At 42.9% G+C, this 144,179-nt stretch overlaps 1 protein-coding gene across 17 annotated transcripts; it reads left to right on the forward strand.

Moving 5' to 3' along the window:
• Positions 1-3,109: 3,109 nt before the first annotated feature.
• On the forward strand, positions 3,110-118,530 carry ARPP21 (cAMP regulated phosphoprotein 21). Of its 17 annotated transcripts, none has more exons than XM_062179559.1 (19): positions 3,110-3,238; positions 4,205-4,246; positions 4,905-4,991; positions 8,903-9,047; positions 10,354-10,432; positions 11,172-11,231; positions 11,932-12,072; positions 29,990-30,098; positions 31,975-32,076; positions 38,981-39,018; positions 40,843-40,902; positions 46,431-46,663; positions 54,907-55,140; positions 62,525-62,706; positions 63,496-63,600; positions 65,080-65,340; positions 69,606-69,732; positions 116,927-117,075; positions 118,273-118,530. In XM_062179559.1, exons 1-19 carry the CDS (start codon positions 3,110-3,112, stop codon positions 118,528-118,530), a joined length of 2,541 nt encoding a protein of 846 aa, XP_062035543.1. The 17 variants fall into 17 exon arrangements, with proteins under 17 accessions (XP_062035543.1, XP_062035544.1, XP_062035545.1 ...); XM_062179560.1 differs by having other exon boundaries at positions 46,431-46,660; XM_062179561.1 differs by having other exon boundaries at positions 40,846-40,902.
• The last annotated feature ends 25,649 nt before the right edge of the window (positions 118,531-144,179 follow it).

A 144,179-nucleotide genomic window follows, 5' to 3' on the forward strand; every position in this document is an offset into this window, starting at 1 on the left:
ACATTTTAAAGCCAAATTATGTGTCTTAATGAAACATGGAGAAATCTAGAAATTATTGACTATATAAGCGATTGTGTTTTCAACAGTTGTTTTTCTCTCATGCAACAAATAGCTTTGTAACCCAATATGTTGTTAATATAGCCACAGTAAAATCCTGTCGGGAACCAGCCGAGGCTCGTTTAAACTTGCAAGGAGGGGATAGCAAGGAGGAGGGAGAGAGGGTTTCTAATCTACGGGTGGAAGAACTGTGCTGTGTTGAGTTTCCAGAGCCAGGCACACGATGAAGAGGAGTGCATGCTATTGGACTTGGCAGGCGTGCACCAGTGTAGACTTACGGCAAAAGGAAAGAGATCAAACTTGGCTTTGGCAAATGTTATTAGGAGCCCACCTCTGTGTTTGTGTTCAGTCTGTCTTTGCTGCTGCTGCTGTAGGAGTTGTGAGACAAAGAAAGTGCACATGATAGCATGGATTGTTTTCAGCAGGCTCTGAGTTTGCAAATCTGTTGAGTCTCTCTGATAGTGTTTCCTTGCTGTCAAGCGGAATGCCCAGCTGGCGGTGGCAGTCTTGATGGGAGGGAGGGATGTGCATAGACTGTGTTCACGACGCCACCAGAATATTAGGAGCTTTTCTTTCCACGCTGTGGGAGGAGAGAAAAGAGCATTCAGAGCCAAGGCAATGTGAAAGTTTTCCTTTAAAAAAAAAAAAACTTTTATAGATAATGCCTCATTACATCAAAACTCCTAAATATGCATCATTAAGGTAACTTTTCTAAAGATTAAAAAAACACAGAAATAGCATTAGATTATATCATATTAATCTATAATTAAGACAAAGCCTTTCATTTTAAAAAAGAAGAGACAAGACTTTTGCTCATAGGTGATCTTGATTCTCATTGAGGCAAACACAGAAGCTTGTTTTTTTTTTTTCTTTTTTTTTTTAAATACAAAGTGCGAGATTTCACTAAAAAAGGTTAAAATTGAAGTGAGTAATCTTGGGTGCATAATGCAATTGTTAATTTTAGCTCCTTGCGTGGGTGCCGTTCTGACTTGAACAGCCGGCTGTAGCCTTCATTAGGAAGAAGCCGGCAGCTTGAGACAGGTGGAGCTGGAGCAAGCTGTGAACGGGATTTGCTGGAAGCTGGTCATTAGTGTTAGAAACCAGTCTTGTCTATTTCATCCTTCGCCTTCCCGTGATTATTGCAATGATTGTTATTTACTTTTCATCTTTTTTCAGGTTGACGATGAGGTGTCACGCTGTGTGAAGGGAGTCGCATGGAGATGAGCATTCGGAACTGTTAATGGGGACATGGGACTCCAGTTGCCTCTGATCACTTGTGTGGATTTCCCCGGTGTAGAGCGACAGAAGCCGCTAGTAAGTCGCCAAGACGTACTGCAGACATTCTGTGTGAAAGGTAAAGGTCCTATTGTCTGCCTGTCACCCCATCTGTCTTTCATTAGTAATGTAGCGATGCACTGGTTTGCACAGGACACCTGACCGACCATAACCCAAACAGACAGCACTGGTGTCGGGAGCACACTAGGCTTGTACTGTGTAAAGGTGGAACTCAGTGTGTTCACTCCATTTGAAATTTGATCCGATCTGTTATTTCTTTCAATTTTCTTTTTACCGAAATGGTCTGAAATGCAAGCTGCTTGCCTTTGGGAAACGGAACTGTTTATTTTGTGAACTATACACGTTGAATGCAGCTGAATGATTTGAAATCTATCACAGTTCCCTGGATCCTGAAACTCGAAAGTGTTCTCTGCGGACGCAAACCTCTGTCCTGTAGGAAAACTTTTCCTTTTACATTCCCAGAATCCTTTGCCAGATGCGCCTGTGTATTTCACAGATAGTATTAAGTACCATCTGTTCTGCCATGGTAGATTTTTACAGATTTGCAATAAAAGTTGCTGTGGTTTAGATTTTTCTCATGCTTCGTGGGTCTAGTTGGGAACAGAGTCGGTGCCTCAGTAAATGGTAATTAAACACTCTCAAAGAAACACGTCAAAACACGGATTTGTCCAATAATGCTGACCATTGTAATGACTAGGTGTGGGACAGTGATTGGGAATTTTTGTGAGCAAAATGGCTTTCTAAGCTACAGCATCTCTCTTCCTCTTTCTCTTACTCCCTCTTTCCTTTATTTCTTCCTTCGTCCCTTCCTCCTTTTTTTTTTCCTTCTTCTTGCAGCCTAAAAGAAATGTGAAGGAAGTAAATGCTAAATTATTCATGAGCCTCATTTGACAGCACATCAGAAGGGGAAGTGTCAGGGGTTTTATGGAGGTAGGGAGAAAAAAAATAATAACAGGCTTTAACTTTGAAAAGCCATTTCCAGTCTGTGTTGCAGTCTATTGTGAGCGTGCGGGAGCGGGTGCAGTTGCGATAGCTTCATTAGAGCTGCCTGCCAAAGACTTCCTTCCGCGGGATCTTGCAGCACCCGCAACTGACACAAGCTTGGGAAAGGGGCTTATGCTTTTAATAATGTAGCTGTCAGTTTGCAGCCTGGAAACATTGACCCTGCAAGGTTTATTACCAGATTTAGGTCCTACATTGAGACTGAGTTATTACCTCTTTGACTGATATTTGCCCCCTTGTAGAGTGGATGGCATTTCTCATACCTAGGGAATGCTGAAGTTTGCAAATAATTTTGAGTCATCTTAGAGCTACTACAGAACATCAATACCACCTCCTGATTCAGAAGCAGAGAATCATCTGTTCAAAAGTTGGAAAAATATTCTTTTTATCTTCTTCTTCCACTTAGTGGTGGGGCACGGGGACTGGTATTTGTGTGGGAGTCTTCTGTTTCCACTTAAGATTTGTTGATCCATCTGGAAGGCAAGGTGAAGTCACAAGTGAATGTGAAGGTGTGGACAGGGTGACCACACCTGCCTCTTGGATGTGCCTTAAATACTTGATCCCATCTTGTTTGATTCTGCTTCTCTATGAACTAAGCAGGAATGCCTGAGTTGCTCATTTGAATTCAGATGTAAAGGGAGAACTGAAATCTCTCAGGGATAATAGTCAGTATTTCGCCTGCACTAATGTTATTTTCTGATGTCTTCACCTTCTAGGTCATAAAACCTTGTTAATTTAATTTACGTCTGGGAGGATGTCTGAGCGAGGAGACCTGAATCAGGCGAGAGTGGAGGAAGGAGGGACGGAGCCGGAGACGGCTGCCCCGGAGAATGGCATCGTTAAGTCGGAAAGTCTGGATGAGGAGGAGAAGCTGGAACTGCAGGTGAGCTGGAGAGCCCGCGTCCCCCGCGTCCCCCCGCGTCCCGCTGCGGTTCTGGTCCTTTATTTCCAAACTACTTCAGTGATGTGTTTCTTTTCTGGAGAGTTTGGCAGCGTGCTTAGACAACCACAAAATGCTGATCCTCTCCTTTCCCGTTTTTTCAACATCCCCCACCCTGACAGAATTGGGTTCTAAAATGCCTTTTTGCAATGAAAAGTACCCAGGGAACGTATTTAACTGATGGATTTTCACACAGCATGCTAGAACCAATTCCTAGACCCTCTTCGGGTCTAAGTGAGGGCTTTAGGCTGGATGAGTTTTAAAAATGGGTTTGTTATCCTATGGAAAAATGAGGCCCCAGTTCACAGTCAACTAAGAAACATCAGAGACATAAGTCCGTTGACCTGCATGGGCATGAGAAAGTTCATAGTCTGCTGGCAAAAAAGCCTCAACCCTAGAATTCACAGCCAGAGAGAGAGAAAACACCAGAAGACATGGCGGTCAGCTGGAATGACAGCAGGAAGTGAAAATGCGTTAGGAGTAAATACGCCAGGATTGACAAGTGAAAGAGATTTAGTGAGAGAAAACAAGCTGTACCTACAAATAGGCTGCAGGTGTGGGCTTTCTTTGAGCTACGAACGTGTTAGCTCTCCTTCTGTGCCCTGATTAGCAAAGGCAGATGACCGCCTAAGAGCCATGCAGCTTCAAGTCTGGTTTTCACCCTCTACAAGTGGCCACACTAACACTTACGTTGTCCAATGTCTGGGGAAGCGGTCCCTAGCGATTATAATACCGTATCGCTGTGCTGATTTCTGGACTTTAGACAGTGGTGACATTGTTTATCTATCCATCATCTATCTATCTATCTATCTATCTATCTATCATCTACATCTCTCTCTCTCTCTTTTTCTTTCTCCCCTAACCTCCATGGTCTTTGGCTGACTGTTTTATTTTGTGTCTCACATTCAGAGGCGGCTGGCGGCTCAGAACCAAGAAAGAAGAAAATCCAAGGTAAGGTTCATGACCATAAAACTGCATATTTCACATCAGAGTTCAAAGGTTTGCCAACAGTTCAGATGGTTTTGTGAGGATTTTGTGACAGATCCCAGTTGCACGGTGCTGCCTTGCCTCAGATGGCATTGTTTTCACATGTATCTTTCTCACTCCATTGTGTTTGGAATTAAAGCATTTTAGGGTTTGCGTACCTAATTGCAAGTCTATATGTTTGATCCTGTTTTCACACTTGAAGATTTGTCCGTGCTTTTTAGCTGCTCATTTTAGTTTGATTTTAAGTAAAATTGGTCTCACCCATTGATTTCTGCTTGCAGTAAGCAGGTACTTCTGTTTAATGCACATTGTCAACCTTTGCAGCAAATTAATTTTTTGTCATTTTTTTTTGCCTCTGTACATTCTCATGAAATGGCACCAATTTATTTTTTGTGTGTATCAGTGCAATGGGCACAGTTACCTGGGTGTTGCTTAAATTCACCTGCATCCCTGTTAACATAGTGTTCCGATGCTTCGAGCCAATGTAGGCAGCGCTGACGCTTGGCTTTGAAGATCTGATTTGGGGCAGTCACGTGAATGTGGAGGTGGTCAGTCGGTCCGAGGAGGTGCTCTGTTTGTTTTCTTTATTGCTTCTCCTCTCCCTTTCTTCCCTCCCTCCCAGTCAGGAGCGGGCAAAGGGAAACTGACTCGTAGCCTTGCGGTGTGTGAGGAGTCAGCCAGGCCAGGAGGTGAAGGACTGCAGGACCAGGTATAACCCCTGTCTTTATGTTCAGCTGCATGTGCGGGATCTGCCTTGGTGTGCATGACTGTTCACCCGGAATTATACAGCATTTTGGGGGAGAAAAAAATGCAACTGGAGAAAGAAAGGATTTTCTGGCTTCAACCCATGTTTGTGAGACGTTCTAAAATAGTTTAACAGTTTGTCACCAAGTATTACATTTGTTTTTTTTCCAGACCCTCTGAAAACTGCCAGTGAAAAGGAATTCAAAAGAATTTAGATTAAAACTTAAGTAAAAAAGTAAGCACGGTAGTGCTGAGTTTCCTCAAAGGCTCTCTTGATAAGGCTGAACCAAATATAGTCTTAAATCTTCTATCTCCTTCCTCGCTGGAGATGGCTTACCTCTCAGCTCCCCCAGATGCACTTGCCTATAAGAAACCCAACTGTTGGCTCATGGGAAACTTAGGGAATAGTGAATGAGGTGCATTGGATTTTGGAGAACTATTTTTTAATGGCCTTTGATGGAGATTTTTCAATATTGCAAACAGTATCCCAAATGAATCTGAGCTGATGGTGAATTTAAGTTAACATTATTAATATACTGCTACATATCCTTACCTTTCTGTTTGCTCCTTACAGCAGAATTATGAGACCAAAAGTTTAAATTGCAATGAAATTCTTGTCTGAGAAAATGGGAAACTTCAATTCATATTTATCTTTGTTTGCCTTTTAGGCATGGCATTAGCTCTTATAAAGATAGTCTTGCTGCTGAAATTTGCTTATTTTTTTCAGAGGCTGAGAGCAGTCAAGGCAAAAATAAAATAATCTATCTGAGCCCAGGGGAGGGAGAAATCGACTAAGACATTATTTTTGTTTGGTTTTGTTTCTGCTGGTCTCTTTTTAGTTTAATTGAAATATTCTAAATTCTCTTCATGAATACAGAGAGCATTGAGAGCACTTTCTTTACAAGGACCAAAAATAAATTCCTTATAGATTTTGTCCTAAGAGTATTTTTTTTTCTGGATCCATTTCCTTACCATGCCACTAATGTCATAAGGCACGGGCAGGCTGTCTTTCAGTAGCCAATACTATGTTTTCTACCACATGCTTTATTTTCCTTGAGCTCTGAGAAATGTGTGGCTTTTCTTCTGCATTTTATTTGTGCTTCTATCCCTAATGGAGATTGAAGAGGGAGAATAATGTGAATATCATGGCTTGTATTATTCCATGTGGATTGATGGCTTGTAATGTACTGCCCATGAAATGCGTGAACTCTGCAGAGTGACAGACCCTGGGAGAAGTAACGCCTCCATTGTCCCCCACTCCTAGTGCCAGGCAGAGGGGCGCAGCCTTTGGAGACCTAATCTGCTTTCGGTCCCATTTGACAAGGTACCAGGAGGAAAGATTGCTAAGAGATCGTCTGTATCATAGTGCCCATCCTGGACCTAAGTCTAGTTTATCCATACAATTGGTGCAGAGAAATAAGATGTAAACGGTGCTTTGTTCCTGCTGGTTCCAAGCTCAGAGACCAAGACCAGCTTTGTAGGAGAGATTTAGAGCCTGCAAACTTCTCTTCCACTAGCTGAAGAGGGGTGGGAGCAGGGCGCGGATAGCAAATACCCAGACACACATACAAGCAAGTGGTTGTGCTACTTTTGGTAGAGAATAAAGAAGCAGACCTGTGAGTTTATATGCAATGCCTTCATTAGGTACCACTGGCACTTACAAAATGTGTGGGTGGAACCCCAGAGAACGCTGGTAGAAGTATACAATGTATGGATTGTATCGCTAAACCCAATGTGTGTATACTTTGTTCACAGTATTTGGAAAACTGCCTTCATTTTCCTGTGTGGGAAAATCTCTTGCTACCTGTATTACTTGATCTCGGACCCATACCTGATGGTTTAGTCTGTCCTTAAGTTAAAGGAATTTTGCTTTTCTAATGTTATACTATTTACCAACCAGTGTACTACTGCAATTTGAATCATTCTTTTATTGTTGTTGGATATAACCTTATCCTGTACCGATGTATTTATTAAACTTGTATTTTATTATTGAGTATATCAATAAAAATATTAAAAAATGACAGATTGTTTTCTACCAACTCTATAGCACTTTTGTGTGTTCTTTCAACAGCGTAATGTAAACTTATGCACAAACCATTTTTTTTTTCTCAAGTATAGTATCTGTCAACACATGGCGTCAGTTTGTACATTTTTTTTTGTGGTGGATGTTGGTCAGCCATTGCTTTTGCATTTGTAATATATTCTCAAGCCTCTGTGATTTTTAGATTCAAACTTCCAGAGGCTGGATGATTCAGTCGGTTTTGAAGAAGCAATGAGACCTCTTTCATGGTCCGAGTACCCTCAGTTTCCCCTTTTGACCAACTGACCCACTGATTCTCCACACCCCCTCCCCCAAGCCCAGCCATGTTCTCTGAGCCAGAACTGTTCCCTCAGTTTGCTTAGCTGGTAGAAGCAAATCATAACCTTAGAACTGGCCTGAACCTTTGCAGCTTAAGAGTTTCTGTTCCAAAGCATGAGAGAAAAGTTCAATAACAAATCCCACTGCATTTTACATATTTTATAGCTGTCCATCCCTAGGGTAAATGTGTGGAAGACAGAAACCCCAATGTGTGTAGTTCACCTCTGTATTATGTCCTCCCAAGCATCGTAGTGTTTGGTTCCAGCCAGAAGTCCACAATGAAGCCCTTCCCAAGAAAGAAACTTGTCTTAGGCAGGCTTTTGTTTTGTGCTTGTGAGAGTAGCCAGTTTAACCAAGGGCCAGGGAGAGTTCTAGATCAGCCACAGTCTAAGGAAGCACTTCAGTTCAGTCACATGTAGAGGGAGCATTAGTTCAGTCTCAGTGAAAGACACCATTAGTCACTGGGAATGTTTTTTTCTTGCATCATAAATTTTAATGTCACTTGTGGAAGCCAGCTTTCCCAACATGTGATGTCTTACATAAGAAGAAGTGGGCTTAATGTTGGGTAATTTGTCATAGTTTTAATCATAGCATAATTTTTTCAAAAAAATTTTTAAAAACATGATTTGGCTTATTCTTCTTCAAAACAGAGAACATGGTATCAACTAAGTGACTAATATATGAGAATTCATACAAAATAATCTGTTTTTAGTGCAAAATAAATGCAAACAAATAGATCCAACCCTGATACCTATTGGCCAAGCACTGGTTGAAGAGGATCTTGTAGTTTGAAGAGGATTAAGTGCTATTGAAGTAATAATATTAAATAGTTACATGCAATTTATATAATTCTACTTCCTACCTTTTCCTAAAGGCAATGCTTGTTATGACCACATGTTCAGAAGGTTTACTAATGGGATTTGTAACTAGTTATGATAAAAATCTTTATCTAATATTCCTACAGCTACATAGCTTTATTTTTCTTGCAAGTAGAAATCATTGTTGGCATGTTTCTAAAATAGGCTTCTTATTGCAGATTGGCTGTTGGGGTGTTCTTTATGTCTGGTCTGTCTGTAATTAGGAATATAATATCTGTCTGTCTGTGTTTGTGTTCATTTCTCCTTAGAAGGAATTATAGAAAAGAGCTGCAGAAGCTTTTTTTTTAAAGAGAGTGAATGTGATACCAGTTTACTTATAAAAGAAATTTTCCTAGGTGTTTAAAAATAGAACTGTAGAGAAAATAGGGTTGTGATCTGCCGGAGTTTAGCTTGGTTAAAGTTAATATTCATGAGGCAAAGTTTTAATGCTAGGTTTTTCCTCATGCCCTCCCATTGACTTCTGAAGTTTAATCCACCTTAAAGGGCAATTATTTTTCTGACAGGTTTAATTTTTTAACATTTAAGAAAAAATCTGCACCTGGCTTTCATTTTCTTGTACTCAGTAACTTCTATGCAAAATGGAAACCAGATAGAGATTATTAAATCTGGCCCTAAATTATTATATTTTTTCCCCAACAGGAATCAATTCATTTACAGCTTTCCAGTTTCCCCAGCCTGCAAGAGGAGGATAAATCTAGGAAAGATGACTCTGAAAGAGAAAAGGAAAAGGATAAAAACAAAGATAAATCCTCTGAAAAGCCCAAGATCAGAATGTTATCGAAAGGTGAATGTGAAAGTATCTCCTTAACTCACTCATTTGAGGCACACAGGTAGCCACAGTATATATCCCAGACTTCACATGCATAATGACCTCCCACCAAATGCTGCGTAAAATTTTGCATTTGTATTTAGGTGTATGTAAAAAATGTGGACTTGATTTTCTTTCTGTTCATGTTGTCAATATTTGGGTAGCTAGAGAGAATACTTTTAGACTTACCTTTTTTGGGGGGTGGTGGTTTAAATTTGAGTATCCAATTTTTTCCATGAGAAGCTTTTACAAATAAACATAAACCTGCTTTTAATTCAAATTTATTAGACCCGCTTATTCGGTTTGGGGGATAGAAATGATACATTAGGAATTCTTAATCAATAAGTGATGTGGTCACCAAAGCACAGATGTATATGTCAATGAAATGAATGACTGATTTCACCTGGCGCAGATGAATTTTATCTCTGCACCCACATAGCATCATATAACGTTGTACTAAATAAAAAAGACAAAAAAACATACTTTTACTTCAATAAATAGTTTTCCCCAAAAAAGTCATTCCTTCATATGGCCACAAATCCATGATCTGGACCTTTCAAATTGTTGTCATACATAGTGTACTAAACAACACCAAGTTAAGCCAAAATAGCACCATGACTCATTAGCTTTGCAGTAGAATTTTTTTTTTTTAATCACTGGCAGACTAGGGCATCTATCTAATCGGGGGATGGGCAATGACAACCACTGCTGATACCATGCCCTACCTATCTCTTTCTAACGGTTGTCTCTGCTTCTGAACATCTGAAAACCAAGGTATATTGACACCTAAAAGGGTTTTAGAAAGTAAACTTTCCACAAGTCAGGAGATTTGCAAAGCTGGGAAGTAGTTAGGGCCCTTGTGTGTCCTGAAATGGTTAGCAGTTAGACCGTCTTGCACAGAACCTCACCGTGGAGCTCAGCTCCTGAGCCATCTCTGTGGGTCGGGAGTGCCTGTCACGTGCCACCTGTGCTCTGGCTGATTTACCGCCCATGGTGAGCACGCAGTGTCTGACTCCACCTGCACCTGCACTCAGAGGGTGCCCGCTTCCCTCCTACGACACGGGTCTGTCCACCGTCAGGCGTCCCTCAGTGGTGTCAGCTTCTGAACCACATTTCTGTCCTGGTGTGATACTGCCGAGTTTCTAGCCTTGAAATAAATATGTGTTCAAATAGCTGCTTCTACAATTTTCCTGAGCAGGAGAGAAATGGGAAAGGCTGGGACATTTTCCACCCTGCCTTCCCACCACCATTCCTGACAACTCCATCTTGCTCTTTGTTTCAGATTGCAGTCAAGAATATACGGATTCTACAGGCATAGACTTACATGAATTTCTGATTAACACATTAAAGAATAATTCCAGGTAAACTGTTATATAAGCCTCCTACTTCTAGAAGGTCAGGTAGAATATTACAATCAAGTTTATTACATTTTTTTTTAATTTTTGAGATCACATATTTTCATTTACATTATAGCCAAAGATTTAATACTCTGCTAAGTAGAGATTTCAAAAAGTAAAATATAAAAATTAATCCAAACACTTTTGAGAGGACAATTGTCAAATGTCGGTTCCCTCCCTGTTTTTTTAAACTATCTCCTGTATTTTCTCTGTTCTGTTAATGGCTTACACGTCTACACTGTGTCAGTTTAGTATCTAGGTAGTCAATACATTATAACTTACAGACTCTGCTTTCCAGATCACACAGAGGAACTAGAGAATGAAAATTATTAATATCAAATAAACCCATTATGCTTCTCATTATGCAGTTACTATATCCATCCACAGCAAATACTTACACACTGCTTTGTTCTAGATTCCTATAAATTTAAACTATACTATTTATTTGATGTGGTTTATGGCCGTGTCATGATCTACATTAAGAGTACAAAGTTTAGCTATTACAAAATACTTGGCAAATGAGATAAGAAGTAATAAACAGAAAGAAGTAGTGTGTAATCGGCTGAGTGTTATATAGAGAAGTTGTGTATAGGTGTGTAGTCATATACATTTAAATGACCTTTTCTATGCAAGTAATGAGCTATTTAGATCTTTGAAGATGAAGAATACATAAATCTATATCATTTTAACATTTATTTTGCAGGGACAGGATGATACTTTTGAAAATGGAGCAGGAAATTATTGATTTCATTGGTGACAACAAGTATGTTCAATTACAATGCCTGTTAATTTTATCGTGGGTCTTAGTTTGGTATTTTGGTTAAATTATTCATTCCAAAATGATTTAGGGATACATGATATGTGTCTTTATTTGTAAACTAGGGATGTTATTGGAGTGAGGAGCTGTACTCTGATGGGAATTGTTGTTTGGCCCACGTGTGCTCCTGCTTGTTAAATGCCTGACAAAATGGCTGTGAACAGGGGGGCACTGATCAGCATAGAGTAGCTGTAACAGGGCGCGACCCTTTTCATTTTTATTATAGTTTTTTAATGGGCTCCAGCTGGCTGCAGTCAGTTATGCCTGAAATAATTGTGCTGCTTTCGGCATGAACCGTGTAATGACACATGTCCAGACAGGCATCTGCAGTCACCTATTGGGTCACATCGTTTGTCCTGTGCCTGGCTCCGTCGATAAGGAACCGCGGACTGAAATAGAACACTCTGCCACAAGCATCAAGTTTTCTCTGGCAGGAGAAATGTGTAACTTGGAAACAAAGATACTTATTGCAGCATAATCAATAAATCGGTAATAAGTGGAAAATTTGTCTGGAAGTGAGGACATTAAGTAATGCCAGAAATAAGATAGGCTTGAAAGAGAAACAGTTTTATGTGTGCACCTGTGAGACCTACTGTGGGCCAGAAATAAAAATGCTGACTCCACTTTCTCTTGGACTCTGTTCCAGTAATCATTACAAAAAGTTCCCTCAGATGTCATCGTATCAGAGGATGCTTGTCCATCGAGTGGCAGCTTACTTTGGATTGGACCATAACGTGGATCAAACAGGAAAATCAGTTATCATCAACAAGACCAGCAGCACCAGAATGTAAGCCCTGTGACTGTATTTACTTAGCGTTCTCTGTTCCTCCTATGGATTCATTTATAACAGCACAGTGTAAAATTCAAAGTACATGACATTTAAAATGTGCAGTGTTATTTATACTCTTGCTCTTAGCAGCAGTTGTATGGCATTTATCTACAGAAGATTATCTGAGAACCAGAAAAGTTTGCAAAATTCAGACAATAAAGTAGATTTATTTCTTGGTCTTTCGCATAGCTCCTGAATTTTCTGCCTTGCATCAGTACCCCTTGAAACTGCGTATAAGATCATGGGAAATTTTTTGTCAAAATATGACTCAATTTGAAAATGGACATTCTTAAACAATCATGACATATGCAGGATACTTGTCTTTTATTACTGTTATCATTATTATTATTTTGGTTTATAGTCATCTGTCCTATAGTGGTTTCTAGAGTAAGATCAAAACAAAACAAAAGTCAAAGGAAAAAAAGGCCTCTGAACCTGGAGCCTAAAATCCAGCTCTACTGCTTGAGGGGTGACTTGGAGGGAGCCATTTAAAATCTGCCATCACAGAGTTTTTGTGTGTAGAGCGAGGGTTCTGGGCTAGACGGTATCTGAGTTTCAACTCCAGAACGAGGATGATGGCTTCTTTCTTTTCCTCCAAATGCATGTGTGCTTCATCTTAATATGTTTTCGTCATCCCCTTCAGTCGCCAAAGCATAGTGACATCAGTAGTCATTTGCTTTAAAACTTGGAGCTGTCTCTCTTGAACCCGTACATCATCTGAGTATAGTGTGAACTACTTTTATAGCCCAGGGCAGCGTAAACTCAACAATGATTCCCATGTAAGTGTTCTCTTTTATAATTTCCCCTTTTCACACTGTGTTTGGTAAACTGTGTAAATTGCATGGTCTTTAGGAATGCCCCAGCAGGGAAGGGAGCCTTTGTGTCAGCAGAGGAGTGTGGTTTGAAATCGTCTTCATTATCTGCTCACCGGAGGTCAGGACAAGTGGAGGTGGAGATGAGGCTCTTTGTCCACTGGAGCATCACTCTGTGCTCAGCAGAGGCAGTGGGCAAGTCAGAGTGGAGTAAGCACCGACCGGGAGAGCTGGGCCCAAGCTTAGCTATTATCCCAGGGACACTGAGAGCTCCACTTCTCTGGGTTTCAAATTACATAGATCTGCAGGACAGACTGAAGTGGATAACGTGTAAGGGCCCTCGAAACGTCAGGATTATTGGGTCCTGTGGTTGCTGGCAAAACACATTTTAAAATTTATCATCTTTCCACTTTATCTGATTGTTGATGCATGTGCCTGCTATTTTGAACACTGGTGGGAATTAAAGGTCACTGTTCTTTAATCCTGTACATGTTCTCTCTCTATCAAATACTCCTATTTGTTATTATTGTTGTGTTTTTGTTTTCCATTCTCTAGTCTGGTTTTTCTTATGGCTTTCAGATAACAAACTGCAGGGAAATGTTGATTGCAAAATAAAAGGAAACAATTGATTGCTTTCTTTTTTCTTTCCTCTTTCTCTGTAATGCCATAGCAAACATGGAGAAAAAAGTCCATAGGTCAAACACATTAAGTTTCATGCAGTTTCAACTAGTGGATGATAGATTTATTTTTATTTCACACTGACTTTGCAATTGTATAGTCAAGAACACAGATTTGAGATCCAGTTCCCTAAAGAATACTTTTGGGAAAAAATTAAGCATTGTAGAAACACTCTTGGTAGATTTGAATGATGGTGCTAAGCCTTTGTTGTCTTATGTGGTAACTATATGTGTCTGTGTACAATTTAATCTAATTTAAGGTAATGCATTTAAATGAACTTCAAACTTCAACACTTAGTTCCTCCATCAGGCTAGCCACATTACAAGTGCTCATGCTGGATAAAGCATGTAAAGTGCATGTCCTCAATTTCAGAAAGGCGGCTTTTCTCTAAATCCTGTGTTTCCTGAAAGTTCCCACATACCACTAGAAGATATATTTTGTCCTTAGAAACTGTTATTTTATGGCTCATGAGCATCATATGAATTGGATTCACTTCAAGAAGAGCCCTCTGTTTTCATTTTCTTTTTGTGACCATTTGAAAATAGAGCCCACCCGGTGACACCTTCAGGAAGCATGAGAAGTGCGTGCAGAGCGTGGGCAGCCCCCTATCGCAGGTGGGGCTGTTAGAGAGAAGACCAAGGCTCAGAGTGTGCCTCATTCTCTCCTTCTGCACACCACCTTTTGTGAGTCAAGTCATTCCTCATCAAAAAAGACAGATGACCACAAGTTATGAGCTTTCCAGGCATCTCCTTAAGAGTAGAGATACACAGTGTTCAGTCTGCAACTGGCACGTCCTGGTGTTCCATTCTAGACACAGATCATCGTCTCCCTGTGCAGCTCTTGGGATGCAGGGAAGCCGTAGTGTTGGTTCAGAGGTAGCTGGCGTCTTTTAGAAGAATTAAAGTGGACCAACTGAATGTTCTTTTTCAAATGGTAACCAGTTACAGTTTTCAGAATTTGAATCATTGTTGGCAGTTTCAACAGGGGAGAAATGCTTTGTAGGAAGTTATATGTTTGGTTTTAAGATTATGTTGTCATGCTCTTTGGAGTGCAAGTACAAAATGGAGCATTCTGACCAGGACATTCTAATTAAGCCCTAGGTGGCTTGGTTTTGCTCTGATTCTTGAAAATTTTAGAGTTGTTATCAGGATGATTGACAAGTGATGGACATTGGAAGCCATGTTATTCTAGAAATAGTGTAGGATTGAAATGTTTTCATTTACTTAAAGAAGAAGGCTGAGATGGGAATTTCTCATATTGCTCTCTTTGAGTGTTGTGTTCAGGGACTGCCTTCTCAAAGAATATAGTCGTATGCTATTCCAGTGCAAATACATGCGAATTCGTACTCCAAGTGGCATTGTAGGTTGGGAGAAATGTACAAAAATGTGGTGAGGAATGAATTAAAATGTGAATTGAGGACATAAAAATAAACTAGGAGGTTGAAGGAGAGAAAAAACTTTATATTGATTTTAAATTTATTGGCACATAAAGTGCTCCTCTCATAGGGATGCGTTAATAAGTTTAACTGTTTCAGCTGAATACTGGCTGGGATTTATTCCCCAGAATAAATTCATTCAAGAAAGTACAGAATTCGCTTAATGTTAAGTTTGCATGGGAAGAAAACACTTTGGTCATAATGACCCACTGTGAGAATTATACCTATGTGCTACCCCGACCTCTACTCCTTTCTGTAATGTCCTCAGATAGAATCCATCTGCCTTTCATGATGGAAAGAATTTGTCTCAGGCATACTTCTCAGTTAAATGATATCGTCTCTTACTTATTAGAGCATTACCTACAGGGTATTTTATCTCTTGTTTCATGTGTGTTATTTCATTTACTCTTTTTTTTTTTTTTTTTTTTGACAGGCAGAGTTAGACAGAGAGAGTGAGACAGAGAGAAAGGTCTTCCTTCCATTGGTTCACCCCCAAATGGCCGCTACAGTCGGCGCACTGCACCGATCCAAAGCCAGGAACCATGTACCTCCTCCTGGTCTCCCATGTGGGTGCAGGGCCCAAGCACTTAGGTCATCCTCCACTGCCCTCCTGGGCCACAGCAGAGAGCTGGCCTGGAAGAGGAGCAACTGGGACAGAATCCGGTGCCCCAACTGGGACTAGAACCCTGGGTGCCGGCGCCACAGGCGGAGGATTAGCCAAGTGAGCCATGGCGCCGGCCTCATTTACTCTTAAATATATATTCACAACATAAATACTTTTAGTCCTCTTTTTTTCAGAAGAAAATGAGACACAAATGTTCTGTTGTGAAATTACAGAGAGGCAATTATTAGCATGACTGGGATCCAGTAAGTCCAGATGGCTAACGCCAAGAATAATTTTCTTAAATAAGCTAACTCTCTTTTTATTTTTTTTGAAAGATTTATTTATTTATTTGAAAGTCAGAGTTACACAGAGAGAGGAAGAGAGGCAGAGGCAGAGAGAGAGAGAGAGAGAGAGAGAGAGAGAGAGAGAGGTCTCCCATCTGCTGGTTCACTCCCCAGTTGGCCACAACGGCCAGAGCTGAGCTGATACGAAGCCAGGAGCCAGGAGTTTCCTCTGGGTCTCCCACACAGGTGCAGGGGCCCAAGGACTTGGGCCATCTTCTACTGCTTTCCCAGGCCACAGCAGAGAGCTGGATCGGAAGTGGAGCATCCAAGTCTCGAACTGGCACCCATCTGGGATGCGGGCACTTCAGGCGAGGGCGTTAACCCACAGCGCCAGCCCCTCTAACTCTCTTAAGACAAAAGGTTTCATAAAGTATTGAGCAAAGACTTCAAAAAGAGTATTCAGAGAGTCTGGGAATTCCAACTCTTTTAAGTCATTTGTTGTCTGATAAGGAATAGTGACTGATGGATAAGATATCTTTACTTAATGGAGGGTTAAGCTTATGATTATAAAATAAACTGAAATTATATCATTAAAAAATTAAAGAATAAGGAAGGAGGAGAACAGGAGTGTGGGTGAAATTTGTTCACCTTATCTACGTAAAAATGAAAAAAGATATTTTTAAAGTTTATCTCAGTGAGATCAGTAAATAACAACCTTCCAACAACTTGATAGTTTTTGCCAAGTTTTCAGTGCTATTACTGCTACACAATGTGATTTCTTTTGTGAAATGATACATCCACTAAATTGAAGTCTCTCTTTTACTCCATTGCAGTCTTGTTTCCCCTGTTCATAGGCCACATCTGTCAATAATGTTAGTGTAGACGACGGACCTGTTCATTGTGTTATTACAGAATTACTGCCACAGCATCCTGATTGCTCATCTCCTGACTTCACGTCATATCCACAAGAGCATCAGTGTAAAGGGGGAACAGTGCAGCCAGACAGTGGAAGTCAAGTCGCCAGAGGCTTCGTGTTAACCCACTCTGGGTTTGTGAGGGGCTGGTGAATTACCTAATGCAAGCAGAGATGTCAGGGTCTGGAAGTACTGAGGTGTATACATGCAGACTTTGCCGACATTAGAAATAGGTTTCCAACAGCTACAACTCATCAACAAATCTATACTCAGATACCCAGCTTCAGACTTTGTTCTCTGTGGTTACACAAAAAATGCAAGTTAGCATTTCTGTCCCCATGGGTTTTACACTCCACTTGTAGAGACCGGATGAATAAATTCAGAACCTCAGTAATCTTAAAACCTGAAAAATTTAATGCAACTCCTTTTAGACTCATAGAGGCTCATGATAGCTACCTAAGGAAGTGCAGCATGGTTGAAGGCTCACTCTACAAAAAATTTCATGCAGAAAACATGAAACAGAATCTAGGGGAATATTGGCATGCTGATTTGTTGGCTCAGAGAAGCATTTAGGGTTAATCTGAGCAAGACGTAAACAAATACAATGAGGAGAGGGATACATTGCACCTGAGATGTTGGTATAAACAAGTGTCTGATACTAATCTCTGCATTTGTTGAGCATCAAGAGCTGGGCATTTTACTGAGATGATCGTCATTGGTCCTCACAGCCACCAAGAGAAGAAAATACATTTTTTTTTTAAATCATCTGTCCAACCTTGCTGCAGAGGTTTACTGAGGGAATGTCAGTTACTTGCCCCACATCACCCTGCAACAATGTGAGGTCAGGATTCTAATCCTGACCACTTGCCCTCAACTACAGGGGAATTCACAGTGATGTTGCATTGCCTGGAAAAGGTTTGAAGTGGATGATCTTATCATCATCAAAGAAGCTACCTAACAGTGAGGGCATCTTCAAGTGAGCAGCCCTCACAGCTTTAGAACAGAGGGATGGATGTGTATCACATATTTTAGAAAAATCGATCTGGTTTTGACCAGTACAGATATTCACGAGGGAATGGCCAAGGTTAGAAGGACTTGGCTGAGTGTTTGTATCATCAAGACATCAGGCTGGAGTTAATGTTTCAATCTAGACAGTAGGAGATAATAATTGTGTTCCTGTGGGAGATAGTCAAGGATGATGTCATCACTTGAGCAAATTGATGCACTTAGAGAATTAGTAAGACAAAGTTGACTGTCCTGCAGCTTTGCCACCTCTCAGAGCAGGCTTAGAACAGTGAATGAATCTGTCCAGTAGAATACCTTCTGGTCCACAAATTGAGCCTTAATAGTTGGAGATGGGACTTCTTGCCTTTCTCCTGAAAGGACAGATGGAGCCAGTGAGTTGAAGATTGTGTTGTTTCCCCTTTAGTTAGTTCCCACCCACTGGATATTGCTGGAAATCCCTGCCTAGTGCTGATTGGCTTTTCCTCCTGTCAGATTACATGGTGATGCCCCATGAGTCCCTTCAAATAAAGGGTGCAGTTATTAGCGTCTATGTTACTTTGAAACCACAAGCTGTAATGGAGGCACTTTTGGTAATGTTGCAATTTAGATACTTAGGATTAAACATATGAATAGTGATTTTATTAAAATATTTTAAACCCTGGCCGGCGCCGCAGCTCACTAGGCTAATCCTCCGCCTTGCGGCGCTGGCACACCAGGTTCTAGTCCCGGTCAGGGCACCAATCCTGTCCCGGTTGCCCCTCTTCCAGGCCAGCTCTCTGCTGTGGCCCGGGAGTGCAGTGGAGGATGGCCCAAGTCCTTGGGCCCTGCACCCCATGGGAGACCAGGAGGAAGCACCTGGCTCCTGCCATCAGATCAGCGCGGTGCGCCGGCCGCAGCGCGCCTACCGTGGCGGCCATTGGAGGGTGAACCAACAGCAAAGGAAGACCTTTCTCTCTGTCTCTCTCTCACTGTCCACTCTGCCTGTTAAAAAATTTAAAAAAATTTTTTTAAGCCCTAAAAATATATGCATTTTTAATATGAGGAGATTTGCCCTTCTTTTATCTCTCTCAGATGTCTACTTTCTCTTTTACTCATTTTTCTATGTGTCCAGCACGAAATGGTTCATTATTCTTCTATTGGCTATTTTGTTTGCCTCTTTCTCATTTTCTTCATTCTAGAGGAAGGATGCACGCTTAAGGTACACCATGTGAAGACTAGAAACTATCCACTTAACACTGATACTTTCTAAAAGCAGGATTAGCTGCAGGCACTGAGAATCCCGTGTGTATCTGAATGTCTTTGCATATATCACTGCAAACGTTGAACTCATCCTAGATAATTTTCATGTTAAAAGGTTGTCATCCTCTGAGCATTTTTTCTTTTGTCTTTCGCATCCACCCACTGTCTTCGCCTCAGATCCCCTACTCTAAGAGTGCAGAGCAAAGAAAGGAGATAGCGGATCTGCAGAAAGAGAGTGGTTCACAGGTCTCAAAGACTGTAAGATGAATGGTGGCCCAAACTCACTGGTTTGAGTGTCAGGGGCCCAAGAACACAACCCATCGGATCCTGAGACGTGTGGTGCTATGTTTTTGCCTAGAGAGATGATGGTGTGTTAGTCAGCTTTTCACTACTATCATGAAATTCCTGAGGCAAGCTAACTTTATTAAATAAATGACATTTTTGTTTGTTTGTTTGTTTTTGGCTCTCAGTTCTAGAGGTTCATAGTCCAAGACTGGGCAGGTCCCTTGACTTTGGCATCTGGTGACAGACTTCTTTCAGGCACAGTGCATCATGTAACAAGAGATAGGGAGTATGCAAGTCTGTATGTGTCTGTGTCTCTCCCAGTAAAGCCAACAGAATCCGATCACTGGGAATCCCGCTCAATGTCCTGATCCAATATAATCACTGCCCTGAGACGCTATTGGATTAGCTTTTCATTGAAGTGGTGCTGTTAACGTAAGGCTTTGGGAGTAGTTCTGTTAACGTAAGACTTGGGGGACTAAACTCTTACATGAGTTTGAGGACCAATTCATACTCAAACCACAGCAAGGGATATATAATGACTAGAGTACTTTTTTCATTCCAGAAAGGATGATTAACTGAGCAGGCTATTTGGTAAATGATAAGAATCATGAAACTCATTGTAGCACTAAACAAAGCTGCTCTATAGGTCAAGAAAATGAGGCCAATTGATTTTATTGAGAATCTCCTGAAGTGATGAGTAATTGCTCCAATGAGAGGCAGTCTTTGTGGGCAGATCCAGACAGATCCTGCAGCGTGCCAAGCTCAGGGCACACCTGCTTTGCTTACCTTTCTGAGGGGACTAAGGCTGAAAATGAGACACATTGCTTTCTCACCAAGGCATTTCACTCCATGCAAGGGATTATGTGCATCTATAAGAAAATAACAACAGCAGCAAAAACCCTTGCTTTGTATCTCACATTGGTTGTATTTGTTTTCCTTTGACTAGGAACACAAGTGCTCTGCGAATATACTGAGCAGCATCCTGATAAGATGCTTACTTAATAATAATCTGAAGACCAAACATCAGTTTATCTAAGTGCCTCTTAGAAGCCCATGAGTGTTTGATTGGCATCCTGTCATTTCTAAACGTGGTAAATTTACTCTGCCCTTTTTATAGGAATGGTGTCAAAAATCTAACTAGAAACCTGAGACAAGAAACCTATTAAGAATCATGCCATTGTCAGGAAAACCATAAAGTTTTATGTAGAGAACAGATACATAGTTCCTTAATCAAATGAAGGTTCAAAGTAAGACCTAGTTGTTAACCTTGGTCAAATTCCATATTGTTTCTTACGAATGTTATATTTTCTCCATATTAATATTGTCAGCCAACTCTGAGAATATGAGATTCTCTAGATGAGAAAGGGAACTCTCACAAACATCTTGTGAAGACAAAAAAAAAAAATACATTTGTTGTGTTCCTTACCCCACTTGAAATTATATTTTGAGTGCAATCCATAAATGACACTTTAATTTTGGAAATACAAGACATGCACTTTCTACAGCAACATGTCCTTATTAGAAGGAGCCTTCCCATGTAGTAATGATTCAACTACATTTGTGTTTATTTCATTGTTGACATGTCTCTTTATTCATCTTGCCCACCACAGCATAGGTAGGAAAAGCTAAGCTATTTTTCCAGGAAATAAATGGGGACTTAGTCAATTTGTAAGAGACCAAAGTCAAAATCTTTTGCTTTTCCCTTATAGCCATGACTTTTCTTCTAAGGTTAGGGGAAGATGGACTAAAGCTCATATAATTAATGTTCTCAAACCAAGCACCACTGTTTTACTAGTACCCACTGGTTTACTTATAAAAATCCTAATTTGCATTTAATTGTTTTTCAAGTTAAACAGAACCAAATTAAACAATGTTACTGCTAAAGTATATGATAAAACTACAGAACCACAAGCACTGAAAATCGTCTTGGCAGATATAGCAGTGAGGCGAAATTCCAGTTCTGTGCTCTTAATCTATGTCAGGTAAAAAGTATTTCTCAAGTCTTCAGTACTGTGATACATATCCATCTTCTGAGAAGCCAAGATAGTTTTGATCAAGATTGTGTATGTGTAAATATATACTATGTATTAGACAGTATGGGACAGTTAGAGAAATGTTCACCATACATGTACAAACTACAGATAGTATAGTTCTAAATGTGTAATGGTTTTGAAGGCAACACATTTATGGCTTTGGTCCCTTGATCACTTACTGCAGGCAACAGAATTTGGCTTCCCTCAAAAAAAAAAAAAATCAGAGATTGGCTCTTGTTGCTTTTAAATCCACCTGTAGTTTCACCATTTTTAGCAACTGAAACTTAGGTGGTTTTAGAGAAAAATGGGTGTCTCTTTGTGTACATTGAATGTTATGATGATGATATTATTAGAAAGCATGGCACAAATCTTCAAACACTAAATTGGAATTCTTTAAGATAAGTGAACACTTCTAAAGTATTTTACCCCTCAACCTAAAAGATTTTATGCCTCAACCAGTCTCCTTCCAAACTTCAACTCTTCTAGATTCTAGAATATTCCTAAGGGAGCACATCCCCCAACTTCCCACTCTATACTTCTAACCCTCTGTCATTCAAAACAGGAAACTGGAAAAAAAAAACACACACAACATATGTGCAAACAAAAAAATGATAATTTTATGTCAACTAAACCACACTGACAACTCCGGACTTTCTCAGGTACTAGAATACTGTATTTGCATGTGAACTTCAATAGAATACTTTTATCTACAGCATAATGCTGTATAAACAGAAGGCCTTTTGTCCCAAGCAACAGCAGTCAGTCAATGGTCAGTCTCCAAAGAAAACATTGACCGCCCCATTTTGAAGAAGACAAGTTGAACTATTATTGGAATATTACAACTCAGATTGGATCTGTGTGAATCAAAGCTAACACTAATGAAAATGTTAGCTCAATATGCAGTGAAGTTTTACCTACTCAGAAAAATATGAACAATGTAATAATAGTTTCTAGTGTTTGTTGAGTGCTCTACTGGTGCCTAGCACTGGGCTTGACAGTTTACTTGTACTATTTTCTATCTGTTTAGTTCTGCCATGTGCTTCAAGGTAAGAATGATTACTTTCCATTTTATACAACAAACAACACCTGTCCATTGGGAAGGTTAGAAAAATTGCAGTAAGTCAAGGAGTGTACAAAGCTGGAGAGACACAACATTTCTTAGGCTCCCTTGTCAGTGTTACATCTGTATTTGTAAAGCCATTTTAATTATTGAAACTATTGCTGTGTTTAATATAGTATATTGGTTCGTGTTCCTTTTCTATGAAGTTAGAGGTTTATATGCTAAAAATACATTGGTGTTTTTAGGGTGGGGAGTGGAACACTGGGTTACTGAATAAATTAATGCTAGTTTCTTTTCATGTTCATAGGATATTGGGATGGAAGGGTGGAGAACTTAAAGAAGTGCACTGTTAGTCAAGCCTTTTTTTTTTTTTTTTCTTTAGTCAGCTTATTACTATGGATGAGAATAGACTGACATGTGGAAAACTTGGTAGAAATTAATACTCTGGAGCTGAACAAGGTCATTCACCATCAGTTAAGGGTGGCAAGTGAAAAGAAGTGAGTTCAGCATACAGAGAGTTGTACTTCCTTTCAAAATAGCATCAGGACAGATGTGAAAGATCAAGCACATGGAACCAAGTGCTGCATGTGTGGATCGAGACCAGGTTATTTGTTTGTAGTTTTACTTAGAAGATACTGTTAGGCTTTTTGAAAATACGAAAAGCCTAAAATTATCCTAGGTAATCTTGAATCTTAATCATAGACTAATCCTAAAATTGAGGATCCCCTTGGATAGCAATCATTTTTATAGATTGCTTGACACTCATGAGATAAAATGTAAATTCATTTTTATGATTTCTAGAACCTAGACATATATTTGAGAATATATGTGCACACCCTTTCACAGGCATTTCATGTAAGATAATCCACAGGCGATTTAAAAGACTTGCAGTTCTATAAAGTAGTTTCCTTAACTGTAGATATTATTTCTGGAAATTCTCAATTTATGGGCATGGTATTTTGTAAATCTGAGTGGATCTACCTGATCTGAATACCTGTTTGGTAATGTTGTCAATACCGTGCTCATACAGTCCATAAATAATCAAGCTCAAAAAAATGAGAATATAATATTCTACTTTTTAAAAAAATATTTATTTATTTGAAGGTCAGAATTACAGAGAGAGAGAGAGAGAGAGAGAGAGTTATCTTCTATCTGCAGGTTCACTCTAAGTAACCACAACAGGGCAGAGCCAGGTCAAAGCTAGGGGTCAGGAACCAGGACCTTCATCTGGGTCTCCCAATGGGTGTCAGGGGCCCAAGCACTTGGACCTTCAGCTGCTGTTCCAGGCCATTAGCAGGGACGCTGGATTGTAAGTGGAGCAGCCAGGACAGGAACCAGTGCCCATATGGATGCTGACCTCCAAAATGGCAGCTTTACCACTAAGCCACAACGCCAGCACCAACATTCCAGTTTTTAGTTACATGTGATTTCTTTCCTGGTTTTAAATTTCATAATTTCTCCTATCCCTGTTATCTTTTTCCATAGCATTATTATTTAAGAGAAAAGGGGTCTTCAGTTTGGACATCATCACTTGGTCATTGTCATATTATCATTAGTAACTGCCTACTTCTATGCATTTAGATCAAGACCAACATAGCAATAGAGAGAGCAGTTTTGTCAGAAGGAGAGTTATATTAGGGAGTCTTAATGTGATAATCCAAGAGTAGAAGTGGAGACCAAAAGTAAGCTTGCATTTTAAAAAACAGCAGTGCAATAGAAAGATTAAGACTTGCTTTGACAAGATAAAACATTTAAATGCACATTTTAGCTGATTACAGAATCATACATGCTATCAAAAATGTTTTCTAAATATTCAAATTACAAGAATATTTTAATTGTCCTAATCCAAAGATTGGATACAAGCCATATTAAGTTGTTGAATTTATTTCCTATCTTTGTAAACTAACAGCTTTCATCATTTTGTTGTTATGGTATTTGTTTATTATGATAATCATAAAATTACAAAAGATTAGAAGTAAAATTGCTCACTATGTCAGCATTCAGAAACATCTACTACTAACATTATTCTTATTATTTTATAGCTTCCACATAAATATAATTGCTTTGCTGTGTTCATCAATATTACTGGATATCAATTTATAAACTGCTTACTATATATTACACACCATAAATTACTTACCCAGTTTACTATAGACTTTATTGTTTTGTTGTTGTGAACAGTGACACTGTGTATTCACTTATGACTATTTCCTTGGAGTTCATTGATGGGTATGGGACCACTTTGTTAAGACAGACTGACACTTTTCAGGCCCTTGGTCCACAGAGCCAAATTGCTTGCCAGAGTGGTAGTGCCGCTTCAAGAGATGTCTTACAAACCCTTGGTGTCTGTAAAGGTTCTCTTTAATACTGCTGTTCATTGAGTAGTCTTCTGTTAAAGGAGAGTCAAGGTCATTTTGTGTATTCGCTTGTCTGCACTCATTAAGAAAGTAAACTATAGAGACAGAAGAATAAAATGAATCCTGCAAAGGTATGCAAAATTGGGTGTATGAATTTGACAGATGTTAAAATAAGATGGCTACTTAATGCTGCATAGATCAGATTTATATGGTAAAGGAGTTTTTTCAAAATAATAAAATTAGATAGCATAACAGATTGCTAATGGAAATTGTTTTAAAAATACTTAGGACTTTCTTTTTGTTTTCAATAGATAACACTGATATTATAAATTTAAATATTGAAAATTTAAAATATTAAGGGAACAGTGCTACTTAGAATTCTTTAATATGTTTGATCTCTACAGTTGCCTCTGATGAGCGCAGGCTGTGGCTCAGCTGGTCAGGCTGCTGCTTGGGCAGCCTGCAGTGCTGAGGGCCAGTTCTAGTGCGCTTCCAGTTCAGCTTCTTGCTGATGCATTCTGGGAGGCAGCAGCAGATGGCTCAGATGCTTGGCCCACTGACCCCCATGTGGGAGACTCAGACGGAGTTCTGGGCTTGTGCTTCAGCCTGACCTGGACTTAGCTGTGGTGGGCATTGGGTTGGAAGATCTGGCTGTGGACTATCTCCCTCTATCTTTATTCCCCCCCACACACCATTTCAAGTAGATGAAAGTAAGTAAATAAACATTGAGAAAAAAAGAACAGTTGTGCTTGAAAATGCTTTTGGCAAATGTCTCTCAGTTACATAGGATAAATTCAAAGAGTTCCTTTGGTGCCCCTCCATATTTAATTGATTTAAATTCTTCATCCACGTCTTGGGGGCGGGGAATTAAGCTTAACTACTTGGAAGAAAAGTCATGCATTTGGTGGCAAGAATCTGGCATTGAGAGTAAACTTTTGAAAATATGTCAGAATACAAAAAGTTAAAAAATAATAGTAATGAGTGTTCATCTATTTCAAGCTTCAAGGGGAGCAAAAATTTAACTAAAATCACAACTGATCGTCTGAAGACTGAATTTTATTGTCTTCACCAGCCCCACTGCTTCCGAATGTGTGAGTTATGTCTAATTCAGGAACAATGAGGCGTTAGTTCTAACTGTTCAAAGGTTTGATCGGAGATGACAAGAAACTGCAAACGCCAGTGCTGTTTGTGACAGGTGAATGCTGAGTTTCACAGTAGATGTGTGCCCTGAGTTGTAGAAAAACATTTTCCCCTGGAGAACAGGAAACTGTTTTCCATCCAGGATAGGCATTAAGTTTATTTTCTGTGCTTTTTGATGTTCATCTAGAGAATCCACCATGAAACAGTCATCTGTGACGCATGGCCACGAGACGGGGTAGTCTGCTCACCTTGACCCTTTGGAATGTCGAGAATCTTTTTGGAGTTCTATTCCCATATGAGTGCATTAAATCTAACCCAGTACCATTTTAAATAAAAGTCCATGATACATGATTTTAGTTCCATTCCTCTTATGACTTAGAAATAACATTGCTGTACTGTTAAGTTCGTTGTAAAAGGGATTTTTAAAAGCTGTAATGTAAGGGTGCATTACCAGGAACTTGTAGTTCAGTCACTCCTGCTGCTGCATTTGGATACCTTGGTTCACATAAACTTTCACTCTAGAGTCATAAATAGTTGTCTATGAAATCAAACAGGAAAAAACTTAGTAGCTTCACTTAATTCTTTTAAAGTAAATTTCAAATGATTACTTTATGGTCATTCAATATGTTTCTGGAAAAACAGAGAGAATCAATAATTTGAACTGTGGTGAATTATAATATTGGAGAAAATCTAAAGATATTTGAAAAGCACTTATTGGGAAAGTGCCTTGTGCAACTTGTACCCCAATAAAGGATATTCTTGTTCAGTATTTGCCATATTGATTAGAACAGACCTTTTGATCAGTTTTTGGTTTTGTGAGAGATATGTTATTCCTAAATATTTCCTACTATGAAAAACAAAGAGCACTATTTTGAAATAGAAAGGGATTTAAAAAATAACGTTTAAAAAGCCTTCTCATAGCTACAGTAACACTTTAAACTGAAAAATTCCCAAACTAAGAGAACTAAGATTTCTAGTTCCTGATGTTCCCAAGACATCTTCAGATTTTAGAAAGCTTTTAATTACATGATTAATTTTGATCAATGTGAACCAAAATATAAATCTCATTTTTAAAGATGTTAATTACGTTCTATATTTGAATGTTCGCTCTTATTAACAAAGCTCTCTCATTCTGTTTTATATAGAGAATTTATGACCTCATATCTTATTTAGTGACTTTTTGATCTGTCCCTGAATTATGACTTGTGAACAGCTAGGCTGTTTTCATTCGATTGATAAATGTACTCAATCATAGAGTGCCTTGCAAGTGCCTGGCATGGGTCTAGGCACCAAGGATCAAGTATTTTATAAACAAGATCCCTACCCACATGAAACTTACACTCTGATTTTGGTTAGTATTACAGTGCTTTTCATCTTAACAAGAATTAATCTAAAAAAGTCCACATTCTCAGGCCATTCTATTTCTAAATGAACAGTTCTTGACTAATAGAGACACACATAAAAACAGTCAGCAAACTTCACAGTAAGCACACCATTTCATTTGCTAGAGCTTAGTAGACTGCAGAGCCTAGGGGTGTTAGAAGAAACTTAATAGACATTGATGCAATCAACATCTGTATTGAAGTCAACATCCTAACTATTCTTGATAGAGAAAAAGTGATATAATCGCATATGTATGTGTGCTGAATTGCTGCCGTTTACAAGGGTACTCTCGCAAGACTTTGCAGTATGATCACTATTGAATATGCTGTGACTACACTACGCCGAAGTCGGTTTCCTGTCTCCAAACAACCCACTCATTAGAAAGTGGATTTATTTATTTAATGGTGTAATTTTCAGCTGTCGTGTTTTCACCTCCAGATTGTTTAGCTCATATTTTATTACATTGTTAGTTTAGTGGAAAATGTTTACACTCATCTGTAGGGGGATGTTGTTAGGTAGGAAGTCAGAAATTGAGCCTATGTGTGTGAGAAAGGCCTGAAGACCAGCACCTACTGCGGTAGCTCCAGAAGCCCAGCATCTTGGACTTCCAAGTCCTGCCCAGACCCTGATAACCTTCCAGGTGGGCCCAGCCCTTCCCCCAAGGAAAGCTCCCAGGAGAATTCTCTCTCCTCAGGACCAAATGGGTTACCTGACCTGAGAACATGGAGCAATAAAACCTTCTCAGATGCCCTAAGGGAAGCCCTCCCTTCTCTGTCCAGGCCCCAGCAAATCTGGGGAGGAATTTGCTAACTTTCATCCAACAAACCCTTCCACTAGGACTCCCCATCCTTTGTCCTGGAGGAGAGGGGAAGGTGGGTAAACAGACTCCCTTAAAAACCTAGGGAGTCCAAACAGACTGGGCACTCAGCTCTCTGCCTCTCTGCTGAGCCGCCCACCTGGCCTGCCCAGGTGTATTCTCTCCACTCAACCATGTAACTTGGCTCTCCCTGGTCCGAGCGACTGGCACTCTCTCTGTCACTTCCATTCTGTCTCTGTCCCTTCTGTCCTGATGGATGCCCTATCCCCAAGAGAGCCTTATCACTCCACTCTGTCTCAGGCCTGAATTCTTTCTTGCATGAAGGCAAGAAATCCATGGCTTCCACCGCCTTTCCTCCGGTGACCGGGATGGAGGTTTTTGACCCCTATCTTTGGTCTGAGGGTCCACCATGCCCTGTAGAATCAGAGAAGGGCTGAGTCAAGTCTCTGTAAGGAAGTTAATGACTCTGTGACACCTGTGACTTAATGGACAAATCCATAACTCAGAATCAAAAAATAAAAATTAAAAAAAACCAGGCCTTAAGGGATTGATATCTGTCTTGTCTTTAAAAGATGCAAAAAATAGATAAGTAGAAATGCTTCTCCTACATGAAACTTTTACTGTAAGGAGTGAATAAGATAATGAAATCATTTTCCCAAAGTTATACAAAATTCTAGAAAGTTTAACTGGTATTATTCTAGTTTTCTGCTATTGTCTGCTCACCAATATTATAAATTATTTACATGTATTTAAGGAAAGAGTGCTTTCCATCAAGATTTGAATTATATATTTAAGCTACCCCTTTGTTTTAAAAGTACTGTTTTCTTTTGGAGCCATCAGCAAGTGGTGACATTCTCTTAATTACTGGTCCTCCACCTTAAACAATAGACAATGCAAAGTGGCTTCCCAGTTACTCAAGGCATAATGAACCCAGTAGGGACAGAACACCCTCTGGGCTTTGGAAGTAATACATCAGACATGACAGAAACACTGTGAGGGGACTCATAAATTACTAAACCAGAGACAAACAGCTTAGCACCTCTGCAGATGAACCCAAACCCAAGCCATTCATTGAGTTCAGTGTATTCAGTGAAAATGGTGGGAAATTAACAGCAAAGTGGACTCCTTTGCCTTAATAATGCCAAGTAATTAAGAGGACCTAAAAAAAAAATCAATTGACTAATCAATAGTGTGTAACTGCTTGGAGCACTTCCCCTATGCTAATCAGTCATTAAGTTGTTTAAACTAAACATCTCCGGTTTTCCAGTTACTGAACTGATTTACAAGACATGGTCAAGGTGTCAGCATTTTTTTTTATTAGAGAAAGATAGAGATATATTTAAAATGTCTCTCCTTCTTAATAAGGATTCAGAAGACTGTAAGAGGGAGCATACAATGGGAGGTACTCACTGGACTTCAAATACAGGTGAATGAATGTGGTAGACTCCTGGGTTCCAAACAGATGTATTTGGTAGAGAATTTGGGCAGGAATGTGCTTGAATTCCAAAGTCATGGAGGTCAAAATTACTCAAGAAATCATGTAGAGACTATATATGTGCAGATTCTTTAAAATTTTCTTCTCCTTAAAGCTATGATGATCAGAAGGCAGCAAACAGGATTCGGAATTCAAAACAAAGGTATTCTAACAACACACCTGTGATGCGACATATCATTACCTACTTGTAAATTGCCAGCGACTCTAATATCAAAGCCATGTATAGACTTTTTTAAAAAAAATTAAATGCCACTGTGGGGGAAAAGCAACACTAAGAAATAACTTTAAACAGGGAGAAAATCTTTTTTATTGATATGTTTTACTTTGCTGGCAGACCAGAGCAAAGGTTTTGTGAACATTTAAAAGATGAAAAAGGTGAAGAATCCCAGAAGCGGTTTATCTTGAAGCGAGATAACTCTAGTATTGATAAAGAAGACAATCAGGTTGGTTCCCAAGTTTGAGAGTGGCTGACATTGTTGTATCTGAAGGTGGGCTGACTGACGTCCTTGTCGCCTCTGTCGCTCCCTCTGACCCTCCTGGCCCTGCCCTGCCTCTGATACTGCTGTCCTCTCCCCAGCCCCCTTGCCTCCCTCCGCCTCCCCCTTTGGCATTCAATGGGTAGCATAAAAAATGTCGTGGTTGCTTTAGCGATGGCTCTGTGTTGGGCTGCATGGGTGGTGCTTGGCGCAGTCCCTGCTGCATGTCTCCGGGGGGAGGGTCAGGATGCCACAGGCTCCAAGCTGTGGGGAAAAGCTTTGTCAGTCGCATTTGTAGATGTTTGTGTAACTACGGCAGTCGTTCCACTCCCTACAGCTTTGTCCTTCAGTTGTGCACAAATTGAGCTGGATTGTCAATACGGACCGATGAGCAACCGGTGTAGCTGTAAAGAACAAACCTTGTTATGGTGAGGACAGGTGGATTTTGCAAATATCCTAAAATAAGGCTTCGCCGAAAAGAATGCAGTTCATGTTCTAGTCTCCAACTCGTTCTCCTTCCAGTGTTCTATGGTCCACGTAAATTGTCTGCTTGTTCTGCATGAACTGTCCCAGAATTTATCCTTCTGTATTCTGCTTGTGACAAAAACACTATGTTGTTCTAGAGTAGCCTTGTTCACGGTACCTGGACGAAGGTAAAGAGACTTGATTGAATCTCTGCTCTAGATGGAGGGTGTGGGATCCATCGCGATTAGGAAGAAAACTAAGTCAATGGCAAAAGAAAAGCAATTTTAAATGACGATCAGAACAGTAAAAAAATCAAATAAATGCCATTACAATTATTCTTTGTGCCTCTGACAATCGAAATAGCTTTTCTTGAAAATGGCTTTGCTTTAGAATTCTTCAAGGTAAGACAACTTGCATCTCACTCAAGTTATCATTGTAATTACTCCCAGTGAGTCACTTTAAGCCAGGACGTGCATCGCTGACGCACTTCCAAAAAAAAAAAAAAAAACCTGTTCATCATTTATATCTTATTTCCTCCTTCCACCACTGCCACTCTCCGGAGCTGCACCGTGGCTCGTGTTGACTCTGCGTTGTGTGCCTGTGTCGTGTACTTCGTGGGAGTCTGTTGAGCAGACGGATGAATGTGGCTGGTGCAGAACAGTTTTGAGGATCAACAGGAGGAAGGCGGTTGGGAGGCTGAGACTCCATGGGGTGCAGGGCCAGGGGCAGTCCTCATGCTGGCTTCTTTGACTTGTTCCTCATTCTCTTGGTATTGACCCTTATCAAGACACAGGGGTGCTAAATTTACTTTATCAGCCTGAGGTACTGTTTTCTAAGAAACTAAAATTCACCAAATTAGGAGAAAGCAAAGAGATGTGCAGATCTTCCTTTCTGTCCACCACTTCCTTTGTTCCCTTGGTCTTTCTCCAGTGCCTGAGTTTTCAAAGCTTTTTCTGCCCTCAGTCACCGTGAACTAGCTCCTTCCTCCATGACTACTAGCCTTGTGTCTCTTCTGAGGACTCAGAACCACATAGATCAGCCAGAGAGAGACTCCGTCACTGGAGAGCCACTGCATCACTGGCGAAACACGTGAGGCACATTCAGGGTGCTGCTTTAGGAGGCACCTGGGGGATCTGCATCCAGGGAGAAAGCAAGCAGGAACAGCAGGAACTTCCCGTCACCACATGTCACGCACACACACACACACACACACGGGACAGAGTCCATAATACAGCCTCTTTAGGGACCAAAGGGAGGGAGACTTTTCAGGCTCCATTTGTGGAAGTGAACATCGATTATTCTCAGCTGAGAGTTGCTTAACTGCAGATTCCTGACGACTCCACTTGGATAACCCTCCTGATTTCTTTTTTCTGTTTAGCAAAACAGAGTGCATCCATTTAGAGATGACAGACGAAGTAAATCAATTGAAGAGAGAGAAGAGGAGTATCAGAGAGTGAGGGAGAGAATATTTGCACACGATGTGAGTAGTTGTTTTCATTGCCTCTTTAGTGTGGTCCTCGCATCAGCAGAAAGGCAGCCTCATTCCCCAGACAGCAGGGAGGAAGGAGGCTGGCGCCAGGGAACTGACTGAACGGCAGCAAGCCAGGGGTGATTGCGGAAGAGGACCTGGTTCCCGGAAGTGATGGGAAACTTGGGTGTGTTCCTAGGATCTGGCCAGTGGGGGTGTAGAGCTGTTGGCTGGGTTAGGAAAATAGACTGTGAGCAGAGAAAGAGATTGTCAAGTCTGAAGAAATGCCTTCAACTCTGCTAGCCAGCACATGACATATTATTGTGTTCTTTTTAATATCAAAGCTTGTACAGAGGGAAGAATTACAATCCAGAGAGAATCTGTTGAGCACACATACAGACCCGCACAGAAGATTGTCTGTGTTCTTAGCAAATAGGGACATTCATGGTGCTAAACTTGGATAATGACACTCATTCTTCTCCTGAAGTTGAGATCAAATCAAATCTGTGAACACTCTGCCAAGGAAATAATCATAAAGCCCTTTCTTCTGTCCAGTCTTTTGTTCAAACAGAGAAAATGAGGTGGAGGTTTCTTTAATCCTCCCCTGACTCTGGCCGAGATAAATTCAGTTAAATAAAAAGGTGAAGAAAATAAAATCCATGGAAATGTGACAGGTGAAAGGGCAGACATTTGCCGCAGCTTCCCCGCTCCAGGCAACAGTGTGGCAGCTGCCTCAGCTGTGGTGGCTTTTCCCTCTCCAGGAAGGGAACTGTGGGCTCTTCTGTGAGATTCTGTGGCCAATACTGACAGCTTTTCTCCCCCCCGCCCCAAAGATCTTATTTATTTATTTTAAAGTCATAAATACAGAGAGAGAAGGAGGGAGAGACAGAGACAAAGAGAGATCTACCATCCACTGGTTCACTGCCCGATGGCTGCGACGGCCAGGGCTGTGCCAGGCTGAAACCAGGAGCCAGGAGCTTCCGCCAGGTCTCCCACGTGAGTTCAGGGGACTAAGCACGTGGGCCATCTTCCACTGCTTTCCCAGGTGCATTAGCAGGGAGCTGGATGGGAAGTGAAACAGCCAGAACTTGAACTGGCACCCATATGGGATGCCAGCCCTGTAGGCAGAGGCTTAACCTTCTGTGCACGGCTCCAGCCCCTGACAGCTTTTCTGAGTCAGGTGCAGCATCTAACCCCCTGTGATCTGCTCCTGGGAGCTACACAAAGCCAGCCTGGAGCCCTGGGCTTCACTGCCCGGCATGGAGGAGGACTGCTGCCTTTGGGGCTTTCTGGCCAAAGCCAGTTCCTTGGATCCTTTACCCGGTGCTGCTGCGGGGGGGGGAGTCAAGCTCTGGGAGCATTGCAGTCCTTTCTGCCTCCACCCTGTCTTGAACACACTAACAGAAATTTTGGGTGATTGAGTAATCTGGCCAAGAGCTCGGAAAGTAGCAGAGTGTGGAGAGGGAGACAGGGGTCACCATAGTTAGAGGTCTGGATGCATTCTGGAAGATTCCGCATGTATTCTGTCTACTTCAGGATGATGCAAGCACAGCCTGTTACATGGTGGTTTTAACTGTGTTTGCTGTTTACTGGAATGAAGTGTGTTCCATCAGTACAGAGGAAGCTGTCTACACAGGCTGGGACACAGCACGTTTGTATCTAAAGGCCTTCATGAAGAGAATGTTTCCAAAATGTAGTGTTCTTTCTGCTTTTTCTTTATTCTTATTCTCCCTCTCCCTCTCCCTCCCCCTCCCCCTCCCTCTCGCCCTCCCCCTCCCTCTCCCCCCTCTCGCCCTCCCCCTCCCCCTCCCCCTCCCTCTCCCTCTCCCCCCCTCGCCCTCCCCCTCCTCTTCCCCCTCCCCCTCCCTCTCCCCTCCCCCTCCCCCTCCCTCTCCCTCTCTCGCTATCACGCACACACATACATACACATTTCCCTTGTACTCTGGTTCTGGAAAGTCAGGTAGTTCATGAATGAGATGTTACGTTGGTAAGGAAATACTAATACCAATAGCATAGATAATGCACAAGCAATATTAGGATTCTGTTTGCAATTGTGCCAAATCGTCGTACACTCAGGATTTAAGGCACATGAAAGTATTCTCGCTGATGTCTGCCAATGAGAATACCGCCCTGCTCCCCGCCTCATTTGCTGATTGTCCTGTCCATGGGGGTCCTCACAGGGAGAGGAGATCAGCGTGACTTCTCTTGCACCCCGCCTTTCCCTACACCCCTGTTCAAAAGTTCGACAGCTGTGCACCTGATCCCCAGGTTAAAGTCTTCAGGGAAGCATTGCTATTTGAAGCCCTTATGGCCAGAGGGTGTATTAACATGCTTTGAATGTAAAAAACAGACTGAAATAGGAGAGAACTTAAATGCCAAAGTACTTGGATAGCCTTTCAATCCCGTGCCATCACTTGGCAGCCTCCTTTAAACGACTCTGTCTTCTTGTATCTGCAGAAGTAGAGGGGGCAGCTCCACAGGAATGCCCTGCGGTGGCCAGGACGTCTGACTTTCCCGAGTCAGTTGTGGCACTAGCTTGTTCATGGCATTATTTTTCATCTGAAACCCTGGCAGGGTTTCGAATTGGGCATTCTATATCCAGCTAACAAGCCTGAAAGGGCTTCTAGGATTAAGTGACACTGCTGATAGCATTTGTGAAACGTTAGATCCATGAACACGTGTGCAATTTTCTAATGAAAGGATTGTTGTTGTTACTTATTTTCTTCTAAATACCCATAGCCCTTACAAGACTAAGAGTGAGTGGGAAAATGCCCAGCCTCTTTTTCCAGGCTCTAAAGCCCTAGTAGACATAGGCAACCATACCAGGGGCATTTTCTGTGTATTAACTATTTACCACTATATAACAAATTGTCCCTAAATTTGGCAACTTAAACAAACAAAAACCCTTCGGTGTTTGGTGGGCCAGGTGTCTGGAAGTGACCTACCTTAGTGGCTGTAGCTCAAGTTCCTCTGGGAGGCTGCTGTTCGGCTGTCAGTCATCCGTGGGCTTGCTCAAGGGTTCTCTACCTCCAGACTCACTCCGGTGACTGTTGAGCCCTCACATCTTCACTGGGGGGAGCCTGGAGAGCTCAGCTGCTGACCAGGTGGGCCTGTCCACAGGCTGTAGGCTGTCCCCCCGACACGGCAACTAGCTTCCCCTGGAGAAAGTGATTGAAGAGAGAGAGCAGGAGCCCCAGATGGAAGTCACCTAACCTTAGAGAAGATCTTTCTTTCTGCTGTGTTCTGTGGGCCACCCAGACCAACCTTGCAGCCTTGCTGAGGGATGGCTCACAAGGCTGCAGAGGGCCAAGGATCATTGCGGTGAGCCCAGGTTAACGGGATAGTACTGTATCTTCTGTTTATATAGACTGTCAAGGACATAACAAGCAGAATGAACTTTCTAGAGTTTGTGGAGTAACAAATGTTCCTTACCATTTACACAAAGACAGCACACTTGAGGGGGCTTTCACTTATGCGCTTCCAGTCCCCAAACGATCATTCTCATTGCCTAGGTGTTGAGGCACACTTCATTCACTTGTAAAATGAGTAAAGAATACTAAGTCAGTTATGAAATGAATACGAAGAATTCAGCATAAGGAAACCACATTATGGAGATCTAATCTTCAACAGACAGTCGGTCATTCATTTATTTTCTTTATAATTTAAAAACTGAGTGTCAAAACCAGCTTTCTGCGGAGATTATTAAAGTAGTAGAATAACTCAAACAGGTTTAGGTATTGACTTTATGTATTTGTATTACCACAAGAAGTGACAATAGTGAGTTAAGGAATACTCCATGATATTTACTCTTTAGCAAAAGCCAATTTTATTTTAACTTTAGAAACTTCTCATTATTATTATTTTATTTATTTAAGTGGTAGAGTTACAGAGAGTGAGAGGGAGAGACAGAGAGAAAGGTTTTCCACCTGTTGGTTCACTCCCCAAACAGCTGCAACGGCCAGAACTGAGCAGATCTGAAGCCAGGAGCCAGGAGCTTCTTCCAGGTCTCCAACGCAGGTGCAGGGGCCCAAGCACTTGGGCCATCTTCTGCTGCTTTCCCAGGCCATAGCAGAGAGCTGGATTGGAAGAGGGCACCTGGGACTAGAACCGGTGCCCATATGGGATGTCTGCATTGCAGGTGACAGCTTTACCCAACTACGCCACAACGCCGGCTCTGAAACATTATTAAATATTGTCAAAACTTATCTTGGTCTCTCAGGGGTGTGTGTGTGTATGTGAGTGTGTGCATGAGCACGTGTGATTTTGTATGCCTGCCCACAATCAAATTATGCAAATTGCTTTGGGGATTTTCTGGAAAATAATTTCTAATACATTTTGAAAATTTTGATATTTGGAGATAAATTTATTATTTGAGAACTAAATTGTTGTAATTCAGAGCACAAAAGAACTTAGTTTTCAATTAATAAATATGTTTTTGTGTTCAGTAGTAATTGAAATATATTGGTTTTACTTTGGTAAAGATTTAAAAGTTATTATATTATTAATCATATACCATCTTGCTAACTTTTTCAGAAGGTTGAGTTGATAAAGAACCGCATCGGGAGAGGTGCATTTTGCCCGGAGGGAAATTTCTATGGGGTATTTATGTGTGCAGAGGGATTCTGTGGCACTCACCTGTGGTCCTCCTAGGAGGTGCTGGGGGCCACTCCAGTAAGAACTGATGATGAGGGCACGTGGTGCCCCTGGGAGTGGAGGTGGGTTGTGGGAGAGAATGCTGTAACCCATTAGACAAAAACGTTTTTCTCTTTTCAAAGAAAAGTGAACCTTTTCTATCTGAGGATGCATATAAGTGACAGCTTTGCATGTTGCACTTAATTACTGTGACAATTTTATCTTTCTCTTCCAATAAAATGTGCAAGTTATTAATATCACTGTTAAAAGTTTATTTTCATCAGCTACTGAATCACAACCCATAGCCGTCTCTAATTATAAAAATGTGATAGAGGGATGAGGAGATGATTTTTAAGGACCTTTCCACATAAATCGGAAAAATGCCCTTGAGACATGTTTTGGAGAAAGGTATCATTGACTTATGGTGTTTTACTTTTTAATTCAAAGTGTTTGGGCTGCTTAATTTTTTTCCCCAAATGCTATTAGATTAATGAATCTGAAGAGGTCAGTATGTCTTTGATCAGCTCCTCCAGTGAAATCAAGTCTCAGTAATTAGAGTAACCACCCAGAATATTATAATCTTAACTGACCCCTTTCTAACAGCTAAGAATTCAGTCCTGAACTCACAGTGGCCATATTCTTTCTTTCTTTTTTTAAGATTTATTTATTTATTTGAAAGGCAAAGTTACAGAGAGGCAGAGGCAGAGAGAGGGAGAGAGAGAGAGAGGTCTTCCATCCTCTGGTTCACTCCCCAAATGGCCACAACAGCTGGAGCTGGGCTGATCCGAAGCCAGGAGCCTGGAGCTTCTTCTGGGTCTCCCACCTGTGTGCAGGAACCCAAGGACTTGAGCCATCTTCTGCTTCTTTCCTGGGTCATAGCAGAGAGCTGGATCAGCGCCCATATGGGATGCCAGCACTGCAGGCAGTGGCTTTACCTGCTACACCTCAGCACCGCCCCCCCCCCCCATATTCTTTCATAGCTTATGCTTTTTCAATCTGGTAGAAAAGCCAAACTAAATGCAGTAAAGCAATGGGATGTTTAGTTTACTGTAAAACAGTTTTCACAAGACTAGTGTCAATGACATTTTATTTGTAGTTATTTCCCTTTCCGTACATAAATGTCAAAATCTCCAAAGTTACTTCCTGAAAATCGCTGTCTTCTCATTGGCTCTTTCTGCACACTTGAAATTCCAGGTGCGTGATCAATGTAAATGGGTTAAAGCAGAGGTGACTCTACAGGCCGCTTCGCTGAAATGCCCAGGTCCCCGAGGGAAGCATTGTGTGAATGTGGCCCTTTGGCTTAGTGGAAGGAAATGATTCTCTAGTCAAGCAAAGAGAAAGCAGTATACTGCTCGCCTCTCAGGGTAGTAGCTCCATCCGTGGCATCTTTAAACTCAAGAATGAGATATTGAAAGATCATTGAGTTTTCTTTATTTGATCTTAAAATTGAGCCTAAGTCTCTATTAACTTATTAACCATTTAGAAAAGTTAGCACAGAATATGGTGTGTTTGTGTGTATGTTAAGAAACTCAGTACCTTCCAAAACACCATCGCCCTTTTATATGACCACAGCACCATATTTTCTCTTACTTCTCTTATGTTTGTTTAAATTTCACTTGGCCCACCTTTCCCAAGCATGTAGTCATGGAATTTAATCTTTCCTACAAGGTAGGACAGAAATGACCGCTAGGCGGTGGTGGCTAAGAAGCACGTCCTTGGTCTACTATGTGAAAAGCTAAGAAATGTCCTATGGGGCTTACAACATTTCTTCTGATTAGTTCATTTTGTCCTGACTTGTGTGCACACCCTGCGCAAGCCCTCTGCTGGGCGGCACCTCTTCCACATTGAGGGTCTTGCAGTCATGAGAGTGTCATTCGGAGTAATCAGTACAGCACTGTGGCTTTATGGCTCTCCCACCCTTTGCAGGTCTGCCTTGAGCTGAAACATTCCCTTGGTCTTTGTTGGTGGCTGCCCCTCTGCAGCCTCAGAGGAAGTCATGAGCTCAAAATCCCTCAGTCACACATTCCTCCAGCCGCGTCGCTCCCATTCCTCTTCTTCTGACCTCGCTGCCCAGTGGGCTCACCCTGCAACCTGGAGATGCTCCGGAGCAAAATGACTCTATGCTGCATGGGAAGTGCTTGCTGTTCCAACTCTAACCCATTTCCCCCTTTTTAGTTCTATCTTTTGTGTTTACTTTAGTATTTGAGTTTTAAAATCAGGCAAGGATTTGGGATCCCTCAGCATATCCAGAACGTCTGATCCGATGCCTTTCTTTATTTTTCAGTCAGTTTGCTCCCAGGAAAGCCTTTTTGTGGAGAACAGGTAAAATCCACTTTAGTTTTTCATGTCTGTGTGTGAATAAAGTCTGTCATGTGTGTCCTGTATCCTCATGGATAGATTTATATCCCATATGTAAGTGTGTTCTTGAATATATGTATAAGTAAATACATATATTGGTACATACACACATGTATATTCACATTATGTTATTCAGTATGTCTAAATTATCAAATCTGGGGAAATGTTCTCTCAATTGCTTCTGAACAGAATTTAAACATTTTCTTTATTCTAAGTCTCAATTTATGATCTTCTGAAACATTCCTATAGCCTTTATCAGGCACTGACAATAATCGATTTTGAGACACATGTGAACTTGCAGTTTCATTGGCTCGTTGAATAGGCTGCTACTTATGTAGTTGGTGTTTCTGGCCATTTCTATGCCTCGTGATTACATATAGCAATACAAATTATAATTCTAATTACGTTAAGTTTCTCATTCTGAACAACCCATTGGTCTTCATACAAAGGTTAAATAAAGATGTTTCAAAACAAAAACAGCAACAAAAAATAAATTTAGAAGTGTACCTGGGTAAGGAATTGGAGGGAGGAATAATTGTTAAATTAAGGGGTTGTAAAATTTATAGAAAATCTTAAGGAGATTTCAAACTTAGCACTTCTCTTTTTCAACCACTTCTAAACTGACATAAATATTAAGTGCCTTCTTGATTTCATGGTAGATATTCAGGGCAAATTAAGGAATATTCATTAACTGCACTAATCACATTGAAGATGCTTCAGAATGGGCAGCTTGGTTTGGAAACATGGTATCCATAAATAAAGTAGTGGTTAATTTTATGTCAAGTGTCAGTGTTAATGGGGAATCCTACAGAATTGATTAAAATGGAAATTGTTTGATTGAATGCCAAGACTTAGAAATATTTAAACTGGGCATTTAGAGATTATTGTTAAGAAAAAAGAAAGTACAGCCCCATCCTTCATTTTAGCAATGAGAAATTGTCAAATGGCAGAAAGCCCTTTAAAATAACCTCTTTTAGAAGTAGGCATGATATTAGAATCAAGTCCGTGTAAGAGACTCAAACACAATTTCAAAATCCATATGGATTAGACAAATATCTCCTAAGATAGTAAAGCAAAGGATCCATGGACATCAACATCTGTGGGTGACTGTGCAGTGCTCCAGAATTCTGTACCCTAACTGAGAGGATTCAGTGAGCATTTACAATTCTGTTTAGTGTGAAAGCTTAAACAATTTTCCTACATTACTCCCTAATCTTACTAATTTACATTTAGGTGCCTTTTATATTCTAACTAGATTGTGTTCAACATTATAATAATTATATCACATATAATAATTGCATTCAAATACATTCATTGTATATATGAACAAGTCTTGATGAGCCCCAAAAGCAGAAATATAATTGGCTGATTTACCTACAAAATAAATATATTTCTTGCATATTTATCTCTTGATTCCAAGTATTTTACTATGCACAAGCAAGAGTTTCTTGAATATTGCCCTAAGAAAAAGAATCACAAGTGATATACAAGTGTTTGATGGAATCTTGGGTTATATATATATCTCAATTTCTTTTATTCTCCTCTCTTCTATTCCCTTTATTAGCTCTTCTCTCTTTTCCTCCTTATTATTTAACATCAAGGTCTTACTGTTAGAGATCTTAGGATTATGTTGCCACTAAATTATTAGGGTAAAATTCTACATCAAAAAAATAAAACACAGTTTCAATTGATAAGAAAGATGTGCGAAAATAGAGTAGACATCCATTTAACTTTAAGGCACTTAGCCTTCAGGTTTCATATCATAAAAATCATGTTTTTCATTTCCAGTAGGCTCTTGGAAGACAGTAACATATGCAATGAGACCTATAGGAAAAGACAGCTCTTTCGGTTGGTATGGTTTACTTTTTTCAACTGTGTTTTCAGATTATGTGGCAGAATCAATGTTAACTCTAAATGTATTAGTGTAAAATATTTCTGTTCATGAAATAAAGTATGTTTGGTGATATCTTTGTAAAGCTTGTTACATAGCTGTTGTCGAAGTCATATTGGATAGCATGAGATATGGAAGTGGAAAGCTACTACTTTTAATATAATTCTTTATTGTTCTCCCTGAGTTTTTGTTTTTTAAGGACTAACTCTGGCAGCATACTGATTTAATATTCCCAAATCAACTTTTGTCGATTATATTGAACTAAAATTTCTCTGACAAGTTGCTGTTGCATATACATTACCCACCCTGGAAAATAAATCATTGATAACTGTATTTGGGTAGCTAATTTGTGAGTCACTACTATCCATCATCATATTTCAAATAGTTTCATTTTCAAGGACAGATATTATTTCTAAGAGATGATGGAGGTTCCTTCAAGTTATTATGAACTACTTAAGTCACGATCTCTGTGAGATAGAGGAAAAGACTCATTTTATTGTTTTAGATTCTATGCCAGGCTGGGAACTCCATGACATCAGTTGCATTCACATTTTCTCATTACTCCAATAAACATATGTGGGCACTTCAAACATTTCACAGAGAATGGAATTAAAAGATAAGTTTATTTTGGTGTAATAAAAAGATTGAACTCTGGGCAGGAATTGTGGCCCAGCAGGTAAAACCCTTGCTTGAGACACCTATATCCTATATTGGAGCACCAGTTGAAGGCCTGGATGCTCTGTTTCTGATCCAGCTTTCTGCTAATGGACCTGGGAGGCAGCAGGTGACGGCTCCAGTGCTTGGGGCTCTGCACCCCAGCGGAAACCTGGATGGAGTTCCTGGCTCCCGACTTCAGCCTGACCCAATCTGGTTATTGACGAGTGAGCAGAATACGGATCTCTGTCTCTCTGCCTTTCAAGTAGATGAAAAAAATAGACACTTCCTTTAAAAAAAAGTAGAAGTGATTTTTAAAAAGTGTTGAAACTCAGGTGTATTGCTGATCCTCAAAAAATTCACAGCAAATATATATTATAAGAAAACTATTCAGGAATTTAAGTTTTTTGCACCAAAATAAACTTCTTTTAAATCAATTTTTAATGATTGAAGTACACTTGTATATCTAGTTTCCATTACAGAATAAAGGAAACACAATACTATAGATACAGTAACTTATACATATAGTTAATGTGTTGATTAAATTATTATGTTCATTTTGAATGTGTGTATGTGTAGTAATTATAAAAGGATGAATTTCTGTTGTAGGACAGGCAAAAATAAAAACTTTTGCCTACTTAGATAAAAGACAATACTAAGAAAAACCAATGGATTGTGTGCTTAGAAAGGTATCTTTTTGCAGCAAATCCAATTATAGGGCTTTACCTTTAAAGTTACAGCAGAACACCCTTGCACTTTGACAGACCCAACAAAAAGTCAGGATCATCTCTTTGAACTTCCTTCACTTCTCTGGTGGAACAACAGAGTAAGAATTTCCTTGTCCACTGTTAGAGAGTTTATTTTCTTCTTCACACTTGAATTTATGAAGATAACCTTGCATTTCTCTCTTGAAAACTCAAATTCAAATGCACTGTTACCCATGCACTCACATATGATAATCCAGTTTGTGTAGCCCATATAGACAAAATGCAGGTTATTTACCCACCAGCCTCAACTCTGCTATCCAGACTCATGTCCTGTGTCTCAAATAAGGATTCCTTTACCTACCAGACTTAGGAAGAGAATTTAGAAAGTAAGCAGGAATTGGCCAGCGCCGTGCCTCAATAGGCTAACCCTCTGCCTTGCGGCGCCAGCACACCAGGTTCTAATCCAGGTCGGGGCGCTGGATTCTGTCCCGGTTGCACCTCTTCCAGGCCAGCTCTCTGCTATGGCCAGGGAGTGCAGTGGAGGATGGCCCAAGTGCTTGGGCCCTGCACCCCATGGGAGACCAGGAAGAGGCACCTGGCTCCTGCTTTCGGATCAGCGTGGTACGCTGGCTGCAGCGCGCCAGCCGCGGTGGCCATTGGAGGGTGAACCAACGGCAAAGGAAGACCTTTCTCTCTGTCTCTCTCTCTCACTGTCCACTCTGCCTGTCAAAAAAATTTTTAAAAAGTAAGCAGGAATCAATCCATGCAATTGTAAAAGCAATCCCAAGTGTACATTATATCTAACTTAGGAAAAAACGTGTTTAATTATGAAGGAAAGTACATACTAGATATTGATTATGTTAACACAAAAACAGAAACTCAGAGTATGCGTTTATGACTACTCTGGGATCACATTCTAGTTACCTAAAAGGGGACCAGCGCCAAAGACCAAGTATCTCATTACCACTGTCATCTTGCATCCCGGGAGAGCTGGGATGAGAATGGATAAGGCACCTACGGGTCTGTTATGACTCCACATCCAAATAGATATGGATGCAGTTCTCCCTGTCAACTTGGCACTGTGAAGGGGGACAATAAAAAGAGGAGTACAAAAGAGGAGTATGAAATATGCTTTAGTGTATACGTATCTGCAAAGCATAAATTAGATTATAAATCAAGAAGTATTTTGAGTCCCATTAATGCTGCCTCCTCAGAACAGCAATTTTGATTCTCTTTTCTAAAATGCACAGATCTGGGCCTAGGATGATGACTGGAGCTGCTAGAATAGATGCAGAGGACAAAAAAACCTTAGGTTGCCTTGTTGACCAGAGAATGTGATACGTGTCTAGAGCTCTAGCAGCTTCTTTGCCCTGGTTAAAGGTATAAACTACAGCACACTAGATTGCACACAGTGCTGGCTACTTCTGTGGCAAACAAAGCCTCAGCTACCCTTGCAGCTAAGGGAAGCCGTAATCCCTCCATGGAGTAGCACAGGTCATGGGGAGAAGGCTGATTGAAGCAGAATTAGCAATGATCAAAAAGAATCGTTCTCATGTGGACGGACGCCTTCCTTCGGATGCATCCCGCATGCTGAAGGCGGGAGACGCCCACATCTTCAAACCAGGGTTTTTCTCTAATACGTGTTTCAAATTAGCTACAGATGAGAGACTGACATTCCCAGTGTCATCAACATTGCTAAGCAATGATTTATGCAGACATTGTCAAAGATCGGTCAGCAGCCGGCGCCGCAGCTCAACAGGCTAATCCTCCGCCTGCGGCACCGGCACACCGGGTTCTAGCCAGGAGAAGCACCTGGCTCCTGGCTTCAGATCAGCGAGATGCGCCAGCCGCAGCGGCCATTGGAGGGTGAACCAACGGCAAAAAGGAAGACCTTTCTCTCTGTCTCTCTCTCTCACTGTCCACTCTGCCTGTCCAAAAAAAAAAAAAAAAAAAAAAGATCGGTCAGCATAATCTGAATATGAGAGAAGCATGTTGTTAGATTTCAAGACTGAAAGAGAAACCATCAAGAATGGAACATCGAGCTCTTTGAAAGGTATTTTTTAATCCACCCTACACTCCACGGCTTTCTTGAGTTCCCATGAGTTTAAAGAACTAAACTCTCCATGCCATTGGTGAAGGTTCATACTTCCTATCCTTGGCATTTTGTTTTCAGGTGAGCCTCCTTTCTAAATCCAGGTCCCCCTGAAGTCCTGGGAAAAGAGAAGGGAGGGAACAGTGCAGCCCAGCACTGAGTCTCTCCCCTCAACGTCCCCATCAAACATGCTCTTTCTTTTGTGAGCTTTTCTGTTCTACTCCTTCCCCTTGCTTTATAAGGTTCTTTTATAGATTAGCTCTCATTTTTAGTATCTCTTGGATTCATTTACCTTCCTGAGTTTTCCTGAAGTCAATGGAAAAGTTTAGTAAGTAAAATTGAAGCAAAACTTATTATTATTATTATTATTATTATTATTATTTTGTATCATGAGGTAATTCGGTTGATTAGTGTTTTGGTCAGATATGTGCACTTCTAGTAACTCAGCAACACATCTTTGTCTTTGAAAGCAGATGTTCGGACAGACCTACTGACCACGTATATCTATGAGATTGATTTTTTTAAAAGATTTATTTATTTATTTGAAAGACAGAGTTACAGAGAGGCAGAGTCAGAGAGAGAGAGAGGTCTTCCATCCACTGGTTCACTCCCCAGATGGCTACAATGGCTGGAGCTATGTATGTTGATCTGAAGCCAGGAGCCAGGAGCTTCTTCCAGGTCTCCCACATGGTGCAGGGGCCCAAGAACTTGGGCCATTCCCTACTGCTTTCCCAGGCCATAGCAGAGGGCTGGATAGCAAGTGGAGCAGCTGGGACTCCAACTGGTGCCCATATGGGATGCTGGCACTGCAGGCGGTGGCTTTACCTGCTATGCCACAGCACTGGCCCTATCTATGAGATTTAAATCAAGACTTCAATAGGTCACATTGCATACCAATAAGAAATTAGGGGTGTATTTATTGCCCAGGTTTTATGTCCCTTTCACTTACTTACAATCCATTAGCCTAGTAGGGTATTTCAATGATCTATTTCCATCTGCAGAAAAAGCTTCAGAAATATTAATGAAATTACTCTTTAAGCAGATTGGAAACCAATGAAAATGCAAATTTCATCAAATCTTTTCATAAAACACATGCGATTTTTTTTGTACTCCTTAGAGATACTCTGAAGTCTTCCAAAATTCACTGGCAACCATTGGTTCTCTTCCAATACACTCATCGTCTTTTCTTTTTGGGTTTTGAACAACTGTGTTCTTAAACCTCAGGAGCTTCCTTGTTCCCACTGATGCCCTGGGAAGTTTCATGTTAGTATATAGCGTTCACACTATTGTTATTTCCCCAGGTTTTTCTTTAGAAAAGGGGTCATAAGGTTTTTTTCCTCTGCCTATGAAGGTTGAGCTCATGGGCATAATTCTTACACATTTGCTGATAATGTAATTCTGTGTTGTCTGCCAGGGTGAATACAGATTAGATACACATGAGATAGACATAGATGTAGATACAGATATAAATATATGAATACACACACACACACACACCAGTATAGATGCAGGGTCAGATATAGGTACAGGTATAGGTACAAATACAGATGTCTAGATAGATATAAAACAATATAGAGACAGCTCATAGAGTTAGAAAATGAATATCACTAAATAACTTCTCTGATTCTGTAAGGAAAAAATAGAACTCCCTTTGATTGCAGTTCCTTTTAGGACTAAGATCTTGTCGACTTCTAGACACGAATGCGTTGTTGATTTGGGTCAGAAGTTACCCTTCTGCACTGTGTGCAGGAGGAGTTAACGGTGACATTTTAGGAAGTGTTGTTGTGGTTGTTTCTCCTTCACTGGCAGAGGGATTATATGGCATTTCTGGCCTTGGTTTTTCTGTCTGTAACATGTGTGTGTTGTGTGCTGTGTTATCTGTCTCATCACTGGGAGGCCACTGGTTGCACTAAAGGTTGACAAGAAGGGTCCCGTGTAGGTGACTCTTGCAAGAAAGGCCCCGCCGTGCCCTCGCACAGCGTTCACTCCACCTAACGCTTCCCTGTGCTTCTTTCCCACGGCCATGTTCCAGGGGCAACAGAGACGGTTCAGGGAGGACGTCCGGGAGTCGGCAGAGCAGCTCGGAGAACGAACTGAAGTGGTCTGACCACCAACGGGCCTGGAGCAGCACGGACTCCGACAGCTCCAACCGCAATCTGAAACCTGCCATGACCAAAACAGCGAGTTTTGGGGGCATCACGGTGCTGACCCGGGGTGACAGCATGTCCAGTAACAGGAGTACCGGGAAGCTGTCCAAAGCAGGTAGTTAGTACTGAACGGGTTCATGTCCGGTGGCTTTCATGGATCTTTCTCGGGCCGTGTGGTCGCCATTCCCTTGGAACCTGAGCTAACTGAGGTGGTGTTAGTTACTGGAATGGCTCAGAAGTGAGAAAGTGTGCTAACCTTCAGTTTGCCGCTCTATACCATGAGGTTAACACAAGCTGTTACCTCAGGCTACCTCAGCAGACTCTGAGCTTACTTAATTTATTTGGCAAATGCAATTTCAGTTTAAATCAGATGATTTTTTTTTAAAAATTTGGTTACCGTGAAACCTGTACGTGTCCACTCCAGCTTTTTGATTTGATGTCCATGGTTTAATTCTTATGATCACACTGTCAGGTGATTGTAACATTAATAGTTTTGGTTCTTGCATGGCACTGTTTGCGTGATGCTGGGCGTGCTCGTTAACCTGAGAAATGGGAATAACGGGGCGGATGTTACAGGGCTAGTGTGAAGGATGAGAATCAGTGTACCTAAGGCAGTACAGAGAGTGACTGGCCAATGTGAAGTCGTCAGTGAATGCCAGTTCTTACTCTTATTACTGCCATAGAATGTTTTCTTCTCTGCTTTGCAGTGAGTCTTTGGGAGGTTTTGTTTCCAAGTTGCCAAACACTTGTCTCTTTTCCCTCCTCGTGGTTAGTGTGGTACTTTAAGGAAGGTGGTCCATGTCTGCACGCACGGGCAGTCTCTGGAAAGTGAGTGAGGGTGAGAGATCTGGAGCCCTTAACTTGAAACCACTTCACCATGATACCATCAGCTCATATACATCTACACGATAACTTCACGGGCCACGCCTAGCTTTCCTGATTCCCACCGCTGCTCCCCATTGTTTTCAAGTCATTTTAGAGCACCTCATAGAAATCCCAGGGGAGTGACAAATGATCATTCCATAGCATGCCATGGACTTAGTTTGTGGTTTTGGAATGTAACTATTTCAGTTTTATTTTGCCTCAAAAAATCAGACTCCCTGGCTCTTGCAAGGGGAGAGGGTTCAGAGCTGTGGTTCAAGGACAGTTCCCAGATCTCAAGATGTGCTCACGGACCATTCATGGACCTGTGGGAAGGGGCAAGAAGGAGGCTCAGGTGGAGATGGGCCAGGATGGCAGGCGGAGAACCCCAGAGCTCAGACTCAGGCTGCCCTGGACCATGGACGCCCCGGAAAAGCAGGGCTTGTTATGCTGCTCGTTTAACAGAATTATGCTAGCGACAAATTCCCCCAAAGACACCATCTTGTGTTTTCTTACATAGGAAGAGAATGAATAGCATTTAGTCACAGTGATTGATCAGTCGATAGATATGCTAGATAGATAGATGATAAATATCACACACACACACACACTGCTTTTTGATAAGATTTAGGTAGGCTCATGCTGCCTACCTAAATGAGTTCTTGATTTCTTACTCTAATTAATTGCTCTCATGTCCCACTATTGCAGCTACTGAAGACAAAAAAATGCATTGTGGTGCACTTGAGCTCTTGTAAACTAAGAAAGGTTAAATAGTTTTAAATCTCCTTAAAACACAGAAACCAAGTACCTTAAATGATGTACTTGAAAATTCCAGCACACCAAAAGAGCTCTTAAGATTTTTGAATTAATAACCATTCCACATGCACCAACCCCAAATCATTTCCAAAGCAAAACTCTGGAAACATTTAAAACACTTCAAGGATGCTAAAATACCATGTTCTTTGAAGAGTGATTAGAGATCGTAAGTGCTTCAGACTTTTTTTCTCTTTAATGTAAGTGTCTGCATTTGAGAGCTTGTCAAGGTACAGACACGGGAAGGGGAAAAAAATTTAAAAGAGATCAAGATAGGATGTCAAAACAGACTTACAATTCCCCAAAAATGGTTTTATGAAGTAAAGCTGTCAGTTCGGCTGTCAGAGTGCTTCAGAACAGCACAAGGCTCTCATTTTTTTGCCTCCTGGCTCACGGTGTAATAGCAAGCTCTTTTCTTAACCTTTCAGAAACCAAGTCTGGAGCTGTGACATTTAAGTTCCTCGTCTCCTCCCCTAACTACGCAGATTCTGGCTTGACATAGATCATGATGAGACGTTTCCTATGTCAGAAACATGTTTTCCAACATTTTGCAGGGAAAAGCCCATTGCTAAAGTCTGAGCAACCACTCTTTGTCTTCCCATTGTCCTGCTCAAGTCTGCAGGAGGTGTCAGCGCACCCTCACACTTCCTTGGGGCGAGCGCTTGAGTGCCCCCTGCACCAGGTGATGGTGCTGTGCTTGGGAGATCCGAGTATAACAGCTCTTTCTTCCTCCACTGGCCAAAGGTCACTGCTTATTGACCTCCCTCTTCATTTTTCTCCAGAGCAGAGGTTCTCCACTGCGTAAGAATCACGTTGAGATCTTGGCAAATACAGGGTGCTGGGCCTCATTCCCACGGTTTCTGGGTCAGCAGGTGTGGGATGGAGCCTGGGAATCTGCATGTTTGTCAACTTCCGAGGTGATGCTGATGCCACTGTCCTGGGCCCGAGCTTTGAGAACAGCTGCTGTGGAGTAATAAGATGCCCCTTGTTGAGTTTTGTTTTGTTTTGTTTTTAATTATTTTTATATACTTTATTAGTATAAGGAGAACAGATGTCATGTAGCTCATAGGTACAGTTTTAAGAAGACAATCGTATTTCCTCCCTCCCCCTCCCTCTTTCAACCTGTCTTTTCACTTCCTTTCCTTTTTTTTTTTTTTTTTTTTTTTTCGCAAAGACATACTTTCAATCTACTCTATAGTCACAGGCTTAATTCACAAATAACCATGATATTCAACCAGCAAAAAGCAGGAAGATCACAGTTCCGCAGGTGTATAAACAAAGGCAAAGTCTTTTTTTTTTTTTTTTTTTTTTAAGATTTAGTTATGGGGCCGGCACTGTGACACAGTGGGTTAACACACTGGCCTGAAGTGCTGGCATCCCATATGGGCACCGGTTCGAGGCCCAGCTGCTGCACTTCCGATACAGCTCTCTGCTATGGCCTGGGAAAGCAGTAGGAGATGGCCCAAGCCCTTGGGCCCCTGCACCTGTGTGGGAGACCTGGAAGAAGCTCCTGGCTCCTGGCTTGGGATCGGTGCACTTCCGGCCATTGCAGCCAAGTGAGGAATGAACCATCGGATAGAAGACCTCTCTCTCTCTCTGCCTCTCCTCTCTCTGTGTAACTCTGACTTTCAAATAAATTAAAAAAAAAAAAAAAGATTTAGTCATTTACTTGACAGAGTTACACAGAGAGAGAAGGAGAGGCAGAGAAAGAGGTCTTCCTTCTGCTGGTTCACTCCTCTATTGGCCACAACAGTTGGAGCTGGGGCAATACGAAGCCAGGACCAAGGAGCTGGTGCAGGGGCCAAGGACTTGGGCCATCTCCTACTGCTTTCGCAGGACATAGCAGAGAGCTGGATTGGAATGGAGCAGCCAGGACTTGAATCTGTGCCCATTTGGGATGCAGGCACTGCAGGCGGCAGCTTTACCCACTATGCCACAGCGCCGGCCCCAGAAATGCAACTGTTCTGCTGTGTTGCTTTCTAGATGTAAGGTCATTCTTGCTGTCTTCACATTTCTCAACCACATCTCGGAATGTTTTTGTATGTAATGTAGGGCATCCCATTTTGCCACCAGTTTCTCTACTTCTTGTTTATTTTCATCACTGCACTAATACATTTTGAATATTCTCTTTCCCCTTGTAACTTCTGAAGCATTGGATTATTCTACTGAATTCTCATCTTCTGAATCTGAATTTTTTGAATTATTAATTCTAAACAGATACTTTATGGCTCAGGACTTTGGAAAAGAAAATTTCATTGGATGGGTTAAATAGGCAATGGACACTTTATTCACATTCCTATGTCCTTGAAAACATCCAAATCTAGTAAGAATCTGGGAGAATATTTCCATCTGAAAGGGACATAAAGACTGTAGGAGGCCGGCGCCTTGGCTCAACATGCTAATCCTCTGCCTAGCAGCGCCGGCACACCGGGTTCTAGTCCTGGTTGGGGCGCCGGATTCTGTCCCGGTTGTGCCTCTTCCAGGCCAGCTCTCTGCTGTGGCCAGGGAGTGCAGTGGAGGATGGCCCAAGTGCTTGGGTCCTGCACCCCATGGGAGACCAGGAGAAGCACCTGGCTCCTGCCATCGGATCAGCGCGGTGTGCCGGCCGCAGCACGCCAGCCACAGCGGCCATTGGAGGGTGAACCAACAGCAAAAGGAAGAGCTTTCTCTCTGTCTCTCTCTCTCTGTCCATTCTGCCTGTCTAAATAAATAAATAAGTAAATAAATAAAAATTTTAAAAAAAGACTGTAGGAAAGAGAGGTGACAGGAAGCCCTCTGAAGTTCAGTCCAGGTGCAGGGAACGTCATTGCTATCTTAGGCATCCTTGCTCACCATTTTGTCTGGTGGCTTAGATTTCATAAGGGAATGTATCAGCCACTTCCGGAAGAACACACAGCAGGTGAGTGGCAGAACCAGAAAGCAACCCGCTGAGGACCCCTCCTCCCTGGGAAGTGCCCCCAGGGCTCCCAGGGACTCTGCTCAGACCCTTCTCCTTCTGCCCTGACCCCCTCCTGGTTTTCCATTTTGCTTTACCTGATAGTCTTTCCCTATCTTTTCCCATTTCCCCTCTTTCAGTCTCCTCTCCCGTGTCTCCCACCTTGCCACTGTGCTGTCTTCCTCTCCTCCGTTCTCCTCCTCCCAGCTGCCACTCAGGGCACAGCATCCACTGTCACAGCGTGGAATTTCTGCCTTGCGTCTCCTAGAACCAGGCACAGGCTTGAATGACAGGAGAGTGAACATAGGACCTGCAGGCTCCCAGCAGGGTCCCCATTGTGGAGTGGCTTGTGTTTGAACTCAGACTCTACCACACACTAAGTGAGCTCTGGGAGATTTATTTGGCATAGCTGAGGATCAGTTATCCTTTCCAAAATGAGGTTGCAATGAAAATTGTACTAGACAGCTCATACAGTGTGATTAGCACAGTGCTTCTCACATAGACACACTGTTGAAAGCCGGGCCATGGCTATCATTAGGCCTCTGAAAAAGGAAACTGGAAACATTTTTATGGTCAGCACCCCAAACCTTAAAGTTTCCAAATACCAATTTCAATTTTTAAAAAATTTTCAATACTTCTAATGCTGTGCTCTTATTGCTATTGTTAGCATCTTTTTTTTTAAAGTTCTTAATTTTAAATTAGTGGGATCACTCTGTATTTTAATTTTCATAAGACTAAAATGAAATGTTTCATGGTTAAAATTTAAGCTCTCCAATTTTTGTATATTGGGTTTATGAGCCCAAAAAGTTATCATTTCCAAAAATCACTTAAGATTGAAAATATAAAACTGAATTTAATTAGCTGAAAATGCAATTATAGCTACCTTTTGAAAAGTTTTGGTCATGTGAAATTATTGTAATATTTTAAGTTGTGTTAAAATAATTTCTAAGTTCTTCATTAAAATAATTTCTAAGTTCTTTGTTAAATTTTCAAGACTTTATACAGCAAGTTAATTAGCACATAATCTTCGTTAATTGGACAATTTCTAGGTTACAACAGGACACAGAGTGTAGTTACTAGGTATGGATTTAATCTACTCTTATTCTGGTTTTTGTTTCGGGCGTCTATTTTTATCAAGTAGTCCACAGTGCCTACCACGTGTAGAGTATTTACCTGGTCTGGGTGATGCAGGCTTGTGGGCTGGATCGTGCTGCTGATAAGCCAACAAGGCCCGCAAGGCCAGTTCCTGAGCCCCGGCTGCCTGTCAGTGGCTGAACCACTCCTCCAAAGAGCAGTACCCTTGTCTCTCCCTTTGCAAGGTTGACAATTTAAGCCACATGTAATTTTCTTGCCTTTCTTTAACCTGTGGTGTTGTCACTGACATTGCTTCTTCCTCGTTCCTGTTGATGGGCCTACTTTCCCCCCAGGTGTTAAAGAGGAATGAAATTGTAAATCGGTGATTTAAAACCATCTTTCTGAAGCCAGATTCAGTCTGTAGTTAGGCCAGAGCACAGCGTTTCAGTCGGCGTCACCCGTCTTCCCCTGCAAACACACCCATTTTGCTACTCACTCATACCGGAAATCTGGCTGGAACCTACTTTCTTGGCCTCAGCTCTTTCTCACTACCTTGCTTCTCATCTCTGAGATGAGCTGAACCAGTTTTGTATGACCTTAAGTATCTGGGCGCAGGAGGTTTTGTTGTTGCCTCTGCTCTGGTGTCAAACACACATGGTAACATCAAATCCTACAGCACAAATCCATGCACAACTATGGTGTGCACTGGGACCTTGGTCTCAGAGCCGTGGTTTCAGTGACATGGTCTCAAAAGTTTTCTTGTCATTTTCAAGATCCCTTATAGAGCCTTTATCTACCCCCTACCTTATTCACAAGCCCACCATTATTTTAAACCAATATGATGGAACACCTGACTTAACCCAAAACTTCATTGTTCTTGATAACTGAGTCATGGGAAAAGCAGAGAAGACGCCCAGCTGAGAACGCTGGTGATAGTCTGGTGTTTGGATTTGTCTGCTTTCAGGAGGCAGAGCGGGCTCAGGGTTAATCCTCAAACTGTAGATCTGTTTGCCTAGATCAAGTCCCAGCTCTGCCATTGTCTAGCTGTCCAAGCTACACTGAATTACCTAATTTCAGTTTCCTTTTCTATATAGGCAGTAGCACTATTTATTATTATTTATTCCACTTACAGGGCTTATACATGCTAAGTGCTCAGTAAATATTATTCTTTCTCAAAAATTATCATACTCGCCAATAGGCCTTCTCTGAAATTGTGCATTGTATTCGTATCACTTATTTTAAAAATCTTCATTTTAAGAGCACATTTAGAATCTTGAAAAGAAAGCTAACTATCACTTTTATATTTTGAACTTTATTGACGCAAACATTATGCATTTTAACAGCATACATCAATAACTGTGGGAAAATGATTTAATCAATATCTTGTCCAACATTCTTGTCATCTGCAATATTTTTTCTTTTTTTTTTCATTTTTTTAAACTTTCATTTAATGAACATAAATTTCCAGTGTACAGCTTATGGATTACAATGGCTTCCCCCTCCCATAACTTCCCTCCCACCCACAACCCTCCCCTCTCCCGCTCCCTCTCCCCTTCCATTCACATCAAGATTCATTTTCAATTCTCTTTATATACAGAAGATCAATTTAGTATAAAGATTGCAACAGTTTGCACCCACATAGAAACACAAAGTGAAACATACTGTTTGAGTACTAGTTATAGCATTAAATCAAAATGGACAGCACATTAAGGACAGAGATCCCACATGAGGAGCAAGTGCACAGTGGCTCTTGTTGTTGACCCAACAAATTGACACTCAAGTTTATGGCGCCAGTAACCACCCTAGGGTCTTATCTTGTCATCTGCAATATTATTAAAATCCCCTATCGGTTTGGATTCGCAGCCAGAGAAATTTTGCTTGGTGGGTTTTCTCTTTGGTGCTCTCATGAATGCTTATCGCCCAGAACAGCCATGGCCACAGGTGCTAGAGCTGTTGGCTGTTGCTACAGTGCAAGGCAGAGCGTGCCCAATGGACATGGGCTGTGGTGGGTGTTTCTGTCTTTGTCCAGTGTGGAGGGAAGAGGAGGGGAGACGCTTAAGAGTGATTCCCAGCTGGAGAATTCTGCACACGTTCTCAGTGGCCTGTGTGGTTGAGATATCCACATCACCATTTGAAAGAGATCCTACTTGATTTTGAAATTTTTTCACTCTTGGACACTGTGTTCCCAATAGGAATAATCCAGTCCTTCTAGATACAAATGGGAGGAAAAGTTTATTTCTGACCAAGCTCTGTGCAAACCAGTACTTTAGAACCATGCACATGGCCTGCATATCATCAGATTCCTCCTTAAGCTGCAGTCTCCTCTGCCTGCCATGCCAGTCACTTTACACTTGTCATGCCGCTCAGTGAGGCATTGCCGTGGCATTAGTTACTCCAGAATGTGGGAGATTGCAGGCACTGAGTTAGGAGCTTTAGGCTCCCATTTACCAATGCATCACCCTAGTGGTATGAGAAAAACCTGAATTCCTCTTCCTAGGAAATTGTAGCATGATTTCAGTAACATATGAGCCCAGAATATGGGAGGCGTTAACCTCATCCTGTAGCACACACCCTGCATTCTTTCATGATTGGCTCTAGAAAAGTAAGTATTTAGGTACAGATCTGTGCTCCCTGTCCTCCTCGTGTTGATAACTTGCCGATTCATATCCCTGTGCTAGGTTCCGAGTCTTCCAGCAGTGCAGGCTCCTCAGGATCGCTGTCTCGCACCCACCCACCTCTCCAGAGCACACCGCTGGTCTCGGGAGTGGCAGCTGGTTCTCCTAACTGTGCTCCCTATCCGGAGAATGGAATGGGAGGCCAAGTCGCTCCCAGCAGCACCAGCTACATCCTCCTTCCACTGGAAGCCGCAACAGGCATCCCCCCCGGGAGCATCCTTCTGAATCCACACACAGGTTAGTTGCAACCTGCTTTTCGGGACTGTGAGGTTATCAAAGAGTTGTTCTTGTGTTAGAGCTCATGAATTCAATGGCAAGTATTCTGAAGATTCCAGAACAGGAGAGCTGTGCGCGTGACCTGCTGGGCGGCAGCTGTGTTTCGGAAGAGCAGGTCTTCAGTTGTACCTGTCTCCATATTGACATCAGTATCAATATAGAGACTTCCCGGAAGCGTCTGCTTTCCTGTGTCTTCTCTCCCCTACGTGTCTCGCACGCATTGGTAGGGTCAAAATCAGTGACCACGGTGTGATGAGCTGGGAGATACTAATGAAAACTTTGTTTCTCCGACTAAACCCCTGAGTAGCTCCTATTATGTCAAAAGTGTTTTTGAATCCAAGTTTATTTCTGGAAATGGAGATATCAGTTGGAACACATGGTGAATTCTTCATTAGAAAAGTTGTTTTCTCACCTTAGAATTTGACCCAGCTGCATCCAGGGGATGAGAAGCAGCAGGGCGAAGGGGTTAGAGAGAGCAAATTCTTATACATTTTAGAGATGTTAGCCCTAGACTGCTTTTGGTGTGGTTTGGAAAGCTTGCAGCCCATCACCGTGGCTTCTTCCTTCACGAATGCCATTGGTTCTTTGACTTTAATTTCTCTAGTGGATCAGTTAACTTCCACATTGATTCCAAAGGACCTGGGCGCAGGGATTCTGACATCAGCAAATAGACGGAGAAAGTTCTACTTGGTGGGGAAAGTTTCTCAACCAGGGGCAGTTTTTCCCATGTCCTACAGGCCATTTGGCAATATCTGCAGGCATTTTCAATTGTTACAACCTGGAGCAAAGGGGTCTGCTACTGGCATTAGTAAGCAGAACCCAGAAATCCCGTAAGCATCCTCCAAGCGCTCAGGGCAGCCCTGGCAAAGCATCAGCAGTGCCACCCTTGAGGATCCCTGGTGTAGACAGCTTGGTGTGGATCAGCCACTTCTTAAGACACTGTGGAAAATGAAATTGTCTTGAAATCGATGTGAGATGTAATTTAGATCAGTCCAGAGCATTTCTTCAACTGGCTAAGCTTGAAAATGCAACACTGGATGCGTATCTCATCAAAGAATTCTGGCTCAATCGTCTCACATAAATAAGTCTCGTAGTAAAGAAGTTGAGAGACATGAGAACTATGGTGAAATAGTTAGTTGAATAATCGCCACACTTTCATAAAGCATATGGCAGATTCTCAAGGTCTGGTGTTTGATTGAGACATTTGAAAATGCCATAAAGAAGGCACGATCATTTTATTGAAAACCATTTGAAAACTTCAGATTACATGCTTCTAGGGAGGATTTTTGCATCGCTTTTATTTTGTTTGGATCATTATAAGCACTCTAAAGGAAACTGGAAGGTGACCCTGGGCACTGATCAAAGTATGTTCTGACTCAGTTGGCTGAAATGCTCTGCTTTTAATTGAGATGGAGGGCTTACAAGTGGGAACACCCACCAAGCATCTGTTTTTGAGTGGTTTGTTTGAAACAAAATTACAGTGTTTCAGCAAGCGCAACAGAGTATTTTTAGGGCATAATGCAGGAATATTATTTGTAATGATAGCATGGCTGTGCATGTGTATGTGTTTATTATCATCTGTAATCTTGTTTACACAAGAAAAGAAATGGAATGTTGTCTGGTGCCAACTTCCAATTCTTATTCATTGGACAGAGTCATTTAGAGCTATTACCAAAATATCTCTTTTGAAAGAGAATCCCAGCTAAAGAAATGGAGCTAATAACACTATTGAACAGCTTCCCCATACACGAGTGTCTCATCTGACAAATGCTAGACATGCAAATATCCCTAGACCAGAAGGAAAATGTGTTAATACTTTGGATACTATAGCTGAGTGGTGAGATGGATGGCGAATTATTGTATTTCTTCTTTTGTGGGGTTTCTTTATTGTTGTAAGTTTGAGATATTCACATGTACGAGAATGTATGCACATGTGTATCTCTGTATATTGTGTACGTGGGCATGATATATCCCATCTGTCTATCTGATCTTTATGACCTCTGTGTTGAAACAAAATTACCTTCTTTGGGGCTGGAACTCATCTTCTTTATCTTCTATCACTGTGAATGCCTGGAAACCACATGTCTCACCATTCCCTGATTACCCTTCTCTCAATACACAGCAGAAGTATTTTGTGATAGGAACTGAGAGTATGTGCCCACTTTGCTTCTCATGTGGATGGCTGTTGGGGTCATTTCCTTGCCACTAGCACATTTATAAGCTCATTGTGGAATGGGTCCATACTGAGCTATTTCATTTTATTTATTTATTCCCCAGAATGGATAATAAAGTGGTAGTAGCCACTGTGAAAGCACTCAGTATTTACATATTATTTAAATAACATCTGCTGCAGATTCTGTATGTCGATCTGCACAATGGAGCAGCTTTTCAAGCAAATGTCATATGTCTGAGAGTGTGTGTCAAATATAAAACCTGACTGGTAAGATAGCTAGCTTAAGCAAAAAAGAAAAACAAGCAATGATTTCAAGATATTAAAGTTGAATGAAACAAAAGTGGAAGTTTCTTTGCTAGCACAGTTGACCTGCTGTTACAAAGGGCCAAGTACCTGAGAAACCAGCCCAGCCCACCTGTCCTCCCACTGTTCTGCCAGCACAGCCACACTTTTAATTTAGCCTGGCCCTAGACTTGCTCTCGGCAGGTCCTCTCTAACTCAGGAGCTCTACTTTACTTTGAAGGCGTCTGGATGAATCAGTCGCCATAGAGACTCCTTTCCCACGTGGACCCTCTGTGACATCTTCATCTCTGCAAGGCAAGCCTGGGCTTTTCCTCCAGCTATCATGGAGCTGGGCTCCTGTTGGAAATTCTCAGCAGAAAGCTCTCCTTCTATGGGCTATTTTCTTTCAACTCAGTGGAATCTAGAAATGCCAATAGGCATTGGTGTCTTTCAAGGTCTCATTAGAGCCCGCGGTGTGGTGTTGCTATGTTTCATTGTCTTTGGTTGGAAAGGGATCAGGAGTCAGGGAAGGACAAGCCTTGTGCAGGGACTTCATGTGCAGGAGCCTTTTAGGGCTGCTGTCCATCAGATGCCCCTCATGGGCTTCCATAATGCCTTCTTGCTTTTTATTTTGATCAGGACTTTTGTACCAATTTATCCTAAGTGCTCCCACCTTTATCTTAAGTTCATCATGAAACATTTGTCTGCTGTCTATACATGTACCTTTGCAAGGTCTGAGTTCATCCTCACCTGCACATAATCATAAGAATATCACACTCTAAGGGCTAGCAAAGGAAAATGTCTTTCCCTCACCCCTTCTCTCTCTTTTTAAATGTTATCTTTAGTCAGGTACATAGCAGGTACATAGGAACCATGAACTTGTGACTGCTCGGCTTATCAAGTTCCCTTGAGTTTATTTCCTTGTTGCTAGCACTGTTAGAAGCTCCTTGTGGGAAGGGGCCATACTTAGTTATTTTTCCATTTATTTATTTCTTTACTTATTTTCATTTATTTATTTTTCTTCCCCGGAATGGGTAACAATCTTCGGCCATGTGCAGGTACTCAAAAATGACCCCTTACTGGAATGCCACCTAGTACTCATTATTCATATTGACATGGATCAGGGAGCGATTTGTCACCTAACATCGTATATTGGAGAGAAGTGAGCATTCCACTGTAATCCCTCTCTCTGCCCTTGCTCTGAGCTCAAGGTAACCTGTCTTTCTTCCATCATTGCATGTTTTTATTTGAACCAACACACAGGCCAGAGCCTGCCGAGCATCTTGTGCCGTTGCTAACATGAAAACCTCATCTAGGGCCAGCCCCAGATCTCCAGCAGCTGCCATTCAAACTAAATGCTTATTCAGCTCTAATTGCACCTGAATTTGTAGAAATCATAGGATATGGAGAGGCTGTGATTGCCTGACTTGAAAACCAGCAGCTACCTCGGCTAAGTCTCTTAGAAAAATTGCTTCTGTTTCTTCCCTGGCATCACCTTACTTCTCTCATATTTCTCAGTTTTTTCCTGCCTTTCCTTGGTGAGCATCAAATCAACCTTTCACACCTTCTTCTCTTTCCCTAAGAGCCTCCTTAAGTGAATCTTTAGTACTGTTCATGTGCAATTCTTTAGAAGTCTCAATTTCTTCTGACTCAGAGTCCATCAATCATATTTAAAATTGAGGCTCCAGAATTTATCATAAGGACACTTAAATATTTGGCTTTTATATATTCAACATATGGGCAGTTTTTCATACTTCCTTAGTCGTCACTGGGGAAAATTAAAAGCCTTGTAGTAATATAGTAAAGGCCCTTTCTCTGTGCTTTTCATCTTGTGCGCGCGCGCGTGTGTGTGTGTGCGTGTGTAGGCAGAGAGAGACTCATTTTGAAATAATTTCAGATAAAGTTATATACTTGTCACCATGGAGATTCTTTTTAAAATCTAAATATCTAAATTTTCCTTTTGTCTTCCTAAAATAAAAAAAAAGCAAGCAAAAAATTGGGAAAATGAAGGATTAGAACATTATGTGTGTCAATAGGCTTTAGAAATGGAAGGTTTTTTTCAGCATTTTCCAAAGTGCTGATTTTGAGGGAAAAATGGATTTCATATTTTGAGTCCAGAAGAATGCTATTAAAAATTCTTCAAGCAGTAAAATATAACTATTTAAATCACAATGATAGGAAACCAAGTACCTAGGGCATAAGAGAACAGTAGATTTAATCATTGTTCTGTGACTTTTATTTTGGTACACTTACTTTGCCACCATAAGCAAATTATTGATGATTATAAAATTTTTGAGAACTTCCCTAATTCTGGCAAGTATTTTCATGAATATGCACCACTTATAATTTCTTGTTGCATCCACACAATTATCTGGGCTCAAACACTCTGTTAATGGGGGCAGATGCGGAGCCTAGCAGTTAGCAATGTCTTCATCTCATAGCCAGGCATCTGGGTTTGATTCCCAGCTGTAGTTCCTGATTCCAGCTTCTTGCTCACGCAGATCTGGAGAAGCAGCTGTGACGGCTCCAGGGACTGGCTTTCTGACACCCACATTAGAGACCTGGATTCTGTCCCCAGCTCCTGCCTTCAACCCCAGGTGTAAAGGGCATTTGGGGAGTGAACCAGTATATGGGAGCTGGCTCGCTCGTTTGCTCTCTCAAGTAAATAAGGAAATGATAAAATTTTTATAGTAACAATGAGGAATGCTAAATTCTCATTTTATTCCCTAAGCAAGCTCATATTGAGTCCACTCTTCTCTCTAAGTGAGCATTTTGTTTTTTGACTTCACGACAACCTCAGGATTTGCCTTCCAACCTTTTCCACTTTGCTTCGTTAATTTAATGTGTTGAGGCATAAAGTACATGGACGCGGGCATAACCTGCACATGTTGAAGGTCTCAGTAAGGTTTTGCATATATGAGCAACTGTGTAAACATCACCCAGATTGAGGTGTAGAATGCATTACCCACCCTCAAAGGTACCCCTGTTCTGACTTCTTTTGCCATTGACTGGTTTTGCCTGCTCTTGTATATAATACAAGGGATTATATAGATTTTTTTTGTGGCTGACTTTGTTCATGTAGCATACATGAGTTAATTAGCCCAGCTCTTATTTGATAACCATCTGTCCTTGTACGGATGCTGTATGTTCTTCTTTTCACAAGCATATTCTGTTCCCTCTGGATCAGTTTTATATTTTTATGTCTTTGCTCCACTCTCGTTCACTGCTATTTTTTCTCATGAAATGGATGGTTTTTAGTTGTCCTTCATTAAAGAACAAGGCTGATTTTCTCGGCCATCACACATTTTTACCCTGGGTGAGAGTGCTCACCCATGCCCTGTGTAGCAGAAGAATGTGTGCACTGAAGGCCTTCGGGTTTTTGGTTGGGAAGAACTCAGCACATGGCTTATACTGTCTCCCAGTGCTGAGATGAGGAGGACCCCCTCAGAAACACTGGGAACCTTGGCCCTCCCAGGCATTTCCCTTGGGTTCCCAGAGAACATCTCTGCGACTTTACTTTGTGGACAGTCTTTCCAGTAGAGCTGCAAGGATAGGGAAGATGGTAGAAGGGACTCACAAGTGGTCCTCACACACTTTGCCAAGCCACTTGCCCGTGTTCTGATGCCTCTCGTCCACTATCTGCTGACACCGGGGATGATCCCACCAAGAAGCTTGCCTTCCCCCTCTCTTGCCTTCTCAGTCAGCGTAATAATTTTCAGTTATGGTTGGATATTTTTCCAGGGTACCTAGTTTTACCATGTACTCATTGTGTGAAATTGGATAGTCCACCAAGTTATTTTGTGTGATAGGAAGTGAATGTTCTTTGGAATCTTATGGATCAGAGTGATTTCCTGGTTCTCTCACTGTTCTTGTGCTGTTGTTGATTTTGTTTTATTTTGTTTGATGCCTCTGAAGACGTTGCTTGGTCTCTTTCTCTATGGTGAAAATGACATTGCACAACTATAGGAGTGTTGCCAAGGGCATGTGTGTAAAAGCCTGTCTCTGTGCCTGCTACATTGGTTCTCTCCCTCTCCTCCCCTTCCTCTTCTTCACTTTATACCCTCTACTCCTCTCCTTTCAACTCCTTATTCCTATCATCCTTCTGGGGAGCCTTCATCTCCTAAAAAAAAAAACAGGGGGGTGATGGATACCTTCCTTCACCCCAGAATCACAATGAGACTCAAATGCTACTATTTGGAAGATGATGAATTATCCCTCCTAGGTAAGGGAACGCTGCTGTTAATGATGGTGAGCCATGCAGTTATTCCATATGGCAAAATGATGTATATTTGCTTCCCCATTACAAGACGACTCTGTGATACGTTCATCAAGCTCTGAGACCCACAGTAGCCCTGCTTGTGTCTATGTAGACACAGAAGAAAATGGATGTGTTCTGTTGGAAATAATGTTTATGGAACTGATAATGATTCTCAATTGGTGACAGGGCTTAGAGGGAGCAAAACGAATGTACTGGTAAATGTCTTGTGGCTGAGTGTAACTGGAGTTGTGTGCCTGAGAAGCAGTCCTCACCCCTGAGTGAATGTCATTCTCGCTGATGGCTGCGAGGGTGTCGGGCAGCAAAACGTGTGGCCTTGGGAAGCTTCCTTCTCCACCGTCCTCTCTGCTGGGGACCACTGGCCGCAGATGCACTTATCATGGGCAAAGGTCCCTGCAGGAGGTAGATTTATTTGCTGTTTGAATTGCGTGTTCTTGCCCTGTCTCCTCTAGCTTAGGCGGTGGGCTCACAGACGGGGACGTCTTCACTGGGGTGAAGATCCTGGCTCCTGGATTCCTATGGCCCTGCTCCTCGATTTGAGGTTAACTTTCTGAATAAGCTACTGCCTCAAAGATTGAGATGCTCACCTGCGCCATGGTGCGATTCCTTTGCAGGCCAGCCTTTTGTGAACCCTGATGGGACTCCTGCTATATACAACCCACCTGCCAGCCAGCAGCCTCTGCGGGGCACGATGGTGGGGCAGCCCCAGCAGCAGCCCCAGCAGCAGCCGTCGCCTCAGCCCCAGCAGCAGGTGCAGCCACCACAGCCACAAATGGCAGGGCCCCTGGTCACTCAGGTAAGGACTCCTGGGATGAAGGCTTCATGACCTCAGAGCAGCCTCCCCCAGAGGAGAGGGCTATAGTGTGCAGCGGTGCCACCCCCATCCTCCCAAAATGCAACCCATCAGCTTGGAGTCCTTGGTCACAGGTTGACAGGATGGCATCTGGATCCTTGAGTTCAAGTAAAGAGGAGTGTCTCATCCAGTGACTTGCATTCAGGGAGCATGATACTCGGGAAGCCGAATCCATTTTCTTTCCTTAGGTCTGGCTGCAGCCGTTCTGTATTAGGGAGCCTCTGCTTGGAGAGACACCCGGGCCCTTGGACCATTTTGCTAACACACTCCCATCCTACACCAAATGTTCGTGTCTACAAAGAGTCAGCGTAGAAGCCTTCGTCAGCAAGGGGAACAGTTATCAATCAGTGCCCAGAGAAAAGTGGTGTTCATCCCAGCAGTCCTTGGAGAGAGGCAGAGCTGCCTCCTGTGCCAGGGAGACAGAAGCCAGAGGCCACCAGAGCGACCCTCCTTCTTCATTATGTCTTATTCCTTGGGGAGTAGTTTTAGACCCAGATGTTGTAACCACCACCAACATTGAACACACTTCAGTAATGTCTTAGAAGAGTGATTGCTGTGCGGATCAGCTCCCTCCAGGCTGCTGGCTGTGTTCTGCAGGGCCTGGCCTTGGCCGTGGTGGCTGGTCCCACCGTTCTGGCATGCACAAAGTCAAGAGGACCTGTGTGGGTGCACTTCCCGTGGATTTCAGTCCCGGTGCTTTCTATAAACTGATCAGCGTTTTCTTTCTTCCAGTCTGTCCAGGGGCTGCAGGCTTCCTCCCAGTCAGTGCAATATCCGGCGGTCTCTTTTCCTCCCCAGCATCTCCTGCCTGTGTCTGCAACGCAGCACTTCCCCATGGTACTGTGTCACATCTGTCTGGTTCTGGCCCTGGGTGGCACACTCACAGGTGTCGTTCCTTCCTTTTCTGTGCAGTGCTAGCTGATGCTGGGCGGGTACCCTGGGCTGACTGGGAAGTGGGGCCGTGTGTTGTGTGACTGTCTCGCTGCCAGACCTTTTGGACACATCTCCACAAAATAGCGATGTCCTTCCTGTTAGCTGCCTGGCCCATGTCGAGTGTTTCTGCATTCTGATGCCCCTTTACAAAGAGATTTGTTATTTATTTGAAAGGCAGAGTTACTGTGGGGGAGAGAGAGAGAGAGAGAGAGAGAGAGATATCTTCCATCTGCTGTTTCACTCCCCAAATGGCCCAGTGGCCTGGGCTGGGCCAGGCCAAAGCCAGGGACCAGGAGCTTTGTCTGGATCTACCACATGGGAGCAGAGTCTCAAATACTTAGGCCACTTTCTGCTGCTCTCCCATTCACATCAGCAGGGAGCTGGATTGGAAGTGGAGCAGCCGGCACTGGAATTGGGGCCCATATGGGATGCCACCTGGTGCCGCAGCAGTGGCTTCACCTGCTATGCCACAGCACAGGCCCCTGATACCCTTTTAACTGTGTACCAGCTGAGCAGGAAGGGGATGCCTTCAGGGTTGGAGGTCAGGAATAGAGAGGCACATGAAGTGTGAGGATCTGAGTATGTCAGTGTTGACTGATAGCTGTCATCGCCCTGGGCTCCTGGTAGAAGTGTTCCCATAGGATCTTAATCCGAGGACATCCTTGTATTCTCCCCTCAGTGCACTAGGGCCTTTTGGGAACCAGCCTAAAAGAATGAGCCAGGCCAGTGCGGATACCAGTCCTGGGCCTCTCTTGACAACGGCATGGGTGGTGTTGAACTTGGGTGCTTCTGCCTCCTGAAGGCAGGTCGAGTGATGACAGCTGGGAAGCTTGGCTGTCCCTTCCAGACAGAGCACCAAGCCGTCCTTGTCTACAGCACTGTCCCTAGGAAGCTGAGCCCTCAACGAAGGAAGGAATTGTTCCCATTGAGGAGACAGATTTGGCGGGTGGTGTACTGCCTGGGACACCTGCATCTGGAGTTGTGAGTCCTGGCTGCTCCACTTCCATTCCAGCTCCCTGCCAATGCACCTGGGAAAGCAGCAGGGGAGGGCCCAAGTGCGTGAGCCCCTGCCACCACATGGGAGACCTGGATATATATAGTTCCTGGCTCTTTGCTTCTGTCTGTCTCCACCCTGGCTGTTGTGGCCATTTGGGGGAGTGAACCAGCATATGGAAGACTCTCTCTCTCTCTCTCTCTCTCTCTCTCTCTCTCCTCCTCCCTCTCTGTCATTCTACCTTTGCAGGAATCTCTTCATTTCATTTGTCCCCAGTTGCTCTTGTTTCTACACAAGCTACAAGCTCGTGTCCTGTGTCTGCCTCCATGTGAATCTCTCCTTACTGAGCTGATCTCCATGGTGCCTTTCTTTATTTTTGTGACTCACAGAGAGACGACGTGGCGACACAGTTCAGCCAGATGAACCTGAGCCGGCAGTCCTCGGGAGAGACCCCGGAGCCCCCACAGGGTCCTGTCTACCCATCCTCCCTCATGCCACAGCCTGCCCCGCAGCCCAGCTACGTCCTCACCTCTGCGGGCCAGCAGCTTCCAACGGGAGGATGCACAGGCTCTGGCCCTCCCATCTCCCAGCAAGTCATCCAGCCCCCGCCATCCCCACAGGGATTTGTGCAACAGCCTCCACCTGCACAGGTAGGTGTGCTTTTCCTCACACCTGCGCCTCGCAGTTGACTGATGGTGCATTTTGACCTCTGTCTTTTCCTGTGGACAATCACCAGGCTAACCTGCCTCGTCCTCCGACCAGCACTGCTCTTTCTCACCAACAGAGTCTCTTCTGTGCTGGGCAAAGCCTTCGTGCTCAGAAAGCAAACTGAGTGAACCTGACCCAACTGCCCACCCTGCACAGCAGAGAACCATCCCATTTCCCAGGCTGCTGGTAGAAGTCCCAAGGAAGCAGCCCCACCTGTGTCATGTCCTGTGTCCAGGGTTGCCCAGGAAGGGGAAACCTTGGGGGAAAAAAGAAGCCTGTACCTACAGGGCCGCACCCTGTCTCGCTGTGGCTCAACAAATGTGCCCTGCCCCCTCCTTTTCTCATCAATTCCCGAGCATTTTCTGGAGCTAATCCAGTGCTCCGGGCAGGAGCTCCTCCATGCATATAAAGGAGGCAGGTAGGCTGATACCCACTGTCCTTCCCTCTCCCCGGGGGGGGGGGGGGGAGCAGAGCTCACGCCTTTGCTCACAGGTAGCCATTAATCATATTTAATTGACTCAAGCATGTAAGACAGCACAGATCACTGGTTTTTACTGTCTTCTCAGAGACTGATTATGTGCTGCTGCTCACCACCGAGCATCTCTGCTTCTCTCCTGGGCATCCCTTGCAGAATATTGGAAGTGATTACTGTCAAGATACAAAATGTGCACAGACATTTTCTGGTCCATTTTCGAGGCACACATATCCCAAGCAAATTCCATCCTAATTATGAAGTCTGGCATTGGACGAGCTGTTTAAAGTGCAGCATCACCTTGGTGTCATTTGTTTCGCTGCCTTAACATCTTGAATAAATTATTTTCTTTTCTAGCCACACAAAACCCTCTACCATGAAATGATTTCCACTCAGCTGTTCATTTGATTTTGAGTGATTCATTCAGTTCATCTTCAGTTGCCTTCTTAACAATAGCTCTTCCCTAGTGGGTTTAAGGAGATTTATAAAATAGCTTGAAGTCACAGGAGAAAGGGCTTCATTAATATATTAATTATTTTATGAGCAAATTAAATTATTCGAGTTTAATTATTGATAGAAGCTGGTTTAGCTCTTTTAGCCTAACTGGCATCTAAGAGTCCTTACCCATTTCTGGATCCAAGAGAAGGGTTGGCAGAATGTTTAATTGAAGACTTTTTTTTTTTATTTCAAAGCCACTCCCTGATGGAGGGATTTCAGTTAATAATGTACTGCGGAAGTAAAGGAAATTCAGAGCCCACCCAAATGTCTGCAGCAGAAATGCTTGTATTTCTTTTTCAATGGATTTTTAAATAGAAAATTAAGGATACAGAACAGATGTTGATGGTCCATGATCAGTCTGGGCGTCGATGTACTTAACCACAGATAAGGTATAGGATACAATCCATAGTGACTTCAACTTAGTAAACATTTTAAAATCTGGTTACCTGACTATACACAGTGGAAAGAACTCAGCTGAGATGGAGCCCAAAGACATAGGTGAAAATATGATAAATGTATGCAAAAGAGGAACCTGCTTAAGAACCTTGAAGGTTGATTTTCTGACTACGTTATGTGCTGTCTGAATGCCCACTGGAAAGGTGACACGAGAGCGAACAAGGTAACGAGAGATGTGTAGAAGGGAAATAGAAGAGGTGCTGGTTTGCTTTGTAGTTTCTTTTTGTTTCTCTGAATTATTTATCTCCTCTCCTGCTCAGATCATTTTTGGACTCTCTCTGTCCTCGCCTGACTGATTTGTAAATACAAAACTCCTGCCTTTGGGGCTGCCGAGACTCTTCTCCCTTTAGACTTTTCACACGAATCCCTTAAAAGATTTCTCGTAGCCCGGTTCACCTCCCTTCCCCTGAGGAGGGATGGAAATGGCTAAGTGGCCATCTGCTTCCTGTGGCTGGAGGCCGTGATTCCTACGGGGTAGCCAAGGCCGTACGCCAGAGAGCTACTGGGTAGATGCAGTCAGAGCTCTAGTACCTTTTGCCAAGGTACCAAAGGAAGTAGGTGGAGAAGAAATGAAAAAAAGATGTAAGCAACAAATGAACACTACATTATTATTTTATACATAGTTGTGCTTTTATCAAACCACTAATGGTCACCAGGAAGTGTTTAAGGGTTTGAACTCCATCCTCAGCTCTGCAGGTGTTGTTTCCTGTTGAACGTAAGAAGGAAGACTGAAGAGTGGGCATTACTTTTTTAAAAAAGATTTATTTATTTGAAAGAGTTACAGAGAGAGGGAGAGAGAGAGAGAGAGAGAGAGAGAGAGAGAGAAGAGAGAGGTCTTCCATCTGCTGGTTCACTCCCCAGATGGCCACAATGACCAGAGCTGAGCCAATCTGAAGCTAGAAGCTTTTTCTGGATCTCCCACATGGCTGTAGGGGCCCAAGCCCTTGGGCCGTCTTCTGCTGCTTTCCCAGGTGCATTAGCAGGGAGCTGGATTGGACGTGGAGCAGCTGGGACTCCAATTGGTGCCCATGTGGGATGCCGGCACTGCGAGCCAGGGCTTTAACCTGCTGAATCACAGCACAGCCCCTGGATGTCACATTTTTGAGCTTACATTTAATCAAGACAAGAAATATAATGCTATACTTCCTAAAAGACACGGAAATATAATGCCGATGAATGAATTAGATAACTGCTTTTCTTAATTTTAGAGACATCTGATGCAGAATGATAGTAAGTTTTAAAAAGAACCACAATTAGCCAGAATATAAATGAACTCTATTAGTACTCTGGAGTTATTTTGTTTTTTACTGTTATAAACTACTTTATTAAAAAAGAGGTGGGAGAAATAGTACAACACAGTCACTATTAGCAGGACACATAGTAGTTAGCTGTTTGATTGATTTAGATGCATTCCTTCTCATATTCATAGTTATCCATATTACTAGGTGGTCAAGTTTACAGCTTATCAAATGCAGTTTCATAATCACAGATCCGTACAGGTAAAGTTCTCTTTCATTCCCGTTTTATCCCAAGGCAGACACTATGTTTCAGAAGCAAGACTGCACTAGAAAACTGTTTCCTATTTAGCAGGAACAAATCAGAAAACAAAATAGCCCTAAAAACCACCATGCTTGAATACTTGGCTCATGATTTTGAAGGCTGTTGACAAAGGTGCCTCTTTTATTTCAAAGATGAGAGGAGAATAATCAAGAGGCCTGGAGAGGGAGAAAATAACAAACTATCATTCATAAAAAGATGGTCTTAATATAAATGAAATTGGCAAAAAATAGTATTTCCAGATCAAGAAACATTTGATTTGACTGTATTTGCAATGCTTAACATATTTTCAGTTATTAGGAAGTTACAAGGGCAGGCATTGTGGTGCCATGGGCTAAGCCACCACTTGTGATGTCCACTTGACACTGCGGAGTGCCAGATAGAGTCCTGGCTGTTCTGTTTCTGATCCAGCGTCCTGATAATGCATCCAAGGAGGCAGACCATGACGGTTCAAGTACTTCAGCCCCTGTCTCCCACCTGGGAGACCCAGATGAAGGTCCAGGCTCCTGGCTTTGGCCTCTTCCAGCCCTGGTTGTTGTGGGCTTTGGGGGAATGAACCAACATATGAAAGGTCTCGCCCTCTTTATCTCTGCCTTTTGAGTACATGAAAACAAAATGAATATTTTAAAAATGGAAAGCTACGTAGGTGGCATGAACGATATTGCTAACCTATTTCCTTTTTAGATTGAACATGAGTTTTTGGGCACTATTTGACAACCGCACAGAAAAGAGCTTTGATAGAGGTTAAATCAGCTATTGTCCTGCTCATGACGAGGTCCGAAACTGAGCAGGACTCACGGCAGATGGCTCATCTCTGTCCATATGGTCTTGGCTGGGGGTGGCCTGACTTGACTTACATGCCTGCAGTTTGAGAGTGGGCTGCCCACTCAAGGTCCCTTTGTCCTGCAGAAGACCTCGTTCTCCAGCAGCTTAGCCTAGACTCCGTTTCCCTGGTGGCTGGATTCCCCTCCTGCAGGAGTGGAAGTCGCAGGCTTGCCCTCCCTTCTGCCGCATTTCATTGGCCAGAGCCAGCCAGAGATCATTTCATTTCATCACACGAGGAGCAGCACGCACACACATGCGTTGTGCTGGGAGAAGTCTGGGGTGGCCTTCTTTCTAATCAGCACTCTCATATGACACCATCAGGTGACAGTGCGTTTGATGTGTAAAAGTGGTGCTGTGCGTGAAGTCCTCATACCCTGCGTTTCCTCTCATCTGCCACAGATGCCTGTCTACTACTACTCGTCTGGTCAGTACCCTACCTCAACCACGCAGCAGTACCGGCCCCTGGCCTCAGTACAGTACAGTGCCCAGAGAAGTCAGCAGATGCCGCAGGCAGCGCAACCAGCAGGTACTTGCCATCTATTTGCCATTTTCTCCTCTAACCCTAGGAATTTGCTGCTGAGGCTTGCAGCTGTACTCTTTGGATGCGTTCCTCAGCCTGGCAATTTAAATAGGTGTCTTTCTCCTACCCCAAGCAGCTAACGAAGCATTTGATTAACTCCACGTGGGAAAGTAGCAGGTGCAGGAAGGTGAACCACGCGTCATCCTAGCATTCCCCCACGTGCATGCTATGCGCGGGCTGCACAAGTGATGTTTGGATTCTCAGTGTATTTGAAAGCAGAGAGCCCAGCACATCCCTGTCTCCATGGTTCATATTTCTCCCCCTTTCCTACTTAATGAAAGTGCTTACCCAGTTCGTAAGTCTAGGGAACCAAACTAGGTTGATTCGACACCAGCCTAAAAAGCACTGTCTTTAGAAGAAGACAGCTCGCGTTGCAGCGTGTCTCGGTGGAACTCTGACTCCATGCTTCCCTCTCTCCTCGGCCACTGCCTCCTGCCCAGAGCCCGGCAGCCGCTGTGCAGTGGGAAGGGGGGCCGATACACTGTACGAGAGTGAGTAGCAGGTCTCACAGTGAACCGGTCTCTTTCCCTACTGTGTCACACTCCTAATGGAATGCCGTGACCCAAAGAGAGCAGCGAGAGCCCAGCAGGGCTGAGCGACTTGTGCTAGGGAGAGGTTGGTGTCATTCCTGCCGACCAAACTGCAGGAAAAATGGCTCATTGTCATGCTGAAGACTGCCTGCCTGCCTGGGACACTGCCTGCTTGCGTGCCGTAAGTAGGTCATGTTACAGAACACGTGCTCCCTGCTGCTGCTCCGAATGCCTGCACTGAATCTCTGTAAATTGCATATGCAATGTGTACAGATATATAGATCAATAACATATGCATGCTATGTGGCATTTTTATGAGCTAGGAAAAAGCAAGTCCTTGCCAAGGATTAGTAGCAATTACAAGCACCTGAAGAATACTAATACTGACACTGCTAGCATTTTGTCAGATTGTAGACAGGATTAAATCCTTCTGAGCTGTGGATATCTCTACGTTCTTTAGTTCATCTTGTGGTCTACTTAAAATCTGTGGGAGAAGAATTAGACGCTGGTAACAGTCAGCCAGAGTTGGTCTTGTGGCGACAGGGTATTAATTCAGGGGAGACTGTATCTGACCTCTGAATTGACTGTGTAATTTTAGAGTAGTAAGAGCACAAACGAGTTTCAAATTCTTAGTTACTTTCAGGAAAGCATTCGTCAATATTTTCTCTGATTCTTGGGAAATGCTATTATCTCCATCATTGCGGCGATAACTGTGCTGTCGGTCTAGAAATCTATTACAGTAAAGTGTTGCTTTCCTTCCGAATTGTCTCTAATTTTCCTCTGCTAATGTTTATTAAAGAGCTCATGGGTGTAATCTTCATTTCACTCAGAAGCTGTTGGCTTTTCCTTTTGGTTACCAATGAAGTTAGAAGAAGAGAGATGCAGATACCTGATTAGAATGATTCTGCTGCTGTTTAGTTTGGCGCCGTTGTGTGGTCGTTCTAAGAGGGATTTCAGGCCTTGGGTCAGAGAGTGATCGTGTAAAGGAATGTGATCCCAAACGTGCCGCCATCTGCTGAGCCTGTGTCCGCCAGGTCTGGAGGGCTGAGGAAGCGGGAGGAATATGTGAGCTGGGTAGCAGAATTAGATTTAGGACAAGTATGGTGTTCCCCACTGACTCCCACACTGGCTTTCTCCTCCCCAGTAACTTCACTGATAAGTGACAACAAAGAGGTAAATGCCAGTGGAATTTTTACTCTTTTCTAAAGCATGGTGGGAGAACTGGATGCTGGTATCCCCTGCCACACCTCATAGAAACATAATTGTGATTCCAGTTACACTCCATGCAACCTGATGGCCTGGACACGTCCTGTGCTCCCACATCACCACCCCCAGTGTGAGACAGTGACACTGTGATGAGCCGAAAGAACTGCAGGAGAGCCCTTGCTCAGAATAGAAGCAAGGCCGGTGCTTTAGGGGCCAGGGAGTGGGGAGCACAGGGGAGTGAAATCTACAGGGACAGTGTCCTCCCCAGCAGTGACAACACTATCCCATGTATGCAAACCAAGACTTCTACATCTCACATCTGGTCTAAAACTGCAACACAGTTCCCATCCTGGTGCTGAATTTACCAAGTATTTGGGAAAGCAGATGGCGTCCCCTGATTTTACAGAGAATGACCTCTGCTGATAACATCCAGCTAATTCAGCTCTGGGACAGGATGCAGAGGCTCTGAGTGCTACAGCTGTGAAGCCGTTTGCTGAACCCAGTGGGAACAGCAGTCTACCCAGAGGGACATGGCAGTTAATTTGCTGGAGCAGGGCTGTGGCAGTGGACTGCCTGTAGAGGGAAGAGCCTCGTCAGACAACTAGAAAAGTGGTATTTCCTGGAGGAGCTTGAAGACAGGCCCACATAGACGAGGGAAGTGGAAACCTTTACTGTAGAGAGGTCTCTAACGGGAAAATCACCCATTGCCACTCAGACATTGTCAGGTGCCCCTAACATGAGGCAATGTCCAATACCCCAATTCTGCATTACTTTTGTGAGCTGATAGCTTAAAGACTATAGTGAAAGTGTCGCGAGAGAACAAATTTTCTTTTTTTTTTTCTTTTTTTATTTTTGACAGGCAGAGTGGACAGTGAGAGAGAGAGACAGAGAGAAAGGTCTTCTTTTGCCATTGGTTCACCCTCCAATGGCCGCCGCGGTAGGCGCACTGTGGCCGGCGCACCGCGCTGTTCCGATGGCAGGAGCCAGGTGCTTATCCTGGTCTCCCATGGGGTGCAGGGTCCAAGGACTTGGGCCATCCTCCACTGCACTCCCTGGCCACAGCAGAGAGCTGGCCTGGAAGAGGGGCAACTGGGACAGAATTGGTGCCCCGACCGGGACTAGAACCCGGTGTGCCAGCGCCGCAAGGCGGAGGATTAGCCTAGTGAGCCGCGGCGCCGGCCGAGAGAACAAATTTTCTCAGTGGTCAAATACTGTAATGAAGTGTTGATGACAATACCTCTTACCCCTGAGTGTTTTAGGCTGAGTTCAGTAATCAGCTATCATACTGCTTCTAGTTAATGCCTGTGTCACTACAGTTCTCCTCTTGCTGGAAAAACATCCTGAAGGTCACAAAAATACTAGCAGTGATTATATCCACTGCTGGCTGAGGATGGTGTATGAGCTAGTGGCTATGCTAAGTATTTACAAATTTAGTGTAATCCCACCGTCGATTTACGTGGGAAGCATTAGCATGTCTGTTTTATAGATGTTAGAGATTATTGCTCAGAGAGATGAAATAAATAACCCTGGATCCCAAGGTGGGCCGAGTTAGAGAAGCACCCATACTGGAACGGTGTTAAGCCTGTTGGAAACCACAATGTAGGAACAGCATAAACACACTTACTCAAGTTGCCTTTACTTGCTGGCATGATTAATAAAAGCGTGCCCATGTTACAGAGGCAGGATATATTTTACTAATCGCTCAATTAGAATTGATCTAAAAGCAGAACACATCAGGATAACTAGGCTGTTGACTCCTGACCCAGTGCTGTGTTCCACATTAATTTGTGAAGTTGGTCAACAACAAAACATGGCAGAGAGTCACTGAGACATTTAAATGCTCAAACGCATGCCAGAGAGGAAGAAGAAGGACATACTTCTTAGATGGTATTTCCAACTCTCTATGTCCTTTTCAGTTTGACTTAAAATATGTATCGCTTCATTCTTCAGTCTCCAAAATCGTAATGGTGCCCTAAAGCAGCAGAAATGAACTTAGGAAGTTTTACCCAGGTGCATAAATGGGCGTTTGGGGAAGAGGCTGGGTTTGGAATCAGAATAATAATAGCTTTAATAACTTGTTGGAAAGCGTTCATCTTCTGTTTTTTGAAAGAGATTACACAAAATCAGTTCTAAATCTTCTTTTAATGTTTGGTAAAATTCTCCAGAAGCCATCTGAACCTAGAAATTTGAAAGCACTTCTTTAACTTTCTGTTTATGGGTAATTACTGGGTTTTCTAAATTATCTGTTAAATTCCTTTATGATTATGCGACTATTCAGATGATCTGTTTCATCTTTGTTGAATTTTGGTTGTTTGTGTTCATCAACAAATTAGCCCCTTTCTTCTTATTGAACTTAGAAGCATAAACCTGGTAGTCATATTCCTTTATGATTTTTTCAACAGCTTTCAGGATATAATGGGACATCCTGCTTCCTTCCTAATATTGGCAATTTTATTTTATTTTTTTTTTTACTTTTCATTTGTGTCTGTCTTGCTAGATTTATCAATTTTAATAACTAGCTCTTCATTTCATTGATTTTTTCCTGTTGTTTTACTGTTTCAATTTCAATGATTTCTTCTCTTTATTATTTTATTCCCTCTGCTTATTTTAAGTTTATTTTGCTCTTCTTTTTGTAGTTTCTTGAGGTCAAAAGTTACGTTACTGATTTGAGGCTTTTTCTCTTTTTCAATGAAAGCATTTAGTGCTATAAATTTCTCTCTCAGCCTTAATTTAGCTGAGTTCCACATGTTTTGATATGTTATATTCTTGTTGATTCTTATATTCATTTGTATGTATTTTTCATTCTCTTTGAGATTTCCTCTCCAACTCAGACTATTGGAGGGCTGTTGCTTAATTCTCAAGTGTTTGGAGATGTCTCATTGTCTTTCTGTTGTTTGCTCTAGGTGGATTCTGTTGTAGTTATCTAACACACTCTGTATGCTCTCAATCCTGTGCAGTTGTTGAGGATGTGGTCTGTCTTGGGGAATGTGCCATGAGCACTTCAAGAAAACTGAGTAGGCTGCTGTTGCTGGGTGGAGTATTCTGTACACTTCACATGGATCTGAAGGGGTTATTTTGGTGTTCAGATCTTCCGTACTTTCACTGATTTTCTACTTAATGGCTCTACCAGTTACTGAGAGGTGAATACTCATAATGCGAACTAGAAGACTTCCTGTAGCCCCAAAATGAGTCCCAAGGCAAAGGCTATTCCTGGAACCCAGGGGTGGAGGAGGGACTTTGAGGTTATACAGAGCATGTCATCATTTGGTTCTTTTCTCATAGGAATAGGGAATATCTCACACTTTGAAAGATGGAATCTTCATTCCATGGAATTAGTTGGGAGGTAAAGGCCCTGTGAACACTGGGGTCTGGGTGCAGTTTCCATATAAACCACTCCGGTATCTCGCCTGGCACTCAGCCCTGTTGCTTAATTTCACTGATGGCACTTCAGGGTCAGGTAGGAAACTAGTGATGCCTGCTGGAGGCAGACAGTCCATCGGCTCCGCCTTCCTGATGGGCCAGGAGAGTAGATTTCTGAGTGTTATGAGAATAGGTCAATGACGAGAAGATGCCTGCACAGCAGCGCCAGAAGTTTAAAAAAGGAAAGCACACACACACGTACACACACACGCACACGTACACGTACACGCACACCAACACGCACACCCGCACGCACACGTACACGTACACAGACACACCCACACACACATGTACACGTACACGTACATGCACACGCACACCCCCACACACACGCACACGTACACACACCCGCACACCCGCACACATACACACACACGCACACGTACACACACACCAACATGCACACCCGCACGCACACGTACACGTACACGAACACAGACACACCCACACACACACGTACACGTACATGCACATGCACACCCCCCCACACACATGCACACGTACACATACACACACACATGCACACGTACACGTACACGCACACCAACACACACCCGCACGCACACTTACACGTACACACACACGGACACAGCCACACACACACACGCACACATACACGTACATGCACACGCACACCCACACGCACACATGTGCACACGGGAGCCTTCAATTAGATTAGGTTCTAATTGCAGCAAGTCACGAGCTGTAGAATCTGAAAACTGCCGAGATGCTTCTCACCTCTGCTTTAGAAGATCCTTTTCTTCCACCTTCCCCCACTTCCAAATATCTGCTGTATAATTCATTTTGGGTAAAGCCTAGCTTGATACAGCATTTCCACTGAAAATGTTTTACCTTTCACATTGCAGTTCAAACAGAAACCATGAAAAGGAAATCTTAAAAATACATCATAATGCAAAACCTCAAGCAGCGTCTGGGGCAGGAGCCGAATGGGCCGTCACTTCTCTGAGCCTGTTTAATTTACTTCTGTGCTGCTCGTGTCCAGTGTGTGGGTTGGCAAAACAATGCAGTGGTCTACCCGGAGATACTACATACTAGATACTAGAGTTGGAAACTCGATGAAGATAGGTGTGTGGGTCCTTAGAGAGTTTTCGACTTCTTTACTCTCTCTTTTCGCTTGTAGTGAAGATAAACCTCGCCCTTGACTTTCTCTTTAGCAATCTGCCCCGCAGCCATCCTGAGAGATGACTGGTGTACGTGAAAATGGAGTTTGAAGTCTCAGTTTTGCAGAAGGAGGAAACAGACCAGCAGAGCAGACTCCTGCCCAGTGTTGGGCCAGCGAGGCAGCTTCCGGCACTTCAGGACGTGGAGATTTCATGACAAAAACCCGTTTCAGAAATGCGGCAGGCTTACTCAGACAAGGACTGACCTGTCAGATTCTGTTTTTGAATACACTGGTACTTCATGGAAAAATGAGACCAAGTGATAAGTGTATTTGGGTGTTTTTTTTTTTTTAAATCCATGCATGATTTGTTCACAATATGCCTTTTCCAGAAACATTTTGAGGTATTGTCATATGTGAACTCCGAACCATCTAACATGTGTAGGTTTGATGAAGAGCACGTAGCAAGGATGAAAACAATGCCTTGATAACTTGAAAATAAGTTATCACTCATTCCCGTATATAAGGGAGACACTGAAGATTCGCAACTCTCAGAGGAATGTCCCTTTGCCTGACCAACAAGGTGGAAATAAGCTTTGCCTCAAGTCTGCTGCTTGTTCAGGTATTCTGAGAGAAGAATAATGGATAAAGATAAAAGAAGGCTGCAATGACCTTAACATATATTTAAACAAAAACACACAGACAAACAGTTAAGGAACAGGAATCCAAGCTGGGGAATGTAGATTCTGTTTGTTTTATTTTACTAATTGATAATATGTTAATATATAATACAGGAATCTTTAGGAGACACTCTGATCTTTAGGATATACACTGGATCTAACATCCATTCTACAGTTGAATAAACCATTTGTGTTTCTTCAATAAATAATTGGAGAGCTGGAGAATGTCAGCCTCCTGGAAATCCAGGTGTTTAAATGGACATTTTAAAATACCTTCCATTTCTTTTGGTATAGCTATTCAACTCCTTCTAACTCCTTCTACATACAAATCAAGAACTCGTAAATGTCATTTCCAACCCTCACCTTGGGGAAGAGAGGTAGGAATTATTGTAGCCAGTGCTGCTCAAACTTCAATGTGCGAATAAACTAACAAGGTCTAGTTAAAATGCACATTTTGACTCCATAGTTCTGGAGTCAGTCCCAAGATGCTGCCTTCCTAGCAGGCTCCCACATGATGCTGATGCTGCTGGTCTATCAAGCAATAGATAGTATCAGCCCAGGATATAAGTTATTGCAAAGGGAAGGGACCTCCTGAAATTCACTCTTTGACTTATTTTAGATCTAATTTTTAATACTTTATAGTTAACATAGCAGATCTTGTGAATTCAGCTAATGAATATTTTAAATTATATGCTAATATTTAAAATGCAAATGTCAGGTTAAAATGTAAATACAGAGGCACCAATACATGTTGAAAAGATATGGTGTCTTAACCGCCATGCCAAATGCCTACCCTGGATTTGGGAATTGCTACAAACTGAAAGTGAGAACAATACTTTCTAAACTCTTCATGTGTTCAGAGGCAAGGGATAGCCTGGCCCTGCAGAGCCACCCCAATCACACCTCTTTTGTAGCAGGTCTGTCCTGGAGTCATTTTCATTTGATTTCACTTGATCACACTTCCGGCAGGAATCTATGATTATCAGTGATGCCCGAATGTTTGAAATTAGACCAGAAGCCACAGTCCCTTTCCTCATAGGTCTGCATACAAGTTCATTAAACAAACATGTGTTTAGCTTTATTTTTTCTTCCTGAAAGAGTAATGTTTCTGCTGAGATAGTATATTGTCTGTCTGAATGGCTCTAAGTGATAGAGAAGCTTTCTGTCTCTTCAGTGCTTTCCTGAAACGTGTTTGGGATTGCACGAAATGTCTCTTAATAGAATCTGCAGTCGAGTAAGGATGGCCATGAATCCTGTATTTTTAGCTCGACATATTCAGTAGTCCGTGTCAGTGTAATTTAGGAGGATTTAATCAGCCGAACTCCCTTTTTGCATTCGGTGTGCTTATGAGGCTGCCCACCTTGACTCTGCTCCTCCTTGAGATTGGCTGGAGATGGGCAGAGAGAGTTTCAGAGCTTTGAGAGAATTTGGAGTACCTGTGTGACCAATAAAATACATCAGTTTCTACACAGTGGGATGTTGTCTTTTTAAATTAATTTACCTTCTTGAAAGTGTGATGATTCTAAAAAGGATTTATCTGTTTAATTAACCTATATGTGATTTTTCATACATTTTAATATTTAAGGCATCATTCATCTATTTATATTTCCAATTTGAGGAAATAATGCATAACCAATGATCAGAGAAGCAATGTAAAAGTTGCTACGCTTGACAGCTCTCAGCAAGTGATTTATAGTTTGGGTGTCTGTGTTATTATGTTATCAAAGGAAGAGGGCTAAGTTATCAAAAATTACATGAGGATTTAATTGTCTCATTTCTGTTAACATTGGTGGGAGTCACATGGATAAATCTTTGTGGAACATGCTGTTCTGAAAATATTAGTTTGGAAAAGGTTTCTATGGAAATGTTCTTGTGTTTCATTAATTGGTCTAATTATTTCACTGGTAGGAATGGGAATAGAAGTATTAAAATGAGGATTAAAAGGAAAGATTAACATTATTAGGAGCAATTAGAGGAATTGTTCTATTTTTAAAACTTAAAAACCTTACATATTCCCCACTTTCTCCAGATGACCAAGTTTCTTCTGTCCCCAGAGAGACTCTAGTAAAAGGGACTGACTGAGCACTTTGGCTGTAGTTGCTTTAGCTCTTTGCATTTTCTGTATCTGTTGGTGTCTGCATTTTAGTTTGTTATGCAGTTCAGTGCTGCTGGTAGTAGGATCTCTGCTGTTTTGTAAAGACAAACCATAGCACCATGGTCTGTTTTCTTTATTATGCCACAGACAGTGGAAACAATACCTGGTTTAAAAGAAAGAAAAGAAAGGAAAAGAAAAAAAAAAAAGGATAGGGGATGATGGCAAGGAAAGAAACATGGCAAGGAAAACCCATACCATTCCTATGTTGTTTTCCTGAGGAAGTAATCTGTAGTGCAAACCACATGTCCCAGGGACCAGGTGTAACTGAAGAAATTTAGAAGACGGGATTGTTTTATGCCATTTGCAATGTCAACACTTTTTCTTTTCTCTTTTTTTGTGACTTGTTAATTTATTGCCAACCATTTTTATTCTTAGTTGTCACCTTGATGTACTGATTATTCCATTTTCAGGCCCGTTTTTCTGTAAAAGTTACTATGTTAAAACTTTCCCATAGTCTTCTCCACTTTCCCACCCCCAGATCTGTTTCTTATGTTATTTTCTATCTTTGTCTCTTGACTGTACAAGGTCTCTGGACCTCTTTCATCTCTTTCTTTATGTTAAGATTCTCACTGCCCCCTCGGGGTGCTGCCATGTTCCATTTCAGTTGTCTGAGTTTGTCTTTGTTGAGTGATTTCACGTCTTTCCTTCCTGGGCATGCCTCTCCACTGTGAGATAAGGCACTTCATTCTGCACAGAAGCACTCACAGTGGTGAAGCAGGTGTGGGATTTTCTCCTCCTTGGGACATGGAGCCCAAAGAGAGCTGCAGTCTTCCTCACCTGGGCATCCCTGGAGCCAGCGTGCAGTTGGCCCTCGCGGTTTGTGACTTCCTGAAGAGCTGGAATGCTAAACACGTGAAGAGAATCTTCACTTCTGTCTTCCTTCACAAACTCAAAGATGCAAGTGGGGCCCGTGATAAAAATAAATCGGGCTCTTGGATAGAGCATAAATTCATAAATATTTCCAACTAATTCAGCAGTGCTTAGAAATGTTGGTGGCATTCCAACTTTGAACAGAGCGAAGTGTGAGTTGCTAAATTAAAGGACACTGCCTCAGAAATAAAGAACCATTAAAGACGCTGCTCCAGGCCGGCGCCGTGGCTTAACAGGCTAATCCTCTGCCTTGCGGCGCCAGCACACTGGGTTCTAGTCCCGGTTGGGGCGCCGGATTCTATCCCGGTTGCCCCTCTTCCAGGCCAGCTCTCTGCTGTGGCCCGGGAAGGCGGTGGAGGATGGCCCAAGTGCTTGGGCCCTGCACCCCATGGGAGACCAGGAGAAGCACCTGGCTCCTGCCATCAGATCAGCGTGGTGCGCCGGTTGCAGCGGCCATTGGAGGGTGAACCAGTGGCAAAAAGGAAGACTTTCTCTCTCTTTCTCTCTCTCTCACTATCCACTCTGCCTGTCAAAAAAAAAAAAAAAAGACGCTGCTCTTGACAGTTCTTTCTTCTTTTCACCGTGTTCAGACATGGCTGCTTACCGTGGGGACACAAGTACGAGTTCAATAAAGCCAATCCGCATGGACTGACTTTATTCGTTATATCCCAAGTTGTCCCTTCCACATTAGATCAAAGGATTAATCAACTCCTGCCCACTCCGAAATACCAAGGGCCCTTCTGTCCAAATGAGGGACACAGAAACGTTACAGTCAAGAGCCAAGCACCAGTCACCATAGCCCAGGAAGACTGCAGGCTTGTGTTCGCCTTGCTGAATTCAGCTAATTCTAAAAGAAACCCTGAGATTCACACGCCCTCTTTGGAGCCTAAGAAGGTGTCAGGCTCACAAAAGGGGTGACCCTGATTCAGTTCTCACAGCACGAACCTGTGGCGGAAGTGTGTTTTTGCTCACCTGTTCACTGAGATAGCATGTTAGCAACATGCAGTAGCCTTCCAGCTAGTGCTCTTGTCCAAGTCCCAGAAGCCATGGAGGGACCTCCTCCTTGGTTTCATCCTGGTGCTGTTCACAGTTGTCAGTCCTTCTGGCTGCTATGGTGCTGTGCCTTCACAGACTCCCTCATAGCCTGCCGACATCTTCCCCAAGTTCCCATGCCTTTTCCTTGAAGGCACCTAGAGAATCACTACTACCGTGCATGTGTCGTTCTCTCAGATGCTCTTGCTGGTTGTATTTATTTATTTATTTTCAGTTATTTCGCAGCAGATCCAAGATCATTGTACCTTTATGGGCCATGCCGGTCCAAACTATTTTGAGAATAAAAAATATATGGCAGGGAGAGAGGCCAGAATAGAGGCAAAAACACAGCGTGCAGAAAGCAGGGTCTGGAGCAGTATTCTGAGTTATTGTACGAGTATGCAGTAGAGCTTGTCAGGTTCGCTCCAAGTGGGTTTGCGTGCACTTCACTCAAGTGGCTCATCTATTCATGGGCAATATTACCTGGAGTGTGTGGTGTTACCACAAAGATGTAAGAGCTTTTGAGGTGTGTTTGCATGCATCTGGATGGAGACCTTGATCTTCGCTGGTTGGCACTTCCTGGACCTGCCTGGTAGGAAAGGTTCAACTTTTGCTGACCTGAGTCTGTGCGGTTGACATGACTCAAAGAGAACAATCAAATCAGAGAGAAAACTTCTGCCCAGCTGACATATGTGGCAGAATTAGAGAAGACAATTCATATGATGTCTTTGCTGTAGGTTTGTGTGTGTGTGTGAACATTTTATAAATTGTGAAAACAACACAGTAGTTACAGTAAAGAAAATTCATTTAAAAAGACAATAAAACCCCATATTTCCATGATAAATTTTTATTTACATCTTTTTCTGCCTTTGAAATTAAATATATGTATACATGTATGTATACATATGTGTGTGCATCATATAAGCAGGACATGAATTTTTAATTTTGATTATACAAATTTTTATGAATACAGAATTTTTATTTATTCAAAACTCATCATATTACATTTCTATGTGCATTGGTTCTTCCAAAATTTTTATAACACAATCTTTTAGCAGTAAAACCGTATTGTGGATGACATACAAGTTCACACAAAATTCAAAACGATCTAAGAAACAACTGCTAAAACTAAGAAGCAAATTTGATAATGTTGAAGAACAGATGAACAATGTGGAGGAACAAGCATTTTTTATTTTTTTGGAGATTAATTTATTTATTTGAAAGGCAGACTTACAGAAAGATACTGAAGTGGAGATAGAGAGAGAGAGATGTTGGGAGAGAGATCTTCCAATACTGCTTCACCCTCAAAATGGCTACAACAGCTGGGGCTGGGCCATGCCAAAGCCAGGAGCCTGGAACTCCAGCCTGGGCTCTCATGTGGGTGGCAAGGGCTCAAGTACTTGGAACATCTTCTGTTGCCCACTGTGCCACAATGTCAGCCCCTCAATGGTATTTTTAGACACATGCTAACAACAAACAAATGACACAGTTTCATCGCAGCCCTCCTGACTCTGTGGCGAGGGAGTCCTCAGTCATTGGCTACATGTCTGGAAGGCTTCTCGAAACACCCAGCAGCATCTTGCGAAGCAGTTACAACCTGAAACATCTCTGGATATAGTCCTTGCTTTCCTGATTTCCTCTTCAATAAAGAACCCTACGCTGTGGGCTGACTCAAGCTCTCAAATCTTTCACTGACTTATCTCCACCTTCCATATTCAACAAATATTCCATAATAAACCATCCTTATTGGCTTTTCTGCTTCTCCCCCGCAAACAGGGACCATTCCATCGATGTTTCCACCTCTGTCAAGGACTTAGGTCTTTTTAATTTCCCATTGTTAACTATGACACAATGCAAGGAGCTCACAGCGTTTGAGTTCTACCTGAAGTGCCTCTCTGACTGCACCACACAAAGGAGACAGTTCCCTTAGCAACAGGAATGTGGCAAAAAGTAAAAAATAAAACCCACCGGAGATCTTTGCTCTCTGCTCCTTCTCCAGTACCCTTCAGCCCTGTTTGCCAAGCACAGAAACCACATCTGAGACAAGGGTAGCAGCTCTTGGCTGGTCAGGCCATTGACCGTGAGACCTCCCTACCAACCTCTTACTTTGTTGTCCATTAATGAAAAATGTTCAGGTGCAGAAGGGGCATTTTTCTCATGACTCCTTGAGATGGCCGTTCTAATATTCAATTGACAAAGGAAAATTATGTTTTCAGGATAAATATGTGTGTGTGTCTGTGTTTGTGTCTGAATATGACTGTCCAGATAAACTGATTTTAAGGAACTGGTAGCATTTATTTTAACATGGTTTTCAGTCTCTAAAATTTTTATAAGTGATTTTTTAAGTATTTATTTGAGACACACAGAGAGAAACAGAGAACGAGGATCCACTCTCGAAATGCCTGCAGCAGTGGGAACTGAATCCAGGTCACCCACGTAGATGACAGGAGCTCAGTTATGTAAGTCATCACCACTGCTTCCTTTGGTACCATTATCAGGAAGTTCATATCAGAAGCTAGAACTTGGTGTTAAACTCAGGTACTCTGACTTGGGACACAAGTGTACCAACCTGTACCTTAACCACTAGGCAAACTCCTGCCCCAGTAATGATATTTTTAAACTCTAGCAGGATGCGATGTTCTGCTTGGTGATTGTTTGGGAAATTAATGCATTAATCTGGCAGTACTTATAGTCCATTTATTAAATATATTTCTAAATAAGCCCCCATGAGATCAGAATATTTTTCTCCCCCTACTAAAAGTGGCAAGAGAAATATACACATGTGAATTTATAGACAGGTGAATCTACTGAAATCTAATTCCAGGGACATCATTCAGCAAGGACGAAGATAACTCTGATGCAATTTTAAGTCCTAAACTCTTGCCATGCCTCCAGGAAATCAATAAAACCCCATCAGCTGGGATACAAAGCACACTCTCTCCCCAATACACTCTTTTCTGTATTTTTTTTCCTCCTCAGAGCAATAGCTAAGAATACATATATATAGTTGCTGATTTCAAAGTTGTTCTGCTGCTGAGTTTGTCAGTTATTAAAGGATGGTGTACTGCAGATGTTCTCTTATTTCTGGATAACTGAACTACATATTCATCTCAGAATTTTAGAAATCTGTGAATCTGCCCCCAGATTTACTCTCTTATTCAGTACGAAGTCTGCCGTGCAAGTAGGAAAAATAAGACAATTAGTATCTGCCTCCTCACCTGTCCTCTCTTCTATTCCTCCCCTCCTTTCTCTTTTCTTCTTTTTGCATGGCTTAAACAACTGAAATTTTTCTCACCAATCAGGACGCAAGATGAACATGATCAAGGTGTTGACAGGCTTGGCTTCTTCTGAGCTTCTCTTCTTGGCTTGCAAAGGTCTACTTCCTTTTTAAACTAAAGAAGAAATATACTAAGTGTAGAATAACTATGTTATGCTTTTCCAAAGCATTCTCCTAATGCTATCTTTGGATTGCTTGACGAACAGCTTGAATTCACCAGAACGAGAATGGTGATCCTGCATTCCTTCCCATTTGGAGCCACTCTGATGCTGTCTGAATTTTATGTTCAGGGACTAGACAGCCTATACTCCCATTAACCAACACACTGTATCTTTGTGTCTATTTATAAATGGATCTTGAAAACTTGAAAAAGATATGTCGGAATTTATTTAAGAGGCTGTGAAAAACACACTAAAGGGACACTAAAGAGCTTGCTTGCTTTTTCTCCCCCTCCCCTTTGTTGTCATGATGTTGGTGGTGGTGACTGTTGACAGTAACTGACTGTAAATTATGTGAATCGGCCATGCCAGCTCTCAGCATCCCCAGGAGCTGTCTTCCTGCCTCCGCTCACGCTGGTGGGGGCCTCAGGGTTTGCGGCATTGTCTTGAAAACCGGCTACTTGAATTCTGTCCATTTGCCTGGTGGTGACGCCAGCTCCTGTGAGGCCAGCTGCCATCTGGCTCCTCCTGACGGATTTGTAGCAGAAGCCTCCCTTGCATGTGGGGATGTAAGATCCTCCCGGGAAGGCAGAGCCTCTGTGAAATCACCACAGATGGCTTTATCTGGGGGAGCTGGCAGGCATGGAAGTAGGAGTAGGAAGTAGAAAAATAAACCAGCTGGGAGTTGGATGTCGGCTGCTGTGGAAGGAATTCGGGATGAACTTCACGGATTGATTGGGGCTGTATTATTAGGTTGAAGACTTTGGAAACATAGTGAAAGCAAATTAAAACTGTAAAGATTTTGAAATTGAACTCTTCACAGGGTTGTGGATAGGAGACTCTTCCCAAAGAAATGTGATGCCATGGCATAACTTCGCCATGGGCAAAATGTACATCCAGGTTCCTAAATCATTGTTTCTCAAAGGTATTCTACCAGCAAGAGGACTTGAGGACATGTGGAGAGGGGGAGCTTGTAAAGAAAGCAGGGAACTGGATCTTCTTGAATGGCCAGGGCTGGCCACCACCTCTACCTGATGACTTTCAGTTTTTGTGGGAACAGTGCACCTTCCCCACCTCTTGCAAACACCCTTTTCCCCTTGAATGGAACAGGTTCTAAGGCTCATACAGATCGGTTTCTCTAAAATGCATCCTTAAGCAATTAATACTCCTTTAAAATTTAAGAACCACTGACCTAAAGCTGCTTTACTCTGAGAAATCTTTGGTTTTTATTTCTCCCCTCCTGTTCAGAGGAACCCATGTTGGCAGGAAATACTGAGTTCCAACTGGGTGCGAACTTCCTTCCACACTGTCAAGGGTGCTGCGTTGTCAGGAGCCCTCCCTGCTGCACAACCGCTTGCTTTCTCCAGATGTAGCGCTGTGTTGAGTTGATTGAAACTACGAGGTAGATGGATAGTCCGATGCGAAATACATGAAAAAAAAAAAGTCACATCTATCAGCAGTTTTTGTCCACTCATAATGCAGTCACTTATAAGCCACTGATAAGACCTCTGTGCCTCTGTGTGTGTTTCCTCTTTCTGCATCGTCACCACTCAATGAAGACACGGCCTGTCTGTTTGAGAGCAGCTCTCCTGTAGCTCTTCCTCCCTGGGCCTTGCTACCCACACAGGTGGCCCTTGTGGCTGTCTGCAGAGTTTGAGCTCCACACTGTTGCTCTTATTTTTTTCTATCCTAGTATTAAATGGCACATTTTAATATATTCCAAAGGAAAATAATCTGCATAGAATTAATAACCAGTGGGATTCCTTGTTCTTGATTAGGGGAAATGGAAGTAAAGATAAAACTGATTTCCAAAACACTGAAACATAGACAGAATAGCATGACAGGCAAAAAAAAAAAAAAAGGGTTTATATCCATGAGTTCTGTTTCTGTTGGTCAGATTTTTCTAGAGGAAGCAGAACAGCAATTTTTTGACCAGCCATTTATCCATCTCAACAGGTACTTATTGAACTGCTCCAGGACTAGGTGGAAATTCACTGATGTCTGAAGACATAGATCTGATGTCATCCCACACTAAAGCCATTTCCATCATCCACCTGAGAACCAGTTCAGATCCGTTGTTTCTGTGACATCTCTAAATACCAAAGAGCTTTCCCCTGGTCACAACACCCTCAAACCAAGGTCAAAAACTCTGTAGTACCTGCAGATGCGCGCACACACACACACACACACACTGCACTCATGCACTTGTACAAACAAAATACATATCAATATTCTTACAGTTTTTTTTTATTTTCAACGTCATTTATTATTTTTTCTCATACTACACTTCTTACACTTCTTTTTCTCCTGGTTTATGTCTGTCAAAATGTCAAAATCTAAGCAGGATTGCTTTGCCCCCCCCCTTTTTTTCCCCCATCCTGTGATCTGGGTTCAGAGAATGATAACAAGATTGTTAGACACATGTCTGAGATTGATTCTGAGTGATGGCGAAGAAGTTTAGCCAAGAACGAAAGGCAAAGGACTCAGTAGGGAAATGCTATAACGTGCAGTTAGTTAACTCGGTCCTCTCATTTGCTGGGGATTCTTCGCTTACTGCATAAAGCAAGCATCAGTATATCGAAACCAGTCAGGAAGCCATCTTATCAGATGGGTATAGCTGTGAAACAATTTCACACAGGCTTTCTTGCCAATGAACAGAATTCAGCCACTCCAAGACACAAAGAGGGGATGTGTAAATGTAAATGAATCTGAGCACTTTCAATGCCTGTTAAACTGAGTGTAAGCAGTTTCCTCCTACTGAGATAAAAAATTAAAAGACAGAAAAGACAAAAGTAAGTCCTTTGAAGTAGGTTGGCCTCAATAATTACCACATGTCAAAAAATGTATCCTGTATCATGTCATAATTAAGCATGAGAACTAAAGAGTTGGGTTTCTTGGATTCAAATCTTGCCATCTATAGCTGTATAACCTTGACCCAGTGTGTACCTCGGTGCTCTCATAAGTAAAATGAAGATAATCCTAGGACCACCTCATCAAGGATTAAATGCAGTAATGCAAGTAAATTGCCTAGTTAGACTGCTTGTACTTACAGCTTGACACGTGGAGTGAAGCCTGATGAGTAATGTAGCTCTGAGGTCCACATAGCATCTGTAGAGGACATGGGCATTGATTTGGAAGACTTTCTGTTCCAAGGCCTCTTACTACTTTGGGAGAATAACGGACACTCAGTGGGGTGTAATACCCCATGCATTGGTTTCCCATTAGAAGCTTAACTTTCTGGCTTTTAAATGCTTGGTCACATAGCTAGAGTCATCTTTTGATTCATTGGAAAGGAAATGGGGCATTTTGGATTTGTTTGTTGGGGGAAATATAGGCGCACAGTTCTGCCAAGTTCCATTCTGAAACTAATTTGTAAATCCCTGCCAGTTGGAGCTCTAATGGCACATGTACTTAAGGTAATGCTGAATGTAGCATGGGGTTGCCAGTCTCTTTACTGATGCAAACAAGAGTAGCTTTATTATTCAAAAGGGAAGAAGCAGCAGCACTGCCACAAAATAAAACAATCGGGCACTCATTTGTTCCTGAGCTGGCCCAAAATGCCCCTGCATGTGAGAGATTATCATGGAAAATATATTCTTGGTGGAATTTGGAGCCCGTAGGTATCTGATGTGCCAATTGCCTTCAGTGGTTTCTAATCTGTAATTTATCACTGGAGTGCCCTACCCTGCTCAGATGCGCCCTTTGTGGGCAAAGGCAGAGCTAATATACTTTCCCTGTGTATTTGAATTGCTTCAATAAATCACAGCTGCCACTGTAAGCAGTTTTATCATTTGCCAGAACAATAAGTTATCTTCATGCTTTATAGATGCGATGCTCTCCAAGACTTTTATTTGTGTAAATTGTAGTGCATCATAACCCATTTCCTAAAATAAAATTAGGAGACACATAATACATAATTTTTTTTTTCTGATGCAAGGAAGTAGTCCAAGAAAGTCTCATAAGCTCATCAAGAACTGGGGAACTTTTTATTCTGTTGATTTTATAGCAGCGATGTATATCTTTATTATTACTACAACGATCTAAGCATTAAATGCTTAAAATTTGGACCAAACTTCATTTAGCTATTTACTGCTACAGTGTTTTGGTGAAAGCACTACAGAAAAAAATAGGACTCCGCACAACTGGTCCTTTTAGGTGTGCCATGCGCAGGAGGGAGCCGCCTGACTCTGCACATATTATCTACTTCTGTGGTCAGCTCTCCAGGCAGTCACACCAGTAGGTCAAGTGCAGCATCAAATATCTGCTGATAGTGATCTCTGAGACTGACTTTCAGTTGTTTCACAACATTCGAATCCTGATTCAGAATGTGCTTGATTCGAATCCTTTAGATTCATGAGAGCGAAAGTGTATTCCATAATGACGCCGGGTTCCAATAAGGGAAATGCAATCTAATTTTAATATTGTTTCAGTACTCTATTCAGTGTGATGGGCAAGAAAATATTCTCTCCTTATTGGCTTGACTGAAAAACTGCTCAATATTTATAAGGTAATTTGCCATCACTTTGTACGTGATAAGAAAATACTTGTAATTGCCTCAATAGTTCACTTCAAGCAGAGAAAATAAGGTCTAGAAAGAAGCCAGGTTTTATAATTAGAGACTAATTTATTTGTTCTGAAATGAAGTGTTTTTCTCATGCATGTTGCAGTATTTGAATTTTGCTTTAGTTCTCTTTACATTTATTATCAATAAGTGGCTTATAGGTCCTGCCATGGAATTTCTGATTTTTCCATGCATCTATTTCAGTTTGCAATGACAGTTTATTTTTATATCAAACTACACCATAGTCATTTATTAAAGATTTATTTATATTTATTTGAAAGAGTTACAGAGAGAGGTTGAAACGCAGAGAGAGAAGTCTTCCATCCACTGGTTCACTCCCCAAATGACTGCAATGGCTGGAGCTGAGCCGATCTGAAACCAGGAACCAGGAGCTTCTTCTGGGTCTCCCACTTGAGTGCAGGGACCCAAGAACTTGGGCCATCCTCCACTGCTTACCTAGGCACATCAGCAGGGAGCTGGGTCGGAAGTGGAGCAGCCAGGACTCCAGCGGCACCCATATGGGATGCTGGAGCTGCAGGCCAGGGTTTTAACCTCTTGCACCACAGTGCTGCCCACCCCCTCAGTAGCCATTTTTAAGAACTCCATAAATTCCTTCTTCGTGCCAGAGTATGGAATCTCTAAACAGGTTTTCCAAACTCTAGGTGTTGGTCTCACCCTAGCTCTTGAACAAGTCTCCAGGCCCATCTGTCCTTAAACATCTTTGTACAAGTCAGCATCCCCACTTTCTTAGCACCCCAGTTGGGTCAGGATACACCATGATTTTCATCTACTCCTAACTCTCACTGCCACAGGCAGTTTCTGACTGTACCAGTCACCTCCTTGCCTCCCTAAGGCCTAACCCGAGAAAACCCACAGCCCAGCACCAGGCTCAGACCTTGCCCCCTGCCCCATGCACTCCCATCTGTGTGTGTGTGTGTGTGTGTGGTGTGGAGGGAGTGAAGGAAGGGTGGTGAGGATGAGGATGGTGGAGGGACTCACACTGACTATTGGACACAGAGTTTTGCCTTTCTCTTTCCCATTTCCTGTCTTCCAGGCCTCTCACCCCATTCCTTTCACTCACTGAGTTCATGGAAGGGAACTGGTTTCCTGTTTTCTGGAATGGATATTGTCTGCAAATTCTGCTCCAAACAATTAGTGGGAGGAGAATTATGATTTTCAGAAGCTTTGCTCATTTTCACAATATTTGGGACATTGTCCAACACTAAGAGATACAATATCTGTTTGCTCTTCTAGAAAACTGATCACTAATGAACACTATTTTACAAATACCCACTTACAATGAAAACTGACATTTGGTGTGTGGTAATGTCATTAATGTCATTAGCAGTGTCTTCTTGAAGAAAAGAGGCTCACAGTAGATCTTCTTATCCACATGGTTACCTGCCAAGATCCCCAGTGGATACTAACAGCTATAGATACCACCAAACCCTGTGTATATACTGCATCTGTTTGTCTATGAAAGTTCACAAAAGGCAGGTATTACGAAAAAAAATCCATGCATTTCAAAAAATTTCAACCAAAATAAACATATTTTAATTCCATTTCTCCAGGAACTTTTTGAAGTACCCTCATGTTATATTTCTTTTCCCATACACGTACCTATGATCAATAGCCATTAATAAGAATTTCATGAGCTCCTTCTTCATGCCTGGTTATGAGCTATCTTAACTAGCTTCCCCAACTCTGGGTGGTGGTCCCATCCTCCACACGTTGACTCTTCGGTGCTGTCAATGTGGCAGCAGCTTCTTCATCAGCAGGGGCAACTGCTGGAGTAATCCAGACGTTTTTCAGCACAGCTCTTTTCCTGAATCAGTGTCTCTGTGCCTTCACCGGAGTATATGACTTGACGTCACATGTGCCAGGGGATCGCTTGTTGGGGATGAGCAAATGTTTTCCTTTGCAGCTGTAATAGAAACACGTCTTCTGTTCCACCCATGAGCTTAATGCCTTTATCATCGTAATTAAGCCCTTAATCATGCACTGTAGCCATTACTTTCGCAGTCTGCAGTGTGACAACAAAACCACCACACGTATATTTTCCCTTCTTTAAAATTTCATGGAATAAAGATTAGCAACTTCAGCATACAATCTTTGTTTTCATTAAGTAATTTCTTTCATCTTTTCATTTAAAGAAGGCACTTTATGACTTCTCTTTGGAGTATCTAAATTGCCAAACCTCCTTACTCTTGTACTCGGGACCCTTATTAACAACAGTGGGTGTTACATGAACACATGCAATGCCATATTGCCACCGTCTGACAACCAAGGCAGGTACCAGGTGACTGACAGGTGGGTAGCATGGTTAGTGTGGATACACTAGACAAAGGGATGATTCATATCCCAGGCAGAAAATGTGAGATTCCATTATGTTATTTAAAAGAACACACAATTTAAAACATGAATAATTTCTGGAATTTTCTCTTTAATTTATCTGGATGGCTGTTGGTTTTGAGTAACTGAAACTGTAACAAGGGAAACTGCAGTTCAGGTGCAACCGTGCAATGAGAGCAAGCATGCTTTCATGGGTGATCATTCGCTTCCATAAGAAATCCCACTCACAGATTTTATTTTTATTTTTATTGAGAATTCCATTTTGGCATGTTGAGTTTTACATTTTTAAGTGCTTAATTGAGCTTGACTCCTTCTAATTTATTTGTCTGTTCACTGAGAGACCACCTGCACCCTTTTCTAAATCATTTCAATATTACAGTATTATGCCTGTAATCATTTTATCATTATGGGTTCTTTAAATATAGGCATGACAATTTTCAATGCTAAATTCATTTTAAATACACAGTCTACTAAAAATTTAGGAATGTTTTGTGCTACAGATATTAGACAGGGCTAGAGTAAAGGAATTTCTCCTTTGAATGTCAGCCTGAGTTAAGTATAACTAGAAAATAAAGGGAAATAATTATTAATGCTTAAAGAAATATCTCTGTCTCTCTCTCTCTCCCTCCCTCCTTCCCTCCCTCTCTCACTCCCTCTATGTTTGTTTGTGTGTGTGATTATATATCTATATCGGGCTGGCGCCATGGCTCACCTGGCTAATCCTCTGCCTGCGGCGCCGGAATCCCATATGGGCACCAGGTTCTAGTCCGGATTGCTCCTCTTCTAGTCCAGCTCTCTGCTGTGGCCCGGGAAGGCAGTGGAGGATGGCCTAAGTGCTTGGGCCCTGCACCCGCGTGGGAGACCAGGAAGAGGCACCTGGCTTCTGGCTTCGGATCGGCATAGCTCTGGCCATAGCGGTCATTTGGGGGGTGAACCAGCGGAAGGAAGACCTTTCTCTCTCTCTCTCTCTCTCTCTCTCTCACTGTCTGTAACTCTACCTGTCAAATAAATAAATAAAATCTTAAAAAAATAAAAATAAAAAAGATTATATATCTATATCTTGAGAAAGTACAAATTAGTGTGAACGGAGAACGTAAAACTGTACTGCCATCCATTAGCCCAGAAGAACAAACACAATAAAGTGAGGGACAAAATTAATGAGAATCCACCTGTCTCCTATAAACTTGTGGCACTGTAGAGTATCCTAGTAACCTCTTGTATGAGTCAATACTGCTCTTTTATTCACTGAGAATTCTTGTGCTGTATCAACCTTTTCTGAGAGTATAGCAGCTAAGACTATCCCATCCTACTCTCACTTGGAGACTGAAGTCACGATCATCTATAGTAGCCTAGCACAGAGCTACAGATAGGGCTTTCTGGCCACAGCATTCCACCTCTCTCTCTCCCTCCCTCCCTCCCTCTCTTTTTTTAAAAGATTTGTTTTTATTTATTTGAAAGACAGAGTTACAGAGAGAGGTAGAGACAGAAAGAGAGGTCTTCCATCCGCTAGTTCACTCCCCACTTGGCTGCAATGGCTGGAGCTGTGCCGATCCGAAGCCAGGAGCCAGGTGCTTCTTCTGGGTCTCCCACGTGGGTGCAGGGGCCCAAGGACTTGAGTCATCTTCTGCTGCTATCCCAGGCCATAGCAGAGAGCTGGATCGGAAGAGGAGCAACTGGGACCCGAACCAGCGACCATATGGGATGCCTGTGTTTCAGACCAAGGCTTTAACCCACTGTGCCACAGCACCAGCCCCTCCACCTCTCTTAACAGTAGTTCTGAAGGTTGTAGGACTCTGGGTCCTACACAATCCTGACAGGTGCTGAGCCCTCAACATGGCCCTATTTTGCTTTAAGCCTATCCAAAGACTACTTCATTTGAATGCCGTCTATGCTCTCTGTTTTCATTCATCTTTGGTTGGTGAGATATCCCATATCCCTAATGTATGCCCTCTCATTACTCAATTGAATAGTGTTTTGTCACACTGCAGTTTTATTATTGGTAGACTTAGGCTGAGGGACTGGGACAATCTATACATCATTCTAGGCCTCTGTGATAATAATTTGGGGCAAAATCTCTTTGCTGCTTTCATGAAGAGAGCACTTTCCTTTAGCTGAAGCCATACTATCTGGCTAAGACATGGAAGAGGCATCGTCACATGGAGGCATAGCATGGGAGTAGAGTAACTGCTTGAACGGGCTTATGGTAGTTTTGGCTTGAAAATGTACAAATATATGCCTGTAACTACAAAAATAAAGTATACAATGCTTGTGGGAGTGTGGGGCAGACAGCCCACCAGGAAAAGTCTTCACAATCCAGGTAGCTCACTACTTCAGTCTGGGGTGTTGTCACAGTTAATGGAGCCCACTGGGTCAGTGCAGAGGTCAACACCACCGGGAAGTTTCCGAGCTACAATACCTGTTGACTACAACAGTGTCATCTGAAAAATAGTTCTCTTTTGTCTCTTCTGGAATTTTTATATGATGCTCTAGTCCCCAATGTGGCCCAAATGAAACTTAAAATTCTCTTATAGAGGAACATCTCCATCTCCCTGTATTCACATCTTTTCCTTTCACAAGCTTGGCTTAGGAAAGAGCATCTTTGCTTCACCCACAGCAGTTTCTTTAAGGGTATACATCGTAAGAGTTGAAAAACGGTGCAGTGTTCTTAGCCTTGGAAAACATCTGATGCTGCCATGGCTCACACTGCCTCTACCCTTGGAAATGTGGCCTTTTATCTCAATGATCTTGGTACAGAGATTCTGGAATAGCATGTGGTTCTTTTTACCACAAACAGCATTTACTCTCTGTAAGCCAACAGTTGCTGGTCCGTTCTTAGAAGACTTGAGGAATGGTCTGGAGACACTCCCAGCCTTTGGAAACATGAACATGTTTGATTGTGTTTCCTTTGGTGTTCAGTAGCTATGACGTCTTCTACTGATAGCATAATTACTGAACACCATTTTTGAGCACAGTATATGCCACATAGAGAATTTAGCATAAAATGTTAACATCATTAAAAGTAGCCTAGTCACTGTATCTGTGCACTTTATTTCTTTATGCCCTAATAGAGAGTGATTCATCTATGTGATTTATGACACGATGGGAGGATATGGATGTGATCACTGCTGTATTATATAACTTTGGTCAGTGATTGGCCACTACTTGTGACAAACAGAATAGGTTAATAATCAATAAAAAGGATGCCAGATTCTCTAAGTACAGCAGGAGGATGTCTGTCAATATTGGCAAAGCAGTAAGGTCATGGATTGTTGGAGCTGAAGAGTCATCCGGTATTCTCATTTTTAAAATAAAGAAGTTGAAGCCCAGTGAGTTAGTTACATGCCTTGCCCAGTGTCACGGGACTGATCTGTGGGTGGCCTGAGGCTCCAATAGGAGAGACTTTCCCTTCCCTTTGTTGGAGTTGCCTTTCCCTCCAACCTGGAATGCACTTGGCCAGCCAAGATGGGCACTCGGAAAAGAGGAGAACCATGGTTCCTAGTGTGGCCTTTTAAATGTTTTCCTGGTCCATGCATACTGCAGTGTCCACTCCCTCTTTAACTGGCTGCCTCCAGATTCCACTGTTTAGAAATGAGTCCTCTGTGTGACATGTTACATGCTGGCAGGATGTCATGTTGTTTTGGCTATCAACATTTATTCAGCTGTAATACAGTACATTATTAGGCATCTGCTGTATACAGGAAATACAAGCATTGCATTGCATGGAGAGTATTGGATAAGCCAAGTGGAAGAAGCAAAAAGAAAACAATAATAATAACAACATAGAAGAAGTCTCATAAGGAACTTATAGTCAATAAAAGAGGAAAAGTGAAATAAAAATCAAAAAGAGGAAAAGCTACTTAAAATCATAGCATTGTCATATCCAGTAAAAAAAAAAATAAGACTTGGAAATTATTCCTTTTTGATTTGTTTGTTGTTATTATTGTATCCTCCTGAATCCTATTGATATAGACTGACTTTAACAGACACAAAATCCATTTCATAGCAGGCAGGATTCTTTTTTTTAACGACTTAATATCAGTTTCAGTTTGGCTCAATATTATTTTTCTAAGTAGCGAATGTGACCGTTACTTTACAGTTCTAATCTTGGCTCCAGTTGGTTATTGTACTTGGTCAGAAATGTGAACTTCGATGAAATCGACAGGTTTGTTTCAAAGCCTTTTTAGACACCTGGTGAAGAATCCAGTATCAGCATCCGTCATTCTTGGAAGTGGGATAAAAACCAAGGGTGTTCAAACAGAAAGCGTCGTCCACAGCTTTAGAAATTTGTGTCAGGGTTAAGATTTACCGAATTCTCACAACAAGCAGCTCTATTTGAGTTTTATAGTGTTCTCCACAGACCCAGTGCAGCATAAGCCCTTAGCTTTTTGATAGCGAAGCCAAGGCCAAAAGAAGTGAAGTGACTTCTGAGAGCCACAGCCGAGCGCGGGCTCTGAGGCTGCGTCCAGAGGGTCAGTTGGTCGATCAGCTCGGTGATCCTGGCTTTGGCACCCAGGTGTGTTTTCTGTATTCAGAGGTGAGGCAGACACCTCCGGGACGACCCCGACATCGCGGGTGCTTGATCCTATTTCACTCTGCCTTTTTCAGAACCAGCATCCTTTCGTCCTGGTCTAGTGGACTTCGCCTGTAAGATATAATCCTCCTCTCTTTTCATTCCTCTTTATTTTGGGCGATCATCTGTGTGGTGACCACGGATTTCTTAGTTGCAGATAAATAAAAGCTGTGGGTGCCTAAAAACAGCTGCACGGGCTTTGCCTGGGTTGACAGATTGATGTCAGCTTGGCGTGCAGGGTGCATGCCAGAGCCTGGATCAGCTGCCCTTCCTGTCATGGAGCCTGGCATTATTAGTTTGCAATTATTTTTGCCCTCAGCGAGCAGGCTGTTCATAGATACTTTACTTTTTATTAAAGTGAGATAAAAAAAGGATTTATGTACTTTAAAAAATAGCTTTCTTGGCCTTACCCTCAGCAGAAGTGTTGAGTTTCTTATTCGTAGAACTCAAAGTGAGTAAAAAAGACGCCATCCGGAGGATAAAACGCGTTATTAGAGTATGATGCCTGTTCAGCAAACTGTGGGGCTCGCAAACTCTAAACAGCGAGAGAATTTTGCACTTCCAAGCATTGTTTCACAAATGTAACCCCAAGCCACTGCAGTGCTGTCTATATGCCAGACCTGTGCCCACAGGCGTTACTTCACTCACCATGACCCTATGAGTCTGACATCGCCAATTCTGTCACCTTCCCCATTTTACTGAGGATAGAAACAAAAGTGTGGCAGAGTGATATACCCGATCTAGGATATAAGTGAGTGCTTCAGAAGGCTCGTGGAAAGTGGAATGAACAGATGCATTTATTTTACTGTAAACATTTTTGAAATCCAAGCATGGTTTTTCATAATATGCATTTTCCAGTAACATTTTGAAGACCTTTGTATGCATCGATTTCAAAAACTTTTGCACCAGAAATAAACCTGTCATTGAGTTCCATTTTCCACCAACTTCTTGAAGTACTTTCATCCAAAGAATCTGCCTTAGAGGTCAGTCTTTACCATCATCTGTGTTCTCTTATGACTTGACCATTGGTGCCTACAAAATAAAACAATAATTACATGTGCTTCCTGTCCCAAAAATGGTTTAAGCAGTTTCAGGGAGATGTTTGTACCCATGGCGATATGATTAGATGTGTAGTCATGGATATTTGGTATCAAACAGCAGATCTCTCGCATCTAGGTGAAGCATTTGTAATCATTTATTTTTAAGCTGCTCAGCTATGTCCTTCATCATGATCTTGTTAATAATGCCAGCCTGCCTAGGAGCTATCGTTCATGAAATTTCATCACGTACGCTTTCAAGGGCCCTCACCTGCTGAAATACCAACTTTCCTTAATTAAAACTGTATTCTCAAAAGAAACCGCTATGTGTGGTTTTAGTCAGTTAATAATGAAACTAATTATTGTGCTGCAACTTTGGCTACATCTATTTAAATATGGGCACTTGCGGTGTTATCTTCTCTGACATCATCCCAAGGCAGTATCAGTTCAGCAGATGTTCCTAACAGGAGGATCTGCTGACTCCATTTGAAGCAAATGCCCGGGTCCTGCCTAGACTGGAAATCCTATTGATGGTGAGGGAGAAAACCTCCCTGTCTCTGTGAAGTCAGTTGCAGTAAGATGGGGAGTGTTCCCCACATCATTGCTACTGTGTTTTTGTACACTTATTTGTTCATTTGAAAGGCAGAGTGACATGAAGAGACAGAGAGAGAGAGAGAGAGAGAGAGAGATCTTCCATCTGCTGGTTCAACAGCCATGGCTGGGCCAGGCCAAACACTGCAGCCAGAATCTCCATCCAGGTCTCTGACCTGGGTGGCAGGGGTCCAAGGACTTGGGCCATCTTCTGCTGCTTTCCCTGGTGCATTAGCAGGAAGCTGGATTGGAAGCAGAGCAGATGAGACTTGAACCGTGCTCCAACATAGGATGCCAGCGTATTTTGGCTTGTATTTTTGGATGTCTGAAGAGGACAGCTTCTCTTGTCCGTTTAATTCATAAAGACTTCTCCCAGAAACACCTGACTTCCGTTGTCCCTGTGCGTGCACTTGCCCGAGTGACATGGATCGCGCTTCCTCAGTGCAGGTGTGTTCTCTATGAAGTCTTGGCGCCTCCCCAGCCCTCACCCCTTTCAGCGCTTGGAATCTGGCTGGAGGAGTGCATTGAGCAGTGAGCTTCACTTGTACTGTGTTATACTTGAGCGAAAAAGCATGAGAATGACAATGGCTCATCTCTCCTGCTAGGTCAGGGTTTTTGAAATCTGAACTTAGTGACTGGGTTTCTGGGGCTGTTGAAACAAGGAGAATTTAATGTAAAAATTCTTTTATAACATGTGCCTCCATACAATGGAAAAGGATAGGGGTTCAACAGTTTCATCCAATGTGCAATAGGATCCATATTCCTCAATTAATATTCGGTGTCAATTCCCTTGATCAATAATCTTTCTCAGTGATGCCCATTCTCTGCCTTTAAAATATCAGTGGGAAGATTAAGCAGGAGTGTTCAATCAGTGAATGTGAAGGGTTTCTGGGAGTTCCTACTGTTACAGAGTATGTGAATTTAAAAAATAAGGCTAGTCAATCAAATTAATCGAAGCACTCAACCCCACCCAACTCTCCCAAAAATTGTTTTATTTATTAATTTTTTTCTAGGGCGGGGGAGCTTTGCTCTTGAGAGCCTTGTGACAAGCTGGCAGTAGACATTGGGTCAGCAAACCTGCCAGTACTCCTTACTGTGTTGGCACTGTGTTGAATCTCATTTCACACCCTTGAGCACACACGCGTGTATCTGTATGTTTGGGTATGTGCATATATACATGGCAAGTGTACAATTTCCCATCTGAATCCATACACATATGAGCAAGAAAAGGAGGACCATTCACTGTTATAGCAGAGCATCAGCACTAATAGCACAAGTGGTTTCCCTAGTAAAATCGTGCCTGCCTTATTTTAAAAAAATTAGAAGTGAGGAAGGTAGATTTTAATCTCTATTTTATGCAGTGTATTACAAATAAGGGCTAGTGATTACATATACACAAATGCATTCCAAGGTTTAAAAGAGAAAGTTGGTGATGTTTCTGTCCAATTTGGCGTGTTGTTTGGAAGGAAGAGAGGCTATCTATAATGGCTAACTGAGCGCTTTGTGGGTGAGTGCTGGCAGTAGGTAGCTTGGATCCTTTGGTCTTAGATTGTGAGCTGGAAACAACAGACCATCAAAACCAGGCTGTTGACCTTAAATGCATGAAATGTAATACATCCAAGCACAAGTTAAAAAGTATGTTCTGTCTATTTTGGAACTTTAATGTGACCTGAATTTAATGGGCACTTTATTATTCATTTAGTCCCAAATCCAACATTTCAAAAGATATCTGTTCACAAATCATAATTTGTTTTCTTTTATACTTAAATAGAAAGTGAATTAAACAGCATCTGTCACTTGTCAAATGGGAAAAAGTAAAATTGGTCTTTATGTATTCTGAGTATTATTAAACTTTGCATTTTAAGAATACTAAAATATAATTGGTAACATATTAATTAGGAATAATGTACTTCTTGGGGCCAGCGTTGTGGGTAGTGTGTAAAGGCACAGGCCTGCAGCACTGGCATCCACATTGGTTCCCTTTGGAGTCCTGGCTGCTCCACTTCCAATCCAGCTCCCTGCTAATGTGCCTGGGAAAGCAGCGGATGGCCCAAGTGCTTGGGCCCCTGGTACCGATGTGGGAGATTCAAATGAAGCTCCTGGCTCCTGGCTTCAGCCTGGCCCAGCCCTGGTCATTGTGACCTTTTGGGGAGTGAACCAGCTGATGGGAGATCTCTCTCTGTCTCTCCTTCTCTCTCTCTCTCTGTAACTCTGCTTTCAATAAATACATAATTTTTTTTAAAAAAGAATATTGCACTTCTTAAAAAAAAACTACTTGCTTAATCATTTAGCACAATTACAAAATAGCTAAGTTAGAAATACTTGTAAAGTGGAAGATTCTGTCTGTCCCTCTACGGGAGACTCCAGTGTGTTGGGACGCTGTCCCAACAGGTGTCAGGAGACGGGCCTTCCGGTGAGCAGCTGACCAGGGCAGGTGGAGTCCAGGCCGCCACTTCCTGTGTTCTCTCCGCTGCAGTGACAGCAGGCTCCATTTCCTAAGACACCTGAACAGGTCTGAAAGGCTCTGCTGGAGTCCACAGGGCCCTGACCACGCTGTCTCTAAACAGCCCTCGCTGAACGGGACCGCCTCTGATGGAGGTTGTCCACAGGTGGTGCGAACAAGCCTTTATCAATGGAAACAGCTGAACTCGGTTTGTTTCTTGTATGGCAGCAAGAATGAGACTTCAGTTTCCCCAAGTCCTTGGTGATTCTCGTGGACTAGAGCCTCTGACCAAGGAAGACAGCGGCAGCTGTCCTAAACCTGCAGCTCACAAAGCAGTGCTCCCCAGGGCTCAAAGTCCAGGCCTTTCCAAATGACTCCTGCCTGGACATCTGTTCCCTGGTTAGGACCAGCTTGCCTTTTGCATTCCCTGCTGTGCTGAGTGTTTTTGCCTACCTTTGTGTTCAGAAATGCTTCTGTTGCTTTTGCTACTAGAGATTACAATTTCTGTACAAGCCAAAGGCAAAGAAGTGTATTCACGTGGAACTCATGGTTCCTTCCATGTGGGTTGCACTTAATGTTGATGCCTTGGTTCTTAGGGGAATGTGGAAATGTGTATGGAGACCCGGACGCAGTCAGCTAGATGGATCATTTCCAGGATTGTTTGCTGGTTGGTTTGTGGCAGGTGGGTCCCATGCTGGTAGCAGCAACATCCAGTTAGCTCTTCATTTAAGGAGCAATCCTGGAAGGAGTAAAAGTACTCTCAGAGTGAGCACCATGTGGTGGTGACAAATGCCAGCTACCATGTAGTAAGTGCCATGTGCCGAGCAAGTCACATTTACTCAGTATCTGCTTGACCTTCACAAAAGCGCTAGGAAGTTGGGAATTGTTTGCTCCCAGTTAATAGGCAAGGAAAATGAGGCTCAAAGATGTTGGGCGTGTTCCCAGCATCACAGAGCCAGTGTGTGTGGGAGAGCTGGCTTCAGCTGCTTGTCTGTCTGACCACACAACGTGTGGTCTTCCCATGAGGAAGCAGGACCTCTTTCAATTGAACACCAGAAAGTTTACTGAAAGTTGTATTAAATATTCTTTCCTACTATTTTCACCTTGCTGGTGGTTGCTTTAAGCATTTGAACAAATTATGGATAAGTTTGCTACACTTGAGACTAACTTAGAGAATTTTCTACATCATATATGCTTGCAGAATGCAAGGACCCGTTAGGGTCATTGTAGAAGTAACCGAAATCCTCCTTCCTTTCTTTTTCTTTTCTCCTGAAGTATTCTAAATATTCTTCACCCACTGTTATCCATTTCATCTCAGCCATCTGTTTGTACAGCCAGGAAAGGAAAATGTCAAACTGAACAAAATGAGTGGTACTGCTTGAGTTGAATCATAATTTAACTTTTTTCCCTTGCCTTGCCCTCCAGGATATTTAAACAGTGACATTACTTAATAGCCCTTCCCGAAGTTATTATCAATTCCCTACAAACGTTGCCATTTCCTTTTAATGGAAATGCAAGCATTAGGGCAATGAGTCAAATATTCTACCCTAATATCTAATGACAGATAAATTTGAGAGTTAACATTTACTTAATTGTTGAAGCAGTCTTGCTAAGTGCTTAGTCTGACATAGGATCAGGTGTTAAAAATGCTAACTTCTGAGAAAGGAGGGAGGGTCTAAGAAACCAAGAGATAATATTCTACAGAAGCCTTATCCAACTCAAAAATAAATAAATAAATAAATAAAAATAAAAATAAAATTAAAATTAAAAAAAAAAACACAACCAAAATCATCTTCATTTGAACAGAGTGCACCAGTCTCTCAGGAAATTCTCCCTAACAAAAGATTGAAAGGGAGAGATGTGCTGATTATTCTCTGTTTGCCTCACCATCCACCATATAGCCATTCTCTGTCCTCCTCTCCCAACCCCACAGCCTGAATCCCTTAAGTTCCTTTGCCCTGTGGCTTCCAGGTGGGATTTGCTAATAAAAGGGTTGGGGAGGAGCCAGCATTTGGCTCTGCAGTTACAATGCTCCTGGGGTGCCCACATTCCATATCAAGTGCCTGGGTTCAGAAACCAGCTGTGCTCCTGATTCCAGTTCTCTGCAGATGCACAGCTTGCACACCCCGGGAGGCAACAAGTGCTGACTCAGGTAACTGCGTCCCTGCCACTCACGTGGGAGAGCTGGACTGAGTTCTCAGCTCTTGGCTTCAGCATGATCCAAGCCCTGGCTGTGAACCAGTGGGTGGGAGACTACTTTCCCTTCTCTGTCTCTGTCTTTCAAGTGACATACATAAGTAAACTTTTCATAAAAAGAGTCAGCATTGAGAGATGAAAGACCAGAGCATGAGGAGCAGGGTCTCTGCGGTTCCTCCCTCTCTTGTTGGTCCCTTCACCTGCCTCCTCATTTGGCAGCACAAGGGGCTTCAAAAAGTTCATGGAAAATGAATATCATTTCAAAGTATTTTGGCACTACTATAAATTTATCCAACAATTTCATTTCTTCCTGAACTCTTGGAAATGCCTTTGTACCCCCTTTACGAATATCTCTTTGATTGAGTCTTATGAATGGATTTCTGTTATCTGATAGGACCTTGAAGTGATAGCAAAAAAGTCATTAGAACATCTGTGCCTTGATCTCACAGCCTCTGGGCTAGTTCATTCCTTGTGCTCCTTTTCTGTTTTCTGTAAAATGAGAATCCTAATTATACCCAGATTACAAAATGCTTGCTCAGTGGGTATAGTGGGCAGTGGGGCACATGAATAAGTGCTACTACTGGGTTCCATGAAGAAAGAAAAACACTAGCTTCCCCTATTTGAGCTAGCACAAGTGTGACCTCTATGAATCCACCGTATTGGCGTCAACACTATGCTGTCTGCTGGTCAGTACTGCTGATACATGTATCTAAACCTTGTGATGCTGTTGAGTAGCTTCAAAAGAGATGCTTTGATTGTGTGTGTGTGTGTTTTAATTCACTGTCAGTTCCTTGAACTCTAAAACTATTTCTTTCTCTCTGGCATAATCTATGCTACCATGGAAGAGGTTGCTGGTGACCACTGGAAGCAAGTTAGAGGATGTCCACTTCTCACACCCAGGACATGTTCTCTAGGCTTCCACTAATACCATGATAATAACAGTGGTGCGAAAAGGAAACGGAGTTTTGTGCAGTTCTGAAGCACTCATGAACTGTCAACAGAATGGCTCAACACGATTCCTTAGTGTGAGCATTCAGGAGGAAAAACATTCCCAACAGATCATCCTAACAGTCCAGCCCATCACATTGCAGAAAGCACATGGTGGGGGAGAGTAATAGGCAAGTGAGATTGAGTGTCAGGTTTATGACAGATTCTGCATGTGGTGCTGTGCAAACAGCTTCCTTAGTCCTCTGAATCCCAGCTCCATCACTCAGGACTTGTTGGACCAGGCTGTCTCCAAAGAGATCCACTGTCCACCCTCAGGCCAAAAGGCATCGCCATAAGGAGGGCAGAGAAGTGTGGGCGGAGTAAGGGTTCCAGCTGGATGCCACCTGCAGGAGGAGGTGAGGGGAAGGAGGTGAGGACTGGGTTTCCTGTTTGCTTTGCTTTTCAGCCAAAGGAGGCTTAAGATAGAGTCCCAAGGAAGCATAACCACCAGTGAACTCACAGTCATGCCTGGAAAACTCAAGGCTGCAAAAATGTGGTTTATGAAGACGAAACAGTTTCTTCAGATGCCTTTGCCTTGCCTTGCCTCTCTCCATTTTTCAGCCTTTTCCCATTTTCCTCCTCGTTTCCTTTTATGGACAGAAAATTGCCTCCATCCCGAAAGCAAGAGATGGGTTAGAACACTGTGCTGATTTGCTGTTAGAAGGAACTTCTCCAAGACAAAGGATATAGGAGAAAGTGGTGGCAGTCTTTCTAGATTTTTCTTTATTCTTCTGTGATGTTGCAAATCATTTCCCTCTGCCATTCCTGAGACATCAATAGAGCCTTGGGCTCTCTCTTCTATGCACACTGTTTTCTTGCAAGTTTGTGTTTCTTATTTTCTGTTATGTGGTAGTCTGGTGAGGGAGATACGACAACATCTTTATCACCGGCATCAGTGAATGTGCAGAAGATGCTAAATGTGAAATATCAGGCCAGGCAGAGATATGTAAGATTCCTTTTCCAGAGAATTATTATCTACCTGGGAATATGACCCAAATGGATACTAAAATAGATTCAAGGTCTTAAAGAGTGGGGAGGCGAAGGCTGATGGAAAGGCAGTCGCATACATGAGTCCCTTGCCAGGTCCTCAACAGGAGGGTACCAGCCTATCCTGAAAGCTGCGCCTATTTCACAGATAAGAAAAATGAAGTCACGGGGGAGAGCTGCTTCCCACAGAGTGTGTCTGCCAGATCCTGCCTCACCTCTGTCAGGGGGAAACGAGTGTGTTAATGTGAATTTAAGGCAGAAGGGTTTTTGGAGAGTCAAGTCTCAGCAGTGGTTCTTAAAGTGTGGTCCTCATTCCAGCATCATCAGCATCACCAGGAACTTGTCAGAAATGCAGATTTCCAGGCTCCAACCCCAACTTACTGAATCAGAATCCCTGGACTTTGGGGCCCTGCAAGTTTGTCTTTCAGCAGGCCCTTCAGGCAGGCTAACACTGACGACTTCTGGCCCAGCCAAAAGAGCATTCTCACTGGGCAGGCATGTCAGCTGTCAGAGGTGGAGGCAAAATGGTGAGATTGGGCTGAGTTGCAAGCAGTGGGAGTAACCAGGTGCCAACATGCGCACCTTGCTGGGTGTGGCTGGACCGTGAGAGTGTGGGGAATTCTGAGAGAAGAAGATGATGTGTTCACAGTCGTCTCACTATGGAGAAGAAATCAGTGGTGCCGCTGCCCCAGGTGCTCCATCTGCCTGCAGATTCCGAGAGCTATGCCCCGCAGTGGGGAAGCCAATCTGCACCCTTAAAGAGAACCCATGTAATGAGGTTTGTGACCATCTGAAAATACTTGTGCTCCATGTGAGTGATCATAAGGCATTCTTAACGATGATGGAATGCAAGTATTACCCTTGAGTGTCTTGGGTTGAAGGGAAAGTTAACAAGGGAGTGACTGGAGTCATTTTTCTCCTTACCCTAGAGCAAGTCATTAAGCAATAAACTGCTGTGTCCTAGTCCAGCCGGGCTGCCTGAGGGCAGTGATGGAGGGGATCTTCAGGACAGGCCATTTGTCCTTTGGTTTCATATTCTCGCTAATGATTATGAAACCAGTCGTGTTTGAGTGTTGGCCGTCGCCTCTGAGTCCGGCCAGTTGAGGAGATCAACACATTTCTATTTGTGTGGACAAGCCTGCAGACGTATGACTGCCGTCCCAATGCACATACAAACAGCATTTTTGAATACAAGTTCTCCATGTGGTGAGAGTAAAGGCATTTCTTTTTGCTCTCACCAAGGGAGATCACAAGTTTGATGATTATGAAGATGAACGGAAATTATGTCTTTGCTGTTGCTTGGGTTTGTGGCATCGTTTTGGTCCACAGAGGCTTTCCTTTGGGGTCTTTATGGAATATTAATGAAACATGGAATAGCAATGAACCAGATGTCAAGTTTCCCAGCTCTATTATGTTGGATTTTAAAATGCTTAGCCCCAAATTCTCAGTGGAAAGCACTGGTTATAGGTAGAATACATACATATATGTATATGCCTATTCTCTGGCTTCTGCTTCATTTTGGGAATGTCATTTGATGGTGCACATCAACAGATCATAGAGAGCATACCACAGTGACAGTAGATCCTGTCTGTCAATTTTGCAGAGTTTGTAGGACCCTCTCATTTTGCATAGTTTGTACGACATCTCATTCATCTCCAGTTGAAGTTTCCTTGGATGGTTGCAAGTCTTTGTGGATCAAAGAATACTCAGCATCTTCGTAGAACACATAGAAGCATCTTTGAGATTCCTGTCGGAAGTTTTCTTGGCTAACATATCCTGTCTTTCCAGAATTGTCTTAGAGCATTTGGTTATATCTCTTAATAAGCTCTCAGAGCTATCATATATTCAACCAAGTCAGCAGGGACAAAATAGCCAGACATTTTCTTTTTTGGTAAGAGGAAGTAGTGAGGAGGTGACAGAGAGTGCTCAGATGATCTGGAGAAAAACACATCCTCCACGTCACTCGGGTCCCAACCTTCTTGGTTGTTTACATTCACTGGTGTTTAATGGGCTGTGTGCATCAGGGCAGGCTCATGGATTGTCTTACTGTCTCCTGGATTTTCACCACTGCCTTTTTATTTAATATTCCAAAATATAAAAAAAAAACCTTACATACATTTCATGTTAAAATAGCAGCCAAAACAAGACCATAGAATCCCATCAGCTCTATGCTCCCCTCTGACTCTGCCGGGTTTCTCACAACAGTCCTTTTTCTTCATTTTCCTTTCTGCCTGAGTGATTTACTCATCACTGGATTTGCTTTTCTCAAGGTCACTGACATTTTTTGAACCTAGAATCTACTTTCTTCTGTTCTGTGGGATTCTTGCAGCTCAAATCAGTGTCGCATTTCTCTTTCTGGAAACACTCATCTCCCTCTCCTTTAATTATCATTCTCTTCTGCTGTTTCTTCTCACTGTCTTACTACTCCTTATTTCCCCTTTCAAGTGTCATTTTCTCAGCCCAATATTTGAATATTATTGTGCACTAATTATGCATTTTGATAGTCTTCTAAATCCATTTCTTTTTTTAATGATTTATTTATTTATTTGAAAGTCAGAGTTACACAGAGACAGAAGGAGAGGGAGAGAAAAGGAGAGAGAGGGAGAGAGAGAGAGGTCCTCCATCTGCCGGTTCACTTCCCAATTGGCTGCAACAGCCAGAACTGTGCCGTCTGAAGCCAGGAGCCAGGAGCCTCCTCTGGATCTCCCACATTGATGCAGAGGCCCAAGGACTGGGACCATCTTCCACTGCATTCCCAGGCCATAGCAAAGAGCTGAATCAGAAGTGGAGCAGCCAGGACTCAAACTGGTGCCCACATGGGATGCAGGCACCATAGGCAGTGGCTTTACCCACTATGCTGCAGCACCAGCCCTTAATCCATTTCTAGTCTCCTAGTCTCCTTTACCACTTCTGCCTATTTCTAACCTGCTACTGTCTCTAAATATGTCCATCCTTTTTTTTTTTTTTCCCCGACAGGCAGAGTTAGACAGTCAGAGAAAGAGACAGAGAGAAAGGTCTTCCCTCCGTTGCTTCACCTCCCAAATGGCTGCTATGGCCGGCACGCTGCGCCGATCCGAAGCCAGGAGCCAGGTGCTTCTCCTGGTCTCCCATGGGGTGCAGGGCCCAAGCACTTGGGCCATCCTCCACTGCACTCCCGGGCCACAGCAGAGAGCTGGACTGGAAGAGGAGCAACTGAGACAGAACCGGCACCCCAACCAGGACTAGAACCCGGGGTACTGGCACCACAGGCAGAGGATTAGCCTAGTGAGCTGCGGCGCCGGCCAAAATATGTCCATCCTTAACCATGGTTTTCCTATGTCTGGGATTTGTGCATGTTAGTCCTATGTTTATAGCTCCTTTATCTTGGGTTTTCTCACTTCTTCCAACCTATTTGCAATTCTCATAATCTAATATGACATTCAAAACCACCTCCTGAACACCTTCTATTGCATGCTTCCAGTTTTCCCTACCCACACCAGAAGTAAACACTCCATCTTCAGTGAACCTAGACTCTGAGACACGGTGCTATTCCTGTGCCCCCCGGGATACCACAAGTTTCTAATCATGGCCTTTTCCCATCACTTTTCTAAGCACTGTGAATGCCTCTTGTAGTCATTCCTCAACCAAATGTCAAAGAACAAATAGTAAATGAACTTTTTGAAAAGAGTAGCCAAAGGAACACATATGTCAGTGAACTGCTTGACACTGAGTTAGGCCAGTGGTGTGCCAGAGCTATCTCACGATAGCTCATAAGAGAGAAATGTTTAAAAAAAAAAAAGAGGAATTCCGTCACCTGATTGATAAGGCCTCAGTGGCTTGACATCAGCCACGATGAGAACACTGACAACAGGGAAATAAGCAAACATTACAATCCAGGGCCCATTCCCCGCCCCAGATACCCTGTTTTCCAGCAGACTACCAGTATCCGTGACTACAGTACAGTTAATCCACACTCCCATGTTCATCACATATGTGATACCACTGGATGCTGCAGATGCCTGTTTCCTGTAGTTCACATCCCACATAACTCTCTGTGACCCTTAACTCCAAATTCCTGCCATCCGTACCTCTGTTCACACCTATATTGTCTATGCCCAGATGATTCCTGTGGCCTCCCTGTAGACTATAACACCAGGACGATATTATTCTTAAATCTACTACAAGAACAATGTTTGGGCAAGAGTCTTACCAGCCTGGAACTGAAGAAGCTAGCTATCTTGAGCTATATGGGAATAATAATTTATGTTGCTTTCTTTTTTTTTTAATTAAACTTTTATTTAATGAATATAAATTTCCAAAGTACAGCTTATGGGTTACAATGGCTTCCCCCTCCCAAAACTTCCCTCCCACCCGCAACCGTCCCCTTTCCCGCTCCCTCTCCCCTTCCAATCACATCATGATTCATTTTCAATTATCTTTATATACAGAAGATCAGTTTAGTATATATTAGGTAACGATTTCAACAGTTTGCCGCCATATAGCAACACATAGTGAAAAAAAAAATACTGTTGGAGTACTAGTTATAGCATTAAATAAGAGTGTACAGCACATTAAAGACAGAGATCCTACATAATTTTTTTTTTAAAAATTAATTAATTTTTATGCCATTTCCAATTTAACACAAGGGTTTTTTTTTTTATTTCCAATTATCTTTATATACAGAAGATTGATTCAGTATATAATTAGTAAAGATCACATCAGTTTGTACCCACGCAGAAACACAAAGTGTAAAAATACTGTTTCAGTACTAGTTATAGCATCACTGCACATTAGACAACACATTAAGGACAGATCCCACATGGGATGTAAGTACACAGTGACTCCTGTTGCTGACTTAACAATTTGACACTCCTGTTCATGGCGTCAGTAATCTCCCTAGGCTCTAGTCATGAGTTGCCAGGGCTATGGAAGCCTTTAGAGTTCACTGACTTTGATCTTATTCCGATAGGGTCATAGTCAAAGTGGAAGTTCTCTCCTCCCTTCAGAGAAAGGTACTTCCTTCTTTGATGGCCCCGTTCTTTCCACTGGGATCTCACTCACAGAGATCTTTCATTTAGGTCGTCTTCTTTTTTTTTCTTTTCCATGGTGTCTTGGCTTTCCATGCCTAAAATACTCTCATGGGCTCTTGAGCCAGATCCGAATGCCTTAGGGGCTGATTCTGAGGCCAGAGTGTTGTTTAGGACGCCTGCCATTCTATGAGTCTGCTGTGTATCCCATTTCCCATGTTGGATCTTTCTCTCTCTTTTTGATTCTATCAGTTAGTATTAGCAGACACTTGTCTTGTTTGTGTGATCCCTTTGATTCTTAGACCTATCAGAGCCATCGGTTGTGAACTGAAATTAATCACTTGGACTAGTGAGATGGCATTGGTACATGCCACCTTGATGGGATTGTATTGGAATCCCCTGGTACATTTCTAACTCCATCATTTGCGGCAAGTCAGATTGTGCATGTCCCAAATTGTACATCTCCTCCCTCTCTTATTCCCACTCTTATATTTAACAGGGATCACTTTTCAGTTAAAATTTAAACACCTAAGAATAATTGTGTGTTAATTACAGAGTTCAACCACTAGTACTAGAACAATAACAACAACAACAAATACTAAATAGGATAAAGTATTACATTGTACATCTAGAGCCAGGACAAGAGCTGATCAGGTCATAGTTTCTTATAGTGTCCATTTCACTTCAACAGGTTTCCCCTTTGGTGCTCAGTTGTCGCCAATCAGGGAAAACAAATGAAATTTGTCTCTTTGGGACTGGCTTAATTCACTCAGCATGATGTTTTCCAGATTCCTCCATCTTGTTGCAAATGACTGGGTTTCATTGTTTCTTACTGCTGTATAGTATTCTATAGAGTACATGTCCCATAACTGCTTTATCCAGTCTACTGTTGATGGGCATTTGGGTTGGTTCCAGGTCTTAGCTATTGTGAATTGAGCTGCAATAAACATTAATGTGCAGATGGCTTTTTTATTAGCCAAATTAATTTCCTTTGGGTAAATTCCAAGGAGTGGGATGGCTGGGTTGTATGGTAGGGTTATGTTCAGGTTTCTGAGGAACCTCCAGACTGACTTCCATAGTGTCTTAACCAGTTTGCATTCCCACCAACAGTGGGTTAGTGTCCCTTTTTCCCCATATCCTCTCCAGCATCTGTTGTTGGTAGATTTCTGAATGTGAGCCATTCTCACCGGGGTGAGGTGAAACCTCACTGTGGTTTTGATTTGCATTTCTCTGATGGCTAGTGATCTTGAACATTTTTTCATGTGTCTGTAAATTCCCACTTAAGAGATGGGCCAAGGACCTCAATAGACATTTTTCGAAAGAGGAAATCCAAATGGCCAACAGACATATGTTGCTTTCTTATATAAAGAGGGCACTTTGGATTAACCGTAAGTTGCCTATGAAATACTAGTGATAAGTGGATTTCTACAGAATCTATGACCATATCTTATTTCAAGACGGTTGGCCAAGGCTAAGTTATGCCCTGTATCCATACAAAAGTGACAGTAATTTGACCACAAAGATGTTGACCGCTAACGTTTGGCCTCCACTAGTCAACAGCAATTCATCAGTGGGAATGTCCACCATGGGGATTACTGTCGTGGAGCAGTCATTAGAGCCATCCACATCTTGACTTTGCCCCAAGCTTGGTGTGAGAACAAAGCTCCTTATGTCACTTCAGCAGCAGTTTGCATCCAAGCAGCCTGGTTTTAGGTATGTCCATAATTAACATGCCGAGAGAGGTACAGGAATGCCACATTGTCTTCTAAGCTGCACAACCTCATTAAGAAAGTAAAGCGTTTGTGAGTCTCTCATGCAATCTTTTCCCCTCTGGATTGTTGAAGTTCTCTGGCTGTCAGCGCAGCACCATGGGCCGGCAAAGTTCAGAGAATTACTTCCATAATATGACAGCCTCTTCCATTTAAAATGGAATTCAGTGCTGGCTTCCCTCAGAGGCATTCATTGAAATTCCGTGCATGATCCATTCCTCTAGTCATTTAACAATGTCTCTTATGTTTGCCCTGATTTAAAAAAAAAAAAAAAAAAAAAAAAACAGAAAGAAAGAGAAAAAGAAAACCAGCTTTGTATTTGTGATAACATGGATCAGGATGGTATAATTGCAGTGAAGGGGCCCCCGAGCTTGCAGTAATAGGGCAGTTCATCTGATGTGCGCTGCCATTAGAAAATGACCCACGCGTGGATGTTCTCAGGGGATAGTAAAGAGGCTTTTAAGAATTATGCTCTGTGCAGTATGAAAGCTAATGAGCACAAGAGCAAGTGTGAAGAAAAACCAGTGCTTCAGGAAACATGTTTCCACTTAGGGCCTGTCGCAGCTTCCCGCAGAGTCATTAGGGTGGCCCGTCCCCCCTGGGATGTGTGCTGCGTTACTTCCACGGCCATGCAGGCTCCTGGCAGGTCATCCTGCACCACACTTCCAGGGGAGTCAGGCCCCTCAGTAAAAATGGGAGGGAAATAAAGAGGATGGTTGCAAAGAGAAAGTGGGCGTTTACATCAAAGATGAAAGGACTCATAATGGGCTTCCGCAGGAAGAAAAAAAGATAATTTCTCTAATGTCTTTTTTCTGGATTTTTAACACTATTCTATATAAGAACTATTCTATATATAAGAACAGAGTAGAACAGTTCTTAATTGTAATTACCAGACTAAGTATTTTTATACCCTATCTTAATTTTTGATGTACTTGAATATGAAAAGTTTTCCAATCTCGTCTATACTGCTCTCTTGTTTTGATGATCCTGAAGTATCAGGCTGTAGGTCACATAAGTGGAGAGAGTGGTATGGAGGCAATAGTGTCTCAAAAGAGACGCACCCTGCTGCACTAAGGCACTAGGGAACTTTTGCGGAGTCCTTATGTGTCTTTCTGTTTCCATGTTCCAAATATTATGAATGGCTTCGTTGTTTCCAAAGGCAAAGTAACATTCCAAGGCAAGTGTCTGCCTGAAAGAGTCAAATGATGGTACCCACCTTATCTTTAGTGTAGAATTAAGTTATTTTTACCATAGAGGTCAAGATCTCAAAATCATTTTGAGAAGATGAGCCAGGGTAAATATACAGTCTCTTCAGGGGTTGTGAAACGAGCCATTATTTGAAGTGATCTCAATAACTGAAAGCTACAGCATCAGCTGATTAGAAACTGACGAAGCCAATGAAAGGACTGAGTCCATTTGAATAGCACCTTGCCCTACACACACACACACACACGTGTGTGCACACACTCTACCCTTATCTGTCTGGTTTCCCACTGTGAGAGTCACAAGCCTTTAAAATGGTTACTACTCCACGCATTAGATTACACAGGAAAATCATGCCTTGCATTTATTTTCTCTTCCTTCCTTCCTTCCTTCCCTCCTTCTCTTCTTTTTCTTTTCTCTTTTCTCTTTTTTCTTCTCTCTCTTTCTTTACAAACTGTGGAACATATCTCTTGACTCTTTCACTTAATTATTTTTATTTTAACAACTGAGAAAACAAGTAGTGCCATAAATAGCCATTGAATATTTAGTACATGAAAGGGATGATGTTAGGGGTATGAGAGTTGGAAGAATGACTAATAATTAGCACTACAATTTAGTGAGCAAGCGAAAAGGTGCCGAATCCTGAAAAACACTACTAAAATTCTAGTTTTCTCTTTTAGTAGCTATGCAGCTTAGATGAGTTACTCCATCTTTCTAAGCCACAGTTTTCTTTCCTATAAAAGGCGTTTGCTAATAGCACAGTCTCTCAGGGGAAGCACTTCACTCACTTTGGGGCTTCCAATAAGTGATCATCAACTATGGCCAGTTGATAATGGAAACTCTTCAGAGGAGATGAGCACGTAGGAGAATAGATAGGAAGCCAAGGAACAGAATTGGATAGATATTGGAAAGTGGCAAAATGTTCAGACTGAAAAGCGCCAGCTGGAGAAGAGGCCTGTCCTGGATAAACACTGATCCGCTTCATGTTGTTGTTGTTGTTTTCAACCTGCTGTGCCGCAGTCAGGAAGCCGCTGAACTTCCATCAGTCCAGCTCAGACCTGGTGCAAAGAGGAAGCTAGAACTCAGTCACTGTGGGTTCCTTGGGAACTTGGAGAAATATTCATATGTTGGTTCGTCTGAGACAACTTGGTATTAAGCAGACTGTGAATGCTAGTCATTAAAAAAGACAGTCTACTGTATTAATAACAGTCCACCTCATAAACACTGAATGCGAATCACACGGGTGGGGTGGGGCGGGGCAGGCAGTGAGAAGTGGCTGCCTTGAGAAACAGGAATTTGCTCTTAACTCCTTCGCCCTCCATGTACAGCCTTCCTAACAGCAGAAGCAGCAGCAGAGACAACAAATACCTGAGCTGTGGGTTACCACACTGTCATCTCATTCACTTCCACAATGTTGGCTCTGCAACAAGTGAGAGTTAACATAATCTCAGTTACCATCCTGGCAATGTATAGAATGCTTCAACAGGGTGCATTCTGAGTTTTCATAATTGTGCTGCTTGAAGAGAAATGTTGTATTGCTCAAATAGTAACGAATTATCCTCAAACTAATATTAAAAATCTCTTGTACTACGGTAGAAATTCTGATCAATTTTCAGATCTATGTGATTCCAATGTTTTAGATCTTATAATTTCCCAAACTTAGCCCAGGACATTATTTTATTTGCTGGGACACATTAGTCCATTCTTAACTTTTTTACCTTTGGAAAATAAATGACACATGTGACTTGGAAACTGAATCAATCATGACTGAGAAAGAAATAAGATAGCTAATGTCTTTATCATCTCTATAGGAAGCCTATGAGGCAAAACACTGTTGTTGGTCCTGTTTTGTAAGATGCACTATGTCTTGCCAATTCTCAATAAATAAGAAAAACTGATCACTTCACAGCTAACAACAGACAGACAGGAACACATTTGTCATTGAAACAGACAAGATAAGCAGGTTGCCACTAGCACAGCCATCCTGCCTTCGGGGTCTCCTGTCCCAGGCAGTGACTGTTGGTTCACTCTCGGGTCACTGCCATCTCACTGCTATTTCTCTTCCTGCACCGGAGCTCAGACCCACATTCCAAACAGCCTCCTCTCCTCAGGACCATTCTGGAACCTACCTTGGGTGACATAATTTAAATAAATGGGCACGCACACACCCCCAATTAAACCATGCCAGATGTAAATTTCTTGCCTGGAGAGTAAATTGGGAAATGAATGGGATTCATGAATATAAATGGAGCTTTTCTTACACTTAAGTTTTTATCTTGAAATTGTGGAGGATTCACTCCACACATAAATTCTTATTTGCCATAAGTGTGTTTACCCTGGAACCCCAGTGTAGAGCTGGCTGCCCATTGCTGTGCATAACTGAATATTAAAATTCACAAATCATCAGGCAGAGGAAGCCTGGGGAGGGAGCTCTGCAGGGCAGCTGGGCCTGCGTTCAGAACAAGGATGAACGGGGCTGCCCCAGGCTCTGGGCCTTGATGAGGATGGGGCCACCCAACCTCAGCTTTTCTCTCCTCGAATATGGTCTGACGTTAACCTCACGTTCCAACCAAACCTCTCTGTGGCCTGGAAGTCTTAGCAAGTCAGTTGTTTTTGCTCCATTCTGGTTCTGCTTTGAAGACGGCTGCAGTGACTGAATCTCTGGCCACCTCACTTGATTTTTGAACAAGAGGATTCAGATAGGATAGGATTCAATATGTGCGTACATCCGTAATCTACAGACACTAGGCTGCCTTACTTCCTCTCTCCTCTCTTCCCTGAACTCTTCCTCTCCTCTCCACTCTTCTTTTGGTTTGCATAGTAGCCATGTGTATTGTGCAAAAGAGCCATTGAGGCCAACAGGACAGCCAGGGTACGGCCACGTATGTACCAGAACACAGAAGGGTCCTGCTCTCATTGTCCACCTGTGCTGTGAATCTTCAACAAGAAGCAAGGCTGTGTTATATTCACAATCACACAGACTTGAGAGAGAGCTGATAGTGCTGCTTCTGCTCTAGAACCATCTGGTAAGGAAGATGATTGGCATCAGTGCTCTGCTTCACACCGAGTCTTACCAGGAGGACAGTTCACACAAATGGAATGGAATGTGACTTGGTTTGGAAACTGAATAGGTGCAGAATTTGTGGACAATTGGATATAAAATTAAAATAAAGTAGATGATCTAGACATTGACGAGCAAGAGAAAACTTTTTTTTTTCAATTAGGGTTAGAAAAAAATTTCTCCCAAGAGCTTCTGCTTATAAAGCTTTCTGAAAGGGAATGGGATGCATACCATGACCTTAGTCTCATTTCTTGTCCCCAGGTCTGACAGTTCTTCCTTATTGTATATTATTATTATAGACTGTAAACATTCTAGAGGTAACAAACCTCTGAGCCGATGCTCTTAGTCTTCAATTAATAGTGCCAAAGTGTCACCTACTGAGCACATGAAGGAGAGCTTTGCATCAGAACTCTGCACAGAATGTAGCTGGAGAGAGAGTAGCCCTTACCCCTAATGTTAGTCATAATAAGTGTTGTCTTTACAAGAATTAAAAATCACTCCACAAGTTACAGCCTATGTGAAAATGAATGACAGTAATGGGAAGGCAAAAGTATGGGACACGTCATCAAGGTGAAAGGGTGACTTCTCAGATGAACAGTGGTCCCACCCCTCAATGGCAGGCACAGACCGGACCCCCCAGCTGGTGTTCCCTGCTGAAACATACTTGATGAATTGTCCCAGTCTCCTAATTCAGCAGCCACTTTTGCACAATATTTCTGAAATGAATAAAGATATCTTGTTGGATAGCAAAAGACAGCGAAGTATGATCTTCTGTAAAGACTAAATGCCAGTTCATCATTCTTCAACAGAGTTAAATTCTCACACGCAAAGTGCACTGTTTATTAATGACACAGATTAAAATATTTTTGTATTTTTCACCTGTTTCAATTTTGAAATCTGGTTACGTAACTTAGCTGAGTGTGTATGTTAAGAGAATCTAGAATTTTGAAACTCCTCTCCCAGATAATTGTATTAAGACAGTGGTTCCACTTATATTCAAGTACTCTGCATGGTTAACACTATGACTTCCACAAGGGTCTGTTTTACAGAATGAAGTGAGCCTGTTTCATTTCTCTGTTGCTATGTCATTTTCACCTAAATGGTAACTTCTTTTCCAGCATTTATAGAATGGTTCACAGTCTTTCTTTAAAAGCATTTTAAACCATTTGTGGTGGTTAGAATTGAAATATTTAGAATAAATCAACTCTGGTCCACTGAAATAACGAAGAAAAACAAAGGTAGGCCGCTGGCCCGCCCAGGAGGACACAAACAAAACTGTAAAATACTGCATTCTGTACTATTCTAAGTCTATGGTCACTCAGTGTTACCAGAACCTTCTCTTGGGAGCTTGTAGGGAAACTGCAGAAAAGCAGGACACACTTTTCACTCACTGTTGCCTTTTGTCTAAGACCACAGGTAGTGAATTACTCAGGGTGATGAGTCATTTCATTCACTAGGGCACGAGAAAATAGAATCGATCCTAACTTAATATGCTGTTTGGTGGTCTGCCTGTGAAACAGAATAGTGCAAGAAGGCGGGTTGTAAAGGAAATGAGTCTATTTAATTTTCTAAAATAGAACATTGTAAGTTGTGAATTCCCCAAATATCACTCAAACCAAAGAGAATGTCCATATATGAAGTTACATTTTCTAACAGTCAGCTGATACCGTGAAGAATTTATTATCATCACATGCAATTTTTTTACCATTCTCCTAACAACCAATATGTCAGTGAATGTTTTGAGTCACAACCTTTTCTTCTCTTGGAAGTCAGTAAATTCATTTTTTCTGAATAAACATGGGTGTGACATGTTCCTCATCAAGAGACTGAGCTGTCTGAAGTTGCCATGGGAACAGGTGCCCTTATCCCGTGAAATATCACTGTGTTCTTCCTGGTGCAAACAGTTCAGAAGGTCCCTCTTCTTTGCAGGTTACCAGCCAGTCTTGTCTGGTCAACAGGGGTTTCAAAGCTTAATGGGAGTGCAGCAGCCGTCTCAAAGTCAGAGCGTGATAAGCAACCAACAAGGGACTCCGGTGCAAAGCATGATGGTTTCCTATCCAACAATGTCTTCTTATCAGGTGCACATCAGCTGCTTGGAAATGTGTGGTTATGAAGTAATACTTGTCCAAGGTAGAAGTTGTGGGTGTGTCATTGTATTGGGTGGTTGGTTGGGTGATGGGTGGTGATTGGCCCAGCCACTCTAGATAGTAGATTTTTGAGGCCGGCGCCGTGGCTCAACAGGCTAATCCTCCGCCTTGCGGCGCCGGCACACTGGGTTCTAGTCCCGGTCGGGGCACCGATCCTGTCCCGGTTGCCCCTCTTCCAGGCCAGCTCTCTGCTGTGGCCAGGGAGTGCAGTGGAGGATGGCCCAAGTGTTTGGGTCCTGCATCCCATGGGAGACCAGGAGAAGCACCTGGCTCCTGCCATCGGAACAGCGCGGTGCGCCGGCCGCAGCGCGCTACCGCGGCGGCCATTGGAGGGTGAACCAACGGCAAAAGGAAGACCTTTCTCTCTGTCTCTCTCTCACTGTCCACTCTGCCTGTCAAAAATAAAAAAAATAAAAAATAAAAAAATAATAATAGATAGTAGATTTTTGAATCAGGATTATAAAAGAAAAGTAGAAAATGGAAAGCCTGTGATTCTATAAACCCTGTGGCTTCTAGATGCCCTGCTCAGTTTATTTCAATATAAATTTTATACTCATGGCTGAAAACTCACTAGTCAAAAAAGTTGTATTTAAAATAGGAACACCTTTTGGGCATTTTATGGGCATTTATTTTGAATATTGGTAGAAAACCCTCATGACAGATTCGCATTTATTTTTATACGTATCCAAAGAAACTTTACCATAATTTTAAGTTATATTTTAAAATGATATCTCAGATTCATTTAAAAGGTTTTATGGGGCCTAACAAGAAGGGGCTTTGCTTACCAAACAGAGTAATGCCGTCTGTAGAGGACTTCAGGAGAAGAGGAAAGGAAGTTCAAGATTAATACTTTCTGAGCACTTCCTGTGTGCCAGGCATCATGGCAGGCAGGCACTGTACACCATCCCTGCGATTCTCTCATTGGTCCTTTGAAATAGGTGTCGTTAGTCAGCTGACCTAGGGAATCAGCCTGTGTGACTTCCCCAAGGGAAACGCTGATAAACGGCAGAGCTGGTGACCTATTAGGTCTAACTCAAAAGCTTGAATATTTTTATGAGACTTACGTTGTCCACTGGATACCTCAAAACAGTCTTTTCATGCAGCATTCTTGCTTGTGTCTTTCTGCAGGTGCCAATGACCCAGGGTTCTCAAGGACTGCCCCAGCAGTCATACCAACAGCCAATCATGCTGCCTAACCAGGCAGGTCAAGGGTCACTCCCAGCCACCGGAATGCCCGTTTACTGTAATGTCACACCGCCGACCCCTCAGAACAACCTTAGGCTGATTGGCCCACACTGCCCCTCCAGCACCGTCCCCGTGATGTCGGCTAGCTGCAGGACAAACTGTGCAAGTATGAGCAATGCCGCCTGGCAGGTCAAATTCTGAGAGCTCTGGCTGTAGTACGTTTCTTCCAATATTACTCATGGCCTTTAAGGGAAGAGGAACAAGGAGGGAAAACTGGCTGAGGACTTAGGAATCACTCAACACTCCAATGATTGCTGCTGGTATTCTGTAAAAAACTTAACAAAGACTAATACACAATGTTAGCTGGTTAATGGTGCATATTTCTGTCATGTCTGCTAGGTATGCCTTTATAGCTTAGCTAGTGACATGAATTCTTCAAGGTAAGATTTTCTCCTACCACTGAATACCACTGTGTAGATTATAATATCCCTCATTTGGATTAGTTTTGTACTTTGTGTTGAGTTTGTGATGCTAAAAGTATTTAAAGATTATATGCCGAAATCACATTGTACCAAAGCTGTAATGGAAAAGAAGAGAAAAACTGATGAATGGAAGGAATAATTTATATACACAATAGAGTTTTCTTTTTTAATGAATATATACTGTATTGTAGTGTTTCATCAGAATAAAACTATTTGACCTTATGGAGGAAGGTCATGTTTTTACCATCAGTTTGGCTCACTCTGTACTCCAGTGTGTGTTTTATGATGTGTCACTGTTATCTTTCCAGCACTATTTCTTGGATAATGCATGGAAAAAATACTCCAGGTACTTGTAAGCAAATGAGTGTGGGAGTGGGGAATGCTGCAGGCTAGCACTTCAACGACTGGAGTTTCTGGTCACAATACTACAGGGGCCTTGAAAATAAGATGGCCTACGTTTCATCCATTTGCTGAGTTCACGTTTTGAAATGCGTACACAGCTTTTGGTTACGGGGCTCTTGAAGGCATGTAGCTGTACACCACCAGCTATAAAAACCTGAAGGTCACTGGTGACGGCAGCTGTGGACCAAATCCTGTTTCACCTCCATTCAAATTCCACCGTCCATCTGGAAAACACGCTGTTTTTGTTTAGAAGGAAAAGCCTATACCTACTGATTATACTAGCTTATACAATGTGAAAAGTGCCACTCGTAGTGACAATGAGTCAGCAATTCGAAGGTGCCGATATTTGCCCTCGTAACAAAAACCAAGGTGAATCTAGCCACTGTCTCATCACAAAGACCTAGAACATTGGCAAAGATATTTAGAAAGTGTCTGATTTAAAAATGTTGAATTCCCTATAGATTTGACAGCTTAAATTGATTTATAAAAATCTTTGAAAAAAAAAAAAGCAGAACTGAATACTGAGCTTTGCACTTCTGGAAGATATTTAATGGGGGGAAAATCCTTGAGCATTTTACTTTGCTGTTGCAAAATAGTACTTAATTGTTTTGCAGTCTATATTCACTGCCCCAAAACCATTATCCACAAGAAGGATATGGAATATATATCCCTTGCTTTTCATTTTATACTGTTCTTAAAATTATATTGTCCATCTGTGAGTACAGTTAAGCAACTGGGTAAAAACTATATTTAAAATCTTACCAATTCTTAGTTTTATACATTTGCTCCTTTTTCCTTTAAAAGGGAAGGTTTACATACACTCTCTTTATATTCATTCTTTGTAAAGTCTTTCCCATTCTCCCAAATACTGTCTACTTATTTCTTGGTCATGAATAAGCCCTACCCATAAAAACTGTCATAAGAAGATGTTTGCTGCATTTTTTTTTTCCTTATTGAGCCACTGAACCAATAGCTGCTCTGAGAAAAAAAAGAAAAAAGAAAAAGAAAAACACTATGTTTTCCCTGTTGGTACCTTTCCCTAGTAGGAGGAGGTGACCAAAATAGATTCATTAGCCTTCTGATCTTGGATTGAAGTAGGCAGGCATACAGGCTAAAATTGATTAGATTTGTGAACTGGAAGACCACGCCTTTGCCACGCCCCTGTGTGACCTCATGCCCCTACCTGATGCCTTCGCCACGCCCCTGTGTGGCCTCATTCCCTTACTGGCCAAACCTGAGTGCCCACCAGCCAATCAGGATAATTAACCACTCCTCTTTGGAAGTGGGTTAAAAGCCGGGACATGGTGTGGCCCGGCCTGCTCTTCTTCCCTGGCCTCTTGCCAGGAGGGGGCTTGCTGTAGCCCCACGCCTCCAGGGCGCATGGCCTTCCGTCATGTGCTCTATGCCTCCTGGCCCAGATGCGGGCCTAGATGCTCTTCCACGTGGCTGGTTCCTGGTGCTCGGTATGAACCCCCATTCACCTCTTTCTCTTAAATAAAGCTCTCACTCTCTTATGCATCTTTCTTACTAAATAAAAGCTTAACATGTACCATGCTGCCTTGTTTATCTGTGCCAGTATTTAGAATTCTTCTCTAAATATTAGGCAAGAACTCTCTTGGGCTTATTAATGTTGGGGATTTAGTAATAATCTCATGGTGAAATCATATGGCACCCCAAATTCCGGTAGCATATGTGGCACCCCAGTTAGAACTGCTGGGAACTCTAAAGGGCCACATTTCAGTGTAGGTTTTGGGGGTTCTTGTCTGATTTCAGCATGATCCTAACTCAACAATCCAAATATGTCTGAATATTTGTCTCCTTACATAAAGGTTTGGGAAATGTTGACCTTTTCCCTAATGATCCTAAGAATTACTGAGGAGTTCTTTCTGGCAATATGAAGTGTCTGTCATGCTAGCCAAGCAGAGGGCTCCTTGTCCTTGGCCACTGTTCCCCAAATGTGTAGTGGTCCTCCCTTTCTATAGAAATCCATTGGGATGATGCTTCAGGCCAAACCTTCTTCTGTTCTTTCACTGAATGTTTACATCTAGCATTATTATATTCCAAACATGTTATGCTTACAGTTATTAAGCATTAGAAAATATGAGATAACTATGAAGACTGATTATTTTATTAATGAAACATTGCCAAAAATTAATGTGTTGTCAGAAGAACATCAATTTTTTATGTCAGTTAGTAATTTTATCACAATTGCTTTTTATTGCAGGCTGTTCCATTAATAAGCTTTCTTATAGATATATAGCTATATATACTTATAAATATTAGTTATCCCTAATGATCTTCTATACATCTGTGTGGTTATTAAAGGAAGCAAGAGTGATTTATGCATTAATTCACTCAGCAGAATTGCATTACATCTTTGATTATACCCTAATGAAGTGCCACCCTTCAAAACAAGACTAGCCATAAATTTAAAACAAACTTAAATTTTGTTCTTATAAATATTATCACACATTTGATTACTCTTTGATAGCTTGAGCTAAATGTCCTAACTAAAATTCCAATGAATTTAATCCATAGTCACGATACTGTTTGTTTGTTTTTGACAGGCAGAGTTAGACAGTGAGAGAGAGAGAGACAGAGAGAAAGATCTTCCTTCCGTTGGTTCATTCCCCAAATGGCTGCCACGGCCGGCATGCTGCGCCGATCCAAAGCCAGGAGCCAGGTGCTTCTCCTGGTCTCCCATGCAGGTGCAGGGCCCAAGGACCTGGGCCATCCTCCACTGCCTTCCTGGGCCACAGCAGAGAGCTGGACTGGAAGAGGAGCAACCGGGACAGAATCCAGCGCCCTGACCAGGACTAGAACCTGGGGTGCCGGCGCTGCAGGCAGAGGATTAGCCTAGTGAGCCATAGCGCCAGCCCATGATACTGTTCTAATACTGTTCTCCAAAGTACGAGGTGGGGCAGGATAATGTGTTTGAAATATTTCAGAAATGGGTTATGTGATTAGGTACAAATACAGTTGGAGAACTTTGAATAGAGTTGTACATCGTCATTTAGTAAATGAATAGAGTATTATGTACCAGGGCAGTTTTTAAAGAGAGATTTGAAGAACAAAGCAAAATCAATCAGGGACAAAATTACAACAGAAATGGAGTTTCAAATCTAACAAATGCCCATTTAGATTCTGCTTTCACTTTTGCCAGAAATTATAGGGTGATGAGACACTTCCAAAACCTTACCCTCCTATCACTGGTATTCCATAAATACATATACATGCAGTGGACAGTGGTGCAGACCCACCTCCCACTTCTGCCCTGGCACTTGAGCCACAGTACCGTCATCATTTACACGCCAAAAAGAAAGCATTGCCAGTACCTCCATCTAAGGCAGGGTCAATACTCTTTTGAGTTTTACAAACTAAGTAATATCTTAGATAGAAATACTTTATATAAATGTAAAGCAAATATATTTATTTTCCAAAATAATTTCCATAGAAGACTCTTTCCTTGGAATATTTGTATTTGTTATATGAAATTGACTCTCCTAAGGGCAATTGTAATTGGGAGACAAAGTTAATAAAGGTCAATAAATCTTTTTAGATGTTAACCTACTTCTGGAAATCTTTAATATATATCACTTTACATCATGAATTTCCAAGAAGGCATAATTCACATAGTTATTGAAATTTAATTGAATATAATATTCTTTGTTCACAGAGTATATCAAAGGACTAATATCAAAATTGTATCATAACAGAACATAAATATAGTTTTTAATTTCTATATAAATTGTGTTATAGATCAAAATGTAAAACCACATTCTATTTTCAACTATGACACTTTTGTCAACTGCTGTCATGGCCACTTTGCAATATTTCCACTGTGAATGTGTGATGCTGAAGCACTGTGCCTTTATGCTAAGCTTTCTGAGTTTTTATTTTTGAATTCTTGAAGGACTTGATATCAATATTTATACCTATAATTACAATTACAGTCAGGTACATATAAAGTATATAGGTTTGGTTATCTCTAATCGTCCTTTACAACTTTATGTAGCATAAAAGGGAGCAAGAGTGATTTATGCATTAATTTGCTCAACAAGCTTCTACTGCATAATTACTGATTTTAAAAACTGTAGACTCTTTACTCTTAATCTAATAAATTTTCAGACTAAAGCATATCAATATATAAGTGAATAAATGTATAGGAAGTTAATAATCATTCTCATTTGAAAAATAACACAGAAAAGTAGGCCTTGGGGACCACTGTTGTGGCACAGTGGATTAAGCCATTGGCTGTGACACTGGTATCCCATATTGGAGTGCTGGTTCCAGTCCTGGCTGCACCACATCTGATCCAGCTCCCTGCTAATACATCTGGTAAAGTAACAGATAATAGCCAAGTACTTTGGCCTCCACCACTGACATGGGAGACCCAGATGGAATTTGGGCCCCTGGCTTCAGCTTGGCCACTCCCCAGCCATTGCAGTGGTTTGGAGAGTAAACCAGTGGATGGAAGATATTTTCTCTCTCTCTCTTTCTCTCCCTCTCTCTCTTCCCCTGTCTCCTCCTTCCTCCCCCCACCCCCCCCCTCTCTCTCTGACACCCTTTCAAATAATAAAAAAAAAAATTAAAAAAAAACCAGGACTTTAGAGAAAGAAGAGATGGTTTCTGGCTCTGAGTTTTTTAAGCTTTTGTCCTGAACCAATTGGATGTTGGAATTTGGGTACAAGAAATGGAGTGGATGGGTGATAACCCCCTTGAAAGAAATGTCTGAAACAAACAAAACCCACAGGAAAACATGTAATATAATTCAATTTTGCTGGGATGGGAGGCAACTAGCTAAAAAAGGAGGGGGGAGATGATGAGGGCACAGCTGCATGACCTTGGATTCCAGGCAGTTAACCAGCAACTTATGAATATTGTTGAATGTAACGTAATATGAGCTCTGTCATGGTTCATAAAGAAGTGGATGCCTCAAAAACTAGGATGCTTGAGACTTGACAAGGCTTCATTCAGGAACAATAGATGAACACAATAGTAGCTGAAGTTTCCCACTGAGCTGCAGCTACCATTCATATTATTGGGATAAATCAGTCATGCGTTCTAGCTTAGACTCCTGACATTCAGCAAGTCTGTTTCATGCATAGCAAAGCTTTAGATAAATATGTCTCGTTTTTCTCTCCTGCACATAACGTGTATCAGAGCTGGTAAGCGCCCTTGTCTTAAACTGCAGCAAAAGGCACGTTACTGTACTCTACCAGGGTAAAACAGGAGCTGATCTGAAACTGGAGACAGCATGGGAGGGCGGACATACATTCTCCTGGGAGTTGTTTACAACATCCGGGGAAGTCTGACATCAACTCCCCTTTCCCTCTTGCTGAAATCAGTGGCAAGAACACTTGTCCGTTATGGCTGAGAAGTTTTCTTTTTTCTTTTTTTTCTATACTCACACATGCCACTTTTTCCACCCAAGATCAGAAATTTTTGCTTCTCCCTAGATTCTTTGTTCAGAACTAAGAAAGTTTGTTTTCCACAGCGATTTGGTATTACTTCCCAATAGTTCTTAGCATTAGTGTCTTTATCACTCACACTGTGGGATGGTGAGGCTGCAGCATTCTTCGACAAGAAGCTCCAGAGACAAGTTTCGGTGAACATGTCCATTTATTAACAATCAAGCGCACCTTTTAAAGGGCAGGCAGTGGGGGCATAGCTAATTCAGGGCCACACTAATTCTATTAGATAAAGGCCTTCTATGCTTCTCCAATCAGCTTGAATGTCAAGTAGCCTAGCAGCGTCCCAGGTGTTCCTAATGGGCCTGGGCCACACCCAGGAACCATTTACCTGATTGGTAATTACAAGGCCCTTCAGCAGGGAGCAGGGATGGGGAAATGTGCCTGGGGCCACTGCTGCCTGCCAGCAGTCCTGTCATATGTGGGTCTCAGTGTGCTGAGCCCTCAACCAGGGTTTTTCCTGGGAGGCGTGGTGTGCCACGCCCTCTGAACCCCCTGCATGGGCCAGGCAGGCAGTCTCGCAGCCAGGCACAGGATCACTCCCAACTCCCATTCTGTAGAAGTTTGCTGCCTTCCTATCTTTTCTACAGAGAGCTGTATGTGTCACCAACAGAAAGAGCACCTCACACTCTGCGCTGAATTCTCTACTGCTCTGGGCACTGTGCACACCATGGGAGTGAGAGCGGCGGAGGGGACGCTGGAGGAGAATCACCTTCTGACCGATACCTCGACAGAGAGCTGATTCTTCCACCAGGCATAGTGCTACTGCCCCTAAGACAATATGAACCATCCCCTGACCACAGAAGCTCAGGAGGACTTGGCATGTGTGTTTGTTATTTGATTTGTTTTGTGTTACTGCTTTATTCCATTTTACCCTCTGTGTTACAATGGGAAAGAGAAGAATTCAGATACTGAGCAAACAGAAGGAGTTGCAAGCCCAAATAAGGGTGCCTGCCCAACGGAATGTGATGGACACTCAGGGAATGGCAGGTACATAGGACAATGCATGAAGAGATGCTGCTCAGGCCCAGCCCTACTTGGCTGGGTAGTGTCCTGTTGGAGGGCAGCTGCTTCTGAATAGTCAAGGTCGGACCCCTTCAGTGTCCAGCATCAGGATGGGTGCAGGGGTACATTCTGGAATTGAGGGAGTGGCAGACAGGTGAGGCAAAATGTATAAAGGCCAAGAAATTAAAAATAGGGCAGGTTTTTTGCTAAGTTCTGAACCAAGCTTCTGGCTAAAAGACCTAGAGCCCCTCATTAATACGAGAGTTAAATGTAGGGTAAACTTAAGGCCAAATGGTTCACTCTGCGCTCCATAAAAGATCCACTGAGGGGCCGGCGCTGTAGCAGTGCCAGCATCCCACGTGGGTGCCAGTTTGTGTCTCTGCTGCTCCACTTCCAGCTCAGCTCTCTGTTATGAACTGGGAAAGCAGAAGATGGCCCAAGTCCTTGGGCCCTGCACCCACATGGGAGACTGGGAAGAAGCTCCTGGCTCCCGGTGTAGGACCTCTCAGTAGTAGAGATGCCCACTTGCTCGAGAGGACGCCCAAAAATCCAGACTCCAAACCAGTTGATGCAAAAGCATGAGGTATTTATTGTACGTTTGCGCAAACGGGCCCCCACCTCAGGCAGTGAGGAGGAGCCTTGAGCGGCAGTTTTACACAGGTTATATAGGCAACGAATTAGCATATGGGAGAATGCTGGTGGAGAGTGCTGGTATAAAATGCAGAGGTGGCACGGGATTGGCTGGTTCAGAGGGACAATTAGCATACCGGAGAATGCTGAGGGAGAGTGCTGAGGTGTTACAGGATTGGCCGGTCGCAGTGACATCATAAGTGTGCGCCTAGAGACTCTCCGAAGGGAGGGGCAGCTCTGCTCTGGGCGCGCCCAGAGGTTTCCCGGAGGGGAGGGGCAGTTCTGCTCTGGGCGTGCCTAGAGGTTCTCTGAAGGGGATTGACTTTTCCTTCCCAGAGAACATCCTGCCCGCTAGACTCTGGGGAACATCCAACCTCTTAAGAAGCCCCTGATATTTGCCCAGGCCTAATTTCTTGTCCCTCTCCCTCATAAGGGTCCTTCATTCCCTCCTTTTCTTTTTGCACAGATTTTAATCCTAAAATCTATTGGACCTCGGAGGTCTTTGAAGCTTGACACTGGTACTGTTGAGTCAGCACCCGGGTTTGGATAAGGAAAAGCCTCTCGCGGATAAACTGGAGCAACCTGTTAAGAATACATGAGCCGTCTCGTATAGTAACATTGTGGGTGACATTGCACAAGTATCGGTGGGACAAGGGAGGATTTTCTACATAAGTACCTTGTCCCGACACCTCTGTAAGAGTGAGACGCGCCCAAAGGGGCAAGAGGCAATTATTTGCCTTTGTAGTGCCATTCCAGGTCCTGGGGACCGCGAGGCCCTCGTAATAAGGTGGACCTGGGGCTAGGCATAGCCAACAGGACTCGGTCAGCTCCAGATTGGTCTGGTTGAGGGCCAGAAAGGCCCCTGTCAAAAGGTTAAACAGCCGCTGTCCGGTTGTACGGGGGCTTGAAGCGTTTGGAGTTAAACTTGCCAAGCTAGGCGAAAGGGTGGCTGGCAAGAGGGGTGGCCTGGGGAGAGCCTGCCTCACTGGAGGGAGGGAACTCTGTTCTTGCTGGACTGGGTTGGGTCCCACTGACTGGGGACTGGGAGCCATACACGCCCCAATAGTTAAGACTATTTCCAGGGATTTTTGTCAAATTATCCTGGTCAGGTACATCCCAGGTATCTAACCCAGTAACCAGTTGACATACGTCCGGGTATAAGGTGGGCCACCATGCCCCGGGGGTATGTAACCCACTAGCAGACCAGGCCACCCGTCCTGTGGAGGAAATTACTTCCCACGTTAACAATTGTGGAGCATGGGAATTGGAAAAACAATGGGGAAAGGCCAGGAACATTACAAATATTAAACAGTTTTTGAAAGTCTTAGCTTGAGTGGGTTCTGAGTGCGCTGGAGCTTCCATTTGGCTGGTCTATCCGGATCCTCGGGGCCCTGGGGAGGTGGTGCTCGCTTCACGTGTGAGGCGTGGACCCAAGCAGCGATTCCGTCGACCTTGAGAGCGGTGGGAGTTATCAACAGCACAGTGAAGGGGCCTTTCCACCGGGGCTCTAGAGTCTTAGATTGGTGCCTTCGGACATACACAGCATCACCGATTTGGAAAGGATGTGGGATGGTTGTCGTCTCGGGTTGGTAGGCTGTTGCAAGAGGTTTCCAGACCTGGTTCTGGATGATCTGGAGCGCTCTCAACCGGGCCTGTAATTTAGGGGCATCTGCAACAGAGTCACTGGCAAGGTCAAGCAAGCCTGCTACTGGTGGGGGCCCTCCATAAAGGATTTCGTATGGCGTCAGCCCGCAATGAGAGGGCGTGTTTTGGACCCGGAACAACACCATAGGGAGGAGTTGGACCCAGTCTTTAACGCCAGTCTCCAACGCTAATTTCGTCAAGGTCTCTTTAATTGTTTTGTTCATTTTTTTTACCTGTCCTGAACTTTGGGGTCTATAGGCACAGTGCAATTTCCAATTTATGCCTAATGCTTTGGCCACCAACTGACTTACCTGGGAGACAAACGCTGGGCCGTTGTCGGACCCGATTACCTTAGGCAAGCCGAACTGGGGGAAGATCTCCTCTATGATCTTCTTGGCGACCACCTGGGCGGTTTTCCATTTTGTGGGGAATGCCTCAGTCCATCCGGAGAAGGTGTCTTTTAGGCAGCTCTGCTCAGTTTCAGCGGCAAGGAGGAGGTCGTCCACATATTGCAGGAGGACCAGGTCTGGATGGTTGACTCGGAAGTCGGCCAAATCTAGGTGCAGAGCTTCATCAAACAAGGTAGGCGAGTTTTTAAATCCTTAAGGCAACCTTGTCCAGGTGAGTTGTCCTGAAAACCCGGTCTCTGGGTCTTTCCACTCAAAAGCAAAGATGGATTGGCTCTGAGGGCTCAGTCTTAAACAAAAGAATGCATCTTTTAGATTTAACACAGTGTACCATACGTGGGTCGGAGGCAAGGTACTTAGCAGATTGTAGGGGTTGGGCACTGTGGGATGCATATTCTCCGTTCTCCTGTTAACCTCCCGCAAGTCCTGTACCGGGCGGTAGTCACCCGTACCAGGCTTCTTTACTGGTAGTAGGGGGGTGTTCCAAGGTGAACGACAAGGTTTTAAAATGCCTAGGTGTAACAGTCTCTGGATATGTGGCCGGATACCTTCCTTAGCTTCCTTGCCCATCGGATATTGACGAACTGACACGGGAATGGCCGTGGGCTTCAGATCTATGATTAAGGGAGGCCGGTTGACGGCCAACCCTATTCCCGCAGTCTCTGCCCAGGCCTGAGGAAAATCTGTGAGCCACTTGGGGTCCAGGGGAGCCATGGTGGACGAGGGCCTCTCGAATAATCGGTGTTCGTCCTCCAAGCGTAGTGTTAATACCTGGAGGGGCCGCCCTCCTGAGTCTGTGATGGTAGCTCCTTTCTCATGGAAGTGAATTTGGGCTCCTACCTTCGAGAGTAGGTCCCTGCCCAGGAGGGGGTAGGGGCAGTCTGGCACTAGTAAGAACGAGTGTGTCACAAGTCCTGTACTTAACTGGACCTCTCGATTGGTTGTCCAGCGACATAACTTCCCTCCAGTTGTCCCCTGAACCCAGGAAGTCTTGGAGCTTAAAGGCCCTTTTTCTGAAGTCAGTACCGAGTGCTGGGCTCCCGTGTCAATCAGGAAGGTTACCGGTCTGCCCCCCACTTCAAGGGTTATCCTGGGCTCAGGGTGGGGCTCCTGGCCCTGACTCACCTAGTCGTCTTCTTCCAGGGACAGGATTGGAACTGGTCTCTTCTTTGGTCCCTGTGTTTTCTTCGGGCAGTCTTTGACCCAGTGTTCTCTTTCTTTACAATAGGCACATTGATCTCTTTCCACCCGAGGCTTTCGTTTGTCTCCCAAGTCCCTATTCTGTCCTGGTCTACTCCTTTTTATATCCTGCACTACGGTGGCCAAAATTTTACTAAGCTCTTGATTACGTCTTTTGTCTCTTTTGTCTTCCCTTTCCTCCTTCTCCTCTCGGGTCTCCCTTTTGTTGTAAATCTTTTCTGCCTCCTTTATTAAATCTTGTATAGTATATTCCTGAAGCCCCTCTAGCCGCTGCAATTTATTGCGGATGTCCGGCGCTGACTGTCCTATAAAGGACATGATTACATTTCCCTGCCGGTCCTCTGCCAGGGGGTCAAACGGGGTGTACATACGGTAGGCTTTTATTAATCTTTTTAGGAAGCCTGCCGGCGTTTCCTCAGCCCCCTGCACTACTGCACGTACCTTGGCCAAATTGGTGGGGCGCTTTCCAGCCCCTCTGAGACCCGCAAGGAGAATCTGGCGGTAAAGACGAAGTCGCTCCCTACCAGCAACGGTGGTGTAGTCCCAATCAGGACGGGTTGAGGGAAACGCCTCCTCGATTTCGTTTGGCAGTAGGGTCGGTCGGCCATCTGCTCCAGGGACGTTTTTCCGTGCCTCAAGGTAGACGCGCTGCTTTTCCTCAGTAGTGAGGAGGGTCTGCAGAAGCTGCTGACAATCATCCCAGGTGGGCTGATGAGTCAATAAAATTGACTCGATCAGCCCAGTCAGAGCCTGGGGGTCTTGAGAGAAAGAGGGGTTATGGGTTTTCCAATTGTAAAGATCGGAAGCAGAAAATGGCCAGTACTGCATCTGGCCAGCCACCAAGCGAAGAGGAAAAGCCTGCGAAGTCCAGACGCTTCCCGAGCCCCCTGCCTGCCCCCGACGGAGGCGCAGGCGGCTGGAGGGCGGGGAAGGCGCTGAGACTTCTTCCCCTGCCCTCGTGGAATCAGGGGATGGTGCAGAAGGTTGCACATCCCGCTCTGGTTGTTGTGGGGGTTCCTGCGGGGGAGCAGGCTGGCCGGGAAGATAGGGTGGGGGAGAGTCAAAGAGCAGAAAGTCCTGATCAGCCGGAAGAACCGGTGGCTTGTCAGGTTTTGGATCTCGAATCTCCTTCAGAGGGTATAGGGAGGAGGTTGGCACAACCGGGATAGGAGGAGGGGGTATCGGGGTCCGTATGGGCTCCGTCGGGGGAGAAGGGTTTTATCCAGGGAGGGGGGTTACGTGAAAGATCCTCCCACGTGGTAATGTAGGGCACCTGATCAGGGTGTCCATCGGATCCTGGGCTGAAAGACTCGCTCCTTAATCTGTAAAATAATATCGAGGTTAAAAGTGCCGTTCCTTGGCCAGCCGACCTCGAAGGCCGGCCACTCTGAGGAACAGAATTTTGCCCATTGTTTCCTGTTAACCTCCACTGAGAGGTGGCGCGCGCGTTCTCGAACGTCCTTCCAGTGATCTAGAGTGAGACTTAAAGGGGTGGTTATTTGTTGACCCATGCGTGCAAAGATTTCAGCCCAAACAAAAAGAACAGCAGATATACAGACACATACAGTAAACAAGACAAAACACATGGCTAGGACAAATCGAACGCTATTGCGCTATTTTTGGGAGCGGCTGCCTGACCAGCCCTCCCCGGGAAGGAGGGAGACTTGGTCTCCGACCCACCTCCAGACCACCCCGGGAGCGTGACCCGGGGGAACGGACCGAGGGTTTCCCCTCATAACCCGGAGCGTCCTCCGGGGAACGGACCAGGGGTTGCTGGGCACGCCTGCCTCCCCCACTGGTCCCACAGAGTCAGGTCAGATACTGGCCAGTCAGAATACTTCAGTCAGAATCCAGTCAGAATACTCAAGACAAAAAACAACAGACAGAAAACACTTAATTATACCTCCAACTGGTCCTGCAGAGAATGGGTCTGAGGGCGACCTCGAGCCCCACGTTGGGCGCCAAATGTAGGACCTCTCAGTAGTAGAGATGCCCACTTGCTCGAGAGGACGCCCAAAAATCCAGACTCCAAACCAGTTGATGCAAAAGCATGAGGTATTTATTGTACGTTTGCGCAAACGGGCCCCCACCTCAGGCAGTGAGGAGGAGCCTTGAGCGGCAGTTTTACACAGGTTATATAGGCAACGAATTAGCATATGGGAGAATGCTGGTGGAGAGTGCTGGTATAAAATGCAGAGGTGGCACGGGATTGGCTGGTTCAGAGGGACAATTAGCATACCGGAGAATGCTGAGGGAGAGTGCTGAGGGAGAGTGCTGAGGTGTTACAGGATTGGCCGGTCGCAGTGACATCATAAGTGTGCGCCTAGAGACTCTCCGAAGGGGAGGGGCAGCTCTGCTCTGGGCGCGCCTAGAGGTTTCCCGGAGGGGAGGGGCAGTTCTGCTCTGGGCGCCTAGAGATTCTCTGAAGGGGATTGACTTTTCCTTCCCAGAGAACATCCTGCCCGCTAGACTCTGGGGAACATCCAACCTCTTAAGAAGCCCCTGATATTTGCCCAGGCCTAGTTTCTTGTCCCTCTCCCCCATAAGGGTCCTTCACCGGCTTCAGATCAGCACAGCTCTGGCTATTGTGGCCATCTGGGGAGCAAACCAGCAGATGGAAGGCACGCTCTCTCTGCCTTTCAAATAAATGAATAATCTTTACAAAAATACATTCACTGAACTGATAACTTTGACATCATCAGCATTTGATGGGAATAGGTTTCTTTCTTTTTTTTTTTTTTATAGCTGATTCTCCTGTGTTCTTGAGAAGGAAGTTGGTAGGCACCTTGTCCCCACAAGCATGTTTCCACATTCTGTGTAATGGAGTAGGGAATCTCAGCTGAGACATGGTTTTCATCTCTTTGACGGAATGTGAGGGTGCTGCCTTTTCCACTACAGAGTGATTGAGAGAAACACTATGTACATGGTACATTCTTGGCCACCTGTGTCAGTCCCTTGAATTGTTTCTAAGCTGAAAAAACTTGGAAGCTTTTTCAAGAAACAGGACGATCCCCTGTCACGTCCACGTGTTTTATATTTTTGGCCTAGAGGAATGAGGACACATTTTGAAATGCAATCTGCAAGCCAATGTCATCATTTAAGAAAGAGAACGAAATTACTCAAGGTGCTTAATAGTAATGTAATAGAGAGCAATGGCCTGAGACTGAAAAAAGCAGCAATTTAAATTGGACATGAAGAGAATTTCCCTTGAAGCAAGGGCAATTATACAATGTAATAATTTCCTAAGGGAGAAACACTGAGATGCCATTAACAGAGTTGTTTAAAGGAGAGTAGATAAAAACACTGGCAGCCGAATCTGCCGGAAGATCATTTTATGATTTATTGCCTCACCAGGCTTGTGTGTCAAACTCAGTGGAGATTTACCTGGCTCACGTGGCTTACTTCACATCAGAGAAGGGTTTGCACTGTAGGAGAGGAGTAGGATGTCTGGAATCTATTTTTCTTTATGCGAAGTGTAGAACTTTAAGTGGGGCCGGCGCCGCGGCTCAACAGGCTAATCCTCCGCCTTGCGGCGCTGGCACACTGGGTTCTAGTCCCGGTCGGGGTGCCGGATTCTATCCCGGTTGCCCCTCTTCCAGGCCAGCTCTCTGCTGTGGCCCAGGAAGGCAATGGAGGATGGCCCAAGTGCTTGGGCCCTGCACCCCATGGGAGACCAGGAGAAGCACCTGACTCCTGCCTTCGGATCAGCGCGATGCACCGGCCACAGCGGCCGTTGGAGGGTGAACCAATGGCAAAAAGGAAGACCTTTCTCTCTGTCTGTCTCTCTCACTATCCACTCTGCCTGTCAAAAACAAACAAACAAACAAAAAAAAAAAAAAAAAAAAAAAACTTTAAGTGGAGTTCTAGGGGGAAGAGGCCAGGAAAAGAAAGGGAGCTAGAGTTGTGAAAAATGTACTCTGTGTTGGGCAGTGTCCTGGGATATTTTTTGGCCTATACATGAACAATTGCACACAAACACGTTTCTATATCTAAAACCTAATATCTAATTTTACTTAGACTTGCTCCGAGGAATGGATTGATGGAATCTTTCGGGTTAGTGGCTATTGATCAAACTGTGTTCCTGGACTTGGTACACACAGAGGCCATTCCTTGGTTGCACCATATTGGGTTATAGGAAGTGTCCTGCACCTGCTGTCAGAAACCTCAGCTTCTGGGGCTGGTGTCGTGGCTCACTTGGTTAATCCTCCGCCTGCGGTGCCAGCATTCCATATGGGCGCCAGGTTCTAGTCCCAGTTGCTCCTCTTCCAGTCCAGCTCTCTGCTGTGGCCCAGGAGGGCAGTGGAGGATGGCCCAGGTCCTTGGGCCCTGCACCTGCATGGGAGACCAGGGAGAAGTATCTGGCTCCTGGCTTCAGATTGGCGCAGCACCAGCTGTAGCGGCCATTTGGGGAATGAACCAACGGAAGGAAGACCTTTCTCTCTGTCTTTCTCTCACTGTCTATAACTCTACCTGTCAAATAAATTTTAAAAAAAATTCAGTTTCAATGCCAGCACCTCCTTTCCATGCACTCATACACACAAATTGTCACAACACACTGTAGGATTTGTGCAAGCCTCATCATCCACTGAAGTTTCATATCTTACGTTTGTAAGTGGAAATGGAAAATGTCATGTTACTTGAGCACGGTGCACCTGTGGAGGTTACACTGTGTTTTCAGTGTGTTTTGTACAGTCTTCTAAATGTACCAAGAAGCTGACAGACTTGCCTGAAAGATACCCTGACATTCTCAGTATTGAAGGACTTCCTGGAAACAGCAATTTTAACAGACATTTTAAATTTTCTTTTACGCCGAGAGTGCCTTTCTGGATGAATCCATCTCCTTGCAGACCCCTAATTAATTCAGGGAATGAGACATGTCACTCCACATTTGGCCTCTATCAGCCTTACTATATCTATGCCACGTGCACTCCTTGTCTCTATGGGCTGTGTCTTCCCTGGGATGATCCAAATGAGCAAGCCTCATTTAACACCTAAGTGTGGAAGCCCCCAGCTACCAGAGGGAGGGACACACCCTGTGGTGCAGGCCCCACTTCATAGGAAGTGGCCAGTCACAAAGGCAGAGGCCATGGAGTATCTCTGGGAAGACAGATAGAAAAATGCACGTTTAAAAAAAAATCTTATATACACACTCATGTTCCCTTCAGCTGCTGTAAGAAAATACCACAGACTGATTACAACAACACTAGCAGTTTTGCATGCTTGAAATAAAAATCCAGGTGTTGGCAGGGTCATGTGATCTCCAAAGATTCTCCGGGAGAGTTCTTGCTTGCCCCTTTCTCGTTTCCGTAGCTTTAACTTCTTTGACTCATGGCCACGTGACCACAGTGTCCGCCCTTGTGTTTGCATGACTTGTGCTGAGTGTCTCCGTCTCTGCCTTGACTCCCCTCCTTACAGAGACAGCAGCCATGAAGGATCCTTCAGGGCCCACCCTCTTGACTGCATCTTGATCTGGTCACCTCTACGAATGCTACACTACCCCATAAAGTCACACACACGGTGGGGGCTAGGACTTCAACATCTCTCTTTTGGGGAGGGGAAGAGGCGTGAAATACAACCCACATCACACCCCCATCCTGGAAGTCCCAAACCGTCGGCAACCTCAAGATACGTGGTCCGCTGCATATAATCACCAGCCCTTGGGGGAAAAAATTAAACATCAAGTGTTTGAATATAGTACGCGGTAACAGAGGAAGCTTCCAAGCCTTCCAACTCTTCTTCCTCTGAACACTTCTGTAGCTGATGCGTCCCATAAGGAAGCAGAGCAGGGCCCTTCTCCCCAGGTGAGTCCCACCCCCTTTCCAGGTGCTGACACTGAAAGCCCCTCCTCCTCACTGTGGGGTCCGAGAAGTCATTCAGTCTGTGGATCTTTACTTACTAATGACTCTGTCCTCACTTGATGACTTCAAGGACAAAGTGAGATTTCCCGGAGGAAGCTCTGCCCAGGTGACAGCCACTGCAGTTTCCAGCCCAGCGCCAGGCTCTTGGGTGCCTCGATTACACGGGAAGTTTGGGTGATTCATGTCCAGTAAGCGGGGGGAGGTGATAGGGAATGAGATTTCAGGATTTGCTGTATTGGAAACTCGACCAGTGGCTCTATTGATGACTAGCTTGGGGCTGTGTGAACGCTGGGATCTCTCACAGATCTAGATACATGACAGAGACACGATGACCAATGCAGAATATTTCTAAGTCCTGAGATTGAGGAACAAATCCAAGTAGGCTATTCAGGACTAAGAGGGCATTTAGAATCATTTAGAAAGATTCTCTAAGTGTAAAAAATGAGAGACTAATGTCATAGGGTTCTCATTCAAAGCTTTCGGCACAGATAAAATTTGCAGTCCACCATTGTAGAGTTTATTTTTAAAAAAATCACAATAATAATTTTACTGACTACGCACTGCTTTTAAACTTTAAGGATTAGTCACACTTTGCAGAGTGGAAATTGTGATTCAAACAGCGATGCAATGAAGATCCGTGTGATTTGCCTGGATGCTTTCATGAGAAACACGCTAAGCAGGCAGCCTGTGTTTGCCCAGGCCACCAGCAGTGCATGGCTGCTTCTCCTGTCTGGTTTTCCTCTGCACTGTATCCAGGCCTGCAGACTCAAAGAGGGAAGCAAGAGGAAATGATGTTTATCTCTGTTTTTTTTTCCCAGAAACTTTTGCTAATTTGAAATTGAGGCTCCTTGATTAAATGTATTTCCATGGGTACACATTAATTTTATTGTGCTCTCTAGGGATGCTTTCTTTCATTTCAAAAATGAATTTCCATGTGTTTTGTTTCTCTTAAACATGCAACGTTTCTGTATTTACTGGGTGGCCAGGAAAGGCAGCTGTGTCTCAGTGCTTGCCTGTGGCTATGATCATCTCCCTGACTTAGGAATGAACTAGAGGGCTCTGCACCTAGTGCCTTTCTGCAGATATTCACAGAAAATCACTCTGAAAACAAAACACAGGGAACAAGCTACTTCCCCCCAGGAAGTATAGCATTATTCTGTCTACTACATAATAAAGTCCACACAACTCATTAACTTACCTTGGCTACTAGGAAGCGCAGACTAGCTTGTAGTCCCACGGCCGCCGCGGCCGGCGCGCTACACTGATCCAAAGCCAGGAGCCAGGTGCTTCTCCTGGTCTCCCATGGGGTGCAGGGCCCAAGCACTTGGGCCATCCTCCACTGCACTCCGATATGCTTTTATGGTTTCTTCTAAAATATTTATTATTTTAACTTTCACAAAGATATATATATACTATATTCTATCATTGATTTCCTCATATTTTATGTGGTGGGATTAACTGATTTAATAATTACTTCCAGTTGCATCTGAAAAGGTTTACCACGAATCTTTTAATATTGAAAAATCTCAGTGAGAACAAAAACAATTTGTATTATAAAGAAAGGTTACCTCAATTAAAATAGTGCAATGCACACTAAAACTGTTAAAAATCTCTTTCTGAGGACAGCTTCAGTAGCTACTAAGACGACATGCTTGGCCAGCACCATGGCTCACTAGGCTAATCCTCCACCTGCGGCGCCGGCACCCCGGGTTCTAGTCGCAGTTGGGGAGCCGGATTCTGTCCCTGTTGCTCCTCTTCCAGTCCAGCTCTCTGCTGTGGCCCAGGAGGGCAGTGGAGGATGGCCCAAGTGCTTGAGCCCTGCACCTGCATGGGAGACCAAGAGGAGGCGCCTGGTTCCTGGCTTTGGATCGGTGCAGCACGCTGGCTGTAACAGCCATTTTGGGGGTGAACCAACGGAAGGAAGACCTTTTTCTCTCTGTCTCTCTCTCTCACTGTCTAACTCTGCCTGTGGAAAAAAAAAAAAGCATATCTTTAGGGCTTTGGCGTGATCAGAGACTTCTTAAACATAAAAAAGGCTCATGATACAGGAAATTCAATAAAATACATTTCCTTAAAATTAAGAAATTAAGAATTACTTTATTCAAAAACCAGCATTAAAACACTGGGGGGGGGGGGAAGCATGTGATAAGAGAATCTATTTATAACACACGCGAATAGAAAAGCACTAGTACACAATATATATAAAAAACAAAGAATTTCCAGGTCAATCAGAATGAAGCAGGAGGGCAGTGTTGTGGCATAGTGGGTAAAGCCACCCTCTGCTATGCCAGCATCCCACGTGGGCTTCTCCACTTCTGAGCTAGCTCCCTGCGAATGTCCTGAGAAAAGAAGTGGAGCATGCCCTCAAGTGTTTGGACTCCTGTCGCCCACATGGGAGACCTGGAAGAAGCTCCTGTTCCTGGCTCCTGGCTCCTGGTTCAGGTCTGGCCCCGCCCTGCTGCTGCAGCCACCTGGGAAGTGACACAGAGTATGGGAGATCTCACTATTTGTGTGTGTCTCCACCTCTCTCTCTCTCTCTCTGTAACTCTGACTTCCAAATAAACTACTTTATTTTTTAAAAATGAAGCAGAGCAGGACAGTGGCACAGTGGGTTAAGCCACCCCTTGCAGTGCCAGCATCCCATATTGGAGTCCCAGTTCTAGTCCTGGCTGCTTCCTCTCTGTTCCATGTTCCTGCTCATATGCCTGGGGGGCAGTGGAAGATGATCCAAACACTTAGGTCTCTGATGCTCATATAAGAGACCCAGACAAAATTCCTGGCTCCTGCCATTGGCCTCACCCAGACCTAGCTATTGCAGACATTAGCAGAATGAACCAATGGAAAGAAAACCTTCTTTCTTTGTCTGTCCCACTCTTTCTGTTGTTCTGACTCTCAAATAAATATATAATCTTAAAAGAAAGAATGAAATAGTGATACCAATGGAAAACGGTCAATAAAATTTGATTGTGTACTTAGAAAAAGAAAAATGATATCTGAATGATGTTCAATATCATAATTTATAAAATCAAAATTACATGAAATATTACTATCTTGCCGTCAACATAGCTAAAATAAAAAAAAGAAAAGAATAAAAACTAAAGGCAAAAGGAAACATAAGCTGTTGATAGGGAGTGGAGCAGTGGAGACTCGAATCTGAAACTGGTACCACCACTTTGGAAAACAATGTGTTGGTATCTGCTAAAACTAAATATAGACATAACCATCTATTTGTATACACAAAAATCAACACATACACCGGATTGTAGTTCAAAAAAGTTCACAGCAACAGCATGCGTTGAGTCAAAAACCAAAAAACACTCAAAGTCCACCAGAAACAGAAGTATAAATAAACATCATCCATTATATTCACAGAATGGAAACATTACATGTCAATGAAATGAAATTAATTATTACAGACAAAAGAGGTGAGTATTGTAGACACAGTGTTGAGCAATATGAGCTAGTCATATAGGGTACAGACATTGGGTTACTTAGTGCTGTGATCTTAAATCCACAGGTCATGGATGATCCGCGTTGATGCATGCCACTTGCAAACATTTTTAGAATTCCCCCAGAAACAGAGTCCTAGTTCCAACAGGACTGGAATTCTGTTGCACTGCTGACGTGACTGGAAATGAAGTCCATAGAGCCTATGACATGCTCCTCTCTGTTCCCCACTGGACCCTTTGAGTTTCAAAGCACAGGCATCTTCCTCCAAATTGTGAGTTCTGTGTAAGTCTGTAAGTTGCCTTCCTTTTATAACTGTGCTAGACATCCTATATTTTTGGCTTTTAAATTTTGAAAACAGTAAGACCCATGTATGAAGAAGGGATATTAGAAGATTTTGTTATTGTCATTCAGAAATAATTCTCCATTTCTGTATGAATCAGGTTTTCTTTTTGCTTGGCAATGCTACAGCAACAAAAAGCCCACATACTCAGAGGCCTACAGAAACAAAATTTATTTCTCAGTCATATTACCTGACGCGGGTTGGAGATAATTCTCCCTCACATGTTGGTGACATTAGATATGACCTGCTCAGCTGTTGCGCTCAAGGTTGGATGAGTTCATATAGCCTACAGCCCTTCTCTGGGACATGTTCTTTGCCGAGTTCTAGTTCCTGCAAGGCAGACTGCAAAATAAAAGGAGCAATGACAGGGACAACCACCACTGCACTCTTTGTGTCTTTAACTGTGATGCAAGCCTCTGCCCATCACCCACCGAACAATCAGGATATGATTTCACTTGGATTCACCATCCTGGTCGGAGATAGGGGAGTTTCATGGGTCCCCTCTTGCCTTCCCCATTGAGATAGCTCCTATGCACAGATCATGGACACTGTATGGATGCTACTCCAACTACAAGATCTGTCAATTACAATTACACACTGAGGAACGGGAGGTATGACCACTGGCTGGAATGGTACGCCCAGCAGTTCCTCTATGAACCCAAATTAGCCAGGGCTCACAAGTCATTGCCTGGACCTCATAACTCTTCTTGGACAGAAGGTGGTAGTGGCACTTCAGGGTTCCAGAACGTCCCGTGTCTGATAATCTGTAACATGTCTAGGGTGTCCTCTATCCCCAGGTAACTGTTTAGTAAATATGAGTCATCTATACTGACCAAGTGTGTTTTATCACAGGAGCACAGGCTGATTTAAAATTGGTAAAATGTGGGGGCCGGCGCTGTGGCGCAGCGGGTTAAAGCCCTGGCCTGGAGCGCCGGCATCCCATATGGGCACCAGTTCTAGTCCCGGCTGCTCCTCCTCCAATCCAGCTCTCTGCTGTGGCCTGGGATAGCAGTAGAAGATGGCCCAAGTCCTTGGGCCCCTGCACCCAAGTGGGAGACCCAGAAGAAGCTCCTGGCTCGTGGCTTCGGATTGGCGCAGCTCCGGCAGTTGCGTCTATCTGGGGAGTGAACCAGCAGATGGAAGACCTATCTCTCTGTCTCTACCTCTCTCTGTAACTCTGCCTGTCAAATAAATAAAATAAATCTTTAAAAAAAATTGGTAAAATGTGGCCTACACTGTGGCACAGCAGGTAAAGCCACAGCCTGCGGTGTTGGCACCTCCATATGGATGGGTACTTGTTCAAGTCCTGGCTGCTCCACTTCCAGTGCAGCTCTCTGCTAATGCACTGAGGAAAACAATGGAAGATGGCCCAAGTGCTTGGGCCCCTGAACCCACATGGGAGATCCAGAAGAAGCTTCTGGCCCCTGGCTACGGACTGGCCCAATCTTGGCTATTGCAGCCATTTGGAGAGTGAACCAGCAGATGGAAGATCTCATTCATCCTCTCTCTCTCTCTCTCTCTCTCCCCCTCTCTTTCTCTGTAATTCTGTCTTTCAAATAAATAAATAAATCTTTTTTTAGAAAATTGGTAAAAATATATTAATGTAATTAACTGCAATAACTGAATATTAAAATCATCTCAATAGATACAGAAAAACAACAATTTCACATAGTTCATCATGTTATTGATTACAAATGACCATAGCTCACCAGGATAATAAAAGTGTATCTAACCCAAACTTACGGTAGCCAGGATGAAATGAAAAAGTAATAAACTGTCATTCTCACACCAGATTGCTTATATAGAAAAGGCAAAACACTATGATAAAATGCAATTTACACAATAAAAATCTTATAAATATGTAATCAAAATATAACATATAATATATATATATATCAGAATCCATCTTACTATGCAGAAGGTACAACAATGTTAAGATGCAAATAGTCAACTATGTGTAACTTACAAGAAAAACTAACATTGATGCCAGTGATGAAAACTTATCAAAGAAAAATAATAAACATTTGAAGCACATATAAAAGACTAAATAAATGAAACATGTATCATATTTTAGGTATATATTTTGTGAGAACTGAGTTCCACAAAGTTAGTTTTCATGGGCTGAGTTATGTACCCCACTCCAAACTCATGTGTTGAAGTCCTAACCCTTTATACCACCAAAAGTGCCTATTTTTAGAGCAAGAGCCTTCAGATAAGTGACTTATTTAATACAAGGGTGTACGGGTAGTCTCTAACGCACTGTGTGTCCTTAGAATAAGAAGAAATTGGGGCACAGGTGGACCTGTGCATGCACAGAGGAGGACCAGGAAGTATCCAAGGCGAGGCAGCCATGAGCGACTGAAGGAAAGAGGCCTTGGAGGAAATCCACCTGCTGACTTGACCTTGGACTGCCAGCCTTCAGAACTGGGAGCAAACAAATTTTTGTTGTCTAACCAATGCAGTTGGAAAAACTTAACAAGGTTTTCCAGCAAACCAACACATCAATTCTGAAACTATGAATTGAACACAAATTTTAAATATATTTCTAAGAAAGAGCAAAAAAGTGTATCTTAAAATGCATATTAAATAGCAAAAAAGAAGTAAATAAAATGAACTTTGAGGGACAAGATGGGAGCATTGTCTTTTCTAATAGCAAGACACTTTCTAAATGTATTCAATTAGGATTGCACACCAATAGATGAGTGCACCTGTGGGATGAAATGAATACCTCAGAAGGACACATCCGCATAGGAAATAACACAGTGCCAACTCCTGGCAAATCAGTGCCTTATCCAATAATGGGAATGAGACAATATTTAATATCTACAAAAAATAAAATTAGATTTTTATCTCACAAGGGCCACAGAAATAACCTTGGGGATTATCAAAATCCTAACTATGAAAGGCAAAGCCATAAAATGTTACAAGACACTATAGAAGAATGCCGTCACAGCCTCAGGTTGTGTTCATTTTTTTTCCCAAGAATACAAGCACAATAAAGCAAATGATTAATGCATTTTGAATGTCATAAAACTTAGAACTCCTCTACAGAATGTCACCGTGGCAAAGGGAAGATATTCTTCTTTATTTTATTTTTAGATGTTTTTAAATGCCCTGTGATACTTGTGCGTGTTTGCAGACACCGTGCAGTGTTTCAACAGATGCATGTCGTGTGAATTAATCGACTCAAGAGATCAGCGTTCCCATTTCTTCACCCTTCCCTCCGGCTCCTTTCCTCAAGTCTTTCCATCCTGTACAACGCGTGGTTGTGGTCAATGATCACACACCATGCTGTGGAGCGGTGGAACCTGGGACTGCACGCACTTGTTTGGGTGCTGTTATCCAGTCTCTTGCCATTCCTTCCTTCCCCTGTCCTCCAGAGACTCTAGTATCCACTATTCTAAGTTCACATTCTTATTTTTTTAAACTTTCTCATATGAAAGAGAACATGTGGTACTTGCCTTTCAGTGCCTGGACTATTTTATTTAACATAATGATCTCCAGTTTTATCCATTTACTGAAAATGTCAGGATTTCATTTTTTTAAAGATTGTATTTATTTATTTGAGAGAGATTTACACAGAGAGGGAGGGGGAGAGGGAGAGAGAGAGAGAGAGAGAGAGAGAGAGGTCTTCCATTCACTCCCCAAATGACTGCAATGTCCAGAACTGAGATGATACGAAGTCAGGAGCCATGAGCTTCTTCCATGTCTCCCGCCTGATTGCAGGGGCCCAAGGACTTAGGCCATCTTCTACTGCTTTTCCAGGTCATAACAGAGAGCTGGATTGGAAGAGGAGCAGCTGGGACTTGAACCGGCACCCTTATGGGAGGCCAGCACCACAGATGGAGGTTTAGCCCGCTACACAGCAGTGCCAGCTCCAGGATTTCATTTTATATTATGGCTGAATATAGTCCATTGTGTAGGTATGCTACATTGTCTTTATCCATTCAGCCACTGGCGGACACCAAGATTGATTGATTCCATATCTTGGCTGTTGTAAAGACTGCTACTATGAATGGGAATGTACAAAACTCAACAGTAACCGAAACCAAATAATCAGTTAATAATGGACAAAAAATCTGAATAGACCATTATCTAAAGGAGGAATAAAGATGGCTAACAAATACAAGAAAAAATACTCAGTGTCACTAAGCATCATAAAGAAAACACAATGGCTAATCATTTCACTCCAGTTGAAACAGCTATTTTCAAAAAAATAACAAATGCTGCCAAGGATGTGGAGAAATGGGAACCCTTACACACTGTTGGTGGGGATGCAAATTAGTACATCTGTTATGAAGAACAGAATAGAGGTACCTAAAAAAAACAGAAATTAGGATAGGTGCTGTGGCATAATAGATTAAGCTGTAGCTTAGCACACTTACATCCCACGTGGGAGTGCCAGTTCGAGTCCCAGATATTCTGCTGCTTATCCAGCTAGGTTTTAACTCGCCTGGGAAGGAAACAGGTGATGGCCCAAGTCTGCATCCCTGCTACCTATGTGGGAAACAAAGATGGAGTTCAAGGATCCTGGCTTCAGTCTGGTACAGCCTCAGCTGTGCAGGTGTTTGGGTAGTGAACCAGCAGGTGGAAGATTCTCTCCTGCCCTCACTCTCACTCTCTCAATGCTTTTCAAACAAAAAGGACACATTAATGAATTTTAAAATATCTTCAAAATGCACAGTATTTGCTAAAGATTTCAAGAAAAGTCTGAATTCCAGCCTTCTTTTGAAAATCAGAAAGTCTAGCTCACTTGAGACCACCCTACGTCAATGCAGAAAATCTAAAAGGAAATGTTTTCTCCTGTCTGTAGTAGCACTTGCATTGCTCATCACCCCACCCACAACCAGCTTCCCTCGTGGCCTTTAGAAGCACTGAAATCCGTAAATGCCTGCTCTATACCAGGGTCTCAAGTCACTGTTAATCAACTCCCCAACTACCCCTTCTGGGCAGAATAATTA

The sequence above is a fragment of the Lepus europaeus genome, chromosome 2 (assembly GCF_033115175.1).
Source record: "Lepus europaeus isolate LE1 chromosome 2, mLepTim1.pri, whole genome shotgun sequence".
NCBI lineage: Eukaryota > Metazoa > Chordata > Mammalia > Lagomorpha > Leporidae > Lepus > Lepus europaeus.

Bases quoted from the DNA above. Each gene is read 5' to 3' on its own strand.
- ARPP21 (XM_062179559.1), top strand. From the start codon at position 3,110: ATGTCTGAGCGAGGAGACCTGAATCAGGCGAGAGTGGAGGAAGGAGGG. The intron at 46,664-54,906 runs GTTAGTACTGAA...TCCCTGTGCTAG, and splicing joins GAAGCTGTCCAAAGCAGGTA to GTTCCGAGTCTTCCAGCAGT. The intron at 117,076-118,272 runs GTGCACATCAGC...GTCTTTCTGCAG, and splicing joins CAACAATGTCTTCTTATCAG to GTGCCAATGACCCAGGGTTC.